This window comes from Solea solea, chromosome 8 (genome assembly GCF_958295425.1).
Source record: "Solea solea chromosome 8, fSolSol10.1, whole genome shotgun sequence".
Lineage (NCBI taxonomy): Eukaryota > Metazoa > Chordata > Actinopteri > Pleuronectiformes > Soleidae > Solea > Solea solea.
The window spans coordinates 19196665-19306216 of NC_081141.1; the positions used below are offsets into that span (position 1 = coordinate 19196665).

At 39.4% G+C, this 109552-nt stretch overlaps 6 protein-coding genes across 8 annotated transcripts; 4 read left to right on the forward strand and 2 right to left on the reverse strand.

Moving 5' to 3' along the window:
* Positions 1-1464: 1464 nt before the first annotated feature.
* LOC131464415 (excitatory amino acid transporter 1-like) lies at positions 1465-15076 on the reverse strand. Its single transcript, XM_058636881.1, has 10 exons — positions 14931-15076; positions 14172-14507; positions 13509-13646; positions 6935-7139; positions 6731-6773; positions 6024-6292; positions 5712-5945; positions 5401-5595; positions 4331-4465; positions 1465-3367 (listed from the first exon to the last, which is right to left on the reverse strand). The coding sequence occupies exons 2-10, from the start codon at positions 14353-14355 to the stop codon at positions 3160-3162; spliced, it is 1611 nt and encodes a 536-aa protein (XP_058492864.1). The 5' UTR covers positions 14356-14507; positions 14931-15076; the 3' UTR covers positions 1465-3159.
* An 8785-nt stretch (positions 15077-23861) lies between these two features.
* Positions 23862-31832, forward strand: LOC131463840 (G-protein coupled receptor-associated protein LMBRD2B-like). Of its 2 annotated transcripts, none has more exons than XM_058635892.1 (18): positions 23862-23977; positions 24551-24769; positions 24994-25094; positions 26220-26315; positions 26429-26596; positions 26688-26898; positions 27018-27092; positions 27191-27283; positions 27382-27565; positions 28656-28837; positions 29013-29146; positions 29401-29506; positions 29608-29705; positions 29972-30075; positions 30559-30605; positions 30721-30829; positions 31170-31263; positions 31386-31832. In XM_058635892.1, the coding sequence occupies exons 2-18, from the start codon at positions 24596-24598 to the stop codon at positions 31447-31449; spliced, it is 2040 nt and encodes a 679-aa protein (XP_058491875.1). In that variant the 5' UTR covers positions 23862-23977; positions 24551-24595; the 3' UTR covers positions 31450-31832. The 2 variants fall into 2 exon arrangements, with proteins under 2 accessions (XP_058491875.1, XP_058491876.1); XM_058635893.1 differs by having other exon boundaries at positions 26229-26315.
* A 753-nt stretch (positions 31833-32585) lies between these two features.
* On the forward strand, positions 32586-44736 carry golm1 (golgi membrane protein 1). 2 transcript variants are annotated; one of them, XM_058635894.1, is made up of 12 exons: positions 32586-32790; positions 33891-34032; positions 35716-35895; positions 36090-36144; positions 36253-36355; positions 36584-36707; positions 37822-37972; positions 38115-38354; positions 38503-38667; positions 38782-38880; positions 39769-39804; positions 44719-44736. In XM_058635894.1, exons 2-10 carry the CDS (start codon positions 33904-33906, stop codon positions 38877-38879), a joined length of 1245 nt encoding a protein of 414 aa, XP_058491877.1. In that variant the 5' UTR covers positions 32586-32790; positions 33891-33903; the 3' UTR covers position 38880; positions 39769-39804; positions 44719-44736. The 2 variants fall into 2 exon arrangements, with proteins under 2 accessions (XP_058491877.1, XP_058491879.1); XM_058635896.1 differs by lacking the exon at positions 44719-44736 and having other exon boundaries at positions 39769-39826.
* Positions 43780-45385, forward strand: LOC131463838 (kallikrein-8-like). The gene is made up of 5 exons (XM_058635890.1): positions 43780-43816; positions 43986-44148; positions 44719-45008; positions 45110-45249; positions 45344-45385. Exons 1-5 carry the CDS (start codon positions 43780-43782, stop codon positions 45383-45385), a joined length of 672 nt encoding a protein of 223 aa, XP_058491873.1.
* Positions 45386-46661: 1276 nt separating this feature from the next.
* naa35 (N-alpha-acetyltransferase 35, NatC auxiliary subunit) lies at positions 46662-54818 on the reverse strand. Its single transcript, XM_058637281.1, has 23 exons — positions 54666-54818; positions 53791-53916; positions 53662-53695; positions 52879-52993; positions 52637-52711; positions 52329-52496; positions 52031-52097; positions 51893-51936; positions 51734-51784; positions 51301-51384; positions 51009-51123; positions 50571-50749; positions 50391-50450; positions 49915-50021; positions 49728-49794; positions 49060-49158; positions 48743-48921; positions 48482-48618; positions 48280-48347; positions 48053-48193; positions 47837-47959; positions 47332-47412; positions 46662-47152 (listed from the first exon to the last, which is right to left on the reverse strand). Exons 2-23 carry the CDS (start codon positions 53909-53911, stop codon positions 47093-47095), a joined length of 2175 nt encoding a protein of 724 aa, XP_058493264.1. The 5' UTR covers positions 53912-53916; positions 54666-54818; the 3' UTR covers positions 46662-47092.
* Positions 54819-54979: 161 nt separating this feature from the next.
* On the forward strand, positions 54980-79339 carry agtpbp1 (ATP/GTP binding carboxypeptidase 1). Its single transcript, XM_058636651.1, has 26 exons — positions 54980-55116; positions 57525-57583; positions 59487-59617; positions 61333-61400; positions 61649-61712; positions 62162-62308; positions 62948-63079; positions 63163-63256; positions 63365-63402; positions 63648-63856; positions 63988-64165; positions 65380-65480; positions 66045-66161; positions 66294-67069; positions 67315-67398; positions 67560-67649; positions 68370-68518; positions 68664-68751; positions 69283-69427; positions 69730-69880; positions 70173-70353; positions 70460-70589; positions 71064-71195; positions 71770-71946; positions 72908-73059; positions 76989-79339. The coding sequence occupies exons 2-26, from the start codon at positions 57552-57554 to the stop codon at positions 77155-77157; spliced, it is 3735 nt and encodes a 1244-aa protein (XP_058492634.1). The 5' UTR covers positions 54980-55116; positions 57525-57551; the 3' UTR covers positions 77158-79339.
* Positions 79340-109552: the final 30213 nt, after the last annotated feature.

Below are 109552 nucleotides of genomic sequence, written 5' to 3' on the forward strand. Positions count from 1 at the left end.
TCAGAAGTGCTAAATATCAGCAATGGATTACTCTTTCAAAGGTATACAGTTGGAGTGCTTACAAATGACCATAAAAGTAGAAGAGCAATAAATATTATGTAGTAAATCATTTATGATCTATTTTCCATTGAAATCAACAGTAGTAGTGATGCAATTTCCACCTGTCTTAACTGGTTTCCTCTGCTGTATCCCAATAGGACAGCACATACAGGCCTGTAGTCACATGGATCTTAACCAACAATTTCCTGTAATTTTCTGTGTTTTCAAAGTCCACAATAAATTTGTTTATTTCTTTTACTGACGAGGTAACTTGATGTGTGGTACTAATAAGTGTGTCAGTTAGGAAAAAAAACAGGAAAGACATATATCGGCATATGGGATAAAAGACAAGTATTTATCTCATAGGCCGAATGCAATTGTGAGGCGGGCCGATGTAGCCCATGGGCCTTGAGTTTGACACATCACATGGTCTAGCCCATTTGCTTTACTTTATTTTTACTATTTTCCCAACCTTCTAGTTAAGATTTATGTATGAATGTGTTTCAGATAAAATGCAGTTGGTATTCATTTGCTAAACAGATCTTGTAAATGATTAATTTACCAATTCAATATTATATAAGGTGTTACAGATATGGCTGTAAATGAGTCACTAACAAATTTGCTCTTGTGATTTGTGGTCACAGTAGTTTGTCATCTTTAAAAAGTGGGTTCCCGTAAAGATCGTTTGGGAAACACTGATTTAGTGTTTTTAATATAAAAGACAGAAAAACAAACATATAAACAAAGATGATGTAGGCACAGTTGATGGTTTTGTAATGAAACATGTTATAGTTTCTTAATTGTCCAAAGCAAATCACTGGTTGCATCCAAAAAGCTAACCCTAACCCTTTTAAAGTGAAGTACTTTCATTGCTCAGAATTTTAAAAATCCCTTTTTATTGGATTGTTGACATCATTTACATAATTTTAATGTTGTAAAAGGGGCTTCATCTACCAGCCTAACTACTGCCACTGTTGTTTTAATTGTGCATCGAAGTTTAAAGAGGAATTAAAGGAGCAATCAAGTTTATAGTTGAATGGAAATACCTACCATAAAGGTTTGATCAGATTGGTAGAAAGACAATGGACAAGCATGTTAGTCTCATATGCCAAAAGTAAAAATTGTTTTACACAGGCTCCACTGAGCTCAGAGGATATCATCTGACTTATTATAAGATTATTGCACTATTGCCAAATTGACAGACTTCTTTTTACACCAGTGAAAAGCTGTGTTTTGCCAAAAATAAGTCACTGTTTAGTTTAGTTTAGTTAAATATGGTGGTTATTCTGAGAAAAAGATCTGTGTTTTTTGTTTCAAGAGGCAATAATAACCTGAATAAAGTGGGATGTAGAGAAGAGTTTCTCCTTAATTTCATTTCATTTCATCCCCCTTCGGGTGTTCATGGTCAAATAATAACAAAAGATAAAAAAACAACCACTGGTTTTATTTTTTAATAAAAAAAAAAAAAATCATCCATGCGAAATAAAACTACAACTATTATTCAGTCTGAATTCATGAGAGAAACAACGGCAGCTGTAAACAAAGGAACTATTCTGTTTCCTCGTGTGAAGGACTCAGACCTTTAAATCATCCAGTTTTGAATTCATGACAGGAATGACAAGAATTGTTAGTTTGGTGTTTGATAAGAGAACGGTTACAGCATATGTACGTACACAATCACCAAGTAACAATTTACAATTTAAATCCACAGTTAATGTACATGTTATCTACAGTTCTCTATACAAGTACGGTATATTCAGAAAATCTCCTATAATGCTACATTTGTTACTGAATTAATTCAAGTACAAAACAGCACTTACAAATTCCAGCTTGCTATAGTAAAAGACGATAGTGAAATCCATACATGCATCCATATTAAAATCAAATTGTTAGGTTTTATTATCTACAACTAATGGAGGCTGAAGTGAAAATAATAAAGAGTTGCATAAAAATCAAGGGACATTTGAACATTGTATACCCAACCCACTGACTACCATTTTAGAAATGAATATAAAACAAATAATTTGTGTATGAAATATTGTCAGGAAATTGACACGTGAAAGTTTCAACGATGTAACTTTTGGTTCTATTCTCATTTTTGAGGGCCTACGAAGAATTGATTCACAATGGTTTATGTCGGCCTATCAAAATGGTACTGCATTACTGTGCAGGTTAGTGATTTGTTTTTTGGGTACTGGTAAATTTGGATAATATTTTGGTGCTTTCTTTTGGTTGAAATCGAATGGCTTCATTCTGATTGGACAACAATCAATTCTCAGATGAGCACATTTGCAAATGTAGAGATTTTGGTTCATCACTCTTAATGATTGTTGAAGAATATGTGTGACACTATCTGCCAAGACCCTGACAGCATTAACTGCTTTTGTGCAGTCATGGGATAAAAGTGGGTGACACCACACATCCAGTTGAAGCTTATATACTATATTTGAAAAATATTGCCACAGATGATGCTACTGAAGTTTGTTTACATGTAGCTTTTTAAACCCACCCCCATAGACATTGGCCTGGTTCCTCCAGTGTAGCTGCATGATATACAACACTTTCCAGTCAGTCTGCAGGAAAAGATTTCCCTTTCTCTTCTTCAAACAATAGAAAAGCAGCAAGTATGACGGCAAAAACATTTCTGTATAAAGCTGTAAAACTGTTCAAGTATGGACTGTAATCTGCTGTGCTGTAAAGACCTAGATCAATACTGGCCTCTCGTGGGCAAGACCAGTCATCACAGTTCTAAAAGAGGTTGGATATTGCATGTAGGCCACAGACCACCAGGGTTTAGAGCAGTACATTTTCACTCGTAAACAGCTGCCTCCCCATGGCAGACACATGTAGTACACTTAGGACGTATCATCAGCAACCCATCAGCAACCCTTAGAAAAACAATGCAGCATGAACCACTTCAATTGGTACTATATATCATTAAAAGCCTTGGATGTAGTGGAACTTACTTGGCTGAAATCCTAGCTGTGCATCAGTTTACTTTGAACCCTCCAATCATGTAATGCGTAGGCTTGCAAATTAAGAAGATATAATGTGGTTCAATGCAGTGCGGTTGATTTTTCTAAGAAGGTATTCACCCATGGGAAGGAAAAAGGTTTGCCTCTACATCTTGGTCTCACTGTCAGAAGGCCTTTCGTTCTCATACTCGTTCTCCTGGCGGATGAGCTGGTACGGTTTCTTGTCTGCCTCCTCCACCACTGAGTTGCCCACCTCGGGGTCCTTCTTCTGCAACTCATGGCGGGACAGGTGCTCCACTATACCTGCACCAATTGAGTCTCCGAGGACATTAGTCATGGTGCGCAATCGGTCCCTGAGGAAGGACAGGTAACAGGTGAACATGAGAGAGATGAGAGGTCACGCCATGAGAAGATAGTACAAGAGGAGAGAAAACAAACAAACAAAATGTGAGAAACAAAGGAAGACAAGATGAAACAAGACAGAATGGATATAGAGAGAATAACAAACAAACAAAAAAATGACAATAGAAGACAAAATAAGAGACAAGAAGAAAAGAGAAGACAGGTAAAGAGACAAGATGCCAACATAAATATAAAAAGAGACAAGAAAACAACACATGGAAATAGAAGACAAGAGAAGACAACGCAAAACCCTAACCCTAACCCACAAGACAAGACAGGGCAACACAAGAGACGTGAAAACAAAATAAGACAATAAGAGGTGACACAAAGTTTAAAAAAGACAAAATGGGGAAAGACAGAACAAAATAAATCAAGAGACAAGAAAACCAAACGTGAAGATTAAAGACGAGATAAACCAAATAAGAGAGGAGAAGAGAAAACATAGGATAAAATAAAACCAAAGAGACAAGACAGGAAAAGACAGAGCAAAATAGACAAAGATAAAACAGGACAAAACTACTGAGAACAAGTGCATCAAATATTTCAAACAATTCTATAGGAGATATTGGAGATTAGACTGATGTGGCATGTTTGCATACAGTACAGTATATAGAACATCATCGGAACACTGAAGGCGCTTCTGTTACGACTGCAAACGATAAAAAAACCCACATGAAGTACATCAGTGAGGAAGTAAAGGCCGTTGCACTTTGATTGGATTCTGTTTGAATAAAAACCAGATGGAGTGAGAGACTTGGAATGTAAAGGGAGAATTTGAACTTCCCTTAATGTGGAACATTGTCTATAAATGATGGATCTAATTTAAACAATTAAACTCCCAACTCAATATTTCAGTATGCGACTCAAAATTGCTACTGGATTGAAGTTGTCTATGTCATAGCGACAGCACTTACAGGAACCAATCGACAGCAATGATGAGCGTAATGTCATCAGTGGGCAGACCAACCGATGTTAGCACTATCACCATGGTAACCAGTCCTGCCTGTGGAATTCCTGCTGCTCCAATGCTGGCTGCTGTGGCTGTGATGCTGGAGGGGAGAAAAAGTGCAAAAGGAAAATAAATGATGGAGAGAAAATTGATTGTATTTCAATTATATTCGAACATAAACAGTCATTCCAGTAAATATACATGCCCTAGATCTAACCACTTGGTATTCTTGAATTTACTCCATCCTCATCCATCCTTCGCTGCTGGTTGGAAAATCATTTATGAAACTGGAACTATGGTTATAATAGTTTTGGATTTTTCATTCATTTTAGTTTTTAGTTAGTTTTGACTTTTTCTTTTGAAAATGTCTTAGTTTTAATTAGGTTTTAGAGCGGGTTTGCTCGTTTTTATTTTTTGTAAAGTCAGTTTAGTTTTTATTAGTTTTAGTGTTAGTGTGTTAGTTTTTTTGTTATATGGAGTGTTTGCCAGGTGCAACATTGCCAGGTGCAACATTCAAAACGGTGATAATAAGTATTGTGTCTCAAATAAAACCTTTCAAAAATGCCCGGCAAGGAAAAAATAAATACACTCCATATGAACCCAAAAGGATTATGTATGAAATTAATTTACAAAGACGAAAACTGAGCACCATTGTAGTTAGTTTTATAAACACACAGTTAGTTATCGGGTTTTTTTAATCACTAGTTTTTATTTTTATTTCAGTTTTAGCTTTTGTCATTTCATTAGATTTCATTTACTATATTAACTTTGGCTGGGACCTGTGTTTTTTTATAAGGTTTTACTGAGCAAAAAACTCCACCCTTTGTTGCAGTTTGCAGTTTCACCAAAAGACCCTTGAGCAATATTTCATACCATAATAAAAGACACAATGACATATTATAATGTACCTCCCAAACCTCTATTATTATTATCATTATTATTATTATTATTATTATTATTATTATTAATAATAATGAATGAATTGAAAAAAATAAGACAAGACATTGAATGTAATAGTCTGTTTTCTTAACATACCTGATGGTGAGAATCTGTCCAAAGTTAAGGTCTAAATTATTGACCTGAGCGATGAAAATGGCTGCCAGGGCTTCATAGAGAGCCGTACCATCCATGTTTATTGTAGCGCCGACGGGAAGCACGAAGCGGGTTACACGCTTGTCCACGTTGTTGTTTTCCTCCAGACACTTAAATGTGATGGGCAAAGTGGCCGAACTGCAAAAGGACACAGGAAGAAGAAGAAGAAGGAGAAGAAGCGGGGATGATTGATGGAGGGAGTGCGTTTCTTGCCAGTGAGTGAAATTCTGACTTTAAACCCAACGATCACATACCTGGAGGATGTTCCCAGGGCGGTGACAAGTGCCTGCAACAGCCCTGCGATGAAAACGACAGGGTTTTTCCTCGTGATGAGGAAGTAGAGCAGTGGCAGGACAAACATGCCGTGGATGAGCAGCCCACAAATGACTGTCACCGTGTACATTCCCAACTGGCCTCCCATGGAGGAAATATCATCCATTTCCACAATCTTACCAGCAATCAAGAACAAAATACCAATAGGGGCATACCTGAGGATTGAAGGGTGTAGAGAATTGATCAAACTTGTCTCCTTTAATGCAAATGTCAGCCCCCACCCTTACACTTACCACATGATGATGGCAACCAGCCTCATGATGGCTTCATTGAGACAGTCAAAGAAGTCTTTGAGGGGTTTTCCCTGTTCCCTCATGCTGCTGATGATCAGACCGAAGCACATGGAAAACACCACCAGGCCTAGAGCATTAACTCCATTTACTGAGCCCGGTGCAGGAATCATCTCCTCGCGGGTAAACTGCTGGCTACCATTGAGTGTGAATATTGTGTCATTCACCGTCATCTGCACATAGACCACTCTCTTCACATACTGTGTCTTGAACTGCAATTTTTGGAAGGAAAGCAGAACAGGTTTAATTCAAGATGAATCCTCGATACTTTGAGAAAGAACACATTTTGCTGGCTTATTACAAAGTAATGAGATGTCCAGGCTGACAGGGAAAAGTTCAATTATTTACAAGTAAATGTAGAATGGCTCTGCACACAATGTATATCAAACTGAACAAAGTGCTTACAAAGAATTCATACAACCTGTTGATTGTACACACTGAAAAATAGTAGTTATTTTTATTAATTCAATTTCTGCCATATAAAAATAATCCCCTACATTTTAAACGCAACATTTAACTTTAGGAAATTCACAAATAATACATAGAAAGTCTGATTGTCAGTTAATGAAGAGAGGTGGGTAAGAAATAAATAAATAAAACAGCATTTTATGTAAAAAATTGAAAGACAGAACATGTGTAAAGTCACTTACTTGTTTGGTGCAAGCTTCAACAAGGTTTGGAGGAAACATATTTCTGAAAAATCAAAGATGAACATTTTTGTTTACATGAACAAATAACTTAATAACTTAGTATGAGTATAGATATAAATAGAATCCATTACAAACAAATCTCTCTCTCTCTCTCTCTCTCTCTCTCTCTCCCTGTCCCTTGTATATGTATGTGTGTGTGTGTACCTGATAAGATCCAGGAAGGCATCCGCAGGGCTGACCTTCTCCACTACCTGCTGCTTAGTGAACTCATCCTTCGATCCTTTCCCAGGGTGAATGATGAGCACCATGACGATGCCAATGAACACAGCAATGACGGTAGTGGTGGTGTAGTAGATCACTGCCTTCATACCCATTTTACCAGAGGCACGGCTGTCCAGAGCCGCCATACCTGAGGAGGACACGTCACACAATAATCATGTCAAACTATTTAGATTAGATTAGATAAACGTTATTCATCCACTTGGGGAAATTCAAGTAGCTCACACTGGAGTAGCATATAATGACAGAACAACACATCCAACCATGAAAACGTACAGCAATAAAACAATAAAGGTTTAAGTCACTTGTTTAAAAACATTGAATAAGGCAGGACAGTGCAAGGAAAAACACAGGCGGGAAGACAAAGGTGTCACCCTAGCTTCGTTGAGTTATTCAAAAGCCCAACGGTTGCGGAGAATCTATTGTGATTTATCCACTTGCACTCTCATATCAACAGGGACTCAGTTCAACTTTCATGTGGGAGGAGTACCAAATTGTTCCTGTAGAGAGAGCAACAGTGCAGCAACTGTGAAGTCTCATTCTAGAGGGAGCTCCATGTGGTAATTATCCACATTGGGGGTCCAAAAACAGTTTATTCATTTGAAATAATTTGCCTGGATGTTTGAAAATATTGCATTTCTTGCTTTGCTGTTTTTTAGAGTTTGCAATAATATGTTATGTGTGGCTGTAAGTGTATATAGCATGAGAAAAACCTAATCTGGATCATCTGCTGCACGACAACAAAAAGTGGCAAGAAACATAATCTGACCCTGATCTTAATCACATGTACAGTGTCCAGAGTAAGATAATATATGCACACACCTTCATATTTAGTATAGTATAGTATAGTATAGTATAGTATAGTATAGTATAGTATAGTATAGTGTAGAAAGTATTTGTAATGATTTCTTTTTTTCCTCCTCAAAATCCACTGCATTTTAATTTGGAAAAACAAAAGCAAACTCAGATTTCAGAGGTGGAAAGTAAAGAATTACATAAGTCATTTAAAAAATGTGTTATTTTACTTTTACTTGCGTATGTTTGTTTTTTTGGAAGTACTGTACTTCGCTACATGTTAAATCACATCCGTTACTGAGTCAAAAAATGTTGGCCTGAATTGAATAAATTCATGCGCCACCGTTAATAACTAGGATTTGTGACCTTTGACCCATTTTGACTGATACATTGTGTTGATGAGTTTACATATTTTATTTTTTCAGCACTTTAATTTGTAAAGATTTGCCTTTAATTAAAAACAATCCATGTGAGATATGTGTGCCCTTGTGCTTTTTGCAAGACACAAGAAAGAGCCCCAAACCTGTTAAAAAAAAAAAGTAATTAAGTAACTTTTACTCTGAGTACATTTTACACAAGCTACTTTCACAGAGTCACAGAGGTAATGACACAACAAAAACGTAATCTATCTGCATTGTAAGATGAAAAGTGCATGAACTGTGAGGCAGGTCAAGCCAAAGAAACTTAGCTGTGAAAATGCAACATCTGTGTTATTCTGGTTCTGAAATATCTGCTCACAGGTCAAATTACGGATGAATAGCCGTCTGTGGTCGTTCCACGTTGGCTACAATTTACAAGGAAGAATGGATATGTATGTACGCCACACTGTGTGGTGAGTTGGATTTTGCGGGGCCACTTAAACACTGCAATTTCATGCAACATGAGAGGGAGTTTAAGTCTTTGTCAAGAAACCTGACAAACCAGTGATGGAGAGAGAGATTTCAAGCAGTCACAGAGCCAGTGGCTTAAACTGTCCGTCGCTGCTCTTGTAGTATTAAGCGGACTTTGTAAGGATAACTGTAGTAAAAAAAGAAAGAAATACAGCCTTTCAGGGCATCTGGATTTGGAAACAAGACAAGCTGCCTCAATAGGCGTGACAGTGGCATTTCATGTTCAAAGTGTCAGGTCCCATAATGGCCATTTTCTTTCATTCAAAGCCGTACAAGGCAAAGCAGGCTTTGTGTGACGGGAGATCTATGTGATCCTTTCATACATGGGGACTTCAACCCTCTGAGTGCATGTGCGTGTTCTTGTATGGGCAGCTTTGTGAGGACCAAAAAACTTGTATACCTAAGGAAGTGAGGACATTTTGGGAAAGTGAGGACATTTTGGCTGGCCCTCATATTCTGACACCCCTAAAAATGGCTTTTCCAGGGTTAAGACCTGGTTTTAGGGTTTAGACGAAGAAGAAGAATGCTATACAAACGTGTGTGTGGGGGGGGGACCTTGGACCCTTCCTTTGGCCCCTCGCTCTTTTCCTCTGTCTCAACATGCCCATGACTTTAAGCTTTTATCCTGTTCTCTCTGATCCGTCTTCCTCTTCCTCCTCATCCTTACCTCCCTCATTGTCCTTTCCCAAATTCCTCTACGTACCTCTCAACTACCCCTTGTTCCAGGGAGCCATTATGTAGTTACCCGCTTGTGCTGTTCCTCCTCTTCCTCCCCCTACATCTTGCCTCTGTGCAACTCTTTCTTGCACGCTGATCTTATTGCAGCAAACCTCTTTCATTGATACCTTCTTCCTCCCAAGCATCCCTCCCCGCCATCCACTGCGCTCCTCCTCCCCCTCCTCCTCCTCCTCCCCAGGCCTGGGAAAACCTGTTGACTTAGTCCGCCCCACACACACACGCACAATGATCCCTGGCCCGTTGACCAGGCAACAACAGACACAGCCTCACCAATTCCATCCTTTCAAAAGAGTGAAATAACCAAGGCTGAAGGAGAGCATGGAGAATGACTTTCTTTCTCATAAGGGGAATGTTCATCAAATACAAAAGTGGGCTTTAAGGGGGCAGCTCCGAGAGGCCTGTCCTTTCAAGCGGTTAACACTGGAGAAAGTCTGACTCCAAACTTCTAGCAAGACTTTACTGGAAACCTATATAGCCAGATATAAATCATTTTGACAGAAAACTGTACATTTCAATAGCTACAGCCTCTAAATTCTTGGTAGTTTTCTTATATATACAATACCAGTCCAATTATCCTCTGACTTTTTAGAAATAGTGGGACAAGATAAGCAAAATTAAGACTGAGATGTTGTGATTCGCATTTCCTATAGACAAACTGAAAATGACTAGTAGTTGCAGCCTCACAGGAATCACAGCATTTTTTTCTACTGTATTTCACAACTGCCGCACCGTTGTTCAATTTAATAGAACAGTATTTGTGGGTTACGCACAATAACACTGCAGCAGATTTATCAACAGCTATTTTACGGCCCTCAAATGGCTGCAGGGGTTTAATGTACTGAAGGAGATGCTTCTTCGTGCATTAGCTTGCAGGACAACAGATACCGTGAGGCAGAGTTTCCGCAGAGATCCTGGTCCTCGGGGGCGCAATGCAATCCAACACACCTGATTGTTGGCAAAACCCTGGTGACGAAGCATTCATTTGAATCAGGTGTGTTGGAGCAGGGGAATCATTTGAAACATGCATGGTAGTGTCTGGTTAGGATCAATAATTAAAACTGCCAGGACAATGGGGCCCACAGACTTAGATAGAGGCCACTGCAAACAAAAAAATATCATAATAAAATAATAAAAAGGTTTAAATCAAACGTGCACTTAACACTTTTTCTCAGTTTGAGTTGGATCAGTTTAGAAAATATTCTAAAATAAAAGCCGGTATTACACTATTACAACTTGTCCAGTCATTTGTGTCCACTTATTTAAATCAATGTCTTCAACATCCTCTCTGCTTTTTACATCTTGTGTTGGTCCTTCCCCCTTAACTCCATCCCCCCTCCCACATTCAAGTCCCTCCTCTGTAATCACCATCATCATCCTTTTCCCTCTTTTTATTGCCTTCTTCCTGCCAAGCCCCCTCTTGGCTCTATAAATACTTGGCGGTGGATCAAACTTCCATGGGCAATGTGGATTTGTTTTTGGAAAACATACATCGAACGGCTTAGTGTGATGCTTGAGTGAGCACGTGTGGGGAAGATGTGGTTACAGATGAAGAGGATCAGTGACAACGCTGCAGCTCCCTTTTTTTTCATCCTCTGTTGTCCTGCCGGTGCACCAGACTGTCTTTCCAACAATGTTGAACCTGCAGTGTCCCTCTGGAAGTTGTCAGTCTTTTTTGATTTACAGAATGTATGAGGATCACACCACGTTGCTTTCGCACAAGAAAGAACATTTTACAGAGAAGTGACGCGGGGACAAAATCACTCTTTGGAGCGTGAAAGTTACTTTGAAACCAGGAGCCACGTGTTTGCAGCAAGGAAGTCATATGAAAGCAGCTCCTCTTCCATATGCTCAAAAAAATATGTTACTAATAAATTAGACTATGTAACTAATAAACATACAAGTGTGTCAACATACTAAAGAGCAGGTTGTCTTGATTCTCCATGTATGAAAAAAAAGGTGAAGGAAAAGAAGTTTCTCAGTATTATGAACTACCTGTGTGAGTTTCCTGACAATGTAAATGTGTTTTCATTCTATTTTTCAGTGTGACACACACAGCTTTCTTTCTTTTTTCTTTTCTTTTTTTTTTACTGTTTTTACCGTGACCTATGATGGGCTGCAAAAAATTTTCCGACAACCTGGTGAAAAATGTAACCGGATCATAGAGTTGGCCTCGATAGTTCCACACTGTGATAGAATAGGCTTTAGGAAAGAAGCAGCAATGGATGAGCAACATTTTTCAAAAGATCTTAAGTCTTGTTTTTATGATAGCTTAGCCATATGTATTTTTGCTTTATGGTAATTGATGCAGTGCTGTGGTGCAAAAATGTGAAGTCTAGAATTGTTGTACAGTATATGTCAGACTTTTCAAATCAAGCTGCACAACAGAAAATTAAGAAATGATGATATTCATTGCAATGGGTGGCTTTCAGTCTCTGTTTGGAGGCTGGGAAAACAAAACTTTTTAACATGGCAACAGTAAAGGAAAGTCTGTTAGAAGTTGACTTTTGTTTTTCATTTGAAAAGCAGGAATTACAGCTGATGAATTCAATTAGGAAGCGCGTACACACACACACACACACACACACACACACACACACACACCCAGTGCTGAATCCCTTGGTTACAGAACCTCTTTGTTGTTTTCCACATGTTGTAGCTGTGGTCATGTGACATGATGTCAGAGGATGCTGATGTTACGCTCCGCTGCAGCACAAAGTAGGTTATTATCGGACATCGGGTCTCTATCATCCCCTCAGGAGACGGACCTGTTGCCCAGTCAGTTAGTGTTCTACAAACAAAATATCCTTGCTCGTCTAACTGGGATCATATTAATGAGAAATAAAATACTATACATTCCTGGATCACAAGTGAAAACTTCATGATCATATCTTGCAGTTTTTCCTGAAAGAAAAGGCCCAGATGTCCTGGACCTTCAAGTGAATCCAGTCCACATTTCTTTAAATGGTTTATTTGATGACTGAAAAACACCAACAATGACTGGACTGAGCATTACTACAAGAATTTGATCAGGTGTGAGACCAGTATGTTTAAACATATATCTCTCTTTCCGTCTCTTGCCCGTGACGTTATCCTAACCCCGTCCACCACTGGGCCCAAAACCAACAAACAGCATCGGCTGAACAAACAACTGACTCACTCCCTGCCACTCATGATACGAGTCGGAGATCAGAGTCAGAAAACAACAAACAGCACTGTCACTGGTAAGCGCCTTTCACCCAGAGGACATGCACTACTCTACCTTCATGCTATGCCACTTATATCTAATGCAAACAGTCAGACAGAATCCTCCTTTTTCCCTTCCACATATAAAAGGCAACCCAGTGTTTTGCAGCTTTTCCAAAGGCTGGAGGAACAATAGTTTTTTTTTCCTAAGAAATGTGTGGAGCCAAGCTGAACACAGAAGAAACGTGTTGGAAGGTTCGTGATATTCAAGGAAATAGTCAGATCTGTGTGGGGTGACTGAGTTGTCTGGTGTAAATTTAAAAACAAAACAACGTCATACAGTTTGGATCAGGATCTGTGAAAGTCTAAACTGTGTGAGTTCATTTTAGATATAGTTTAACTAAAGAATAAAAAAGGCCAAAGACAACCTGAATGAAATTTTAACCAAGTGGGAGTGGTGTGGTTAATCTTTTGTGATTCGTAAATTATTCTTTTTCATATATATTCTCACGTATGTTCGCATGACCGGGTATTTTCAGCAGTAGACGTCATTTCTGACCCTTTTTTTTTTTCCCAGTCATTTTTTTATCTGTTTGCAGCTGTCTCACTTTTTTTCGAGTGCAATATTATTGTAGCCGTTTCTTCTGTCTCTACTGACTTAAACAATATCAGCGCTTGTGTTGTGTGCAGCGTGGGAATGTCACCAGGTGATACCTGACATCTAAATCCTGCTATACTTGTAGAGCTGATAACCTGAATCAGTGTTGTGTGTGAACTCCTCAGACACGTGTTATGCACATATTAAAAACATTAAGCATTACAGTTTTTAAGTTAAGTTATAAGTTAATGTAAAAAAAATACATACAAGGCTGGAATGATTTTGGTATCCATACCTGTGATGAGACTGGAAACCAGCAGGGGCAGCACCAGCATCTGAAGCATTCTCATGAGCAGCTCTCCAGGAAAAGCCAGGAAGGTCACTTCACGGTAAGTCATCTTATAAGGCCGCAGAGAAAATCCCAGGATTATACCTGTGGTAGGAATCAAACATGAAGTCAAAGCTGGCTCCTGAGATATACGTTAAAGTGGTGTTTGTGTTCATGTGTTGATTTTCTATTGACAAGGTGAGCAGAAGGTCTTTCATCCATTCTTAGTTGCAGCTTTAAAGCCCCACGTGGTTGACCAAACGGCTTGTAGTGGGCACTATCCTGAATTTAACATGAAGGCAAATGAATTTGGCATGGTGTAATTCTAGCCGCGCAGCAGATGTGCAGGCCAGTGTGTGGGCTATTCTCACTTCCTACTGAGGGAAGTCCCAGGGGGTTAATGGCAAAAGGGCATAGGTCACCTACAGGGTCAGCGAAGGACCATTCCCCTGACTTAATCTGGTTTCCTCTGGTTTTTCTCATCTTGTGAGTTTGTTTCTATTCTTCGTCCTTCTTCCGTCCTGGCACAGGGGTGTGGGTCCCACCAGGATGATGGATCATCCAAGCAAAGTAGCCAGTAAAATGTAAAGTGTTATTTACCAGTTGTGTCTAATAAAAGTTCCCACTCACCAAAGATAACAGCAGCAACAGTTAATATCACAAAGGCATTTTTCATGAAGAATCTCTTCATGTCGTCCTTTGTGATGCTCTGCACTCTCTTCCTGGCCAGCAGACACTGAGAGCGGATCCCATCCTGGATGCGTCCCAGACCTCTGCGGGTTCTCTGAGGGTTCTCTCCATTGCGTTGAGTCATAGCTGCTGCTGGAACTTGGAACTCCTCTCAAAGTGTGATTTTGAACACCTTGATGGTGCTGCTCCTTCACTTGCAAATATTCTTCTGCCTGTCTCTCTGCCTGTCTCTCTGTCACACCCCTCCTTTGGTTTGGAGGCTTAAAAGTCGCCTGACTGAGAAGGAAAGACATAAATGAGATTTAGACATGTGAAAGAAAATGGTGACAACCACCCTGTCTTCACGCAGTTAATCATAATTCTCATTTAAATCATCCATATTTAATCTGCTATATATATATGTATAGATATACTCATCTGACAGAATTAACCATGCAAATCCTTCCAAAAACTTCTTATAGAAGCTAAAACAGAACATAACTGTGTGAGATTCACTGAAGAAGGAGCATGTGTTGCAACAGTAAAGGCATGCCAAGCTCTCTGCACTACACACGTGTAGTTAAAGTGAAAACGGTCACACTGACACACACTCCCACACATGCATGCAGACACACAGATATTGTCACTGATCAAATCCAAAATGCATCTGTAAGAAATATAGAAATGGTAGAAATACTGAAATAAAAGTAGTTTCTGTACCTTTAGACTTGAGTTGCAGCTCTTTGTTTTTGTTCTGTCTGTTTGTTTATTTGTAAAAGCTCTGGGTTTTTTTTTAAAGCGCGGTCTGTGTGAGGAGGACAGGAAGTTCTTTGGCTGTGAGCTGGCTCGTGTAGGCAACCAGCAATGAAGAGAAAGAGCGGAGGGGAGGAGAAAGAAAAGGAGGGAGCCAGTGAGAGGATGGAGGCGGTGCTATAGTAAGAGAAAAACTAATGAAGGCATGTGGAGAGTTTCTAAAAAAGTGAAGTAAGGTAGAGGAGGGGGGGGGACGTTTGCAGATGAGGGGGAGCTTCACGAATAATGAGCTTTCCAAGCAGGAAAGAGGGAGAAAGGGCCTTCTGTCCTTCTGGACCTTCCTTTCACATGGCTTTTCACGCTTGATAAGTTCAGCCGGATTGAAGATTACTGTGTCTGCGTTAACAGAGAAATACAAGTCCATCAAAGAATATGGCTGTGACTGTCGCACATTTTCAAGTCCACTGTTTGTGACTGCAAGCAAATATTTGCTATGTGCCAGTGGTGCAGCTGTTCCTCTTGGCTGCGGACGTTCATTGGAAGTCTGGAGGTTTATGAGCAAACAAGATGAATACCGTGATAGTGACTCTAAACTTTAGCATCATAGAGAGTTTGTAAAATAATTCCAAGGACAGTGATCCAAACACAAGCAGGCAGGAGTTTGTTTTGTCTGTGAAATTCAAGAATTCACAGTTCAGTCGAGTGGGATGTGACTAAAACGGAGGAGGGTGTGAAAGGAACGAACATATTTGTATGTGTTTGTGTGTGTCTGTGTCTTTTCTTACTCATACCAATGGAATCCATTTTTGGAAGGGATATATATACACACACACACACACACACACACACACACACGAAAACACACAAACACACAATTCATATGAACTCAGTGAAATTACGCACTTTTCTCCGATAAAAAAGAAGAGGTATTTGTAAGAATAAACACAACAACATAGTTTTAGCTGCAGATTAGTTCAACAGAATGGAAATCTGCCAATAAAGGTTTTGAAGAATGGGCCATGACCCAAGGAAGTACAAACTGCAGAAACATTTTTACCTACTGTCAATATTAGAGAATCAGGCAGTGCAAACTTTCCCCAGGGTTTCTGTTCCTTTAAATCACATAATTGGAAACATTGCCCACGATACAACGTGACATTTCTGTCAGACACACAGGAGAGTCTGAAAATCCGTCTGCTCGATAGAGTCAACAATATTGGTTGATGAGTCTGCAAAGTTTAATTAAGAATGAAATATTGTGACAATTAAAGCGCAGAATAAACAACAGTGAAACACCTTAGACAAACAAGACATAAGACAATAGTAGTCCGACAAAGGAAGCTCATATGGTAGTGACACCAACCTGTTTTGTGTTATGATTTTCCTCTTGTACTCTGAAACACTGAAGAGCCGACCTTTAACCATTCCGTCTTCAGACTGAGTCACAGACTTGCTGGTTGGTCATTGTACATAACACTATATTTACTGGAATTACATTGAGACACTAATTAAAAGACGCTGGACTTTTGGACCAACAATCATCTTCTCAAAGACTGTTGTTATACCTGTTTACACTGGTATCACTTAATGTGCCCATGTGTCCATGTGTGTTTGTGTGTGTGTGCGAGCGTGTAAGAGTTTGGTGATGGTCCTTTTCTTGCAAGGCTGAAACACATTATTGCATGTTCAGTACAGGTGAACTCCAGCAAAAAAATGATTAGCAGTGATTGATGCTGCTTTTATAGTAAGTAACTTAGTTAGGGATGGGACGGGACGGGATCCAAAAATCATAGGTCGCATGCTTCGCTATGCACAGACTGTAAAAATGGAAATGTAAAATCAGCAAAAGCTTTTTGGGAGAACAAAATTTGATACATAGTTGGAGAATTATGTCTTTGAAATGACTCAAATGTGTTGCTAACAGCTTCATACGTTCATAAATGGTCTAAAATGACTGTATCGGAATAATATCGATATCAGTAGAAACTCGAGTTTGTGATGTAAGTATCGGACCCGAAAAGGTGGTATCGTCCCATCCCTAATTCGGAGCCTGAGCAGTTACTTTTCATTGGTTTGTCGCCCTGACGAATCAGACCTCTGGCAATACTGACACAAATAACTGTCACATGATGCTGCCTGGAGCCATTATCCCCTTCTGCATGTTTATGAAGGGTTACATTCCACATGTGTAAATTCCAGAACATACATTTATAAAAAGTGGAAAAACCTACATCTGTGTCCACCTCAACTCCAGTATCAGTTAGTACAACTTTAAATAAAGAGCAGATTTACACTGTCATTGTCAGATGCAACAGGAATGGAATGTTTTTTCTCACAAGGACACACATAATCACAGTAATTCATTGACTTAATTTACAATCTTGGTTGAGCACGTTGCTCTCTGTGTGTGTGTGTGTTCGTCTGGAATAACTAATGTGAAAATGTTGACGGTTGACCAAAGCCAACGGGCAAAATGATTCATCAATGTCTTCATTGTGAAGAATCCAGACTATTCTATAAAGAAATGTTGCAGAAAAATTATCTGATATTTGACATCAAATACAAATACAAAACCAGGCTTTCTCATCGATCAACCTCAAGTCATCTGGAAAGCTTTAAAGTCAGAACCTCTCCATTCCTGACACTCACCACAGCGACCCACATGGCATCCATCACACTGCTATCCCAACAAGCAACAACAGACAACAGACTCCTTTGTCTTCTGCAGGCAAGGCAAGGGATTGGCTGGTGTTGGCTGAAGAGCAAAACTTGTCAATTGATGAAAGGGGGAAGAAGAAGAATCAGGAGCCCTGCCATAAAACACCACAGAGAAACAGGTGAATGGGACAAATTACCATGGCTGCTGGGTAGAAAATGTGTTGCCTCGTGTATGTACTTTATCACAAAAAAATCTGGTTGCAATGGGGATTCATTCCCCATTTCTGGACAAAAAGCCACTCTCCCCCTGCCCTCAACAACATATTCTTGTGTAATTATTCTTGTGTGAGGCTGTTTTCAAATTGTATTATTTTTTTCTTGCCCATACATCATAAAACTTTTGTGAATGTAGAGCGACCACAGGGCCTTGAATACTTCTACAGCTGAGAGTTTGGTCTCAACTCCGCTCAACACAAACAGCAGTAATTAGGTTTTATGTCCCATTGAGGGGAAACGCTCTGTCCATTCAGTGTTGACCACAGGAGCCTTGTGCTTTCAATGGTGTCACAGAATGCTGCGAAAACATCAAAGTGGAGACTCGGATGTAGAAAAATCATTCCATTGAAGTCATAAAAACATTATATACTTAAAGCTGCAGTGCATGCGTTTTGGTGGTATTTGTTGGGTTTTTTTATGCTAATATTCTGCCTCTGTTTGGGCTTCAGGAACATGTTTGCAGTAGTTCAGTGTTACTGCAGCCTCATCACTTCTTGTGTGCATCACAGCAATACTGAGAAACACAGAGAGAGTTGATAGGGTTAATCAGCAAGTTAACTTATTTGACAACAACATTTGTTTAGATTTACAGTTTTAAAGACGTTGTCAGAGTTCATATATTTTATTTTTTGTGTGCTTGAGATGTACAGTAAATGAGCCAGTGGATGTCATGTGTTAAACCTAAACTAATTGGATAGATAAATTAGATTAGATTAGATTAGATTTGTTTAAATTTAAAGTTTATTTTAACATGCACAAGAAACAGACAGACATACAGTTTTTCTCAGTCGCTTTGGTGCTTTTCTCAGATCAGAATGAAAATTCTCATAACTATTCGTTCAACCTCCACAACATTTAGTCATTTGTGCACATCATAGTAGCAATTTCTCCTTCCTCTGAACAGATTGCAAATGCTTGTGGACATGTATCAGTTGCTTTCATACAATTCTCTGCTGTTTTATAACATTATCATTTGCTTATGTCATGTCAGTCAAAATGAACTATACTTATGGATGCTGAATAGTCGTTCCCAATAAAACTAATAGTCTTCATTTCATTGCTTGAATCATTACATACAAAATTATTGAACTAGTTATCAAATTCTGCTAATTTTATATCTTTCTTTATCATTTTTTTCCTGGAAATGTCTCCTAAATTGAACAATTGCTCTCAGGTGAACTTCAGCTTTCACTCACGAGGAAGTGTGTGACATTGCAAGGGATGATATCCGTTGTGATGTAGATGGAAATATGTGGCCAGACAGACAGGAACGTCTGGATGTGCCAGAATGATTGACCTATGTTCAGTTACACTATGTACTGTTATATTGTTCACATTTGTGCACAGCTCTACCAAAAGGGTGTTTCTTATGTTTGTTCTAAATAAGTGACTGTAGTGTATTTTTCTTTTGCACAATGCTGGAGAATTGCAAAGACTGTGGTTTTCAAATGGCTGTACAAGTAGTGTTTAGTGCTGTCTTGAGTGATTTTAGGTGTCACCGAGTTCTGATCTTTTTTTTGCATGGGAAAACACTGAGAGAATAAACTGTCATAATGAAAACTTGACAAAGCCATTTGACTATCTTGTTCAAGACTTCTCATTTTGATGACACTGGCAGTTTCATTGACGAATACTTGCTTTTGAGGAATGGACTATCCATTTTGAGCAAGTGACGTGCTTTTGTAGGTCATCCACTAGGTTTTGCAGTTTGCACTAATTGTTTTGAGAAATGCACTAACTGCTGTGCAAATGTTAATAGCGATGTGAGAAAAGCACCAAAGCGACTGAGAAAAACTGTAAAAGCAAAATAAAAACAAATATGGATAGATAGATAGATAGATGGATAGATAGATAGGTTCATGTCATATACATGTAGATTAATTCATGTCATATACAATAATAATGATATAACTGCATAATATATAATTATAATCGTCATACATGTATGTACACAAATACAAATACATACAATCCTTATAATTTACATTTATAAAAAACAAAAACACAAGGTCCAAGTGATAATAAACACAGATAAAGAAAGATAGATAGCTAGATAGGCAGAGTTGAGTTAAAGTTAGTTATAAAATACATAAACATAGGTGTAGGCTTAGGCCTATAGGCTTAATTTTTTTTAAAAAGACCCGGTGTCACAAACTCTCCCTCAAACATTCAGTCAGTACACAAATAAATAAACACAGACCATTTTCCCAACAACTGCTCAACTGTGTGCAACTCAAGCCGCTCCAAACTCCTCCACCGGGCTGGTTGTCTAAGATGGGAGTGGTCCACTCCCAGGAGGGTGATGTATCCAGGACAGGTTATAAGATCTGCAGTCTACAGTGGTCCTCTGGGGACACACAGAACTGGGGACACATTGTTGAGCTGCATCATTGTGCATGAGGGTTTCCCATGGATCAGATGTTACAGACTTCAAACCCAGGGGTCTCAGTGCGCTCATAGCTGTTGTTCAATGGGCACGATGGGAGCCAAGGCTGCTCACACACGGACTCTCACCGGTCTGAATGGAGCCACACTGGACCTGGTCCCAGTGTGGCCCGTTCTGTGGATGTGGTCCGCACAGGAGCTGAACTCGGGGGGGGGGGGGGGGGGGGGGGGGAAGCAAGCGAAAAGCAGCAGACGGGGGAAGAGTAGCAGCAGCAATAGTTTACATCACAGGAAAACAAACTTCCCCATGAGAAGTTGTAGTTGTAACATAACTGGCATTTTTTATTATGTGTTGATTAATCATCATAAAGTGTAGCACATACACACTGACAGTATGAATTTATCTATGAACCAGTATCTTCAGTGTTATATTAGAAATACACATTTTATTAGATTAGGTGATTTAAATCAGAGTGTGCAGCCTCCTCTAAAGTCCACAAAGAGCAGGTGTTAAGTTCCACTGAAAGTCCTGGCCTCTTTGATCAGCATACACTTGTACACTCAGCCCTTAGATTGATTATCTTACAGTGAAACCAAACAAATAAGTATGATATCAATGTTTTTAAAAAAACAAAAACAGGGCATATAACTCTAACTGATTTCAGATACACATAGGTTCAAGTTTCAGGTTTCCCAAATAAACTGCGCCCCGTGGTGCCAAAGGGGAGTGACTGGAAATCCGACCAAGTTTTGTTTAACATGCGTTTGATGTTATCAAAATAAAATATGACACCCTCCCTGTCTGAAGTGGATAAATCATGTCGACAATAGAATAATAAAAAGGGAAGACAATGTCATTGTAGACACTGAGCTCAGTGTCTTCTCTTATCACAGACTCAGCATCTAATGTCATCACAGATACAGACTGTCCCAGTACCTCGGAGCTGAAATTTCCTCAGAATTAACATGTATTTATTTATTTATTTATTTGTGCCCCTGTTTGTCTGTTAACGATGAGCTCCCACTATGCCAATTTAGAGTGTCCAAATGTGCCCTAATCTGAAGTAATGGATGAACATCAGTGACCTTTTCCCCTCTTTTATTTATTTATTTATTTATTTAACCTCACAACAGTACAACAAGGTTACAGTCAGCAAACACACATACTATACAAAACATCAACTAATCAAATATGCAATATCTGGGATCACAATCATAATCATTAACCCCCCACACAATCATAAAAAACCTATAAAGGGATGAGATGTTTTGTTTTTCTTATCCATTAACCTGAGCTGTACTTTGCTCAGCTGTGTAACGCTGAATTAATTCATTACCTCCATCTAGTGGTAGCAACTGATAATTGCTTCTTTTTTTAAAAAAAAGAAAAAAAAAGAAAAGAAACGTATTTTCTGCAAAAATAAGATTTGCTCACAGAGATAGAAATGAAAACAATTTTTAGTTGATAGTCTGAGTTGTCAAGTATTCATTTTCTGCATTGATTAAACTTCACTGAAGCTGGATTATGCTGAACTATCTTAACTGTCCCACTGTAAAAGAAAAGCAGTTGTGACTTATATGTGTGTTCATAATTTGATTTATTCATTCATTTAGGTTTGAGCACAGTTTTTCCTCACACAGCAGTGGGACATACAGGCTAAAGGTCCAGTTTGATTTAGACTCTTCATTACATTAAAACAAATATGTCTTTGTTGTGCATGAATTGTACTAACAGAATATTCTATAATCAACAATGTATGGTCATTTATCAGTGAAAATACAGTGACATAAGGACCTGAATGATGATAACGTCTTTTAACATTAGTCCAACAATGGTGGGGTGGGTTAAGGAGAGAATGTAAGCTGACAGATGGCAACACGACCTAATCACCTGCAAATGCTGCCAGGTTTTATCTGTCACTGTCACGATCAGCGTATAGCACTGCGAGCTATGGAGGAGACGCTACAGAGAGAAATGTGACATTTGACCAAAACACAAACTGTTCTTCTGCAATGATTTTCTGAAGAGTAACAGCACAGATTTTCTCACCTGGAGATGGAGAATATGCTCGAGGAGTGGCCGGAGTCCCTGGACATTTTGGGGTCAGTTTGGATGGATGCCCTGGGACTGTTGAGAGCAGCTCAGAACTGGTCTGTTTGTCTGAATCTTGTACAACATCTGTGTTTGGATCTACTGAACCACGTGGATTTTTTACTGGAACACCAAGGTGTCTGCTTCAACGTACTGGGCCCCCTGTTCGCTGATGAGCCGTATGTATGGATGCTGTTCCAAAACTGAGATGGTCCAAAGACGTGATTGCAGTTTAAAAACTGCTCTTTTGCTCGTAATGAACAAAACTGCATTCAGATTTTATTCCAGATAATATAGAAGTCAGATCAAATATGTTACGACAATTGTAAAACTGAGTGAAACAAAGTTTTCCGGAACAAATGTATGTAATAAAGGTTTATTTGACCTAATGTGTTTGGACGTGTGATGTTATTTCTCTGACAGAAACATGGTCACATGGCCAGAATCAAGGCAGCAAAATGTGTCTCGTGCACCATAATTTTGACTTTATTTTAAATAAAAAAATAAACACTGTTATTAGCAACAACAGGATTGGGTGTATGCACATTTTGATTCAAATGTATGTCTTTGTGAAGAAATGTTTGACCCTGTGAGGACATTTTGGCTGATCCTAACAACTTTAAAGGTCCTTTTGTGGATTAATACTTGCTTTTAGGGTTAGAGTTAGGATTAGAACTGATTTTGGGTTGTGAAGATGAAATAAACATGGGATAGTGTTTCTATGTCCACACAGTCCACATACTGTGCATCATACACACTGTACCCCCCCCTTTTTTACCCTCACGTCTACTCAGTCCCCCATTTACATTCACCCCAACACAATCTTCCCACTGAAAGGCAGTTTTTGTCTCTCCACTGACACCTAGTGCTTGCTTATTGTATGATCTGTTGGATTTCTTTGTTTTCTTTAGCTCACCAGGCAAAATGCAAGTAAATATTTGATTAGGTTTGATTTGAACTTGCTAAAAACAGAAAACAAATGAAGTGGAAAAGTGTTCTCTGAAGTCAAGGTGAATGTCAGATTCAAGACACTTGCAGTCATGAATATGAACTGTCATATCTGTTCTTATTCTCTGAATTTAATTGTAATTGAAAATTGAAAAGATCTTGTGTAATTTAAAACATTCGGTGCTCGTAAAGTATATCACTTTATGCCCATGTGAGACCAAATCCCTGTGAAACAATTACAGCACTTTTTTTTAACACATCATCAAAATATTTAATATTTAATAATACTTTATTACACATTTACAAACTTTTTTTTTTACCCATTCAATCAATCAGATTTGTACATACAGTACATGGATTATTATGATATGCAAATATAAAATTATTTGTCAACTTTACAATCTTAAAATCTTTTTGGCCTTTATTTAACCCCATACGGGTGTGCATACATTTTTGTATTTATTTATAGTCCTTCGAGTTTCCTGGAATCTCGCCTACATTACCCAGAAGCCCCTGCTGCGCCGGCGTGAGCAGGCACGCTTGTTACACAATGTTCTTTCAAAGGTTGTGTACATTTGTCAGGGAACAGAACGGACTCGTCGTGACTGTTAAAACAACAACAAGTGGACTCTTCTTGAGAGAAGAAGCTACAAAGGTAAAACAAAAAATCACTTTAAATATGTTCCGTGTGCGTAAATAAAGGGAAAACTTAGTAAACAAAACTTACCATCTGTTTTTTCAGCAATGGTTGACACATATATTCAGCTTAAAATGTAGTTCTTTACATTATGGGGACTTGATTTGTGTCCCTATAAGGAAGATAGTCCCCATAATGTGACTGTGTGAACAGATTTAAGGAATAAGGAACTTAAGGAATAGCAGGTACACACACGCACATACTATCTAGATATGTTTATACAAATCTCGCACATTAATGCTGTTCTATGTGATTTCCAAGCAACTTAAGGGATTTTTTTTGTCTTTGTGAACCCCTGGTTTAAAGGTTCATGCATCTATTTACCTGTCTCACTTTATTTTACTCTAATTCCTTCCCCTCTCTCTCCTACTACACTTTTTGTAAAACTCTTCTCACCCCCTTTGCCTCATAGCTGTACCATGTAAGGCCCTGTCCTGAGTCCCAGAGTGTCATACACATTCTCCCCGTTATCTGTAGATAAGAGCTGATATCCAGTGAGTTGACAGTTTGTCCTCTTGTCTCACTCTCCAGTCTGTCATCATGAGCTCCTGACATCTGCCTGGTTCGTCCGTCGATATGAGCGGTGCTGCTCTGGCTGTTGTGGTTGTAGTTGTCTTCTTCTTGGCCCTCTGCCTCCTCCAGCGCTATGGAGACTTGCGGAAGCAGCAGCGGCTGGTCCTCCTAGGGACACTGCTCTCCTGGTACCTCTGCTTTCTCATCGTCTTCATCCTGCCACTTGATGTCAGCACGGTAGGAAGTTTCCCACCATGGTAACCAATGTTACTTATTTTTCTCGGGACAAAAACAGGATCAACACAACAGGATGTAAACGTGTGGGTGTATATTTGATTGTCCTTATATAAATAAAGTGGAGTTTTGTTTACACTGCTCTTGCCTTACGTACTTGTACCATTGTTAAGAGATGAATCTTGAGGCTTTATTTTCATTGTCTGTTTACCTGACTCTGCTCCTAGACCGTCTACAGGCAGTGTCTTCTAGACACTTCAAACCGACCTACGCCTGTAACTCCGACTAATCAGACTCAAGCCAGCTCATCTCTTTATCCATCTGTGCGGTAAGGAAAGCACTTTCTGATTTACTGGTACCTCCTGGACTACCATTAAAGCTCAATCTGATTCCACATGTTATATTCCAACCCATTCATCATGAAACACAGTATATATGCTGTTGTGTGAATTGGTCAGTCCCTTGGCTATTTAGTGACACACACAACACACCTTTTACTATTCCAATTAGACTTTGTCCTCTGCAATATTATTTTATACCACTTGTCATAAAACTGAGAAAGCACTGATATTTTTTTATTTTTGCAATCTTTCAAAAACTTGTTTAAAACAAAAAAATGTACTGTTATTTATTTGGCAAATAACAAACTGAATTCACCTTTTTATATGTCTGGGCCTAGACGTCAGAAATTAATCGAGCATAACCACTAAAACAAATTTTTCTGTTCAGGAATGCAAGTAAATTACTATAATTTGACATCTTAATCAAAAAAAAAAATGTGCTTTACTATTTTTTCAGTTTTTCTATAAAACAGTCCATTTGAAAATTCATGGATAACAGTAATAATTATATTTCAGCATTAAAAATATCATTTCGGTTAAAGCACTTCTACATACTGATGTATTAACCATTACATAATTATCAATTATGTTAATTTATGGCAGCTGTGACATACATCTTACATTGAGTGGTGGTCTAATACATTTGTTAAGCACTGAATGTTCTGAAATAATTTTCCTGTATTGTCCATATTACATAATTAATGACACCAAATCAAACGCTAACTGGAAAGAATGTGTTTTTCCTGTCTGAGCAAATGACCTGATACAATCCGTAACTGTTACCACAGTTAGTTTGTTAGCTAGTTAGGCAGCAACACGACTGTCCATAAATGAATTCTATTCAATTAAATTGAAACAAATTCAATTAGAAGAAATAGGGTTTGTTTTTTTCAACAATATTAATGAAATGTCACCCAAATGAAATTGTAATGCAGCTCTGCACTTCGCTATAATCACTTAGACACTATGTCATATGATGTGAGAGTGAATTGCATTACATAAAACATTTTTATTTTTGTAATGTTTGTGGGACAAAAGCGGGAAATTTATTGGAGCATATGCTGCTCCAAATGGCTTTATATGGGCTGTGTTTGTGTGTGTGTATGTGTTAGTGTACCAAGGTGTGTGCAGCCCTGGAGTTACATCCCAGATGGTGTCCTCCCAGTGTTCTGGAGAGTTGTTTACTGGACCTCCCAGTTTCTTACTTGGTGAGATCTTACACACACACACACACTTATCCATTGTCTATTTATAATCTGGACAGTTGTGTTTCACTACATTGACTCTCTTCCGCTCTCTCTTTGTGTATCTGTGTGCACAGGCTGTTGTTGCCCTTCATGCAGTCTTATGCACAGTCCGGAGCTTTCTCCAGAGTTGGAAAGATTAAAACGGCTCTCATTGAAAATGCAATCTATTACGGCACCTACCTCCTCATCTTCATCTCTCTGCTCATCTACGTGGCTGCTCACCCTCAGTGGAAACTCACATGGTAGGTGAAGTGTAACTTCAGTCGAGAAATCATAAAACAGCTGATACATTATTCTGGGGTCTGCATGCGTAGTCATCTGTAATTTGTGCAGGGCGGAACTCCAGACCATCGGTATTACAGCTGCCAACACCTGGGGCCTCTTCCTTCTGGTGCTGTTGCTCGGCAATGGCCTGGTTGAGATCCCTCGTTCTTATTGGCTCTCATCTTCCCATGGTTACCTGCTGGCAAAGGCCTACTTCAAGGCAGCAAAACTGTCTGCTGAGAAGGCTGCAGCTGAGGAGAACCTAGCAGATGTAATGGAGGTGAGTTCAGTTCAGCACTGTTGACAGTGCAAGGAGAGTTTATGAACAAAACCAACCTGTATTTTCAGCTTGTTTAAAAAAAAAAAAAAAAAAAAGTGATTATTAAATGTTAAATGTAGGAGGTGGCAGCTGTCCATGAATGTGTCAGGCACGACCATTCTCTCAGGAAATGTGTGGACACCATTTTGACAAAGGTGAGAAATAAAAATGTTGCACTCTTTTTTTTTTTAGTGGGATGTCCTTCATGTGCTTGTCATCTCTTGTCCTTCATGTGCTTGTCATCTCTTTTCAGTGTCCCGCTGATTACCAAGAGGACCTGGGAAATGACAGTGAAACCACCTCTGTCCCTCCCACCAAAAATGGACTCATTAGGCTTCATAAAAAAGTCATTGTCAATTTTCTTTTTACTTATTTACTATTTTCAATGTGGAGTTAAAGCTGCACATGTTAACGTGTCTTTTGTTGCCTGTATGTGTGTTTCAGGTTATATCTGCAGTGCAGAGACAAAGTCAGACTCGGGTTCAGTGGTCGATCTTGTTGGACCAGGCTTTTCATCTGGAAGATGTTGCTAAAAGCCAGAACAGCCCGGTCAAGCACTTTTTCCACAGCTTCCCCTCCACTCACGGCCACAGCTGGATCCGAAGGTTCATTTACACACCCACTGTGGGTGAGTTGAGTCACTCACTGACTTATTTTTCGTACTGTGCTTTTAAAACTTCTATCTACAGTAGTACTACCATCTTTTTCCAGTCATTCTGGGCCTCTAATAAATATTAATTTAGACAATGTTGCAGCCACTGCAAGTTGTTTTTAAAATCAAAATAATCATGTTACATTTTATTAATAGATTATTTTATTTCACTTTTTTAAATGACAATTATATCTGAGAATCTTCTAAATCCAGGTTTCTCAGTCCTGGTTCCGGGGACACACTGCCCTGCATGTTTTAGATGTTTTCCACACACCTGATTCAAATAGTCAACCCTAACCCAACAAGCACTGCAGAAACCCAATAACGAGCCTTTTATTTGAATCAGGTGTATTGGAGCGAGGAAACTTGTAAAACATGCAGGGAATCCCTGCTCTAAATACAGTCAGATTTTGGGTGTCACTGATGTTTAAGGACTGTAGTCAGAGGGGTTCTCACAACAGGCAGGTGCAGTTGTTTATTATCAAAATTTAAAAACTCAAATGTCCAGCTCTTATCCTGAGCTGCACTCCCTCTGTGTCACTGCTGAGACCAAGAAGGTTAATTAGTCAAGTCACCCCAGCTGAGCTAATTAACTCACCTGGCACTGCACCTGCTGGACCAGCTCTGACTGCCCAAAACCACACCCACCTCCACAGGAACATTGCCTAATTACAGACGCTATCTGTAAGATTATTCATGCTTTAATTTGATTTTTCATGACATTGAAAGTACAGGTCATGATGACATGACTTAAAAAACTGAGACTCTGACTCATAGGGTTTGTATTTGGGTCAGATTAACCCATAGTGCTTTCGTGCTTCCTTATACCTCGGTTAAACAGCTGTGGCTGACTTCCATACTTCTAATACTAATGCAGTGAATTGAAAGCAGTGAGTGAGTTGTAGTAGTTGCCGTCGAATTTGGAGTCTGCTAATATGAAGAAGGGACCAGCACCCAGCACAACACAGACTAGCCCTAACCTTTTGAATTCATGTACAAAGCCTACGATATGAGATGTGTGTAAATTGATTGAATTGATGTGTCTGTGTGTGTTTGTCGTCCTCAGAGTGGTACTGGGAGTGTGTGTTGCGGCAGGGTTTCTACAGGCTGCTGGCTTTGCTCCTGTGTTTCTTCTCCATTGTAGTCGTGTGGTCCGAGTGCACCTTCTTCAGCACACACCCCGTCCTTTCTCTCTTTGCTGTGTTTATTCAGATGGCTGAAAAAAAATACAACTACATTTCAATCGAGGTGAGAAAACAGTGAGGGGCTTGAATCAAACTAAACGAATTATTGCCATTTAAACACATTTAATATTTCCTAAATGTACTTGAATAAAACGGTGTGCCCTTCGAATGCAATGCACTGAACTCATCCTGCCAGCCTGCATCCTTTCTCTACCTGTTATTCTCTTTCTCTTCACCAGGTGGCGTGCTTCATCACTATCTTCTTCCTGTGTGTGTGTGTCTACTCCACAGTGTTCAGGATACGAATTTTCAACTACTATTACCTGGTGCCACATCACCAGACCGATGCTTACAGCCTGCAGTTTAGCGGCATGTAAGTCAGAATAACAGGTCACAGATTTCCTTTATATAATGTGGACTCATTAACATAATCTAAAATGAACATTTTTAAGGTTATATTGTATAAAATGTAATTGATAGGCTGGAAACAGAAACGTGTTATCTCTTCTCTCCCATGATTTACATTATTACGGAGTCATAGTTGAATAATGCCAAAAGAAATATTTGACCTTCTCACACCATTCTCACCTCCTGTGTCATGATCTTCTTCTTATTTTCTCTGCTCAGGTTGTTTTGTCGCCTCACTCCACCTTTGTGCCTCAACTTCCTGGGCCTGATTCACATGGACTCGGCCATCTCGCACCAGGATAAAATACAAACATCCTACACTTCTGTGGGTTAAAATCCTTTATTTATGCACCCATCACAGATAAGGTCAATATAGGAAATGTTATAATATATGATGAAATATCTCGGTTTCTTTCCTTGTGTCAGATCATGGGCTCTATGTCTCTGCTCTCCTTCATATCTGATGGCTTCTATATCTATTATCCCATACTGGTTTTACTGCTGTGCTTAGCCACTTTTTACAAGTAAGTAAAACAAAACCAACCCTTTTTGGTTATTGTTATCATATACTGTATGAAGACAGTGTTAAAATGCTGTGCACACTTGTTCCTTATTCACTTACTAAAGTAAGATCAATACCAGCTGATATTAGCTCACTGTTAAGATAGCATATGTTGTATATTGTGTAAAATAAAGCAGTGTCTTCATGTGTTTTTTTTTTTTTTTTTTTTTTTTTTCCTTAAATATGGAGTTTTAAATGCAAGTTGTGTATGTTTGCTTGGATTTGTAGTTTGGGCTCTCGTTGTTTGAACCTCCTGGGCTTCCATCAGTACATTACTGCCGATGACTTGACCTCAGACTTGGTGAATGAAGGCACAGAACTCATCAGACGAGGTAGATTTGTCAGACACTCAATCACTCTGTTTCTGATGTGCTCTGATGTAAGATTTGTGTGAAAATTAGCCAAATCCTTTTAGATTTGATCCTCTAATTGCTGGAGTTATTAGCATTACAGTTATTAATAGGAACTGTTGTTATTGTGGCTCTTATTGATAACACCATTATACCTATGGTATTGTTATTGTTGTCATTCAACAACTGGTGAGACAAAAACAATTAAATGTAAAGGTTACACAGCTGTTACTGGTAATTTAAGTTAAGTATATTAAATTGATACAGCATGCTATGATTGTTTTATTTACTCTCATATATATATATATATATATACACATATATATGTATACGTACTTGTTATATTTGTGTATCTATTTCTTATACTTGGTTAACATTAAGTTGTTGAATGTGTGAAAGTAGGAAAGTAGAAAAAAATGTGCGGCTGTTTTTCATAAAGTGGTTAAAATATTTGTCCTCTCGCAGAAAGAAGGAAAAGACAGAAGGCTGAAGATGGAGAAAATCGCAGATGGGTCAGGAATTTTTATTCTCCTGAGAAGCACATACAAACCATCCTGTTGCCTCACTGCCTCTCCTGGTTAGTGCTATATCCAGGTATTTATGTGCCTGTTTTGTTTTGTGTTTCAGGCCTGGAGGGAGCAGTATGGAGCTCAGGGGACCAGCGAGCAGAACACAGCGGGTTACTCTGAGATAAAGGATAACAAGTGCAGCCCTTTGATGGCGATCAAGAAAAGTGGTAGGGATTAAAGAAAACAAATGTAACCATAGAATAGACAGGAAAACAGATGTCGAACAAGGTCTGCATGGGTGGCTTGCTTTCATATTTTAAGCTTGTTAGTAGTAGTTGTAGAATATTGACCACTAACCCATTAGCCCAAGGTGGATTAAGGTGTAACGCTGTGTCTGTGTGGGTTTTGTTAAAGGTTAGCAGAATAATACTGTCTAACTAGCAGTGGCAAAATCTGCATCACACCAAAACTCCCTCATCTCTTTCATAACTCGAAAAATTATGAAAGCCAAAAAGGAATGCATTTATTGTATGTTTAATTTTTCTTTTTTCTTTCTGTTGTTCTCAGTAATCACATTTATCAGAAGAGACGAAGAAACGGATGAGCAGCAGACAAGCTTACTGCAAGATGACTCCAATGATGAAGCTTCACCAAACAGGAAGTATGTTTTTTTTTTTGCTTTCGACTAAATTAATTTGAGATATTTAGTGATTGACAAAGGCTGAGTGAGCTAAATCTTAATATCTTAAAATGGTTTCTCTGTGTGTTCTCTGTGTTTGACAGTCGATCTACCGGAGGACAGTACCAGTCTCTGTCTAGCACAGCCAACTTTGACGATGTTTGCTAGACTCAGGACCTGAAGGGAAAGCAAACAGTTAAAACATTTAAATCTCAGGGAAAAAAAGAGGAAAATAATTCTGTCAAATGTATGTATTGTATTATAATGTGAAGGGTTAAAGTTAAACGTTTTAAACAACTGTTTTCTGTAAGACTCTGAAGAGTTGCTTAACTGTAAAGAGATTGAAGCATAAACCTTTTTTTGTACACCCAACTATTGTCTCAAGCAAACATTTGAGTGCTTATCTTTTTTAGTGTGACCAAACTGACATTGGACATGAAGCCAGTCTGTCACAGGTCTGTTGTTTTTTAAGTATTAATATCCATATAAAATGTTATGAGCATTACATTTAAATAAAAAAGAGCAGTGTTCTGTTTGGGTTACTATGACAATTTTTGCATTGGATTCAATGTGTGGCATGACTTGGAAGCCAATGACAAAATAATGAATATTCATATATACAATTGTAGGTGAAAAGAGTATTTTAACAATATTTTACTCAAGTAAAAGTAACTACTTTAGTTACTTTGATGAAATTTTACTTTGGCACAAGTGAAAGCACTGGTCTAAAAATCTACTCAAGTAAAAGTATAAAGTAGTTAGTCTAAATGTACACCGAGTAAAAGTTACTCAGTAAGTAAGCGGTGGATGAGTCTCTTTTGTTTAATGCAAGCAAATAGTTTTTTATTTGAAGACTGCACTGACTGTAGGATTCTTAACTTATTCTGATTTAATTGAACTCACCTCTAACCCTCTCTCTCTGTGCTGGCCATTCAGGTGTCAGTTCAAAGATATATATATTTTTTTAGAAGGGGTCGACGGGCTAAAATACTGTATCTAAATCTCAATACAAAACGACATTTCTACAGATTAGATAATAATAAGAGAATTATCCTTTACCAGTCCATTGACAGGGAAAGTTATTTCATCATTTGTGTGACATTTGGCCTTATTGTGATTATAGTCAGTGACTTACATGCATTGAAAATATACACAATATTAATGTTCATATGACATATAAGATGCAAGATTTAATACAGTAAAAAGAGGTATCTTCCGTACAAAATGTATTAAATCATGCCCGTGTTTTGCATTCCGCGTTACTTTTGACCTCTTCCAGCACCCGTACTACCGTAAGTGCAAGGAAATCGCAATAAAAATCAGAACCGCTGCTTGCTCACACTGCACTGCGGGCTGTAGGTATCTGCCGTGTTGTCTGTATGGAAACAATGGATTACACTGTCTAGCGGTGATGTGCGGCTAACTGCGAGCTCATCGAAACGGTCTGAAGCGTCTCTCCTCATCCTGAGCCCAGTCTTTATTTCCTGCTTCGTGTCTTGGGTGTACAGGGTAAGTGGTTACTGGACAAGCTATCGAGCTAGCCTAACGACGCGAGCATTAAGAATTGCCACATATTCGTCGCCACACTCTGTCGGTTTGATTGTCACATCTTAAGTTATTTATGTATCTTCCTATTTGTTAATCCATCCTTGGCAGACAACAAACGACCTCTTTCATGACCCGTGTGCTGCTGCTCAAAGAAGTAGCCTTTAAATGCTAAAGGAGACGGTCACTTTAGTAACCAGGGCCACCCTAAGTGTTTTTTTTTTATCGTCATTCCTGCATTATATAAATAAACACTTTAAGCAGTGTTGTATTATTTACTTTATTTACTTACTTCTTTCAGTCATTATCTTTCATGTGTCTGTGTTTCTTTATATAGGGTGGGAGTTTGCCTACAAGTTAAACATTAACAAATAATGAAACTTGATGAATTCTGCTAAGTCTTATAACACTTGCATTCATTAGTTTGACAAAATTAGCGTTTTTGACGACCTGATATTTGGTTCATACATGGAATTATAGTGCAGACACAAAATACAGTTAGGAGAGACAGACCATACGTGCTGTTTTAATAATTATGATGAAGCAATTTGGTGTCACACAGTGTAACTTGTGCTGGTGTTTGATTTGCTTCATGATCATGATTCTACCCTGGATTTCATGTAGAGAAACCTGCACTAACCCACTAATGTAAACAGTCATTTGTATTTTGGACGGTCACGCTTAGAATATTTGTTTGTCAGGAACTAGAGCAGAGAAAAGGGCTTTAGTTGAATGGACACAGTATGCAGAAACTAAACTATTAGTTTCAGCACATATGGTATGTCCTGCAAATGAAATGAACAATCTGAGACTACTTGTTGCAACATTCACGTTTACTGTAACTTCATCCTCTTATGTGTACCTTTTAAAATTGTTTTATGGTTAAGAACTTTGAGCTGCAGTTTATGTATCAAACATGCTATATAAATAAAAGGATTTATATTGTTATGAAAAGGTGAGCTTTATACTATTCACAGCTCACTAAAAAATAACACACGCATGTATTATATGTAAGTATTGAATGTACGCTAAGCTGACCTTAGCTGTGGTGTGTGTGTCTCCAGTCTTTAGACAGCCATGGGTGGGTTGGGGAACGGGCGTCGTGGAGTAAGATCACCCCCTCTTCTGATTGGTGCTCTTATCGCCTGTATCCTGGTTCTGGGATTTAACTACTGGGTGTCCAGCTCCCGCAACCTGGAGCTACAGGTGAGTTAACATATCTGTGTGTGTGTGATTCTGTGGTTTTCAAAACCTTACTGAACTAAGTATAGGTGAAGGTAGCTTTTAGTTTTACGTTAATAGAACACATTATCACATTTTTAACTCACTTGGCTCATCACCCGTACACATTGTCCTTCTCCAGAAGTTAGAGAGTTTTTTTGTTTGTGTTTTTTGTCTTGGGAAAGGCTGTTTATATTCCAGGCATTGGCCTTTAACAACTTTCAAAATAGTTTTTTGACAGAATAGCTATTGCAAATAATAATAATAATAATAATAATAATAAAAAAAACTCCCACAAGATTGTATACATGTTCATAAATATCTGTATATACCTAGGGTTTTTCCAGTGTTTACATTATTGTTATATATCTTCTGTTTATATGTACAGTATGTCATTTCTGCTGCTAGTGATCTCTCAATCAAAACAATGACAAACGGCCAAGGTTGATGACGTTAGGGCAGCAAGGGATCATGAGCTTCACACTCTTGGTCAAAAGTCGCTTTGTGTGCGTGTGTGCGTGCGTGTGTGTGTGTGTGTGATGCTCAAGCATGTCTTGAATAAACCTGGTGTAATAGACGTTTTTTACAGCAGATATTTCTGATTTCTGATGAAATTGTAGGACAAACACAGGATTTACCAGTAACATTAATTAAGGTTCCACTCTAGTATTAACAGAGCTGTGTTATTGTTCAAGTGTAATGGTAGATCACGCTAAATACTTGACACCTGTAGAGGATGTGTTTGTTTTTTTTAAACAACAAAAAATTGCTTACATATTTTCTGGATGTGTTCAAGTAAAGTGAAATAGAAATAATTATCCTCTATTGTCATTATAGCATTGCTTAAACAACAAATCTAATGGTGGCATAAGACTTCTGCACAGTACTGTGTGTGTGTGTGTGTGTGTGTGTGTGTGTGTGTGTGTGTGTGTGTGTGTGTGTGTGTGTGTGTGTGTGTGTGTGTGTGTGTGTGTGTGTGTGTGTGTGTGTGTGTGTGTGTGTGTGTGTGTGTGTGTGTGTGTGTGTGTGTGTATATATATATGTATGTATATATGTATATATATATATATATATATTTATATATATTTGGATTTAATGAGTATTGGCATTTTTGGCTGATGTCATGTAATATACTGAAAAAAATATGCAACATTAACCTCATCATTTTTAGATATTTTAATGCAGAATGTTTGCATGTTATATCGATCAAAGATCCAGTCTCACATGGATAATACCCAGTATGACTATTTACACAGCAGTAAAATGCGCATCCTGGATGTGATGTGTCCCCTGTGACCACATAACGTCCGGCTTCCCACACCTTTATTTAAATACGCACTGAAGTCATAATGATGGTCTGTTGTGGGTTTTTGTGTGTCAGAAATGTGGACACGTGTCCTCAAATCTGCTCCAAATGTGCTTTCTGTGATTGGACCTGAGGATGCATTCAGCATGTGTTGGGAGTGTGCAGACCTGTACTTAACATGATCTGGATGTGATCAGATCACTCAGGTTGGATGTTAATACGAGGTCCGAATGGGGTCTTAATGAGTGAAGACCAGACCCCTCAATATGAATTCCCTATAAACAAACAAACAAAAAACCACAAGAAAATCCGATCATTTTCTAATCTAACGTTTACCGTTTGTCTTTTTGTGTGTGATGTAGACTAAGCTGTATGAGTTGGAGGGCCAGGTTAGACGGGGAGCAACAGAACGAGGAGCGGCAGAGTTGAAGAAGATCGAGTTCCAGGAGGAGATCCAGAGACAGAGGGAGCAGATCAGCCATGTGGAAAGCCTCTATAGGACGCAGCTGGAAGCAGCACAGGACTCGTGCAACAAAGAAAAGGTGCACATGAACCCCAATCTGCAAGTTTAAGTGTGAACATAATGCAACAGAGATGAATTGTATGTAAACTGTTGTCAAAAAAATGCGCAAACAATATTGGGACCAATTAAAATACCTCCTTAACATGCTCCCTATTATGGTTTACAATATATTGACAACCCATGAAGGAAATTTCGCTGTGTTTCTGCCTTTAGATCAAACATCAGCGGAACATTTCCTCCTGTGCAAAAACCACACAAGAAATCAAAGGTAACTGCTGACATTTAACCTATTGCTCTACAAATCTCCATTGCAAAATAATATAATTGAGGTCTCAATAGTTCAACTGTCACTGTCCTCTGCATGTCTGTATTTAAGGTCAGTTGAACCAGCTGAATGAGGATCTGGGGAATCAGCAGAAAGAGCTACAAAGTTGTCAAGGCAATATCAAGACTCTTAACAACAAACTCACGTATGACATGTAAGAGAAATATATTTTCTCTAATTACTTGGTTGATGTTGGTCGAAAGATAAAAATGGAGTGCTTTATTTTTATTTGTGGCATTTGTTGCCCTCTTAATACTAAATTCAGCTTTGGATACTGTAAATCTCATGCACATAAACTGTAATCAGTAAGCATATTTCTTTTATTATATAGGTTAACATGTTTGTGTGTGTGTCTCTCTCTCTTCTTTCTACACATATGCAGGACACACTGTCACTCTCAGGTCCTGTCCCAGAAGGAGTTGTGTGATGAAAGAGTGGCAGCTGCGAAACTTGAAGTTCAGAAAAAAATGGAGAAGCTCATGCTTCCCCCAGCTGCTTCCTCACACGTGAGTTGGCTTCGCTGTTGTTGTTGTTCTATTTATACAACTGTTTTATGCAACAGTTCAGAAAACTCTATTTATTCACAGTCACAAGCTACAACAGATGATCAGATTGTTTTTTTTTTTTTATTTGGTCAATTATTTGGCTCCACCAACACAAAGTGCTCCGTAACTAGAGAAAGCTTTGCTATATAAGCTCTTTTGTTATATGTTAACCTTCATATGTGTCTAACTACACGGGTTCTGATGAACCCGTACGATTTGCCGGTTTATTACTAAACTGATCCTTTCAGATCAATAAACCCCTCCGGAAAGGGCTACCGAAACAAGTACGGCGGGAACAACTCGAGTGTCTTTATGAGGTTTTATTTCACACACTGGGTAGTTGGCTTGTAAACCGACAAATCGTACGGGTTCTGATGATTTGTAGTTGGACTGAGACACATGGTTAACATAACAAAAGAGGTGTGATAGCAAAGCTTTGATGACAAACTGCACTTTGATGACGACAGTGCTTTTATTACGAACAACACATGATCTGTACACACAGACTGGGGGTTATCTTAATCAAAGTATCTATCACATATAACAATATATAGAGTAATGTGTATGTATGAATCTGGCAGATTAACAGATTATACCACTTCATGCTGCTCCATTGTTTGAAATTTGAACAATTGAGTTTTTGTCTCAATGTCGACAAAAGGCTAAATAGGTAAAACAGGTAAAAAAAAAAAAATGTGTACATGTACAGGTGCTTTCCTCTCTGGTGACAAAGACACTGATTCGCTGGCTTCCTGCAACAGTGCGAGTGAAGTTATAACCCCATGTTAGCCTTGACTTGCAACCTCTCAGCTTTCAGAAATATTCAGAAAGTGCAAAGTACCCTTGCGTCAACGTGTCGTCTGCGATGCGCTCGGTGTTAAAGGGTTAAAACTCTTCAAGTGTTTCTCAAACATCAGGGCAATTAGCTGAATATAATGGCTATTGCCTTTTTATTTCTTGTGCCACCAGATGTATATAATGTATATAATAAATAGATGTTATTGTGTGGACTACTTTCTGATAATTATCCACAAACAGGAATGCAGTGTTTATAATGATGTTTTCTCCTCATCAGGAAAACCCATCGACTGCAGCAACACACCAGCAGGGAGCAGTGGTGACTGTGGCTCACACCGTGAAGACGGCAACGGTTGTGAACCACACTCTAGGCCTCTCCCAACCTAAAGGAAAGGAACTGCTGACAAATGAAATCATTGTGGACCGAGGTAAAGGCTCACGTGGCTCATAGCTCAGTATACTCTATACTAGAATTTAACCAACTGAACATGCAGTGTGTTTATGTGTCTACATATCCTCAAGCACATCCAAAATAATAACTCATCTGGTTTGTGCCTTTTTATATCCCAGCTGCTGATGTATCAGAGGACCTGCCTCTTGTGAATGACGTCGCTAAAATGGAGTCACAATCAGATCCCTCTGCTGCTGCTGCTGTTGTTGTTGTGAAGGAGGCCAGTTTGCCACCACCAGAGGGTGCAGTCAAAACGCAAGTGGCTGACACAGAGCCAAGTAAACTTGAGAAGAATAATCTGACTGAGGACAAAGAGATGAAGGTGATGGATGTTCATGAAGAGGACACTCCGACAGAAGGTAATGAGTTCAGAAAAAACGAAGCACATTGAATACAGAAGCACTTGTGTAGTTACAGGGTTCAGGTTAACACTTTCACTGTCAGGCTGACGATGCACGGCCAACTATAGGAAGAGATAATAAAGTTTAATTTGTGTCTTGTGTCCAGAGGCGGACCCTGGGATGGAAGGCATGCTGATTGGCCAGGGGAATGTTGATGAGACTCCTGTTGATCAGAAGTTGGAGGAGCCAGAGGAGTATGATGCAGATGAGCAAATAGTGGGAGGAGATCTGGAGAAACAACAACAGCAGAATAAACCGGCTGAAAATATAGGTACGAGTTTGTTGTATCGGTCTCCATTTTTGGTGCTAATTTCAGGGCACTGACAAAAAATAACTGCACTGTGGGGATCAGTGTTTGTTTTATATTAATTGTACTGTGTGATAGACAAGGAAATGGAAGAGGAGCTGGCTGACTACAATGGCAATGACGATAATGAGGGGGAGTTTGAAGCAGACAAACAAGCGGAGCTTGCTCAAAACTGAGGTAACCACACTCGTGACATTCACCTGCGATTCACCTTTTCATGCACTGATGATACTAAACCTCATCTCATCCTGAACTTGAGGAGATGCGTGTTGAGATCAGTGGGACCTTTCTATTGAACATGCATTTAGCTGCTGTACACTGTTTATGCAGTGATTCCTCGAAGGTTGTTTTTTTTCAGCAGCAATGCTGTTGTGCTGTTTATATGAAGGTGTGACACCAGCTTTGGTGATATCATAGATTTTCAAGGTTGGTCTTTGTTGTGTTCATTTACAGCTTTTGACAATTATCTCTAACACACAGAATAAATACTCACTTATCCACCTTCTACTGCTTTATCCTCCACGGGAGGGTCACTGGTGCCAATACCAGCGGACATAGGGCGAAAGATGGGTGTACACCCTGGACAGGTCGCCAGTCCATCCCAGGGCCACCAAGACAAACAGCCATCCACTCCCACTCCCACACTCACACTTACTCACTCACTCATTAAACTGTCCAAGTTGCCTAATCCCCAAATCTGCATGTTTTTGGACTGTGGGAGGAAACCGGAGAAAACACATGCACACACGGGGAGAACATGCAAACTCCACTACACCACCTGTGTGGCACAGAAAAGATCAAATCACTTTTCTAATTTAAATCCTACAATGTAAAGCAACCTAAAAATATATATATATTTTTTTTTTTAAAAAACCTACCTACCTAGCCACCTGTCCTCGCTGCTGTGTGCTTGTTTTTTGCACAATTCTGAAAAAGTGCTACGCCACTCATATGGGTCTAGGAGGAATAGTTTGTGTTATAAACGTGATAATCATGAGCATTGATCTTGCCGTGGCGGCTATACTTACTGTATATTTGCATTCACACATTTTACTTTCATTGCAGGGCCGGTGTTGGAAAAGGACGTTGGACTTGATACAGGTTAATGCAACACCCCCCCAGCCCCCCACCCCCCCAAACACGGCAAACACAAAACAGTTACCAATGATTTTCAGCCGACAGACTTGTTGTGATATTAATCCTTTATGTTGATTTAGTCCACACCTGTTTCTTAACGTATCACAGTTAGAACACGGTAGCAACATCTGTCCTCAGTGATTCGCAGTGATTCCCCCGTCCTTTATTCAAATGAACACTAATCTCAAAATGATGTTGTATTGTTAGTGTCAATGTTTGTCTGTTTGTGTCTGTGCAAGCGGCGGAGATGGGGAATGAATGTATTGATGCTGATTACAGTAAAATACTGTGAAACAATGGCTGGTGCTGAGGAGGTGGTGTCTCATGCATCCTGAGGATGAATTGCATTCATGCAGTGTGTCCTCGCACCGTCCCCAAAATGTGGCTTGTGTGCTTGGGTCGCATTCACGATGGACTGTGGGCGTGTTCCGATCTGCAATTTTTTTGTGCAATCTGCATCCGGTGGGATCGCTGAGGACAGACGTTACTAGGTCTGAATAGGGTTTATTCATGGCTACCACCAGGGGGCAACCAAGATATGTCGCGTCCACTGTGGGGAGCGTTCATGTCGTCCGTCATTTATCGCAATATTCAGCATCAGTCGACCGTACATGTTTACAGTTCACGTGCATTTCAATATATACAGGTAGCCCCCTCGCTGTCGTGGTGACCGTGCTCACGTTCAATTGAATAAATTATATAAAAGTTATGTGAACAAAAAAAAAGGAATTCTACATTTTCTACTAATCACTACCTTTGTAATTGGGGATTAGATGTGTTGTTTGTGTTCACTCCTTAATGACTGTAACTTGATGATAATGTTAAGACCCTTATAGGGTTATGAGGTGTCACATAGTGTAGGAAATGTAAATAAGCTCAGTGATGGGACTGTACGCACAGCACGAGCCTCCTCTCTCTCTCTCTCTCTCGAGGCACAACAGCATCTTAAACAATGCCTTAAGCTACTCCTGTACGTCTACAAAAGGGTTATTAAAGCAGCAAATGTATGGATATTCTTGTTTTAGTGTTGCTGAGGGTTGATTATTGTTTTCCATTAAATGTCAGAAAAAGGAGATCAGTGTTCCCCGATACATCAAATGAAGTTGTTCTGTTTTGTCCACAAACCAAAATGATTTCAGTTTCAATGAATTCTCCATGTGAAGCAAATAAACCAGAAAATATTCACATTTAAGAAGCCGCAGAATCTGAGAACATTTTTGTCTCGTTTTAATCATGAAAAAAAGCTTTAAACTGATTTAAGCGATTATCAAAATAGTTGTCGATTCATTTAGTAATCGATTCATTGATTGTTTCAGCTCTAGACTTGCACCACATGTTTTTGACGCCGTCTCTCCTCTGCTGATATGATGGACGACTTTATTAAGAACACAAAGAGAGACATTTCTGAGAATTGCTGTAATATCTTGAAGGACTTCTCCTTTATTTAGGATCAGTGAGTTGTGCTTTGTCTACTGCAGTCAAATTAGGTAGCCGTGCTAAAAATGTGTTCGTCTGCTCATTTTAAAACCATCCCGAGATTGGAAATGCTGTGGCAGAGTGTAAACATCAACTATATTAAGCATCAGAAATAACAAAAAAGAAAACCGGTAAACTGGAACAGAATGTTTTATCTCCTTGTGTTTGTTTGTTTTTTTATTTGCTGGACAATATTATTTTTCAGGGATTCTGCTTCATTTCAATGTGGTGAAGTTGACTTGTAGTACTTGTAGTACTTGTATCATCACACATCATTGTTGAAATGCATTAGCTCATCATCATCAACCGTCATTTCCAAGAAGTAGGTGATAAGTGAATGGACACATGGCTGTTACAAGGTCATGTGAGCAGGATGGTTTGACATGTGCTGCAGCAGAGTTTCCCCTTTAATGTAAAGAAGGTAATGGTTAAACATTAACATGACACACATTAGCTTTAACAGAGATGGATGAACACAAGATACAGCTCATTAAAGGTAGTTTACTGTGGATTTCGAAGCAGATCAACATGAATAGCTTGACTGTGCATCATCCGTAGTAAGTGTGCCACCAAGAAAACACCAAACGGCATATTATGAGAACCTAACGTAAGATGATTATTTCATTTCATGTCACATTTCAGTTCACAAAGGATTTCTATCAAATGCTAAAAGCCAATCAAATTTCAAAGTTGCTCTTTTGTCCCGAGTCATATCAGCTTCATTAATTTATTTTAGTTTTATTGTTAATGAAATACGAGCGTGCTCATGGTGTTACAGAGTAACCATACACATAAGAACCAGGAGAACTTCTCCTCTCCTCACTCCTGTTGAAAGAACATCAATCGTTCTGCCTGCTTTTATTTCCCTTATGCTATGTTGGAGACATCTGAAATGTTGTGATATATATATATATACATATATATATATATATATGTATATGTATATGTGTGTATATATATATATATATATATATATATATATATGTTATTGTAATTATTATCTGAAATTGCAAAGTTTGGACAACTACTGCTTTTGTTTTTTCCAGAATGCATTATTTGTCTAATTCAAGGGACAAAATAAGTTCTGAACTGGGAATCTGTTTAATTAGAGAGAAATGTTTTATGATTTTTATGAAGTGGACTAACATTTATTTTGTTTATTTGTTAATGTTTAACTTTATTCTGTACTGCTGAACACATTTCTGAAAAGTTTAAATAATCATAGGCTATATTGATCATTCATATAAAAGAGAATAAATTTGTTTTTATTACTAATATGTGGACTTCACTCTTTTGCTGTATGGTGCATTTATTCACATGACCGCACGACGACAGAAAGTCGTTTTGTGGGGGATGAAATTGCAGTTGAAAGAGTTTGCATGTTTTGAATGGAACGCGTTTAAGACGGTATATTCGTTATGCGCGTGCACAGATAGAGGAACTTACTCAGTCCTGGTTTGTACAGTCAAACCAGGACTGATATCAGAGCGTGATCTTTATGTAGTTTTCAAATACAATGGAGCAGATACGGTACGTCTCGGCATATTCAAAAACAACTGCAGTGGAGTTGCAGTGGCGGTATCGTCCGGTCTAAAATTAAAAAGATGAAATTGGAAAATGAATTTCACCTACTGTGAAGAAAAGAGAATATAAATGTAGCATTTGGACTTCAATTGAATGTCTGAAAGCCTTTAACTGCTTCTTCCCTGACCGTCTTTTTGGAGTCCCTGCTCGAAAATGACAAACTAAATAGTATATCTGCAGTATATACAGTATCAGCGTATATCTCTACAATTATATGCTCTATGTGAATTATCTTGGTATCAAGTTTCATAAGGTGGAAGTGTAAAAAATATTTTATTATTACAAATTAAGTGTTGATGGAGAATGGTGTTGAACCACTGACTGATGTTTAACTGACTCACCGCGCTGAGGACCCAGTGCCACATTCATTTAAACCAAATTAAACCGATTGAGTTGCTGCATTTAAGTAATGTAATTTCTGTAATAAAAAAAAAAGTTTTTTACACACAATTATCTGTGATGTCTTTCACAAGAAGGAAAAGTGTAATATACGGAGCAGATCGTTTACTCCTAAAACCTTTTATTTTCTTTTGAAGGAAGTGACTTTGAGATTGTGTCATTAGATAAACATAACGTTGAAAAACAAAAACTCTTTTATTACTTACAGAAATTCCAGCTCCATCCAGTTTAAAGAAATAATGGGAGAAAACCCCATTTGAAGTAGGAAGTATAATATTATGTGCTCTAACCCGGCCCTTCTGTTTAAATGATAAAACAGTGATGTGTACAATACTTGATACTTTGCAAATCCTCTACTTATCCAACCCTAACATCGCATTACTATAATTGGTAATAACCACTTTTTCTGTACTGCAACGCCCTCTGATACTTGGTATATAAAGATGAGGAATGAGACAGTGAGACACCTGAAGTGACGACATGAAGCCTGCCCTCATCCTCATCCTGTTTCTTGCTGGTGAGTGTTATATTTTTTATATATATATATATATATATTTTATTATTATTATTATTATTAATAATAATAAACCTCTTCAGTATAAGGAAGAGTGAGAGTTGAAGCCTTGGTTTGAAATGTGTGTGCAGTCATTTCTCAGTGTGTCTGCTCTGCCTCCTCCTCTCATCAGGCGCTGCGTCAGGAGCCATCGAGAAGAGGCTCGTGGGGGGCAAATCCTGTAAGACCGACAGGCAATACCACGTCCAGATAGAGTCTGTCCCGCAGAAGAGGTTATGTGGCGGCTCTCTGCTCAACACCCGTTGGGTCATCACTGCGTCCCACTGTGGAGAACAGTAAGAAAGAAATGTTTTTAATATATATTTTCTACAGTATTTTATTGTTTTATTGTTAGTTTTTAGGTCTATTAGGTCTTATGTTTCTATATTTTATTTGTTTTGGATTGGATTGGATTCCTGAAATGAAGTTGCTATGTATACAATCTATACAAAAAGGGTCTTTAGTGTTTTAATGACATTTTTCCATATGTTATTATTTAGTTAATTTTTGATTCAGTTTTATTTCTGTCTGTTTTTGTTATTTATAGATTAATTTAGCCTCATAAATATGTTTTTATTGTGAACTACACATCACTCCATATGAAAACAAATGTGCTTAAGTTTCTGTTTGTTTTTAGGTCTATTAGGTCTTGTGTTTCTATTATATCTATTTTATTTGTTTCATTTATCTTTGATGTACAACACTTTGTTTTTAAAGTTAAATTGGATTAGATTGGATTCCTGAAATAAAGTTGCTATTGACAATTCATTATAAAGAAAATGATAACGTCAAATCAGACAAATGATACAAATTTTTCTTATATCCGTCTCCTGACAAAATCATTTCCTCTGCCTTTTTCTGTCCAGGATTGTGACTCTGACAATTGGTGTAAACAACAATATATCAAATCTAAAGAAATTCTGGTCTCGAATTAAGGGATCGTCCAAAAAACTGACGCAGACTATTAAGCCAGAGCAACAGTTTACTTACAAAGACGAGGAGGACCACAAACATGACATCATGCTCATCAAACTGAACGAAGATGTGTCTGCGAAGCTTCCCGTCATCAGTCTTCCTCCCTCTGAATGTTCCAAACCAGAGGAAGGTCAGCAGGTTGAGGTTGGAGGCTGGGGAGCCAAGACAGCGGACGTCATGAGTGAGTCAAACCATTGTTGTTTGCGTATAAACAAACATAAAATAATGAAATAATATAAAAATACACTTTTCCGATGCTTTTCTCTGCTTTTAAATCCTCAGAGTCAAAGAAGCCCAATAGTTTAAAGTGTGGCCAAACGGATCTTGCTGCGTGTGGTGAGGCCGACAAACCTGCTGACAAGTATTTCAGTGACCCTGACACCATCATGTGTGCCTTTAAGGCAGGTGTGGAGGCCTGCTATGTAAGGAAACTTCGATTTGATGCATTGTTTAACTACAATCTTGTGTTATAAAAATATGTGACTCGATCACACGTCTGATCCGTGTCTCTTCCAGGGCGATGGAGGCACAGCTGTGGAGTACAAAATACATGTGTAAGCAATATTTATTTATGTTTTTCAAATTATAATACATTTGGTTGTGTTTATCAAGTCAGGAAATACATTAAATCACATACAGTATATATATATATATATATATATATAAGTGTATATATATGTGTGTATATATATATATATATAAGCTTCTTTAGTGTTTTAATTAGTTTTCCATAAGTTATTGTTTTGTTAATTTTTGTCTGTCTGTTTTTGTTATTTATAGATTCATTTTGCCTTATATGATCCTATATATCTAGCACCAGGTGCACCAGTCTTCATCTCTGTACTTTGACTCCTTGTTCCCACCACTGTGGTATCATCCGCACACTTGATAATTGTATTCCCCTCATGTCTGGAATACCAGTCATTTGTTAGCAATGCAGTGCAAACCGTAGACGACCAAGTACACAGCCACAGATCCAAAGCTCAGCGTGATGGTTTTGGAGGTCTAATTCAGTCAGGAAGTCCAGAACCAAGAGCCTTGTGGTGGGGTTTAGATCAAGGAGAAGGAGCTTCACAGCTGGCTTATGGGGGATGATCCTGTTGAACACTGAGCTGAAATCCATGTATCCAGTCGTAGGTGTTCTTGTTCTCCAGATGGTCGAGTATTGTCTGCAGGATGTGTGTAGTGTTTGGGGCGGTGAGCGGATTGATACGGACCCCAGAAGCACACCAAATTTTCCCCATGAATGACACGGTTCATGTGTTACCTGTTATCTTTCTTAAAGTACATTTCAATATCAAACACCAAATTTGCAAGAGATGAAACTACTTTTGTTATCTACTGTACCGGAAATCTACTGTTTGTTCATTTGAAGACAATGCCACTCACTCCCTTTGTCATTTAGATGGACAGGCTTAATATATGCTTACTTCATCAATGCTCCTTTTCTGCAAATTGTCCATTCTTACTAGGTTCTCAAATATCTTGTTGCATGGCAGCAACTCATCAATAGACATCAAGATCAAGACCTGGTTGTTCATGACAGACAAGTTACTCAAAATATTTCACAAAGTGCTGATCTAATGGGATTTTCACACACAACTACCTCTAGTGTTAACAGAGAACAAAACTCAAGGAGAGGAAATATCAATTGAGCAGCAGCTCTCTGAGCCAAACATGTTTGGGTCATAGGGGAATGACCAGACATGTTTGAAATGATAAAAAGGCAACAGTATCTTAAAATAGGAATCACGTGTCAACCTTCAAGGTTTAGTACGCAGAAGACGACCATCTCTGAACACACATATAATGTAAAACTGCCACTCCTACTGTCTAATGTTTAACATTTTTATTCAAATAAGCACATTAAAACACAGAAAAGGAAACGTTTAAAATCATTTAATAATATGCACCCAATGTCAGTTCAGTAATATTTCAAGGCTTAACAAAACTGCTCTGGAGGCAACTTAAAAAATGTTCCAATGGCCAGTTCTTTGCACTTTGCACGGAAGTGCCTCAACTTGTGTCTGTCCGTACACACACACACACACACACACACACAGATACGGATACGGTCACCCATTTAGGTCCAGGTGTTACTTTTGTAGTCGGGTTTCTCGTGGCATTTCAAGAATGTTTTACACAGTTTTGCAGTTACAGTTAGATTTAGATGTATCTGTATCTTTCTCTCTCACAAACACACACACACAGACAATGACTGGATTGACTTTGGATGCACAGAAATGGTCATCCTCTGATGCAGAGTTAGATTATCTTGACCACAGGGAAGTACTTATGTGCTGAGAAGTCAAATTCAGGGAGCACCTAGGGAAAAAGGAAACACCACATGGAGTTAAACTGATGACAATGGCTGCTAATTCAACACCACCATATACACATTCATTTCAGATATCTATATATAAATACATATATAATATAAAAAAAATCCTTATGAATTACTGTAACCAGAAAACAGATAATAGTAATCATAATAGTTCTGTTACCTTAGTCTCCTTTTTGTGCCCTCCAGCTAGGAGCTTCATAACCACTATGTTGGGTTTGGCCACCTTGAGTATACGGTTCACCTGTTAATTAATAGCAGTGAAAAGGTCAAAACTAACATGCAAAACAACAAACTATTTCATTTTTGACATACATACATCAGAAACACTCATATTTGGTTAATAAGGTCACAATAGGTTATGACAACAACTAAAATTGCGCTCAAGAGTTTCCTTTGCAAATTAAGAGCCTTTGACATCAAAAACACAACCCTTAAGAGTTCCTTTAAAAAAAACTTACCAATTTGTTCCTAGTGGCAGAAAATGTCACCTGCCCAAAAACTGTTCTATTCTTTTCCACTTTATATGAGTCAATCTTTTAAAACTACTTCAGCCTGAAATATTTTTTGCCAACAATCAAGAACGGAATGGCAGAAAATGTCCCTAGGGTTAACTCTTAAGGGTTAAACAATCAAGCATTTATTTTATAGCCGTTTCATGAACTGACCTCAGGATCTGGGCTGGACACATTTTCTAGGATAAGCTTGGCCTGCTGAAAGTGTTTGCTAGCTGCCAGGTAGAGGTCAGCCGAGCCTGGCGGAGGATTATACTTCTTTAGATCGGACATCTCCTGCACCAAGCAAGAGAGGAAACATAAAAAAGTGGAGTGTGAGAGAGGATGAAGAGGAATGGTTGGATAAAAAGGGAGGAAAGGAAAGATTACCTTAAACTGGATGTAGTGCACAGGTGGGGGGGTGACGACACTGTTGAAGGGGGCGAAGCGATGCTCGTAGCGTACCTGCTCGCTGTCCAGCTCAAACTGAGGCTTACGTACCTTTCCGTCCATGTCCAGTGCAACCATGGTCTAAAGGCAGAGGCAGAGAAAGGACAGGTAATGTCTCAGTGGGCCTACAGAGTGAAGAGAGGTCAGTATTTTTATTCAAACCTTACCTTGTACATGCCAGCACACATGTTCTGGTATGCTTGACTCATGGTAATCTCCTTGCTGAGAGGACGAACTGCAAAGTAATTTACAAACATCATCAGTATCTGCTACAACTATAGAGAGAGATACCATGTTGATATAGACTCGTACACTTGACTTAAGAGAGCGTAATCCGCTGGATATGAGGTTTATTAAAACAAAGTCTACCTTTCTTCTTCTTCTTAGTCTTTTTGCTGCTGCGTCCTTTAAGCTGCTCCTCCAGAATCCGCTCCTCTGCCATTTGAGAGGAGTCGGCTCTGCTCAGGGTGGACATCAGCCAAGCGTAAAGGAACTCTGACAGGTACCTGGGGGCAAAAACAATCACATAATTATATGTAGATGAACACAACTGCACCTGTGTGTGAGGGTCACTGAGCATTTGTGCCAGTTTGTTCGAGCCAACAACAAACAAAATGTGTGCACTCCTACCAGTAGATGTAATAGTACTCATGCATGCTGTACAGTTCCAGTTCAAAGCCACTCAGCAGGTACTGGATCATGATCCTGAGGTTATGATAGAGGATCCATGTGCCGAGACAGGCCAGATGCTGTCGCTGAGGCTCAAGTTTCATCAGTAAGCTATGCAACGCTGCGTCCACCTTCTCTGCCTGCAGAGCACAGAGAATGACTTAAGTAGCTGGTTTTAAGTGGATCAAATCCTTGAAATGAAAGAATATAGTTGTAAAATTTAAGCTTAATTTGTATGACAGAAAATAAGGAAAATGGAGGAATCAGGTGCAGGTCACCTCATCCTGTAGGGTGGCAAACTCCTCAAGAATGTGACCCAGTTTGTCTCTTTGTCGAGCTCGGTTGTGTCCATGGATCTGGATCAGACTGCAAAATGGCTACAGGGGAAATTGAAAAACACACAAACATAAAAAATTCATGCTCTGTGTTCAAGTATTCCACACTTTCGGGGTTACACCCATTATCCTACAACAGCAAATCTGGCAGTTCTGTCATCCCTTTGTTTTTACCCAACTATTGATAAACAGCCCTCTGCACTCTCTACTCATAAGAGTATACCTGCTTTAAAATAAAACTTGAATTTCGAAAAGGTTTATAATAAATTAATTTAACTTTTTTTTTACTGCCATGTTTGTACAGCAGTCTGAACAGATGGAGCAATCAGACTGTGTGTTTGGCATTTCGAAGGAGAGGCTTACTTAGTACGCCAGCCACATAAACCCAGTTCAAATAAATTAACAAAGAACAAGGAAATGGCACAGAGTGGAGTGAGATGTGAAAGAGTGTGTGCATGCTTTTTGGTGTGCAAGGGCCTCTGTAATTCCCTGTAGTCCTGGTTTCTTGCAATCTGCAGTGTCATCATTAGATTTCACTGATTCTTTCTTACACACTGGACCTTTAACTGGACCAACAGATGTAATAACTTTGAACAGTAAAGGTGACATACTCTGGAGCAGTGCGTTACAAAGGAGTCAATGTAGTCTTTAGCCTGATGGTTGTTAAACAGACAACACCTGGAGAGAGAGAGAGGGAGAGAGAAGTGAAAAAACACAAGCACACAAACAACAAGCTTAATACATTATATGCTCACTCAAGATAGATTAAAAAACAAAAACTGACAACAACAGACTTACTTGTAGGAGAGGACAGGTGGACTGACAAAGTATCTCAAAGCATCTTTAATCATATCCTGCATCAGGTGGGTGCCAAACACTTTCTTATTATCGATCAGGAACGTTGTCTGGATTTGCAGAAAATCATCTGTTTAGTTTAATTGGATTTAGATTCTACCGTGTTTTTCATTAAATAGTTATAATGCATGTGCAGCTGAACAACAGTATGTCGTGATTTTCTCTGTTCTCATGTATGAGAACCAGTGTTGGGCAGTAAATCATTACTCAGGACATATATCGCTGTAATATTAGTACTTAACCTAGTTACTAGTAGTGTCAGACTTTTTGCTTTAAAAGGCTGCCATGTTTGCAGTCCTGCAGTTTGAGTAATAATAAAAGTAATAATATTACTTTTTAAAGGAGTAATATCTAATAGGAAACATATTACAATTCCTGAGTAACTTGCCCGACACTGATAAGAACAACCTTTAACTCACTTGAAGCAGAGATCTGGAGAGGACACAGGGAGACTGCTCACTGAACTCACAGAAGAAATCCTGGTAAAAAACACAAATATAAAACAACAGCATTTCTTTTTTTTTTTTTCCTAATATATCTTCAGGGTTAAGGAATACTTTTGAATGTGTGGTTCTCTATGTTTATTATTGTGTGTTTACCAGTATGCCATGTAGGTTGGTGGTGTTGATCACGTCACAGACGGTCTTGATTCGCTCTATAAGTTTGCTGAAGTAGGCCACCATGTCTTCTCTCTTAATGATCTTGGCGTAGCGAGGAAAGGTAGGCGGCAGCAGTCTCTGGTTGACCAGGGGCTCAAAGCCCATCATGATGGGATGGTCTGCAGCATACACAGAAAGAAACTCAAAGGTTAACAGATACCCCACTTCCTGATTATATTTGTTTTTAGCTCTGTGTGGGAAAATGCTAATTTAATCTAGCTGACACTATTACAATTCAAGGTTGCCATGACAGCATCTTGACTGGACGGCTGGAGGGCGAGAACGCATATAATGTAACCTACCCCTAGTAGTGCTGGAGATAGTAAATTGTCTTTGTACCTGTGTCCTTACATAGACAGAGAGGTATGTGTGTCTCACCTCCTTTAGTGGTGTCATTCTGTGACTGGATGCCATGCTGGATACTGGAATGAATAGCGGATAAGAGGTCAGCTGCCTGAACCACAAGTTTTTGGGCCTCACCCACTGAGCTGGTCTGTTAAAGATTCACACAAAAACCAAAAAGTACAAAGAAATAAATTATAGACAAGTTGCTGCAATTGCACAAGATACCTAAGTGCCATTCTCCTCACTGATATGCATCACATTTTAAAGCCATTTGTCAGACATGTTCTCTGTCAACTAATTGTCTTGCTTTTGTATAATGAATTACCTCTTTTTTGGTGAAGGCAATCAGTGCAGTCAGTAGAAGGCGTGTGAATTTGATTCTGTTAAAAAGTGCCAAGAACTGCTGATGCTGGAATGAAAAGAGCATAAAACAAAAGACAGACATTTTTTTCCCTCCTTTATTTTTGATACTATAATTACAACTGATGGAAATTCCCAAGAATAGTCTCTAAAGGTCACCTCAAGCCCACACTGGTAGACAGGAGATTAAAAACAGTTTATAATTAGAAGAAGGAGACTGAGAAGGTTGATGCATGGTTTAGTTTGTAACTTAAGTGTGATATTGTGTAACATTTATTTTACTGCTTGAAGATTTCATGGGGAAAAACAAGTACTGTTCAGCTTTCAGATGCTCTAAATGTGACTGAAAAACATGAATTTAACAAAAGCTGCACAGACATGGAAGAATGATGACTCACTTCCAGCTCAACATCTGGGTTCCGCTGCTCACCCTGTCGACTCCGTGTGCTCTGAGGGAGCAAGTCATAAACAAGAAAAAAAAAACATTACACACAATATAATGTGCATCAGCAGGACTTCACTCTAAGACATAGACTTAAACTGGTCGAGAACAATACCTTCACTCTCCTCTGCAACTCATCCTCCACATCTTTTAGCATTCCTGGTAGGATGAACAAATGAGAGAGAGATGACATCAGCGATGTTTGGTCCTCTGTATCCACAGCATGCATTAAGTAGTAGTACAGTACTTGTACCTGTCACTCGCAGGTCTGTTACATTATTGGCCATTTTGAAGCCATAAGTCATGGCCTGGAAATCCTCCTACAGAGAAATATGGGAAACAGAGGTCTCAGACTGAGCTTTCAAAGGCCTCTTTCAAATGAAACAATTTATAATTAAATGTTTGCATCAATATCAATGGCCAGTAACACCAGTGATTACAAAAAGGAACCAGATCCAAAGGAAACACAAAAGCATAAGCTGAATCTCATATATTAAAGCCTTCCAGTGCAGCATCACACAGATACAGTCACAAACTGTAGCAATGCTTACCTCCTCAAACACAGCAGCCTTATTGACTTTCTCTCGTGCAATGTCACACACTTTCAGGATGCCGAGGGCAAAGGCTTTGAGGGCCGGCTCCTCAATAAGGTCAGGGTTGTGGACGTAAAGGCAGGTGAAGACAGTCTGCGCCAGGGAGTGTCCCTCCAGCCATGTGATCTAAACATACACATGTTTAGGTAAACAACACAAAAGCAAGTTCCCCACAAGGTTTTGGGTCTGTGTGTCTGTGGAGGAGAGCTTCTTTACTCTTAACACAGCCCATATTTTTATTGTTTAAGATAATTCAAGAAACTCACCAAACAACAGAAACACGTGTCTATGATCCCTATAAGTTCAGGAAGAGTAAGGTCTTTAACCTTGATGGCACTTTCCTAAAAAACAAGATAAAAGAATAATTGAAGTACATGCTTGTATGATAAAACATACAAGAAGATGAGGCAAGGTGGCAATCATTAAAATTGTGGTGCATCAGAAGAAAAGAGCCTTGTAGAGTCATACCTGACCAATACAGGATTTGCTTTGTGCAGCATAACTGTACCTTAATAGCTTGTTCAAAGTTCAGCACTTTTCTGTTGACCTGGTTTCCAATCATTCCGGCATCCATCTTGGGATCCATCATCTCTATGGCTGACATGGCCTCAAACAAACCAAACCTGTCACAATTAGTAGACAATTTAGTGTATGTTTTATTGTGTACACATGGTACCAGTATGAAGGATAATAATAACTCATCCTGATGTTTCTGGATTGGTGCGATAGCTGCTGCAGATAACAGTATGTGTTTCGTCATATAACCATATGTTAGAGGAGGACAGGGTGCTTCTCTGCAATTACATTGTCTATAATGTCTGTGAAACACCATACAGACTGCTGTTTCTCAAACAGTCTTTGGCATTTCCTTCAGAAACTGAAGGAAATCTACGCTACATTTGACATTTTATATTAATCATTAACTATGACAAAAATATACTATAAAAACAAATAAAAGAAGGAAAAGTGACATTTGCTGATGCTGTCATGATGACCGCATCATGACAGCATCAGCAAATGTTTGTTTATTTTAGCTAAGAGTTGGTGTGGGTTAAAGTGCCCTGGTGGCTCTGCTAGTGTGCAACTGAGAAGTGCTGCATAGCGCTGAATAAATATCTTTTTAACTAAAATCAATTGAACAGCTCTAATCAATGTTTTTATATGGTAAGCAGAGTGACTCTGCTTGTCTAGGGGCAAGTAGAAACAATATCATATTAATTGCTGTGATAGTAATATCAGTCAACTAAGCCCTCTAAAGTGTGAGTCTGCAAAAAGCTATTTTCTTACTCACAGTTTGTCATGAAGCAACTCCCCAAGGTTCAGTTCTGCATGAACAAAGGACACGGTGAGCATCAAGGGTTACCATGTCAGTCCCTTTCACACCCACACACACACACACACACACACAGTCTGCCGTTACCTTTGCATGCACACTTGAATTCATGTGTAATATCCACCCAGTTGGCATTGTTCTTCATCTTATCTGGGATGCCAAGCCCCCAACCAGCATCATCATCCTCAACTGCTGATTTCATTACCATGGTCACTATTACCGACAAGAAAAACAAAATGTTCAGTTATGTATAGCTAAACTGACAAAAAAACAGTCTCTCATTGTCATAGAGTAGCAAGTATTATATGTTAACATAATTACTAATGATGAAATGGAAACCTGATTTGCACACATTTACGAGGTCTAAACACTTTCTCCATCAGGCATTCCACTGGTTACCAAGTAAACTATCTGCTGAATGTTTGAGTTGAATAGCTGTAGTCTAAGTTTAAGATATAGCTAAAGTAGTCACAATTTTCAAGGGTCTCTCAGTATTAAACTTTGAACTCATCAATGCAATTTGTTGTCATATTTTACACTGATACACTGTGTTCCTTTAACTGTGCAGCGAGGTGCAATATTTGACTATTGTTTCTTACTCTGTTATTAATTGTGTTTATTGTTTATCGTATGTTTGCTAGCACAATTATGCCTGTTATGTCAATAAAGTATATCTGATTGAAATGACCCTTTCTTCTTCTACTTCGTTCTACTGTTTATAACCGCAGACAACGCACATGCCATAAAACACACATATATATACACATATACGTATAGAGATGTTCGATGTTGTTGATGAATTAGCTTGTATTACCGTGTGCTAACAAGCTAATGTTGCTTGGGTTACTCTCATATCTCCTGTGAACAAACCCTAAATGGCGCAGGTTTAAGGTTATTACATTTATTCCGCTTCATACAACACGGACGTGAAAGTTATATTCTCATTAAAGACATGTACATACCTTCTTATTTTGTTTTGCAGCTATTGCACAGCTTCTTCGTATATTGTAAAGATTGGCGCACAGCTTTGACGTCAGAAGTTAGTGGCATCATGGGAAATGTAGTCCGTGTGGATTGTCTGATGTTTGCGATGAGCTCAACCCTGGTGTGAACCGTTTAACGTTTAAAGCCAGACCAGTGTATGTATCATATTATATATACATATTTATATATATTATATCAGTTACATTTTGGTGAAAGTAATGTCGCACTTGTCTCATTTTGAAGCTTTCCAGCCTCGTCCTGACTACAGAGACATAGTATAGCGTAATCACGTAAGACAGCCCCCTCTGTCTGACAGTCACCACCACAACATCACCAGGGCGTTTCAGGCTGCTCTTACAACAGTGACAGTACCCCTTATCTCGGATACTGGACCGCCCTGAACGGGATAACAGCTCATTTTCCATGCAGGTACGTAAAACCATTGTCCCTGTCAACGTTATACGTTTGTTGCGCGTTAGCTAACGTTGCCTGTATGCTGTTTATTTAAAATGACTGTGTGCTACATAATTCCTTTAGCTAGCCTGCTGGTGCAGACAGGCGGTCGTTAATGAGTGATTCCCCTAGCAGGTGCAGAGGCATAGCAGCCTCAGCCAGACGGTGCATTTGGTAAAACTGCATTGCGTAGTTGTAAAGCTTGCTAAAACACCGACAGCTGCTAACTTAACCCGCATGTCCCCGCGGGTTTCTGATATAACAGCTGTTTAGCCTAGAGATGAGACGAGATACGATGTTATCTTGCACCGCGATAAAGGGGACTTATGAGAAATTGATCGCGGTTTGTTGCAGCTATTGGGTTGATTGTGAACGGGCAACATCGTCAATATTTTACGCAACTGACTTCACAAGTAATTCGTAAAAAACATGGTCCCAGTGATTTGTTTTTTTTAAGTGTCACAAGGGGGAGCTCGCAAATGTCCCAAAAAGTGCAAAAATCTGTCTGCACATAGACAGATTTTCATTTTAAACAATTAACAATTAACTAATCTAACAAAATATTACAGGTAGTACCAACAAAGTGTGCTCCAATGTTAACGTCGAAACTTTATACATGAACAGGGTAACTCAAGAGGAATGAAATGTTTTGGGTCCCCCTCTGTTGTTTTTTTTTTTTTTTTTTCATTGATTGCATGTAGAAATGGAATGGAATGAAAGTAGCAGTTACATATTTTATTTCCTTTATATTACATTTACTTAACCCTAAATACTCAACATAAAGATTTTGACCAGGTCAGGACGGGCCCTTCATTTCCCATTCCTCAATGTTATCAGAGCAGCTGCAGAGTCACACCCGATTATCCAGTAAGCAGTTCTACTGGCAATTTTACAAAATGTGGTCTGACATGCGAACCTGTCTGTTCTGAAGTTTAGCAGCAAACATGCCAAAGCCAGTCTGTCCTAATTCTAGATCCTTAGACCCATTTGTAAAAATCTGAAAATGTTCTTGTCTGACTTACAGTAGATTTGTATACTTCTGTTTTTGTATTTGTAAATTCTGTGTATCTTCACGAATAGCTAAGGCCACTTTCAAAACTAGAATGGGACCAGAGACCAGGCAGATCCAATTACTGTGTGCTGCTCCAGCCCAATGAATGGTGTAAGCTAAGCTGCCTTATGTGAAGAAAGATTTTTTCTTGATATCATCCAACTCCGAGCACTCGAAGGGTCTTTTGCAGTAGACTTGAGGCTACTCAACCTAGCCCAGACATGTTTGCTTCCTCTGGATTTTAGAGGGGATTCTCGTATGTGAACAAGTAAGGCTGGGGCAGATTCTAAGGGACTTGTTCCCTGTCCCATACCTTATGATTGCCAGGAAAATCACAAGCATGCATTTGCTCCCCAAGCACCTCCGATGACGCTTTGGAGAATGTTATTCACCTTTTCACATTCAATATTTACTTGATCTTCATGGGTCTTCCAGGTCAATTTTCTTCCATTCACCCTCCTAGGACTGTGAAGACATTAACTTACTCTAGACGACTCTTACTTTAAACTTGCATTTAGGTGCTGAAATCAAAAATATTTATTATATAAAATTTATTTAATCATTACATTCTCTCCACCATATTCTCCTTGATACTCATTGGTGCTACTTCATACCATGCCACTTAAAAGGATTCTTTCTAGATCAGAGGCACAGAATCGGAAGGGAGCATGCAGAGAGTATTTGCATGTGCACAATTGTATGTCTCCATATGATGTTAGTCAGAGTTAGCAGGGTTGTAACGAGTTAGATGACAGACCTCTCAAATGAAGACTGTGCGTGAGGATCTTCGTGCTGAATTGTCCCAGCCAAGTCCAAACACCTTTTCAGTCTCCCCACTGACACCAATGGCACTGGGCATGTCCGTGGGGGCTTTTGAAGACTGTGCAGGTGCCAGATGTAGAAGTGCAACTTTCACAGATGCAGAAATAGGTGACTGCAGAAGTAGCTACATACAGTAGAATTTTCACAGTTACATAAAACAAGTTTTAAAGCCAAAAACTCTGGACTCAAGGGGTCTGCATTGACTTCCATTTATTGGACAGCCTGACCAAAGCCTTATCCCAAACCTTAACCCAAAAACCAAAATAGTAAACCAGTAGTTAAAAGTATGTTGCGGAGACACATTAATCATCATATAAAGTATGTTTCTGGTGGTAGGTGCACTCCAGACAGGTTTCTCATTTATTACAGGATGAACATATATATATGGACAGACCAAGAATTTATTGTCATATTGTAGCCTAAATTTGCAACATAGAGTTAAATTTGATCTCTAATGGCACAAAAAGTTAAGTTTGATTTATTTCAAATCTTGACTTTCTTTGTTTTTCAGACGACATGAAATGTTGAGTTGGTAAAAATGAACAAACCAAGAATGGCCACGGAAAAAGGGTGAGTTACTTTGCTCTTTCAATGCAAAACAATACAGTTCCATCTGTCTACACAAACACCTACTATATGCAAAAGCTGTGTTATGTGTCTATGTGAAAGCTCCTCTGTCACATGCATCTGTTCCCATATTATCTATGTCAATGTCTTTTACCTTTGGTCTCTCTGCTTAGATTCTGCACTTGTACCATTTTAATGTTTAACTTTCTTTGCAATATAACTTTCTGTGTGGTTTGTCATCTTTCTTCGTGTGCGTTATATGTGAAAGAAAATGTGTGCTTGTTGGTTGAGTGAGGGATCAGGAGTGTGTGTTTAGCTTGTCTCTCTAGAACCATAAGGAAGTATTTGTTCATCTCTTTGTTTTCTTCATTTGCATCTGTTGTGCAGTGTGCTTATTTAGGCTGAATTTCACACTTGATATATTTTCCTTACTTTATTCTCCCTTTTTTTAAACAGTCTTTCCATTTATGTAGTGTTTCCCCTTGTTGTCTCCAGCACACACACACGATAGTTCTCTCTGTCTATCCTTCTTGTCTTTATAAGGACATGAGAAACTTTGTTCCACTGGGTACAATCACAGAGTTTTGATTTGCTATCCCATGTTTGCTGTTGCTGAACCAACAACTGACTTCTAACCCTGTTTCCATGTGAGCACCACTGAGCTGAGATCATAAGTGGAGAATGGGTCAAGAATCCAGAAATATTGAAGCACAAGGAAACAACCTCAACAGTCAGCAGTGATCAGAGTTCTTAACCATATAAGCTACATTAAACATGGATTGTAAAACATTTTTAACAATGTTTTTGACATTGCCAAGAATAGACAAAACACACAGTAATATTTATCAATTTGCAACCCCAAAAATAGAACATCAGGGGAAAAAAACAGTAATAATAGTAACAACAATAGTAATAAACAATACACTAACACTATCTTCCAACTATTCTTTTTCAACAATGCTTTCCCAAGCTGCACCTCAAGGGAGATCCCCAAAACATATAATATATGATACCATGTCTTTCCAGAATAACTGGATTTTCACACACTGCAATACAGTACCAACATCATCGGTGCATTTTGTGCACTAGTTAGGAATGTCCAGATCATACTGGTCAGGTTTGTATAACCATTATTTATTCAGGGAAATGGACTGAGCATCAAGCTTTTTTTATACTGCAATGTCCTGAATGTGCATTCAGACAAGGCATTACAACATTCAAAACTTAAGTCTGAAAATTAAGGTTTTGCATGGCTTTTTGCACACAGTCCAAAGCATACTCATGGTTTGACACAGATGACCAGTACGCATAAATACTCCTCATCTGCGAAGAAATGTGCTTTGCATTGTCTACTGTGGTACAAAAACATCATTTATATACTGAATAAATAACAATGAGCCTAGAATTGAACCATGTTGTACACCATTCCTTAATCGTACTACTTCAGAATTTAGGTCTAAAGCATCAATTGCATTGCTGCAAGTAAGTTAAGAAATGTGTTTTTCAGGTGCTATTTCAATACTGAAAAGCCAAAAAGGCTAATTCGTTGGTTATTTTTCTTAGATATATTTCCTATCTAAATAGCTTAAGTCAAAAATACATTTAAAACCAGTTACAGATTTCAGTGCTGTGGTTGATCAGTTTATTTATGTTAGTTTAGCACTGTTTGATAAGGTGCATCCATTCTCTACTTATAATCTTAGCCATATAGTAGGAAATCATAAGATTCCTCTGTCAATGTGAATGTAGCATCATGCTGTTTGTCATTCACACTGGTCTCTGATCTTTTCAGATGCATTTGAATACACAATGTTTTCCTTTGTGACTGCAGGGGAGGTCATTATTAAATCAAGTTATCCTGTTAAATATATTCTTTCCAGTGGTAAAACTGAGTATGCTTTTCTAGTGTACCCAGTAACTCCAGGATACTGATGCTTCTCGGCCAACTGGAGAGGATGACTGGAGAGGCCATGGTTAAGGATGTCGATACAGCTCGACAGATCACCGCAAAGATACTGCATCTTATACAGACGCAGGGTGAGAGCACACACACACACACACACATTCTAACCCAAACCCTACGCATTCTTAGTGAGGACTATGATGGATATAGTTTATTGGCCAGAGTAGGTCCTAAAGTCACAGGAGTCACTAGTCTACTGGTACCATGTTTGATAAGTTTGTGTTATTTTGGTCCTTCTGAACAAAGGGTTTCAAACTGTGACAAAATAACACAATTTGAATTTACTGGTGGACAGTAATCCAGTGGATCAACAACTGCTGTGTGCTATTATGTAAAGAAATACAGATTTTCTCCATGGACACAAACTTCAGTTTCCAATCCAAAAATGCTGGTGTGATAGAGCAGCAGCATATTCTTAAGAGGGTATGTCCTTGAAGTAATTTTTTACTGTCACTTTTTTTGGGTTTTGTGTCCCCTCACAAGAATATGTTGCTTTATCCCTCTTAAAAGTAAACTTGATGGCCATAGTGGATTAACTCCTGTCTGTGAGCCTGATAATCATCATATATCAGCTGTCCCTCTCTCATGTCCTGCTTGGCTGACTGTCACGCCCTGGTTGCAACCTCAACTTGAAAAGTGTATGAGTGTGACGTTGGTTTGGGGAAGCGGGGGGTCTGTGACCCCATTCATGGTAACTATACACCATCAGGACTTTGCTGTACTCTTGTCTCATGTTCAGAGTGCTTAGTGGAGAGTAGTATGTTGTGTAAACATATCTGAAGAAAAATGCAGATGATACAGAAATTTCTTAGTAGGGGTTTTTTCGATTCCTTAGTATTTGAACTCAGAGACATCATTTCCTCATCTTTCCCTCTCGTTTGCTGTCAAAAAACAAACAAATTCTGTGCATGTTTTCATTTGAGAGTTTGGCAGCTCTTCTTTTCCACCTCCTGCTGATTCAGAAAAGTTGACAAGTCCAAGAGGAGAGGGCACGTGAGGAGTGTGATGTCTCGGCTGTACGTTTTGTTAGCTCTCCACTATTGGTAGACGGGTTAGTGGTTGCGTGCAAGGGAAAGTATTAGGGTTATGGTGACCTGCCCTTACGCTCAGTGTTTGTTCACATTTGGAAAGGCTTGAAGAATTTGAAAAGTTTATTTCCAGCCTTAGATGGACAGAGAGATACCAGTGCAGTCATTTAGATTCACAGCCAGGCCTTGTGAATGCATGAACTGTAAACTTTGCAGTGAACCTGGAAACATGTCATCCAGAACTTTGAGAACTATTACGAAAATTGAGTACTGCTTCAGGAGATACTGCCAAGGCTCATTTACCCATTCATTTGTGATTTGTGAGATTGCATTTCTCTCAGGACAGGACCTCTCACTGTAGCTGCTTCAAAAAGGTCGGTAGTCTGTCAGCTCACAAATTACTGGGCAGGCACGAGGTTTAAAGAGGTGGGAAGGTGGGGAAAGGAAAAAAAGTCTCTAAGTAAAAGTGTGGAAGAGGACATCATTACCTACTTCATGTCTTGTTTTCTAAGATGAACATGGTGAAGTTCACGTGTGCAACAGCACACATTTGACAGAATCTAATATCGGAGCTGAAATACAGCAGTCCTTTTCAACTATAAGTCATCAGTTAAATCAGAACAGCTGACACATTCTAAGATGACCCTTTTTAAAATTGTGAATTGTCTTTCAATGCCAATCTGTTCTGTTTAAGACCACCTGATTTACTTGATTTACTAAACTTGATCTGGTCTGATAATTTGACTTTGTTTGTATTACAGAGAAGAGTGGAAAAGAGGTGATGTCTAAAGGCTGCAGCGGCATGGAGGTCATCCTGACCTCGTTAGAGGTCAGCTCATTCATCTACATTTTTATCTATACCTTTGTACTTATACTTGTTGCAACTTTTGCATATTGACCAGTCCATCAGATCAGATCAGCTCATAAAAAGTGTATACCCCAGCTGCAGGAGACTCTGCTCCTGGTTGTACATTTGTCTCTTTTGTGCCGAAGACGAAATCTTTGCACCATATTTTACAATTTGCTCTACTGAATGCTGTATGTCATTTTAACAAGGGCACTGTTTGTGACTGATAGAACACACAGGATGTCCAGACCACCCTGAACATCCTGTCGATTCTCAGTGAGCTGCTTACTGTGGGTAAGTTATTTCTATGTATTTTTAATTCCACCACAATTTAAGTTGATCACAAATGATGCAAACCCATGGGCTAATTCAGGCAGCATTTCCATGTCCATAAAACACAGCTTACGTACACCCGTCTCAATTTGACGGGCTATTTAAGCTGCAAAATTTCCCCGTCTCTCCCTCGCTCGTCAGTGCTACTGCTGCCCTGTACCAGTGTTGCTGCTCATGCATTAAACCCCGCCACCAACCCAGCATCCTTCTGCAGGTTCCACAGGGGTTTAAGATGTTTGTTCATCACTCCCTGATATTTCAATGTAACATATCTGGGGGGAGTAATTAAGTCGGGGCCTGGACGCCAAACATAACCATCTGTATTCGGATGCAATAAACAGTCTAACATTCAAATGTGAGTTGTCTGACTGAAGTAATGTTGTTGCATTGCTTGTTATTTTTTTAATCAGGCAGAGGTCGCAGGGTAGCAGTATTTGTGTCTAAAGGAGGAACAGGAATTTTATTCCAGATACTGGTCATTGCCAGTAAGGAGTTGTCACCCAGCGAGGAACTCATGTTGCAGCTGCATTCACTGTTGGCCAAGGTTGGCCCAAAAGGTATGCTTAATGACACTGCTTGATACAGACACTAAGTTAACACAATGTACACACAGGTTTGTTTTGTTGACTTTTTAATTGATTTTGTCTTTGTTTTCTATCTAAATCACATTTATGTCAGATGAAGCCTCATCTATGCTGGAAAAATGTGTCCTGTAGAGTTATATTATGAATAAGTAAAACCTTAATTTTTGTATCTCTCACAAAAGTACATTGAGTATTTGGCGTTCAACAAGCATTTTAAGTGATTTTCATTCCTCATGAAATGTTTTCGGTTAATGGTTTGGAGGATAGTGATTGTGTAGTTGTGGTATGGGAAAAGAACCTCCACTCCCAAAATACTATTTGTGTACATTTCACTGTGAAATTAGAATTTTGACAGTGTTTATATAGCACCTAGAAAGATTTGTATTCCAAAACTTTATGGAAGTTAACATACCTTTTATAATATTTCATATTAAACTTTGTTTATATCCTTGTAGATAGTCCGCTTCTTCATCATGCACGTACAGTATGCACATCACAGGATTTCTCAGTGTGTTATTGCCACCTGTACATCAGTAGAATAGTTTGAAACAAACTGCAGGATAAGATTTGTGGTGATGTGGTGTACACTGACATAGCAGCCCCTGTGTTCAGACAGAAAGTTTGGAGTGAAGGCACGTTTGAGTGGAGCTCTGACTGTCACTGTCAACTTAATGAAACAGAAACTACAGAATACCAAACTGCTCATGCCATGCCTGCAGGTCCTCAGGGTTTACGCTACCAACTGTGAGTAACTTCAATCTTTATGATACATTTCTTGAAATGCTTTTGCCTGATTTCGCACAATTTATGCATTTGTTTATGTACAGTGGTGAACGCTATTTCACTGGGCAAGAATGGGGTGGTGGAGCTCATGGTTAAGATTGTTGCACCATACAATAAGAAGAACACCACCCTGCTCAAGTGAGTATCTGTCTATGTTGATGAATCTCACAAGCATGAATATCATAACACACTAGTGACATCCACAGGCTTTACCTTGCTAATTTTCCTTTGTTTCTAAACCAACAGAGTAGCTCTGGATGCACTGGGAGCACTGCTCAAATCCAGTAAGTCATTCAGTTCATAGTGTTAACGTTTGACTCGTCAGTGGTGATCTTTCATTTGTGTTTGGGTCCATGCCATATACTCACCCTGCTTTCTCTCACCATGAATCCTTTGTTTGTCAATAACTACTAATATAATTAAACATGATTGATATCAAGTTATTCAAGCTGCACTTGTTCCCATACACCTCTTTATCCCTTTTAGCTACTGTTAATTCTTTGTCGTCTTCCTCCACTTCCCTGTGCAGAAACTAATGCCCGTCGTGCAGTGGACGGCAAACACGTGCCTGTCTTGCTTTCTCTGTACCTGGATTGGCATCGGAGTGACACAAGACATCGCCATATGCTGATTCGCAAGGGGTTTCTGGTCTGCATCAGAAACATCACCAATATCAAGCTCGGCAGAAAGGCATTCATAGAAGCCGATGGCATGAGGATCCTATACAACTCATCTGTTGTGAGTGAGAGTGTGATGTACAAATGACAATGCAATCAAAGAATGCACCACACACTCACACACACGCACTGTACATGCAATACACACAAGGTTTCAGCTATTCACTATATTCTGTTTGATCTTATCCCCAGGAATGTCTCCCAGTGCGGACTCTGGATCCTCTGGTGAATGTATCAAGTCTCATCATGAGGAAGTGTTTCCCGAAGAACCGTCTGCCTCTACCCACCATCAAGTCGGCCTTCCAGTACCAGTTGCCACAAATTCCTGTTGTCGGACCTGTGGCACAACTGTACAACCAGCCTGCTGGAGGTTAGAACACACAGACAACTTCAGCAACACACACACAGTTTGCTAGTGTGTGCCTCATCTTTCACACACTAGTATACACATGCCGAACATTGATAATTATATATTTCAGACACATTTTGCAACCGTGTCCTAGATTCAGTTCTAGATATCACAAAGACAATGTACATGCACAATAATAAGCAAATTTCAAGAAACTTTCAAGGACACTTTATAGAATAACCAGAATAACGGGTTAGTACAAATAATAACTTAAAAAGAGAATCAAATAAACAATAGAATAAACTATATACAGTTTAAATGGATACCTAACAAGTAGAAACAATAACACAATTGGGTTAATAATTATGGTCAGTAAAGTCCAAGTTCAACATTCATGACACTGCTGCACACAATGTGCCTTACAGGAAGAACAAGAAGAACAATTTCAGCTAGCCCTTTAAAGAAGGGTAAAACGTATGTAAGATACAACTCCCATCAGACAACATGGAGCCACTCACAACTGTACTCTCATTCACTTCATGTCATACTCTAACTTCACCAAACTAACACATGATATGTGTTAGTAAGAAAGATGCTTAGTGCACATCACATAGGGCTGGCTTGCTCAGTAGTAGACCTATGTATTTGTACTGCACTCAACCAATTTGCTGCCTACATTGAGTCCACATTTGAGGCTTTTTGCTCTTCCTCCAATGAACATGAAATATAAAAAAAATAGTCTTATTTTAATTCTGATGACAAATACATTAGTTGGTTTGCTGAAATCATACTTTTTAGTGTCCAAAATCAAAAAGGAACTTTGTAGAAAACGGCATATGTCATAATTCTAAAAGCTCTAATTGGTAACAGCAAGTCTGAAAGTTTGAACCATAGCACAGCATTGTGCTGTCTCATCTCTATTCCCAACAAGGTGTCACATGGAGAACTCAGTAAGACTATAAGCTCTGCAAAATATTCAACAGTTCCTCTTTATTCACTGCCTCTCACTCATCGCTTGATCATGGCTGCTCAAATCTTTATGTTAACATTTTTCTTTATTCCTGTCAAATGAGACCCTGTGACCAAAATCATCTAAGGTCTGCTAGTCTGGTCATGTGCCAGCCCCTACGCACATTTCGAAAGATAAACATACTTCACTGTTGACGAAGACAGTAAATAAATTGTTATTGACCTTACAATTTTTTTGTTTGTCTGTTTTTGTGTTTTGGACCCAGTGGACGATGTTGTAGATGACAGCGATGATAACGAGGAGGCGGAGGCAGACTCAGAAAACGATAGCGAGAATGAGGAGGATGAGAAAAATCACCACACCACGGTAATACTCGCATATCCACAGGAGAGCAACAGCTGCGTATCTCGTCGCTGCATCATCGTGGTGTTATAGAGACAGCACAGAGTGATTTATGACATGACATCTTTCATAGCCTTCGCATTGTGATTCACAGAGGATTGTGATGTATTGTTGGCAATTGGCATTTGTGATTTATTTAATACTCAATCACGCTTTTTATCTCTACAGATTGTCTCATTAGAGGGCACAATTTCTCAAAGATTTGGGTTTTTGTTAAAGTTGACCCAGTTGTGAATACTAGTCACACTCCTTTACATTTCCAGCAGAGGGCAGTCATAACCCAATGACCTCACAAGCCAGTGCCAAACACTTTCACCATGTCTGATAGGAATTTTTAATGAAATCAGACTTTTTTTGTGCTCTGTGGGACCTTGAACTTTTAAACATTACAAATTAATCTCCAAGTATGGCACCACACATACTTGAAATTAAGTATCTCACAATCATAATTTAGAAACAGACTTGTGCAGTGGGCCAAATTATGTATGTATAGCAAACTTGTTTTTTCCCTTTGTGCCCGAAAATCAGAATGAAGACATAGAGACAGACTTAAACAAACTACATCCTCAAAAGAGTCCTGGTCGTTCTTTTGAGGAGCTGAGAGTCTATGAGAGGTTCTTCCTGGAGCTATCTGAAGACTTTCAGGTCTGTTTTCTTTGTATGGTGTTAGGATTTACCTGCAATAATTGTGCCAGAACATACATTTAAACCATGAATTAATATTTTATGCAACATGGTCATTTGGGAAAAAGCCTTACATGTATCTTGTTCCTACAGGGGTATAACTTTGAATGTTCAAAGAATGCCTCTACTACAGCTTCATCACCATCCTTCTCATCAGCAGCCTCAGGCCGATCCTCTTGGCCAATCATAGTGCCCACAGCTCAAGCCCTGTCCCCAAAACATACCCCCATTCCTAGTTCTCAGGGGCTCTGCAATAATACCAAAGGACAACACACTCAGCTGCCTCCCTCTGCTTCCGCTCCTCCTCCCCCTGCATCGCAAAAGCCTCTAAAACTGGACGACGTCCACCTCGCCAAGGACCAAGACAAAAAAAAAGAGTCCCACATTCCTTCCCCAGATGGGGATGCAACCTTGTCTTCATTCACCAAGCCTTCTCAAGGGCAGATGATAGAACAGGAACTGGCACATGTGTTTGAGAGTGTCTCTCTAGAAGAGGAGGGGGCTCTCAATGCAGAAGATGGAATAAAGGGAGTGAAACAAGCAGAGTCTCCTGTCAATTCCACAAGACTCATACACTCTCCTCTGCTCTTAGAAGGTATTGTGACACGTCGTTCAGGAGGAGGAGGCAGTAACTGGGGTTCAGATTGTGGTTCAGAGGGTGCTGAGGATGAAGGAGGGGAAGGAGCCGTTCTGGAGGTGCCAGACACGGCATTGCTCCTCTCACTGCATGACCCTGACCTGTACGTGGAAATGGTGAAGGGAACACACTCTGTACCTCATTATGCTGAAGTTGCATACCCAGACTACTTTGGCCATGTTGCCCCAACATTTAGAGAGCCCCTTCTGGAGAGGGTCTACGGTGTACAGAGGTGAGAAGATTTAATAGCGTTGGTCATTATCTATAAAAAAAATAGGTATAGATACAGAAAAACATTAAAATTAGGAGAGTCACTATAGTGAATTTGGCTTTGCAATCTGGTTGCTACAGTTAAGATGTTGCATTTTAACTTAAATCAACAATTATAGTGGCAGGGAAAGGCATTTCCTGTAGCTTATAGCATGTATCCATCTCATCGTGTTAACTACATATTTGTGTGTGGGTTTAACCCTACAGGTGTAAGATATTCCAGGACATCGAGAGGTTGATTCATCCTAATGATATCCTGGATAAAGTAGTTTATGACCTGGATGTGTTAAGGTAAGTTTTTCTTACAGGGTCCGCTAACCCAATTATCACTCGGGGTAAATGGAGCTACAGAGCGCTGCTCTTCACAGTGCACATTAGCTCAATTTATCATCTTTATATTGAGTGGGGTAATGACTTCTCAAAAGTATCATTTGTTCCTCCTCATGTTTCAGTTGTCCCGTGATTGAAGATGAAGGCGAATCACTTAAGTTCAACTCTCAGTTTGAGTGTGGGAATCTCAGGAAGGCAGTTCAGGTTAGAAAGTAAGTATGTACTGCAGCATTAACCGCATAAACATACATACTACATACTACAGTGTTAAATAAATGCATGTAACATGTATATATATGTATATATATGTATATATATATATATATATATATATATATATATATATATATATATATAAAAAATAAAAATCCTTTAGATTCAAACCATTGTCACATGAGTTGATACAATTTCGATTTATCAGCTCCACACAAGTCTCTCTATACATCTCAGTAAAGCAGTGTTTAAATCAACCAATTAAAGTGTTTTTAGGTTGGAGTTTGTCTAAAAACACAGAAGTGGCCACAGAAAGTTTCAGAAATGAATTTTAAGACTCAAAAACCTGGTTGTTCATCAGTTTGACAGGATAAAAGCCTCTTGCCCCTGCCTTGCCCCGCACCTCCACTGCTGGTGTATATACTGCACATTAATGTTCCTCTCAATCAGGTCTGATAGTATTTCTTGAGAGGGCCAATTTTCATATGAATCACGCAGCATACAATTTATGTTGCACCATTTCAGGTCACCATGACCAAATGGAGGCAGAATAATGACATCAACAATAAAAATGACCAAAGGTTACACACTCCAGCTTTGGAGCAAGATTGTCACTTTCCATCTTGCTTCAATTTTTCAGAAATGAGAATGAAAACAAAATATGTTTGATGATGTTTGGGTCAATATTTACTTTTTATGTGCGTTTCTTTTTTCTCCAGATATGAGTATGATCTGATGCTAAATTCAGATATCAACAGTAATCATTACCACCAGTGGTTCTACTTTGAGGTGAGCGGCATGCGTGTTGGAACAACTTACCGCTTCAACATAATCAACTGTGAGAAGTCGAACAGCCAGTTCAATTACGGTGAGATGCACTTCAGCACCTAGACAGAAAACATAGTCAAGTAGCTAACAGCTCTCAATTATTTATCTGACCTAATGAACATGTACAGTAAAAATGACGTTACACCTCTGACATTTGACCCTTTACTGTCTGTGTGTGTGTGTAGGCATGCAGGTGCTAATGTACTCTGTGCAGGAGGCCATCAGTGGCAGGCCTCGCTGGGTCAGAACAGGAGCAGACATCTGTTACTACAAGTAGGTACTTTAAAAAAAAAAAGCCTTTTGTTAGAAGTGTTGATGCTTATTTGGGTAAAAAAAAAATGTCTATGCTGCTTTGCATGCAGCATACAAATGGGTCCATTCAGCACCTATTATACGATACTGAATTAAATGCCTCGTATCTTTTTACATTTTATAACGCCATAAAACACTCTCAACTGCGATGTGGCTTGCAACCCTGACAGAATTATTGTGAGGTAGAATTACACTGTGATTGTCTGTTTGAAAGGAATGATGACGCTGCCTTTCTGCACATTCCCTACGTAAAAAGTTAAAACATGTATGATGATATAAAGTCTAATGTAACGCTGCCTGTAAAGTCAAAGCTGTTTTTGATTCCAGTTTTACATTATGAGGGCAGAATATTAGAAACGTCATATAAAAACCTAACATTGAATATGTAATGGAAGTAATTTAATTGCAGTATTTACTGTATGTGCACAAGCATATTTAATATAGTGTTTGAGTGCAATGTTTACTGATGTAATATTCCGCGTTTTTCCATAGGAATCATTTTGCAAGGAGCTCTGTTGCAGCTGGTGGTCAGAAAGGAAAGTCGTACTATTCAATGACCTTCAGCACAAGTTTCAGCCACAAGGATGATGTCTGCTACTTTGCCTATCATTACCCATATACATACTCCACTCTTAAGGTAGTGTTACAATCTTGTTGTTTGCTATAATCCAGAGGATATTAGCATTTAGTCGTATAAATGTCACTGACCGCTGACAATTTTACCTTTCCTCATTGTCCACTTGTAATGTTTTATTCGAGTTGTGTTCATGTTATTTACAAAACAGTTGACAATACAAGCAATGATCGAGAAGCCCAGTCTGAATCACTTCATTACAAGTGACCTATTTAGGAGTCAGTGCAGCAGGAAACGTATTGATAACCCAAGAGGGATGAAGTTGGAGATAATATTGTTTGAATGTTTGGTCACTGTATCCTCAGATGCACCTCTCCAAACTGGACGACCTGCGGACCCCTCAGATTTACCTGAGACAAGATGTCCTGTGCGAAACCTTGGGAGGAAACAGCTGCCCCCTTCTAACCATCACTGCCATGCCAGAGTCCAACTCCAATGATCACATCTGTCAGTTTAGTAAGTAAACCAGTGTAAATCTATTCATCTGTACACTTGATTGATTGAGGATTTGGTTTGTTGACCTTTTAGCTCTTCAAATTCTTCCAAAAAATTGATAGTTCCTCATTCTTTGTTTCCAAGAACATTAGTTTTCCCTGCGCTATCAACATATACTATACTATGTTTGCTGTCTACTTTAGTTTGTTGATGCTGTGTCTCTGCTCTGAAATGTTATAAATTACAGCACTTTCTTATTCCATCTTCCTCTATTTGTGATTGAGGTGCACTCTCATCCTGTCTCACTCTCCAGGGAATCGTCCAATAATCTTCCTGTCGGCCAGAGTGCACCCTGGAGAGACCAATGCCAGCTGGGTAATGAAGGGCACACTGGAGTTCTTGATGGGCACCAGCCCACTGGCAGCCAGCCTGAGAGAGGCCTATATCTTCAAGATAGTCCCCATGCTCAACCCTGATGGAGTTGTAAATGGAAAGTAAGTAAAAAAAAATATTCTAGTCTGGTATAAATTACAGCTTTATGAATATTAAGATTTAAGGACCGTTGATTTATTCTCTTCTTGTGTCTCTTTTCTGCTGCAGTCATCGCTGCTCTCTTAGTGGAGAGGATTTGAATCGCCAGTGGCAGAACCCCAATCCTGAGCTCCACCCTACCATCTTCCACACTAAGAGTCTGCTGCAGTACCTTGTACACATACAAAGGGCACCACTGGTATGACCATAAATTAATTCAGCTTAATAATTTTTCCTTTGGGAAGAACACAGAGTATTTTTTTAAGTTGTAAATGAAATGGTGGTGCCATCTCTCCTGTTCAGCTGCTCAGTCTCTTAAGCTGCACGGCCACTAAATTTCACATCCGCACATCTCAACATTAAGACATTAGTGGAGCTACAAACAAGTGTCTATGCTGGCCTTTTATTTTGATGATAGTACATTAAAATTGATATTTGAGTTATTGTAGCTGTCCCTCCAGACCTACCACAGCCTTGATTTGTTTATTGAATGTATTTATAATATATCATCCTTATTTGAGAACATTTTACACATTTGAGTAAACTACAGCACTTTGGAAAAAGAGACATGAGGAATATACAATATAATATACAATATGCAGTGCATTCTGATTTTATTCCTGTCTCTTTCTGCTTCCCTTCAATGTGTGAATGCATGGGTGAACTCGGACAGGTGTTCTGTGACTACCATGGTCATTCCAGAAAGAAAAACGTTTTCATGTACGGCTGCAGCGTGAAGGAGACAGTCTGGCACTCCAATATCACTGCTACATCCAGCGACCTTCAAGAGGACCTTGGATACAGGGTGAGAACACACACACACACACACACACACACATCTGTGCTTGTAATATAATCTGTAACACCTATAAACAAATTCTGCATGTGAATATGCAGAATCTTTACTTAAGGGGAGAGATTTCTTTGGCCATGTGTGGAGAAAAAGAGGTGCTCGTTTGAAATGCATTGGCTATCAGTAATGTATTTTTTTATTTAACTGCAGCCATATTTGGCAGCTTTTGATAAAGAAAAGCCCAAACAAATCTGGCGGGAAATGTAGTCCCACATCTCGCATCTTCATTCTCACATTACTAGTCGAGCAGAGTATAAGAAGAAGAATGGCAAACAAAAGTCTAGGCCCATATATCTGCTGTCTACGCCGGAAGCCCAAAGCTAATTTGTCACCAGACTGTTTAGCAGATGGGTTCCAAGATTGCCTGTAACCCGCAAACATTTATTTTACCAACATGCTCATATTTTTTTATTACTTTCTGTCATTTTTAGTATTTTCCCTTAAATTTTACTTTGTTCTTTCCTATAAATGAACACACACACAAAATCATTCAGACTTTTTTAACAGTTTATGTCTTTTTCTTAAGGCACTTCCTAAGATCCTCTCTCAGATTGCCCCAGCCTTCAGCATGGCGAGCTGCAGTTTTGTTGTGGAGCGCACTAAAGAGTCGACTGCCCGTGTAGTTGTATGGAGAGAGATAGGAGTGCAACGCAGTTACACCATGGAGAGTACACTCTGTGGTTGTGACCAGGGTAAATATAAGGTAAGTGTGTTTTTGTTCACAGGGGCGAAAAGGTCTGCTCATTGTAAACGGTTGAATTCTGCCTTTGTCCTTTTTGAATGACTGTCAAAATGAAATCATGTGCAGGAAGAGAATATTTTCTTTTTTATCCACTTTATATTTTGTTTCCACCCCTGTAAGTTTGAGAGAGGCCACCCATAAATCCCCCAAGTGTCCAGCAGATGGCACTGCAGTCTTTTCTTTATACTTTGTTTCATCTCTTGTCTTTTCTCCTCTTTCCCTTTAACCTGATTACCTCGCCTTCTTCTCTGACTTGACTTTCCATCCCAAACAACAATCTTTCCAAATAGATTATCCCAGTTTCAACACCTAACATAGCCAACGGTAGTCCTTGGATGCCATTTTGGCTCCGAGTTGCACCCCCCACTGCTTTTTGTAAAAGTATTTGTCCAGATGTGCAGGAACTAATGTGCTCTGAACTGTGGTTGTCTTTCTCTCTGGCCAGGCCACCGAGTTTAGAGTTTAGCTCAAAGGAAAAGGGAACATGAACATTTGTGTGCTTTATTGTTCAGTTTTAGTGGAGTCAAAGAGTCTGAGACCACACAGTACCTGTATGATTGAATAAAGCTGTACAGACTTTGTTAGACTTGTACATATGAGTGCATATCTGTCTGAATGTGTCCTTGATGCCACTGAAATTTATGATCCTGTTTCTCTGTGAAAAGTTTCTGTAGTGAGGGTTTTTCCCAGCATTGAAAATTGGGCTGTTTGAAGGTGGACAGTGACACAGCAGCAGCAGCAATAAAAAAAAACTGCAGCTGCCATGTGAGAGTGGACTGCTGTTTAACCTTGGATATGACTGAATTTAGCTGTGTTTTTTAGCTGCTTTTTTGTATGTTTTTGTGTGTGAAAGAGAGACGTTTTCTTCTGTTGAATATATTAGTGTTGTAATCTCTTTGATGTGCACGTGCATCCTCTCCAGGGTCTTCAGATCGGCACCAGAGAGCTGGAGGAGATGGGAGCTCAGTTCTGTGTGGCCTTGTTGAGACTGAAGAGACTGACCGGGCTCCGTAACCACCAGCACTTGCTGGATTTGGAGAGCGACATTATTGGGATGCAGACCAAAGTGGTCAGGTAAGCAACGCTCACGTACTGTACATCTCAAATCCTGTTTCACTAATGGTATACATTTGTTAAAATCTGAATGTGCACCCTCTAATCCACCTCTCCGCACAACCTTGAGTATAAATCTTGTTATCTCTTTGTGGTGGCATATTTACAAGCTTCTGGCAAGCAGCCTGCTTATGCTGAGTGTGTAAAATGAGGCGGGGAGAGGAGGGTGTATATTTGACATTGGTCCGTTTATCTATGGTGATGGGGTGAATCCTCAGATTAGTTGTTGCACTGTGGAGCAGCTGCAGTCTTCCAACTGACAGATGCAAAGTCAGCTGACAGCCCCATAGTAGGTGGCAAACAGTTACTTTGGCACACAGTTTCTCAGATGTTTTAGTGTGGTCATTGTCCATTGTGGACAATAGTGAAAACCATAGACCTTAATTGTGAGTTTTGGAGTGCCCTCAGCTTACAAAAAAAAAGTTGTCCTAAGGGAGTGTTAATTTTGAAATCCACAGTTAATTTCTGTTTAAATATTAACTCCATCCTCTGTTGAGCTAAATGTTCAAATTTTGAAAAAGTGCCAGCATTAGTTCATGCTCATGCACGCAGATGTGATGAGATGATTCACAGGCAGTCAGTGTTGCTTTAAAAGTTAGAAATTCACGGTTGTAAATGTAACTATTGTGTTATCCTCATGCAACCTACCCAACATATCTGAGATTTAAACGTGGTTTCTGTTGCTCAAAATATTAAAATGGTTACTGACTGTTATTTTTCATATGCCAAACATCGTTAGTGCCTTTCACGTCCCTCATGGCACTGATACTCAACGGTGTGACAGTCCAACAAATGAAGGCCTGTAAGCAGTATCGAAATGTTGTTAATGATGAATGCAATGAAAAGTGGAGTTAATGAGAAGAGAATAATGGGTGTGAAGAATTGTCAGTTAAGCATAATTTCTTTTCCCCAAGATGGTGAGTAAAAAGTAAAAAAGCTAATTTCTTTGATGGAAAATAGTCGGTTTTTCAGGACAGCGAGCGGTCGACGGTTCAGTGTAACTGAAAAGCACACAGAACATGTAAACTAACTGCCACTCTGTGCAGTCGTCTGCGGTTAGACCGTCATCGAGCTCCGTACAACTCACAGCTTAATGTTCTGGTCTCTCACTGTTTTATCAGCATAATCAATAACACAGTACAGAAAAAAACAACATTGATTGTGCTCTATTATCTCGACCAATGCACAGGTCATGCTGAAAAGCTCTACATATCTAGTTATCTGGAAAAAAATAAATAAGCTTAGAATTTATCATGGAATAATGCCAGTCATTCTCTGGCTCCAGCTGCTCCACTGTCAGGATATGCTTCTTTTCTCTGTTTGTTTGAAGGAATATGCACCCGATGCCTTATTTGAAACCTGTAACCCAGTTGAAATCATGAAGTACTTTTGCCAGACAGGGAATTTGATGAAATTAGAGACAGTCATAAAATATCAGGTACTGTAGATGAACCAATGCTTCTTAAGTTTTTAGCGCTTAATTAAGCTACAAGTATAAAGTATAAGGGTTATAAATGAGCCAGTCTCACTCAAAGACAGTGCTAAGCCAGCACATTACTCTTCTTCATCTTCAAGAAATCACAGCATCTAATCACCAGTGAAGTTTACTCTTCAGGAACATGACATCCATGCAGATTAGACTGTGTTTCACTTCAACATTGGCAAATAAATTATTAAACTTAGCCAAACTTGACCTGTGACCACCAAGGTCATCATAAAATGTTGGGCGTTCTCCCCTCCAAAGGTTTGTTAACACAGTTCATTTGGAAGAATGGCTTCGTACTCAAGACCACTTAATGCTTATGTCTCTTTCTCTTTGTGTCTGGCAGTGTTTCTCTCTTACAAACCTTCTCTACTCTCATATTGATATATTCATCCATCATTTATGTGTCTGATCATTAAGGGAGTCCCAAAGTGTGTGAGTGTGTGTGTGTTTGAGCGTCCTTTGGGATTGGTTGCTCTCTCATCCCAGGTTTACGGGTTGATGCGTGGGGCTTGGTATGGTACCACTTACCGTTTAATAGGTCATCACAACAATATCGTTGCCATTGGGAGGCGTCTGCAGATAACTGGGTGTCTCGTAGTGCGTTAAAGGGCGGATACCGGCACTGGTGTGCTTTTTTCTGAGTGTAAAGAAAACCCAAATGATTTAATTCTCTTTAATTTAGGCATGTTATATGTGAATGTTTGGAGATGTGGACGTTTCATTGTGCATGAATGCAAATGTATATGAAGGGGTCTTCAGTCGGATTCAGTGTAAAAATCTAACTCAAAAGAAAGTAGAGACTGGGCTTCCTGTAATGGTCTGTAATGGTTGGCTCAACTCACAACTCTCATTATTTATTTGGAGAGTTTGCTGTCCATTCACATCATTACACAAAAAACATTATCACACACACACACACACACACACACATTTACGGTACATATACTGACACACACACACACACACTCGCTCTCTGCCTCCCTCTCTCCAGTGCACTCACACACTAGTAAACTTGGAAGATCATTGTCTGAGCCCCCTGATCGACTGTCTCCCTGGGATCACATTTCAGCCCATTAACACCATTAAAAACCCACTAAAGCCACTAAAACCTCAAAGAACCAGCAACCATTTAACCATTAAGCCCCTCAGAAAAAAAAACAGCCTTGCCAGTCCTAGCACACGAGCGCAGTTTGTTAGCAACCTCTTTTATTGTGTTTTGTTATGATTTGTGTTATGATATGTTACTAGAGGCTGCTCTGACAGAAGTGTCTGAGAGGACGACAGGGCGCTGTCCATGGTCCTGCAGGGTCACTGAAGAGCAATCGTCTGGACAGCCTTGTTTCCATCGTGGTACAGTTCGGTTTAGTACAGTTACAGTACTGTTTGGGACAGTCAAGCTGTGCTTGCGTTCCAACTCGGAACAATACCAGACAACAACACAGGTGGACAACTTCAACATGAAAAATGTGGGCTTTGTATGAGAATAGACTGCAGGTGTCTGCAGGGAGTGACACTTTTCTGCCGCCCAATCAGCTGACTGTCGTGGATCTAGATCCACTCGTACCGTACCATCACTCTGATAACTCAAGGGAAGGATACTGACAAATGGAACATTTTGGGCCGGTTATTTTGGTACTATTACTCATGGAAACCGGAAAAACATACGCACCATACCGTACCAAACCGCTCCACTCGGTGGAAACATGTCATGGAGCCTCAGCTGGGATAGTCTTCTCCTTAAATGACGACTGCTGATCTGATAAAGAGGCAACAGCCTCTAATTTTTGTTATCTCGTCATCGCGAGAAAACGAGCCTCGTTCTCTCGAGATAACGCACTCATTTATCTCGTTAATTATTGATTATGCCGTGATCTCAAGATAACGGACTGAAAAAAAACTCAGCATATATCTCCATTAAGACCGACTGACTCCATTAAGACTGTTAAAGAAAGGAAAATACAGTTCCTCGATCCACACCCTCAGTCATAGCAGCTCCAAGATTAAAAAACATCAGCCCTCATATGACTTCATCACACAGTGAGAAAAAGCTATAAGTTCAGACAGGTTTTCTAACCATGATTTCAGATTCACTGATCCGTGGCATTTTTGTTTTGTGTTTTTATGCTTTTCAACAAATGGACTTACCAACGCCACATTTTCAAGGACCAAGAAACTCCCCTCAGTTTCATTTTCCCGGGTGTTTGTTTTTCCGTGAAACCACGAACAATGTCGCTGCTACAACACATGTAAATGAAGGCGCGTGTTTCTGTAGAAGCATTTCATAAATTGTCATATTGATCTTCAAGCTCTGAAAGACTCTCCGGTTACAGACAAAGGCGTTTCTCAGTGACAGCTTTGGGCGACACCTGTGTTAACACGCTTTTATTTTTACTTTTTTTCCCAGCTGCCCCACCACCTACGTGATGGAGGAGGACGAGCCGTCCTTCCTGGAGGCCATCGACTACAGCGCGGAGAGCAACGACGAGGACGCGGAGCCGGAGAACGAGGACGGCGGCGAAGTCCAAAAGATTCCCGATCACCTGTCGGACACTGACACCAATCACAGGGATTGATGCGGACGGATGAGGTCATCTCCTTCACACAGCTCATGCTTTCATCCATTCACTGCTCAGACTGTTAGCTCCACTCAGATCAAAACGTCACAAGTTTAAATATTTGTTTATACTTGTCATTTTGACTGATGAATAAATTTAGATGTGTGTGTATGTATATATATATATATACTTGACCCCTCTATATCGACACACTAGGTATGTTGCGCTGCGTTCGGCACCAGTCGGATCCGATTTTCCCAGGTGGATTGATTTTGTCGGCCCTCTGGAGGTGACAGCGTCGCTGTTGCTGCATCAGCCTCTCGCGTCAGATAGACTTGTATAATGTTGCGTTTCATTTACATCGGAACTCGGAAACTTGGAGTCAGAAATGCAAACCTTCCTCTGGCCTCGGCATTGTTGGCAATTCCATTCATTAACAACAGCGTAGCAACATGTCCATGGTTAACAATGTAAACACTACTACGTGTACAACTGAATAACTGTGAAACAAACACGACGGAGGTGCTTTTAACGGTGAAAGTAGCAGTGTGTTTTCCGAGTGTCCGAGTTTGCGGGGGAAATCCGAGTTCCGACTACAAATGGAACGCAGCATACATTAAGCCCTTGGTGAGATTTAGGATGGAATTCAACGAATGTTCTCACCTTTCACCTTCGCTCTAACCTTCATGGACTTAAACCCCGGACGCCATACGCTCTCGCATTATAGCAGCAGCACATATAACCACATACCATGTAACGAAGCCAGCAGCTTCTTTCTATACTGTTTTTGAAACCTCTCTCTTACCTGTTACACTGTGTTTAGTTGAAACAGGAAAGTGGATCTTCGGCACTGATCTACTCATCCTGGATTTTTTTTTTCTTTCTTTTTAACTCTCCATTTGTTCAATTTCAGCCTTTGTTCCTTCCTGACAGGTCAAGGTGATAGTGTCTAAATGTGGTAGAGGGTCAAACTAACAAAACCCCCCACCCTTCGCTTCTGTGCTGTTTAAAACAAATAGAAATTTGAGTTACGCCCTCACTTCCTCCTCTCCGTAACCCATACCTCTTTGACGACGGTGCGCTTGGTCCAATAACCCACGAGCTGTTTTGCCTTGCTGTATCTTAAACTGAAACTCTTAACGTCACTCAAATGTAGAATGTACTTTGTCTTTGTGAAGACAGACTTGCTGTTACAAACACACACAGACTAACACTGGTTGTTTATGTTTCCTGGTTGCGCACAGACGTAAAAAAAAATATCGAGGTGGAACGTTAGAACGTCCACACGCACTGTTGTGGTGGTGTTTTCATTGTTTTTAATAATAGACAGTATTATTATTGTTAGGCGGCGGCGACGAACGCGGCACACGCACACACGCAACCACACGAGCTTGTGACGAGCAGAAAAACCCTTTTGCACTTTCAATAAACACTATACATGCGGAACGTAGATGGAAACAAACGGAGGAAAACGTCAACTTTTTTTTGCAAACTGGAATGTCTTTTTGTTCTTTCTTGTGTGAGCACTTTACTTTTGTGAATTTGCCGATTAGCGAGAGATTGATGCTTAAATAGAGACGGTGCTTTGTGTTGACACTTTTTTTTTTAATGAGTTTCTATTGCAATTGTACAGCTAGCGCATGGCTATTTTCCTGTCGTTTTTATTTTGTAATTTATTACGGATTGTCTCTGGGATGTAACCTGTATGTATATGAAGGATTTTGTGTGTGAGTGTGTGTGTGTGTGTGTGTGCGCACACAGGAGTTTAAGTTATTCCATTATTCAGCTCAGCTAATGCTCTTACACAGTGTTTCTTCTTTGAATTTGATTATCCTCCGCCTCACTCTCCCCAATCATTTTTGCTTTCTCCTCTTCCCTCTGAACCTCTTTCATTCCGTTCTTTTTCTTCAGTCTTTTTCAGTAACTTCCCTTTTTTTAAGAGTTAATCATGAACATCCTGCAAACCTGGGGAGGTTTTTTTTTTTTTTTTTTGTTCATGTGTGTGTCTTTGTGTGGAATATATGATGAAATTGTGGGTGCTGTTACAGTGTATCTGTGTTTGTCCTGCTTCTTTTGTTACGTGTTTGTTTGAAGGTGAACAAGTGGAAATAGCAGCAGGTTTTTAGGTTGACTGTATAACGCAGGAGACGGAAGCTAAGACATGAGAAATAAAATATAAATGTGGTAAAACTGCGGCGTTTCATTTTTGTCATGCCGAATATTCTCCTAAATGTGGTCTCTTCCACACGCAACTTCATTTATTCCCTACCTGGATTTGTTTAGCATTTGTGTTTTTTTTTTTTACAATTTTTACACACACATCATTTTAAGCACTTTTCCTCTCCTGGTCGTATTGAAAAGTAACTCATTTATTAGAGAGAGAAAATAGATATGTATATGTTGTATGTAATGTTATTTGTATTTGGCAGTTTTAACATAAATAAGGTTGTACTGTGCAGACAGTCCATCTCAGTAAGGCTTCTGTTATTTAAGTTTTTATATTTACTCAGTAATGTCCAGTGGTAGTCTTTGTAGAGCAAAATTCCCCTTTTCTATCATTATTATTATTATTATTATAATAATACAACCCCCAACCACTGTTCAGCAAGGACACATTCTGTGGAAAGAGAGAGAAAAATGTGATGTAAAAGAAAACATTGACTCGATTTCCCAGAAATAGCTTCTGCTTTTCTGTCTCTCATCCAGAGTAAAACTGATTTCAGCGAGAACTGTATGTATGCGAGACATGAACTTTTCTTCAATACTGCCAACTGTGTGGTCTTCTATTCAAGTCAACATGACCGTAGACTTTGAATCTCTCTGTGGGGAATCTCCACATCCTTAAATCTGGCCAAATCCGTTCCAAGATCAGCAACTTGTCAGTTCTTAAAGGGATTTCCCCCGCTGTTCATCCTTCACTGTGCCTCTTGCTTGATGTCAGCTTTATTCCCAGATCAATATTGATTCTTTTCCAGTCATTACTTCTTACTGAACCACCAGTTCCACCAGTCGGCTACAGTTACATGTGATAGAACAAAACCACTGTCTCAGCTGACGGGGCGATAGGTGGGGTTACACTCTGGACAGATTGCCAGTTCATCACAGGGACACAGATGACACAAACCACACACTCCCACACTTACACCTACGGACAATTTAGAGCAGGGGCCTCAAAAGGACCTGAAAATGACCTGGGGGGCCAGTGAACTTCTAGTCTGGTCAGGAGGGGCCGGGTCAAGTGAAAAAAGTCCAACAATTTTGGGGGAAAATGAACGTTTTAGTGAGTAGAAATTAAAGTTATATCTTGATAATCCATCATGCTGTTGCAATTACAAATATTTAGGATGACATTGCACACTATTTCAAAGTAAAAGTGTTTGTTTTGATGTATAGCTCACAAAAAAAACATATTTAATAACAAAAAAGACAGAAATAAAACAAAATTAAAACATTAAGTCAACATATACAAGTAGACAATTGTAATTAAAACACTAGACAAGCTTATATATATAATTAAATGTTGAATTTAATCATTTCAAAATAAGGGACAACGAAGTGGCCCGCCAGTTGTTGAGTTGTTGAGACCCCTGATTGTCCATATTGCCTAATCCCCAAATCTGCATGTTTTTGGAATGTGGGAGGAAAGTGGAGAACCCAGAGAAAACCCCCACACACACAAGGGGAGAACATGCAAACTGCATGCAGAAAGGCCCTATTCTAGTCATACAAAGCTAAATGCAAATCGCTGAACTATTCCTTTAACTATTGGATTCTGGTGTTCACTAACGTGGTCCTAATGTGGGTGATCCTAGCAGCCTTGTTTTTTGTCTGTCCTCAGACAACGGTGGACTGCATCCACTTTTATAGCTCTGACCGATGAGAACTTATTTTTGACTGAAAGTCTTCAGATTGTATGATTTTTTTGTTCATTCATTTATTCATTCATTCATTCATTCATTCTCTACAGCTTTGTCCCGGAGAGGGCCGATCAGGGCCATCACAAACAAACAACCATTCACTCTCACATAAGCAGCTATAGCCAGTTTTAGAGCCTCCAGATGTCCGATTGTCCAATCCTAACTTAATCCCCAACTGCGTGTTTCTTCAGTGCGGCAGGAAGCCGAAGAACCCGGAGAGAACCCACGCACACACACACACACACACACACACACACACACGAGGGGACAACATTCTAACTCTTGATCCAGGATCCAAACCTGTGACCTTCTTGCTGTGAGGCAACAATGCAAGCCACTGCGGCACCATGTGGATGACGACTGAATGCATTTTAGTACCTTTTCTTCATTTCACAGGCAAACTGCAGCAGTTAAATGTTGAAAGAAGACGTGTGGAGAATGTGATGATGCTGAAATGCTTTTCCTCAATCAGCCTCTTAAAGTGCAGCAGCTCCAAAATGATTGTTGTTGTTGTTTTTTTTTAGTAACAGTAAAGATGTCGGCCTGTATCTACAGAGTACCGTCTGGGTTTAGTTTTCTGCAGATTTAGAGTTAGATGTACGTTATAAAACAGACACTGCCCCTCCATTAATTGTACCTCGCTGCCCAAGTGGCCCAAGTAGCCTCATATATTATTGCTTCTGAGGAAATGAACATGACGAGAGTGGGGTCGAAAGAAAGAAAACAAAAAAGCAAAGAAAAAACCCAGCGAGAATGTCTTGAAGGGAAGAACCGAGAGATGCTGAATGTTAACGGATATAATGGACAAAGGGGACGCGGAGAGAAAGGAGGAGGAGAGGAAACATGGCAGAGAGGACGGAGAGAAAGAGAAAGAAGAAGCAAGAGCGCAGGAATTTGAAGAGGTGGAGGAGAATGTTAATCTGAGGAAGGGGGTAGAGAGAGAGAAAAAAAAAAGCTATTTTCCTCTCTCAGCCCCACGCCCTCACTTCCTGTCCCTGCTGTCAATCAAAGTAGATGAAGTGCATCAGACAAAAGACCCTGCCACACACACACACACACACCAAAATCACCACAAACCAATAAACCAATGAACTGGTTATGGATTGGAGGTTTGTGTTTCATGTCTTTATGAGGACACATTTTGGTTCAAAGCAATCATTGAATAACTTTAAACAGCTTTTTCGTGGTAGTTTAGATGGTTAGCGTAAGAGTAAGGAGTCCTCACAATGTCCCCACAACTGCAGGGACAAGTGAGTATGTGTGTGTGTGTGTGTGTGTGTGGTTGGAGGGTTTTGGACTGCTCCTGTATGTTTCTCATGTCCTCCAGAGACCCCCAATTAGAAATCTTTCTCCTTCTGGCCCTCTTTGTCTCACGCATTCACACCGGCACCGTGCCCAGCCTCTATCTGCACTCTGACCAGCTTATTTCTGTAGTCTAAGTGTGGCTCTGTGGGCCTCTAATAGCGTGGCCAATTAGTGCCAGAGTCCGACTTGGCTGCATCTCTAACTTACTGGTGGTCCTACTGAGGGACAGAATGGTTCCCCCTGAAAAGGTACAAGTCCACAAAGAAGAGCCTGACAAAGACGTGTGTGTATAGGCTGCATGTCACAGCACCACACAGGACTGTAACACACCATGTGCCAGTGTGTGTGTGTGTGTGTGTGTGTGAGAGAGAGAGAGAGATCTTACTATAATTCAACATGAAGTCTTCAAAAAAGAATATAATAAGAAGTGCTTTTGAAGATGACTGAATGCTTAAAAGTGTACATCAAACACATTCACCCTCTTGCCAGAGGTGGAAAGAGGACTGAAATATTCTACTTAAGTAAAAGTACCCCTACTTTCGATAAGAGATAAGTACTGGTCTAAATATTTTCTCAAGTAAAAGTTACTTTGTCACAACAAGGGTCTTGTGTCGTGCAAAAAGGACGAGGACACAAATCTCACTAGAATTGTTTTTAATTGAAGGCAAATCTTGATAAATTAAAGTGCTGACAAAGTAAAACATGTAAACACATAATGTATCAGTCAAAATGGGTCAAAGGTCACAAATGCTTTAACTTTCTCACTCACTCAGGGGCCTTAATTAGCACCAATTCACCTATCATTATTCACCTGTCCTCATCTTTCATTCACCTGTCCTCATATTTCACCTGTCCTCATATTTCACCTGTCCTCATCTTTCTCCTGTCCTCATCATTCACCTGTCCTCATCTTTCATTCACCTGTCCTCATCTTTCACCTGTCCTCATCATTCACCTGTCCTCGTCATTCACCTGTCTTCGTCATTCACCTGTCTTCATCATTCACCTGTCCTCATCATCATTCACCTGTCCTCATCATTCGCCTGTCATCATAATTCACCTGTCCTCATTATTCACCTGTCCTCATCATCATTCACCTGTCCTCATCATTCACCTTTCCTCGTCATTCACCTGTCTTCATCATTCAACTGTCTTCATCATCATTCACCTGTCCTCGTTTGTCCTCGTCATTCACCTCTCCTCATTTTCTACATTGTAGATTAATACTGAAGACACCCAAACTATAAAGGAACACATGTGTAATTGTTATTATCATTATTATGTAGTACACAAAAAAGTGTTAAAGAGACCAGTATACTGTACGGGTTAGGGTTTATATTTTACATTCTTCAGAGAAGCCACTGTTTTGCTTTCGATGACAGCTTTGCACACTCTTGGCATTCTCTCAGTCAGCTTCATGAGTTAGTCACCTGGAATGGTTTTCCAACAGTGTTGAAGGAGTTCCCAGAGGTGCTGAGAAACTTGTTGGCTGCAACATAGCGAGACGCTTCCAAATAATAATGATACAATACAAAGAGTGGAATGTAAGCAAAGTTCAGATAATTACTGTACATGAAATACCATGTTAAATGATAAAAATACCTCTTTTGACTTTGCCACCTGACTGGAAAACGTATTACTAACCACCTTGCCAAATCTGAATAATTAAAAAAGTGCTACATTTAAGTGGGAACCTAAGTCCACAAATGCTGTTTGTTAGTGTTTGTGCAGAATATTACAGACATGTAGTTTAGCAACATTAACCTGCTTTGGTCCCCACCGAAGTATGTACACCATACACCAGTGCATGTAAACAGGAGTTTAATAGTAAATGATTTGTATTCACTACAAGTTTTGTCATTTACTTAATCAAAACCCACAATGTTTGAGTTGAAAGACTCACCCGTCGAGTTCTGTCCTCTCCTCCTCATGCATGGACACAGAGACATGTACGCTTTAGCGGTGACCAAAGCAGCTAAACGTCGCTGTTCATCTGGTTGCAGCTCAACAACACACTGTCCACAAACAGAGCTGGTTTAGCTGAAGTCTGTTGCTCCCCTCTACTTCATTTCTTCATCTTTACATACTTTAACTAAAGTGTCAGAGCTTTTCTGTGTGTTTTCTCACTCAATGAAAGACTCATTTTCAGGACAAAGACATCTGCAAAACAAAGGCAGCAGTGTAGGAGCAGGTGCAGTCACTCACAAATGAGTAGCTGCTGATGAAACATGCAGTGTTTTTTTTTACCCCCTTTTTTTTATCATTACAGCATTTAAGGTGGAGTTATAATAACTATGTCTCCACTGCATCATCGAGCCATATTTTTAGACATGCTGAAAAAAAAAGAAGACTGTTTTCAGTCTTTACTCCACAGTCATTTTTCATTCTCTTCATTTGCTTTAAAAGTGACAACTGAGGCTCGTTGGAGTGATTTGTCATGATTTTTGGTTGCACTACAAGGTATGGATACACACAGCAATTGTGTTCCTATAGTGTCCCATCTGTCCATTCAAACGTTGTAAATGCTGTGGAGACTATATGTCCTGGAGTTAGTTTCAGATAAATCCAGGCTGGAGAAAAGCGGTTTCCAATGGACTGACATACTGCAATATTATATAATAGTCACACATTATCCTGATCATTTACAATTGAAATGTTAAGATACGATACGATACGATACGATACGATACGATACGATACGATACGATACGATACGATACGATACGGTATGATACGATATGGTATGGTATGGTACGGTACTGTACGATACGATACGGTACTGTACGGTATGATACGATATGGTACTGTACGGTATGATACGATACGGTATGGTACGGTACTGTACGGTACTGTACGATACGATACGGTACCGTACGGTATGATACGATACGGTACTGTACGGTATGATACGATACGGTATGATACGGTACTGTACAGTACTGTACGATACGATACGATACGATACGATACGATGCGATACGATACTGTACTGTATGGTACGGTACATTACATTACATGTCATTTAGCAGACGCTTTTATCCAAAGCGACTTACAATAAGTGACGATAAGGTACGATACGATACGGTACAGTACAGTGCGGTATGGTACGATACGATACTATACTGTACGGTACGATACGATACGGTACTGTACGGTATGATACGATATGGTATGGTACAGTACTGTACGGTACTGTACGGTACCGTACAGTACTGTACGATACGATATAGTACGTAAATTAGATAATATACAGTATGAAATACAGCATGAACTTGATATTTGCGGTGTAACAAAGTCAGGGAATGGCACATAAGGTATTGCACTTTTGTAAATGACACTGGTCGTACTGCACATGGGATGAGTAAATGTGGTCCAGTGAGAGCAGTGCTTGTTTTACAGTCCAACAGCAGAGAGAAACGACTTGCGATACCGCTCCGTCAGACATTATAAGGATGGACGGATGTTCCACACATCAAGTATATTAGGTATCAAGGTTCAAATGACCCCAAAGACGACTTCTCCGCATATGCTGTTCAGTAACGTCAAAACGGGAAGTTGTTTGGTAAAATAATATAAGGTGTTAAGCCTTTACATTAAGCCAGTTTATATCAAAACTGTAAAGCCATGATCAAAACTTTCTTTACTTTTACCTAAATGCATTTTAAAGGCAGATGTTGTCAGTTAAAGAAGTTGTGTGCCATTGATAGTATCTCTCACTAGGGGGAGCTACTTGTGCTCCACTGGGTTTGGGGGGGGGGGGGGTTGTATTATTTTGTGTGTGTGTGTGTGTGTGTGTGTGTAGGGCTGGTGATAAATGTACAGAAGACAGTTTGACACAGGTAACAGATGCAAACAGACCACGTTAAAAAAAAAAAATCAAATGCTCTGCAAACATTTTTGCTGAGGCTCACATGGACCTGGACCTCTTTTGCATATCAATAACCCTCAATAGATAGTAGATACACACACACACACACACAGAGATAATTGGTTACATAGGGAGCAGAGCCAACTTGCACCTCTCGTTGCCGTGGCAACCAGAGAGACTGATTTTTCTAGAAGCACTTACTCACATCCCGTCTGTTAGTTACTTGTTTGTTCATTCATTCCTCTTTTTAGTCTTTCTTTATAACACCACCCCTCTCGCCCACCCGACAAGGTCGCCCTCCTCTCTCCCTCTCCCTCTCTCTCTCTCTCTGGGTGCTTTTCAGTCCATTCCCATCTCTCTCTCCTCCAATAAGATGCCCTCTTAGTATGCATATGCAAATGAGGCAGATTTGAAACCAATTAAAAAAAAAAAAGAGAGAGCGCGGAGAGAATAAGGAACAGCATTGTGTCCTTGGTGGTTGCAAGCAGTGATCGTGGCTCAGATTCGCTCGCACGCAAAATAGATTATTATTTATTGCATTTTGTTTAATAAGGTTTTGAAAATCACAGTGTGTCTTTTATCAAGGTGGCGACCGATGTATGGATCTAATGCCGTAAGATGCATTCGAATGGGCTGAGACTCTTTTTTACTTACATCCCAAAATCCTGCATCTCCTTTCACTTCGTTTCCAACTCATCCTTTGCCTCTTTGCCTGCACTTCCCTCTCTGTCACCCCCACCGCTCCCTCTTGGGTGTATCAGGTTATCATTGGCCGACAAAGCAGGAAACAGGAAGTTTATATTGCCTCATGGACAGAACTCTGGAGACACAGAACACACACACACACACATGCTGACACAAAAGTCTTTCTGCAAGGAGGGAAAATATATTAAAGCAGCAGTGATTCGTAGGTAAGCAGCTACGTGAAAAAACTAACTGTTCTTTACAGCTTGGGAATATGGAGCACGGCAGTGTGAGACTTGGAATAATGTGATATCTTTGACCGGCAGCTCCTCAGCCAGAATTGGCCCAAACTTAGGCTCAGTGAGCCGCACATAAAATACACATACACAGAGTTTTACAGTGAAACAGGCACATTTCATTTGTTCCTTAAATGAGTAAAATGCTGAACAATATTGAACCTAAAAAGACACGACCAGTCCAAAGAAGCTTCATCCAGAGGAGAAACAAGATGAGGGTCTGCAGTGGAGATATCTTTAAATGTAGGAGAATGAAAAAGGTGCAAGTTGAACCACATATGAACATTGAATCAAAGTATTTATAAATGTAAAACAGAAGGTGGGACATTTTTGCATGAGAATGTTCAAAGCATGTAAACGTTCTACTTCTTATGTCACTATTTTATCAGATCTGGCAACCTAAAGGACACCGTTCTACATGTAATACGGTATTCCAGAGATTGATCATATTTTGTGTCACCTATAGTTATAGATATACTCTCTGTTTTTGTCTTGTTGTTGTTGTTGTTTCTGTGCTGTTTGTTGTCTTTTACCTTGTGCAGCTGAGTGAAAGCCAAGTTTCCCCATCTGGGATGATAAAACGATCAAAGTTTGAAGATCAAAGCATCACGAGAAAACCCTCGTGAATTTCTTTCACATGAAACTTCCCACTCTGTCGTTAAACAGGAGATCTGCGTCTTATTTTACACACAACGCTGAAAACACGGTGGAAAATGAATACACGGCGGCAGAGCAGGAGAAAATAGGTGTAAAACTGTTAAAAAAATATATATATAAAAAAATAGAGAGAAGAAGACATTTTGGGGTAGAGGAGGACAAAAAGGAAAAACAATGAGAATATGAGATGCAGGAAAGGTATAGATCTTTGTCTCTTGTGTCAGCTTCAAGACAAGAAAGAAAGACATAGACACAGCAAGCTCTAATTGTCCCGTGTCAGCGTCCAGTCAGACCAAGGCGACTTTGGGACATCGATGGATGGACGCCACAAAGGTCATCAGCCATAACCTTCATGTTAACACAAGCTCTTATACTACGCTCAAAACACACTGTGCAGAGTAATGTAAAAAGAGGGGGCGGGGGGGGGGGGGAGAAACAAACAAACAAACACGATGAGCATAAAGCATGTTAAGTTCATGGGACGCCAGGGAAGAGACAGATGAGTGTATATGGTACTAATGAATGTGTTGATAGATCCAAAGACATAGAGACACAGACAGAGAGGCACACCCTCCGTCTCGAGAGTGTAGTAAAATGTGCGAGGTGAAAGTTTGTCTGTCATAGATATGAGTTTGGCGGTCTCTCTCTCTCTCTCTGCATCTCTCTGGTCTTGCTCTCTACGGTATGACCTACATATCATGTGTTGTTCCTCAATAAACTGCAGTGAAAGGAGACATAAATATACAGACAGAGCACAAGCGGACAAAGAAAACATCACTCAGACTAAATCGCTTTGTGTTTTTTTTTGCTTTCTTTCTCGGCGGGGGGACAGTATGTGGACATGCACAGACTGTATGTGACACGTGTTTTCCTTTCCTCCGCTGTTTAACACTGTAACACCTAACCCTTGCTCATGTTTCTAGAAAACTTTGAATATCTGACGGTTATTTACAAATTACTGCATGTTAAAAGAGTGTATTGACAGTTTAAAATGAACACACACTGCAGTTGTACATGAGATTTTGCATGTTGTAGTATACATTTGCAGTATAAAACATATTTACAATAAAGAAAAATCTGAGGCTTTGTCTCTCAATGTGCAAAAACAGGCAGAGAAAATGGAAACCATGTGGTAAAAGGGGGACAAATATTCGCTGATTCGCCAGAAGTGTACATATATATGTATGTATATACATTTATATATATATATATATATATATATATATATATGTATGTATGTGTATAATTCTGTTCAAAATCTAACAGTGGGTAATTTTGTCAAGAAGATACAAGTCATTGTTTTGGCCATGTAGCTCCATTTATTGGTTTCACCCGGCCGTCATTGGGAAATGTAGCCAATTTTCAGTACAAAGGTATTAAAAGCAAATTAACAGGCTCTGTGTTGTTTTGCTGAGCCAAACTGTATGAATGGTTTGAGTCCTCGTTCAACTGGAGCCTCTGTGCTTTTAATTTAGTTAATTAATTGGTTGTTTTTTTTCGTTTTTTTTGTACAAGGGACCGTGTACAAAATACCCTGTTCTCAGTAAGAGGACAGATGCTTTGTACCGGCTCGAGCTACAACGTAGAATGAGAATTTAATGACAAGAATTAGAATTGCTTATTTTTGCACACACACCAATCAGTGAATTGAACCCATCCTGATTACACACCAGCAGTGAACAGGGCACAGGGAACAAAGGGGCACCTCAGCTCAAAGTGTGAGTCTGATCCTCTCCAAATAAAAAAAAAAAAGCTAATTACAAGCTACCAACTCTCTGGAGTTTGTATGTTCTCCTCATGTTTTCTAATCATACTCCGTTTTCCTCCCACAGTCTAAAGACATGTTGATCGAGGTTAGGTTGACTCTAAATCACCTGTGAGTGTCTGAATGTTGACCCCATGATGGACAGGCGACCTGTGACTCCCTTGTGACCCCATAAAGGATACTTATTATAGATAATGGATGGATGAATAGAGATATTAATGTGCGCCCCTAGTGTCCCCTGAGGATGTAGAGTGAGACACACCTTGTGGAACTTGAATGTTGATGAGAAATGCTGTTGTACTGGGTGTTTTTCCCACGTTACCGTCACCAGGGGGCGACTCCACCGTTTGCAAATAGAAGTTTGTTTTAATGGATGTCTACATTTTTTCTGACATTTTATGGACCAAATGATTAATCGATTAATCGCGAAAATAATCGACAGATAAATCAATTATGAAAATAATCGTTAGTTGCAGCTCTATTGCAAATGTCAAGGCTTCAAAATGGGAGTTCAGCTCCTCATGGTTGCTCCGTAGCTTACAATGAGGCTCGTGTGCGACTTCACAGCGTGTCTAAGATGTTCGGCGGACACTGAGGGGGAATCTTCATCAGTGGCAGGTGACGGACTTGAGCTTCAAATAATCAATTAAAGTGTCCTGTTTTTTTTTCCAGACTCATCATGATTGCACACAGGGAGACCAACCTGAGTTTTGCTGAGCAATAACAATGGATGACATAATTACTGCTAATTCCACATCTTCTCCTTTCAGATGTCAATCAAAACATCCACTCTGTGACCTCTTGCGCGACCCCAGCGTTTGACCGACGGACTGTCAAGCGCACGTCTCAAGAAAATGGGCAGCTTCTAATCCCATCAGCGGAGCAGTTGTGTGGCCCTCCTTCACGATTTCGAAGGTAATTTAAGGATTGTGCGAGGCAGCTGAGTGCCGGCTGGCTGGCTGCTTTCGACAGGAGAGTTGTTATTGATGCAAAATGCAGAGATGGAATGAGAGGAGGACTGCTCACTGAAAGGACTGAAAAAGACCCAGCTGAGCCAAAATACACCAGAATGTATACGATACAACATGTTGTACACAACACACACACCTGACCGCAGTTCATTCCTCCCTTCATTTCACGTTGTTGATTTTCCAAACGAGGACGGGTGCACCTGTAAAATGCATCAGACGTCCTATGAAGAAGTCGAAGGTGAAAGCAGGACCTGCCGTACCGTCGCAGCTGGTGAATTCAACATTGACATCAAATATGTGGTGATCTCGTGCACGAAACAGACGCCCATTGCAAATCCACACAGCGTGTACCAACATTATCATTCATGTGAAATTGTGTTTGTGGAGGTAATTCTCTCTGATTTGGCTCTTGTGCGTTTGCTTGGGTTTCTGCTGCTGTGCTCACCGGCTGCTAACTTTACCACACAGCATTTTTACATCAGCAGCACGTGTGTCTGTCTCTTGTCTGTCTCTTGCACCTGGAAAATGTTTTTTAAGAGGAACCAAAAAACTACTACGGAGTATAAAGGTCACGTATGACAAAATTAAACTTGACCCGTTGACCAAAGACTTAAGAGACTTCATGTTATTGATTTTTTTACCACTTCCCGCCAAGAAAAGTGTTTCAGCAGGTAAAAAATTCATGTTCGCATTCCAACCACTTAAACCCTCGAAAATTTGGAGTTTAATCTCAACATGTCGACTATAAACTCGACATGGAAAAAAAAGGTTTTCCTCATGCGTGGCCCCTAAAACTTCTGTCGTAAAAAACTAAAGCCATGGGTTGACCAAAATAATGGATTAAAAGAACCTTTACTGTCCCTTTGTGTCAATGCTAGGTCTAGATGTGCACTGAATGTGAGCACCGTGTCTGATACTGGACCTGGACTGCATAAAAATGGACGTAATCTTCTGGTTTGAAATAATATGAAGTAGCAGTCAGCCACCAGGGGGCGATTCTGCTCGTTACCAAAAAGAACCCCATTTGAATGGAAGTCTATACAAAAACACCAGTAACCATTTTCCTGAGTAGATAATGGTCTCAGTCGCTAGTTTCAGATCTTCTTCAGTTGCACGTGATGTCGATTTTGTAAATTATGTTCCCATTAAGAGGAAAATAGAATAGGGCTCATATGAGTTGTTACCATGACTGAGAGCTGGTATATTCCAATAGGTGACATCTGTGAACTTCCAGTTTCAAAAATTTGACATCGTGAATCTGGAGGCTTCACAAACGGGAGTTTTTGTTTTACAACTGGAAGACTACATCCATTTTTTTGGGCATTTTTGTTCTATGGTCCTGGATCATCAAATGCACCCCCATTATCAACTGAGAGCTGCTTGTGAATTCTAAAGTATATTATTTGTGGCAATTTTTCAAAGGGAAAGCTCTGCGTGTGTTGACTTACGCACCTGTTTTCCGTCTTTACAGATGACAATGATGAATACTTTCAGATCCATGAGTACAGAGATTTCCTGTTTACATACCGGAATCAAATGACTGAACCTACTATAGTTATGTGACGTAGCACTCTGTGTGTTTGTTTACCCTCTTTGCACCTGTGGCTCTGTCATACTAATTGCATTCCTTGATAGCTCTCTTTTTCTCATTCTCCAGAAATGACAGATAAAGGTTTAATTAGAGTCAGTCTACCTCGGTAACAGTCACCTCAATCAAGGGGAACAACAGGGAAATGCAGGTGCACACAGATGCAAATGGATGGTCCGTTCCATCGCGGGGTGCATGCGTACACAAACAGAGCCACTCATATATTCACTGGGGGCTGAGGTCCCCCCCCCCCCAGTGAGTAGTCAATTATTAAGCAGTCTATCCCTCTAAGAAAGAGTGTTATTGATTGATTATCACTTTTGGTTTAATAATTTAGTTGTTTTAATAGCAGATATGGAAAGCAAAGAGAGGATGAACAGTCAGGGACAGAGGCGGAGCCAGAGGAGGAGGAGGAGGAAGAGGATGACTAGGAGGAGAACAAATACAAACATAAACACAAAGAAGAATAATTCCCAGACTAGATCATTTGATGGAAATAAATGGGCTCAGAAATCCTAATTGCAGACAACAATAAAGCATAAAAAAAATTTAAAATCGGAGCAGAAAGGAGAAGATTTGTTTAAATAATGTGCAGTAGACAAAAGTATATAGTATTTTTAAATTTCTATTCAGCTAGATGACCGACAGCGACAAGTGTCAGTGTTCCTGTTCACTCTAAATGTAGATTAGCCTCATTAATGTTCGTAAAACCAAACAAGATACAATGTTATTTGTTAATATGTCTGTCTGCAACCATGTTGAATGTGCTGCTGTCTGTCTTGTCCGGGACCCTCTTGTAAAAGAGAGTTTTAATGTCACTGAGGTCTTGAAAAAGCTTATAAAAAATGATTTATGTGGCTTCACTGTTGCCTCATGTTCACCCTGTGAGAGTAAATGGTCATTCGTCTCTGTATGTTGGACCTGCGATGGACTGGTGACATGTCCAGCGTGTGCTCCAGTGACCTGCGACACTCATGTGGAGGATAAAAAGGTAGACAATGAATAATAATTATTATTATCGATCATTTTTTGTGTGTGTGTGTGTGTGTGTGTCTACGTTTCCTGTTGTGTCCTGCATGCTCACCTCTCAGGTTGCCTCCATTTCAGTTGGGCTTGTGCAAAGTGTATTGTGTGCATTGTGAAAACAGAGCAGACACCAGGTCAGCCTCTCTCTCTCTTTCATGGCCACACTTTGAATCAGTGACATTTTGTCCAGTGTGTTTCTCTTGCTTAAAAATGTATGAATCCACAGCGCGGGAGAGGCCTCTTCAGCCCAAGAAGCACCACTTATCTGAAAAATTCATGAAACGGGGGGTTGTTATCTCCCAGTTTTGTGGGGATGAGGAGATTGTTTTCCCGGCCAGCGCACATGTGCGTGTGTGTGCATATTATTCGGAACACTATTCGGGAAAGTCAAGTGAGCGTTATTTAAAAAAGGTCCACTCGCGGTAAGAATTAGTGACATCTAACGGTGAAACTGCAGACTCCGCTTAGAAAGCATATAAACACTCTTTCACAACTCGCCAGTGACCCCCTGCTTTTTTGTTTTATTAATGCATCAGGTTTGTGTGGATGGAGCTGTTTCTTGTGGTTGTGAGCTTCCACTTGTCTGTTTTTGGCTGCAGCAGAAACACGGGCGGAACAAGATGGCAGCCTCAATCAGGCAAGACCCTCTCCTAAAATACACATAAAAGGCATATTCTAAGGCTACAAATACCCATTGATTTATATTTTACAGCGATTATACAAAATACTTATGGGTAGTATATCACATTTCTGCAAATATACGCTTAATTTTACGCACTGGGCCTGGGACGCAAGCACCAAAACTTGTGTTAAATTTATTTTGCTTGAGTTATTCTTCAACATAACAAACCTTAGTCTTTTCTTTCATTGCCTTAGATACTAACTATTAGAGGTGGAAAGAGTACTGAAATATTCTACTCAAGTAAAAGTATCACAATAACATTTTATTTAAGTTGAAGTAAAAGTACTGGTCTAAAAATGTACTCAAGTTAAAGTAAAAAAGTAGCTTGTTTAAAGTTTACTCCTTGACCTTTTTAACAAAGTTGGAGTTCTTTCATGTGTTGTGCAAAAAGGACACACAAATTAAAGTGCTGACAAAAACACATAATGTATCAGTCAAAATGGGTCAAAGGTCACACATGCTTTCACTTTCACGCTCACTCAGGGACCTGAACATTTTGAACGGATGTAAAATAGTGAAGTACAGTACTTCCAAAAAAAACATACTAAAATAAAAGTAAAATTACTAATGACTTTAAAAAGTACACAAAAAACCTACTCAATTACAGTAACAGGAGTAAATGGAATTCATTACCTTCCACCTCTGATAACTATGTATGTATCACATTGTGTGGCAATGGCAAACAACCTATTATTTGAAGGACCTTGAAGTGTTATTTTCAATGTTAAGAATGATTTCTTAAGCCGAAGACATTTAAACATATAATGTTGTTTTGTTTTTTTAAATTTATGGAAACGTTTTTTCAAAATTAAACCAGATGTTGAGCATCCAGCAGGTATGGAGCTGCATTTAGAGCTGTTTGTTACAACCTGGAAAATGTAAATTCATTATTCATTCGTCTTCAGCTCTGTTCTTGGTCTGCACCACGATCAAAAACGATTTAACGATTAGCGATGATAGAAAATAGAGAAAACTGACACAAGACATATAGGACAGCAGTATCCATACAGACAGGCATTATTAAATGAAGCTGTTAAGACTCTTATCCCTTGTCGATGAGTGCCTGGTGGTCTTGGTGGTTTAGCCACGGTGAGCCAAGTCAACTAACTGTCCCAATGAGGCCATTGAAGTTCAAACCCCAAATACACCACTGCTCTGCTCTGCTCCCTCTCCCTGACCACAACTCCCAGCTGCCTCAACCCCACTCCCACAACCAATTGACACATCCACAGGTCCTAAAATTCATGAACTACAGGTAAATGTTTAGCTCCACATTCACACACACACACACATGCACTTTTACACTCACACACACGTGTCCGTGCTTAGAAACAAACAACAGCACATCCCTGCTCCCTAGGCAGTGTAGGAGAGCCACTGGTGTGATTGCATTATTGATTGCCCTGGATATGTTTTTTTTTTTTTCTTCCTTCTTAAAAGCATTTAGCAATCTGGCAATTAGTTAGAGCTTAATGTAGGATGTCAAAACAGTGTTATTGATCCAGCGGACCAAGGAGGAAAGATTGATCAGTCAACTCATTACGTTGCTGGCGCTGCCTCGTCATAAACACTCCAGATGAGACTCCATCAAAAGCCCATCCCTAGTTCACTGGCTGTCTTTTGTTGCTTGCTCTTTCACTCTCCCACCATCAGGCTCCCTTGTGTTTTCTCTTGCTGGCTCCTGATGCATGATTTCACTGTCTCATCCTCATTTGAATTCAGTCTTTTTTTCTGTTCAATATTGTTGCTTTCTATGTGTCCTTCATTTGATTGATTGTTTTATTTTTCTACCTCACTCTCTAATTTCTTTCACTGCTGTCACCGCATTCATCATATCCCGTTAGCTAAGAGTTATTTTCAATATTTCCCCCCGCATATTTCTAATGCTACACTTTATCTGCTGAATAAATGGGAATTGCACAAGCAGTCATTACCGGATCGCACAAAGGGCAAATTAAACTGATTTAGTTTGGTTTGCATCACTTGCAATTCATTAGTCAATCATCTGAAAATCAGGCAGTTGCAGACACACTTGATTACATTTACAGAAACACACGGCTCAACCGTTCGTTCATGGAGTGCGGTATTGTTCCGTGGACAGACACTGAGCTCGTTAATGTGGAACAGGACACACAATAATCAGAGCTGGGATTTATCAAGCACTTGTGTTGACTGTGGACTGCACACAGCTGACTATGATACACTTTGAATAGTGCAGCGTCATGTCAATTTTATTTATATAGACCAACATCACAAATACAATTTGCCTCAAAGGGCTTTACAGTCTGAGCAGCAAGTGACAGCCTCTGTCCTTAGACCCTCACATCGAGTGAGGAAAAACTCCACAAACGACAGGAAGGGATCCCTCTCCCAGGACGGACAGACAAACAAAACATCACATTTATAAAGAAAGGGATAAAATACAGAAATGTAGAAGCGAACGCAAAACTGTAACAGAAGAGATGGTTACAATAATCGTAACATCAACTGGTATTAATATTCATATCAATATTAGTATTAATGAAGATACATGGACACAAGGCTGTGGGTGGTTCACAGTTGCAGGTCCATCCCTCACATCTGAACAATTTGGCAACCAGAACGAAACCTGTGGAAAACACTGTGGAAGTCTGGAAGAGGACAGACCATAAAGAACATTAAGCCAATGGACTTTAGAAGACTTCCGAATATTACGTCATCACAATGGTTAATCAAATGAAGTAGAAATGGTTTCCACCTGTTATACTCGGACCTTGTGTATTGACCTCCTGTGGTCCTGATGATAACTGACCTACACTCCTGTGTAATTCCTAACAAAGGCTATATCAAAATCTGTAATGACAGTTTAATATATTAGTTTGTCAATTAACATTTGAAGACTCAATTTAAACATTTTAATCCAATATGGATAAGGGAAAAGAATAGTTTGGCTTTACTCGATAACAGCTTCCAAATGGGATGTCAGTACATTTGGAGAGAAAAACATCAGCAACATGGATGATAGTACTGAAGTAGTGGTGTTACTTTTTTATTCAAGACTAGACATCTGTTTTTAACAAAATCTTCCCTCAATCTCCTTCATTTGTCTTCCTCTCTTCATCTGTCTGACTCACTCGTTCCTCTCCCCCCCTTCCCTATTCTTCTCCAGTCGGCACCACCCCTGTCCCCTCATGCTCCCCCTCTCCTCCTCCTCCTCCCACCTCCCCCCTATGCCCCAGCAAGTGTCTTATATTTCCAATGATGATTTAGCTCATAAATCTTGATAAAGCCACTGGCTGTTCCGTTTTGGTGGAACAGGAAACTCATACAGGAGGAGGAGGAGACAGAAGATGAGGAATTGCTCCCAGTTATGAGGTTGTCCTGTTTTTCTGTGTTTTCCATTTTGATGTCGTCCTCTGGGAGACAGCATTCCAGTGTGCTTTTTTCAGTGAAATTCAATTTAAAGGTGTTATTTTGTAATTGTAGCTGTATTTTTTCAGCGAGCAAAATATCTCTATTTAATGATTTATGTGTTTCTTTAAAAAACAACAACAAAAAAACCTCTTTAAGACGTGATAAGTAAATGTCACTATACATAGGGGAGCGTTTGTTCTCCACATGCAGATTAGGGTTATGTTAACTGTCTAAATTGACTGTATAATTGTGAATCTTTGTTTGCCCAATGGACTAGTGACCTGTCCAGGTTTTATCATGCCTCTTTCCCAGTGGTCGTTTTCACACCTAATAGTCTGCTAGAATGGTGCGATTGGAGACTCGGTCGCTCTTCTATTGTTTTAATGCAGTTTCCGCCACATAAGAGCAAAACATGGAGCTGCGCCAAGTCCTATCGGTCTTGCGTTTTTATTTTGTTTTATGCAAACATACGACACATAAATACTGCAAGACCTATGTTTTTAGGCGGACCAGAGTTCATTGAAGAAGAGTTCAGTGAATGCACCCAGTGTCTGCCGGAATCCAGTTCCCCCACAATCCTCACAGGATAAGCTGTGTACCGTAGATGATGGAAAAAAACAAACAAACTGTTTTTTAATGTGTTTTAAAGCCAAAATGTCTTTAAATGTAATAGTTCTAGCCTGATTAGAGAAATATGTGGTCTTTGAGTATGAAACCAGCCAATCTTCACTTGAAAAATGTAACAACAAGACAATACAGATCAGATGTAACGTAAAAAACATTTGGTATGCTTGATATTGCTGTGCTGGGACGAGTAAATCGCTCACACACTAAGAGACGCTTGCATTTGTAAGGGAACACCTCCACATCCTTGTCCTTTTGTTGGTGATGTCACCACACAGGTGCACCAGTGAAGAATTAACCACTAATGACCACCTGTCACTGCCTTAACGAGTCTGTAATTGGTCAGCGTCATTACAAAGCTATTTCGGCTTGCCGCGTCTCTCCATTAAACTGTTGTTCTGGTGCGTGTTTTCTCTCCCAGCCTTTGTGTCTGTAATAATGATGCACTCTCTCTCTCAGTTTTAGCTGCTCCTCCTTGCTGCTTTTGGATCCTCTGGGATGAAGCTGCTGTTAATACTATACTATAATAGTATAGTATTAAGGTGGAAACAGGCTATAGTTAGTAACAGCATTACCAAGGTGGCTTTGATGCACAACAGGCTTCATGGAAACTTTGGGTCAGGTGAGCTGTCCTTTTCAGAGGGTTCAGCACTCATTTGTCAGGCTTTGATCTCCATCTTGTACAGTATGTTTTTAGGGAGTGAAAGCAGTTCTGCTGTGTGACAAGTCCATTGCAAGAACATGATATATAATCAAGAGAGGGTTGTGGAATTTTCTGTCTATAAATAATATCATGCACAAAACTACAGCTGCATTGTACTGACACTTTCTGCTGCACATGATTAGCTTTCCGGGGACCACAATATTAAATGTTTAGTACAAAATCAAACAAAATAGCATTTGTTCAAAAGTACATTACCCACGGGTTTCTCCAGTCATTATATTATTTCATATATATATATATAATGAAACTCAGTAACCAGTATCACATGTTGCCATTGTACATTTTGGCAAACAACAAATACACCAAAAGAACCAAAATTACATTGCATATTTATATCTACAGATGTGAACGTCAACATAATAGTGTTTTGCCCACTTGTGGTGCTTTTGGCAGTAATGAACGTGATCATAATTGTTCCCTGGTGAATTTGGTTAGGTTTAGGCACAAAAAAATCACAGCTTTTCCCTCATTAGGTAAACATAACATCCTCTCCATTAGCACACATAAATAAATAAGTAAATAAAAGGAGAGAGGAGGAAGAAAGGACCATTTTTCATCAGATATGCCTCCCGTTTGTGTGAGTAGCTGTTGCGACGGCCGTAAAAATGATTAGTCGTTAAAAATGGTGTGGCATTTCATGCAAATGTTGTTTTACACGTCTGTTTTCATTAGAGTAGGGCAAAACGTGGCAAACACTGTGAGGGACAGAGACCCAGATTGCTCTTTACTTTAGCAAAATGTCATGACACTTATATGATTAAAGTTTGATTAATGTCTCGCACCAGATACATTTTAAAGTCCAAATAAAGGAGAATCCCTGACAATTACAAAATAAAATGACCTGTTCCATGTATGTCTACACTAAAATAGCAATTTTCAGAATAAGTTTTTTAGTTTTAACTTTAAAAAGACAAACATGAAAAGAAAATCAAAGATACTGTCGGAGCTTAAGTTAGAAAGTACTCAGTATATTCATAATAATCAAAATATAATCGTAAGTATTTTTCTCTATCTTGCTGAAGATGACAAAGTAGTGGTAAAGGAGGTAAATGTGAATAATTTGTGGATATATCATATAAAAGAGGAGACTGGTAGATTGATTAGTTGGTGACATACACACACACACCTGATCATGTTCAGCAGGTGTTTTCAATCAGCTGATGACCGCGACTTCCTCCTCGTCCTTCTCTTCCTCCAGCCAACGTTTGTTCAGTGCTGTTACTTCGAACAGAAATCGCGCACACGCACCGCAAAACGAAAAAAGACGCTGTTTAAAGACATACACTGTTCCTGAAGGAGGGTAACTTTCAAAAAGAAAACATAACTCTTGCGGCGTGACGTCAGACGCCAAGAATTATGTCGCGTGTAACTATGTGCAGCAGCTCAAAAACCTGTCAACAGATTCAAGTTGTCGAGATTGACCTGGTCCAGATTGATGACTCAAGACAGAATGGTGAGTAACTTTTGTCAAGTTATCTTGACTGCGACTCCCATGGCTGAATTATGTCATAATGTTGACTTAATTTTAGGCTCAAAATTAGCCTTAGCTCAGTGTTAGCTGTGCTGTACCTCCTTAATGTTTGCTTATTTGCTCAATTTCAGCATTGGCTCAGTGTTACGTGAATTTGGCTCAATTATGGCTTAATGTTGGCTTAATTATTTGCTCAATATTATCCATGGATCATTGTTGTCCATACTTTGTACCAACAGAAATATTTGAGCCAACAGTGACTGAATAATGTTCAGTCACTTGTAGCTCATTCTTATCCGAATTGGTGTTTCTCAAATCTCTAAATGATATTCTCAATACAAAATTATTCTGGATTTAATGATTTCTGTGTTATATGGAGCAAAGCAATCGGAAAATATCAACATTTAAGACCAATCAATCCCATTGTCAAAAGTTTAATAAAACAAGATTAAAAACAAGTTAAAATGGCCACTGTTATGTTAACTCACTGTTGTAGTCAATGTCATTACTATGGGGGGGTTTTCACTGGAAAGATTCATTTGTTTTTTAGTGTTGTGTTAAATGTTTAAAGGCATATTCAGGTTCACACAGGGAAAGTATTGTCTATACATCTCTAAACTTAATATAGTCATTTAAATACAACCTCTTTTTTTTTTTTTTTTAAAGGAACAAACCTCCTGCTCATGGAGACCTGGTCAGTCTCGTCCAGCATCATAGACACCTGAGACTGTTAAAAAGGTGACGCCTTTTAGAGACAATTTTCTACCTCACCTCAAAACTTTAGGGCTAATTTAAATTTATTGAACTGATATGAATACAGCATTAACATAAACGTGTGTGTGTGTGTGTGTGTGTGTTGAAACAAATGTCCGTATGAGGTAAATTTTTTACACTTGAACTTAACAAAAGGCGTTCCTCAAATCTTCATCACTGTTATTCTACAATCACTTGTGATAATGTCTGTTTCTTTATTTCACTGTGCAATGGCCTTTTACACCAGAAAACTGAATCATTTGTACTTCTCACTCTCCTACACCAAACTCCATATTGAAAATCAGCATTTTTATCACGCAGGAATCTGAACTGTCTTCATATACTAAAGTAACGCATAGGAGCTTACTGATGGAGGCAGCAGTGGACCAATGACTCTTGTGTGCTGTCACTAGTTTTCTCTGTGAACTCTGGAGTGGGAAATGGCAGTTTACAAACCTGTTAAATGGCTTTCAAACATGTATAAATCAGTGAACATATTAAGATTACATAGAATTTGTGCTGGCAGCCATGTTTTCACTGATACTTTACATTTCACGCAGTTTGAACCATGTCTGCATCTTATACAACCACGTTCCAGAACACCTGAACTAGTTATTTTACAACTGTCACTGCAGGAGCTTGAACACTATCAAGGTTTGAGATTGGACTCAGTTTTTTTTTTCTCTTACTTTTCAGGTTGATCTTCATGAAGGTCTTCAAACAGTAGGTGTCATGTCTTAATTCTGGATGGCTGCCGTGTCCAACTCTTTTTCTTGGCTGCAGTGCCTCTGTGTTCATTTGAATTTGCTGAAACTGTCCAAGATAGGCATGTTCTTTTCATCTGTCAAATAGCTGCGGGTTGTACACGGTGCATTATCCACAGGTTGTGTTCTGTTTGTTACTGGTCGAAGTGACATTTTCTGCTTTTTTTTTTGGGTGGTCTGAATATGCAAAATGTTAATCTGGACCTTGTTTATCATTGTGGAACAGCTCAGTGAGTGATTTGGAAGAATGAGGGGCTTGACTGATGTGGGCCTTTAAAGTTCTTTGGCAGAATGCTCATCAGGGTGTTGAATGGGTTTTGTGTGATTTTATAGATTGAATAGTTGAGATGCTCCAAGAATAGGGTTCTGCTCAGCATTTCACATTGAAGTGGGATTGAGTAGGTTTGTCTTAAAGGGCTGGCATGCCAATTCCTAAAAATGCTTGATAAATTGCAATGCACTAACATTTTGTTTTTAGATGGACTGCCGTGTTGGCCTCCTTGTGTGGTTAGGTTTTGCATAGTAGGGAATGAACAATCCAAAACTTGTCTGGGGTCTTGATTGTGAAGGTCATTGTTGTCTTCAGAACTTGGTTGTTGGTCACTGACTTGCTAGTCCGGTTGACCACATTTAAAAAAAAAAAATTAAATTAACTGACAATTTCCACATTTGTCCACTTCCTGGTGGATAAAAGTGGTTCCAGCATGGTTCTAACAGTAAGTGCCTTCTGTGAGAGTTATTTTTTTTTTTTGACAAAACGACCGACATTTGGCACATGCTCACCTCGACAAAAGATGGAGCGTTGAAATGTTTGGCAGGGCTTCTGGGATGTTCATATGTATTTGTGAATTGCATTTTGTCTTTCAAGTTATTACATTGCCTATTCAAATAAACAAAGTGCATTACACAAGTAAGACGGCAGCTCACCCCGTCAAGGTCCTGCACTCTGAACACTTAACGAGGGGGTCTAATGCATGGGGGGGGGGGGGGGGGGGGGGGGAATATTTGGATGAATTGCAGGCGGGTCACGGTTGAAATAAATAAATAATACGTAAGTTTACATGGACTAGATCTGAAATGAGGCAGAAATTAGTTAACCTGGAGGATCTGAGCAGCTGCTGTGTTCCATATGTTTAGCAGACTGCTACTACGATGATCAGGTGCGGGTAACAATTGTTGAAAAAAAACATTGCTGTGGGTAAATTATTGATAGTTAGCAGCAGGGATGTTGAATAAACATTTTAAATTTGCAAAAGTCTCTTATCACTGCATTGATGATCAATATTGGACATTGCAGCCATGTTTTTGTGCCTAAAATTAAGTAGTACAGTGTAGAATATTTTCCACCCTCCACATTGCTGCTGCAAACGTTTAGTGCCGTGCATTTTCTTGGTCACTGTGCCATTGCTGTTTTTCTGTCTGCTGTGCTGATCTGTCTTATTTATCTAGGCCACTGTGATTTTCCTCACTTTAAAACAAATGTGTCTCCTAGAAGAAAACAAACTTGAATTTGTGTAGCACCTTTCAAAAAAGAAAAAAAGGCGGGGCTCTTTAAAGTACACAAACAGTGCATACCACTCTAAATAACAATTCAACTTGAGTTTTGAGGGATGGAACCAATTTTGCTCAAAACTCTGAACCACCGCTATGGCATCAGGTCAAAAGTTACTGCAGCAAATCTTACTGCACGTGTGCAGTTAAATGTACGCCCGCACATTACACAACGTGAAGCTTGGTGTTCAGATAATATTATGGTTGGCGGCAGGAGTAGCTTGGCAAACTGTCGGTGAAGAACAGGAAAGGCATGTAGAGATTGGGGAGGGCATCCATCGGTGGGCCCTGACTGGATGTGAGAAGACCTGCCACACTTGACCAGGTAAGCTACCTGAGGATTTTTGTCATTTGTTGACCTGTTTTCTTGTGACTTTTCAAATTCTACACTTGCAGATTTCTGCATCAGAGGACTCCTTGGACACCACAAACTGACCCGTCCTGGATGGCTGTGGTGAGGACCATCTTTCAGATGCTACTCACTTTTGTTTCATCTAGATTTACTCTATACTAGAGCTGCAACTAACGATTATTTTCATAATCGATTAATCTGTCGATTATTTTCTCGACTAATCGTTTGGTCCATAAAATATCAGAAAACCTTAAATGTTGATCGGTGTTCATCAAACCTGGAAATGATGATGTTCTCAAATGTCTTGTTTTGTCCACAAACCAAAATGATTCACTTTTAATGGTTTCTTTGTTATCCAGAGCAAAGAAATTAAGAAAATATTCATATTTAAGAAGCTTAAACAATCAAATCGTTTTAATCATGAAAAAAACTTCAAACCAATTATCAAAATAGTTGTTGATTAATTTAATAATTGATTAATTGTTTCAGCTCTACTCTATACCAAATGTGATAACTTTTTTTTCAGATGGTGGACCTTAAGGACCAGAGCCTACCAAACTCAACACATGCCTCAATGGCTGCTATGTCACTCTGCCCAACCCAGAACCCCCTGCTCCTACTGACCCACACATCACAAAGCACTGTACTTGCACATGATGCAGCACAACACTAGTATAGATACTGCTACCTTCAGCCTGTAATGATTTACTAAACCTGTATTAATTGCCCTGTCTATATCAAGTAAAAATATTTTTCTTGATGGTTGACTGGTATGTTTTTTTTCATGGAGGTATCTCTTAAACTTATTTAAATGTGTATATACATATCAAGGGTTTTGTTTGAATATTTTATTAGTACATTCAGTAGAGTTTGCAAAACAATCAGTATAATACTTCTATTATACTGATTGGGGATAGAGTGGAAATGTAATTTGGACCTTCAAACTATTTGGGTTGAAAATTAGTTCTATTGAGGAATGTCTGCAGGCCTTCTTTAATCATCCGAGTCAAATTGTATATATCCTCGATTCCTGGCTCGTTGAAGCCCAAACCCCACCTTTTACATACGGCCAAAGCAGTCTACAAGCAAACAGTTTCTACTGCTTCCATAAAGCAGATCAGACTTAATTAACTAAAACTGTGAAATGAAATTACTTTTGTGTACTTTGGTCCTCTGGCCTTGCTCACAGTATTTTTCTCAAAAGAGTAATTTTACTTCAGTTATTGAGCTTAAGCTGAGGTTAATTGAGATCAAGGGCGTAGTAATGCCGTCTTAAAGCAAAAACAATGGGAGCTGGATTTCAAAGTTAGGACAACATGGAGACGGTGTAGGACCAGCATTTTGTTGGATACTGCCCCATGTCTTATGAAAGTGGCAGCGCCTGGTTGTCTTAGACATTTTACCGCCATCCTCATCTTTACAATTTGCTTTGTGTGTGAATACTTGTTTTTGTTATTACTTGATGTTTTTTGTCAGACACTGACTTTGTCAGGACCAGGACTTCAGCCTAGTTGAACTCAGGTAAAGTCTTAATTTCTGAGACAATATTGGGATGAGCTGTTAACTGGTTGTACTTCAGATTAGCACGTCTCAGTTAGGCTGTCCAAATGAATATGTTTATGTAGTGTCCTATAGGTCTGTGTGTGTGCTCATTCGTTGATTAAAAGTGTTATTTATGAGGAGTGCTGAGTATTGGAATTCTATATTGTACACCTCCTTTCTCTCTCACACACACACACAGGTTTGACCATCTGTTTTGCATTGACATCCGTTCATTTGGACAGCCTAAATGAAACATTATCCCTAAGCATTAACCATAACCAGTTAATGCCTAACCTTTAACTGCACCACAATTCAAATATTTTCCTTATTTGGAACAGGTTTTGGTATCCATGAAGACCACTGGTCCTGACATGGTCAGTGTTTTTGCCAGAAAATGTCCCAAAGAGGTAGCAAATACAGGTATATACACACGGTTACGTTGCATTAAATTTTGAGTGCCTTCACATCTCATTTCCAGTGATGTTTTTATTAAAAGATAAATTGTATAGGGCTCTGGGTAAAAAGAATATATTAATTCAGCTGTTGCTTAATTGCATCAGGGATTTAGGGGCACTCTTATGTCCAATTTGCTTGTACAATTCTCTGCAACAGCTCTAGGCTTGTTCCTAATCTGCAAACCAAGCAAGTTTATTTTGTTCCCCCTATAAACACACAGGATTTATATTGGGATTTAATAAATTGATGTTCCGTCACTCCAACACTTCTGAATTCAATTTAGCATACTTTGCTGTTTCTCTATCGCATGCCTTCCTCTTCCTCTGTTCCCTGTGTATGTGTGTGTGTCCTCGGTAACACAAACACATTTACAAACACATACTTGGCTATTCATTGTAGTCACTTGCGGGAGATTTGATGTGACATAACACTTTTTATTAATTACACTGTATCACGACGTTCAGAGAGAAATCATATCACCATCAGGATTCACTACGACCATTTCCACCAGCTGACTGTACAAGTTCCCCCCGTGTGTGTTTGTGTGTGTGTGTGTGATATGTGGGTTTTCATTAGCAAAGCACATGGGTGGCATTAATTGTTGTTTCTGCTTACAAAGAAAAGCATTAGCTGCACCAGTCAGAATGTTTCCAGCTTTTAATTACTCTGTGTGCTTTGCAATACACCCGTTCCTTACATTTTGAAGAACATTTTTGGCATAAAAACAACATTACAACATACCTTTCATACAGAAATCTAACATTGTTTTTCTTATGTCCTGTTTGAAGTCTCTTACAAATCCAAAACCACCAAAAAACATCAAAAACCTTCCTTTTATCTGCAAATCCCTCCTAACACAGAGACAAATAGCACAGAATAATAATAATTAATTAATAAAAAGATATTAAAAAACAGACGTACTGCAAATAGGCAAAATCTGTGTCTTTTTCTTTTTTTTCCCAGTAGCAGTTTTTGTGACATTAAATTCTCCAGGGGCACCAGAAGCACAAAGGTAATCTTAAAAGTAACCCTAATGATATTTTAGCTGTATTTCAACTCAAACTGTGATGTTATGGTTGTGAGAAAGAGATGGAGGGGAATGGATATATCATGGATAAGTCATGATATTCATGTCATGATTTGTATATAGTATATCATAGAATAGTGATTCTATTTGCACTCACTGAGTCACATAGTTTAGTTCAAACTCAACCCAACGTTCATTTTAAAGCGAGTAAAACAACTCTTGTATTGCTGATATACTCATGTGAAACTCAGGTTTTTGTTGTTTTTTTTAAAAAAAAAGGGGTTTGGAATCATAAATAAAGCAGCTGAATGATTCCATAAATGTTAGCTGCCATAATACCAGCCTCAGTCCTACATAAATAGGTAAAGTCATTTATGATGAATTGGTAAATGGTCACAACAAATCGATTCCTAGAACTTATTTATTTGAACTATACAGTTTGGCTATAGAGCCTGAACTCAGGCTATAGATCCCTCCAAACTCACACGAGCATCAACCTGCTTTACAGACAAACACACACACACACACACATGCACACACCGCCGAGAGAATGAGCAAACATCACTCTGTGTCCCGGAGGCTGATGTATGTTATTTTGTGTACTTGAGAGAATCCCATGCAGCTTCCCCAATTCTCTGCCCTCCATTTCCAAGACAAAAGAAGAAAACAGTAGAACTTAGATATTGACACAGTCTCGGACACAGCAGTTAGCGATGCTTTTGATTTCCTCCAGCAGCTTATTCACATTTGTACATGTATTTTTCTCCATTCCAGTCGCTGTTATCTCATTTTACAAAAAGAAAGTAGCACTTCTAGACACCAAAGTTTAAGACTATCACGTACAGTATAGGCAGCATAGAAGAGGAAAGTTGGCTGAAAAGTCTATTTTACAGTAGGTCACTTGAATAAGAGAGAAAGAGAGAGAAGTCAGTGATTGTCGGTCCCTCATTTTCTGAGGTGTCCGTTCATACAGCAGTTGTTTTTTCCTAATTGTTTCCCCCTTTGTTGGAGCCATGTCTTTGATGTGAGGCATTGATGCAGCTGATCTTCGGTTCACAGAGTACTCCAGCATTGTGCTGACAAGGCTTCATCCTCACAAACATCCCTCTCCCAGCCTCTTCCTATAGCTGTAAAAACTTAACTGCCATTTGACTGGACATGGTTCATTTTTCTTTTTCTTGTTTTTGTTTGTTTGTTTGTTTGTTTTTTTAGAAAAAGGGAAACAGCAGGTACTCTATTCTTTTGACATCAGATGCGTTCGGTCTGTGTTTCTTTCTCACAGTTTTTTCCAGCTTACACACAGGCCCTCACACACCCTGTTCTCTGTTATTGCACAGAGAATACTGTGTGGCAAGAATTTGAGTGTGCTCACTCAGTGCAATCTCTACATGTCTATACAGCAGGGATGGATTAGCCTACATTGTCAATGCTGCAGCCACTAACCCTGCATTCATTCCATGCATTCCAGCAGGTGATAATGGTTTTTGCAATGTGTCAAACTATGTCTACAAATGTAACAGACTGCTCAAACATCCATCCCTGTTGTACAGCGGACTATATTTGAGGACGCGCTAATAGGCAGCTTCACGTCTTAAACAACTATATATATATATATATACTATATATAAATACTGAAAATTATCTTACACATTTGCAAAACATAATTAATTAGACCAGTGTTCAATTTCAGCTTGCAAAAGGCAACCTTAGATATAGAAAGAAATACAAGTACAAAATGATTATCAATTTACAAATAATAATAATAATATCAATATAAATCAATCAAATCAACATTTTTTTAAATTCACAAACACCAATACCTTCAAATGCTTTCGTCATGAATAAATAAACTGAACAAACACCAGGTTAATGTTGCACAGCTTTTGGGGAAACCGCAGTGATTGTGACCTCTTCAAACATCTAAAAGGGGTAAAATATGCCAAAGTAAGATGCAAAAACAAACATTAAATGTAATCATTTGCACGAACATGAGCTGTTGTATATACAGAGTGTGTGTGAACATGTCACCAGATATGTGAGCTGTGAGGAATGCAAGTGAAGTGGTTCCCCATCATGGGGATGTGTGGTGCATTATTGAATTTATTTTCAGTGTAAGCGTTTGGTAGACTGCCAGTAAAATGTCTGTGTGTGTGTGTGTGTACTTGTTGTGTACCTCTTAAAGACCTTTTCTGCCATATAAACACTGACCTTTAAGGATACTCCCGCACTCTGAACCTTCAAGAGTACCTTTACTATTTTAATATGTATGTAATATCAGACACAAAAAGTAGTCTAGTAGTGTGCAAGAGTCTCCTTGCTACGTTTTCTTCTTTACACACCTGTGGACGTGTTAAGATTACAGAAAGATTACTGTCTATAAACACTGACCTTGAGGACCAGTGGCCTCAACCTGGTCCGAGTAAGGAAGAACCTAATTTCTGAGGAACTTAAGGTTTGAATTGTGGTTAGGTTAAGGTTAGGATAAATCATTAAGGGCAGCTGAACAAATGTCTCTTTCTTCTGTGTGTGTGTGTGTGTGTGTGTGTGTGTGTGTGTGTGTGTGTGTGAGGGCAGCCATAGGAATGTGATGGGAGCATGAAGTCGAAGTTGTGGCTTACAGAACATCTGCGGGCCACAGTGATGATGGATGTTCACTCTCACTTTCTCCCCGAGGACATTCACACCTCCTCTCCTTTCCTCCTCACTCTCTTTGCTCCACTACCTTCCCATTTCTTCTTGTTCTCTCTTTCTCTGTTGATCCATTCCTAGCTTTACACTACCATCTCCATCTCTTTTTTGGCCCTACACAAATATGCATTATTACCCCTCCCCTCCATCTCTCCTCAATGGTTTTTCTGTTTTCTTCTCCTTCACCTCTCCTTTCCACTTCTCTCCATCTCTCCTTCTCAGCCATAAAACAATAAGTCTTGAATGTCTGTGAGGAGACTGTGCTAATGGGGCCCATTAGGCTGTAATGAAATATACATTACACCATTA

Bases quoted from the DNA above. Each gene is read 5' to 3' on its own strand.
- naa35 (XM_058637281.1), bottom strand. From the start codon at position 53,911: ATGGTAATGAAATCAGCAGTTGAGGATGATGATGCTGGTTGGGGGCTT. The intron at 49,795-49,914 runs GTAAGTCTGTTG...CTCTCTCTCCAG, and splicing joins CCACCTGTCCTCTCCTACAA to GTGTTGTCTGTTTAACAACC. The intron at 48,194-48,279 runs GTAAGGTTTGAA...CTCTGCCTTTAG, and splicing joins TGTGTGCTGGCATGTACAAG to ACCATGGTTGCACTGGACAT.
- LOC131463838 (XM_058635890.1), top strand. From the start codon at position 43,780: ATGAAGCCTGCCCTCATCCTCATCCTGTTTCTTGCTG. The intron at 45,009-45,109 runs GTGAGTCAAACC...TTAAATCCTCAG, and splicing joins CAAGACAGCGGACGTCATGA to AGTCAAAGAAGCCCAATAGT. The intron at 45,250-45,343 runs GTAAGGAAACTT...TGTCTCTTCCAG, and splicing joins CAGGTGTGGAGGCCTGCTAT to GGCGATGGAGGCACAGCTGT.
- golm1 (XM_058635894.1), top strand. From the start codon at position 33,904: ATGGGTGGGTTGGGGAACGGGCGTCGTGGAGTAAGATCACCCCCTCTT. The intron at 34,033-35,715 runs GTGAGTTAACAT...TGTGTGATGTAG, and splicing joins CCCGCAACCTGGAGCTACAG to ACTAAGCTGTATGAGTTGGA. The intron at 38,668-38,781 runs GTACGAGTTTGT...ACTGTGTGATAG, and splicing joins TAAACCGGCTGAAAATATAG to ACAAGGAAATGGAAGAGGAG.
- LOC131463840 (XM_058635892.1), top strand. From the start codon at position 24,596: ATGAGCGGTGCTGCTCTGGCTGTTGTGGTTGTAGTTGTCTTCTTCTTG. The intron at 27,284-27,381 runs GTCATTGTCAAT...TGTGTGTTTCAG, and splicing joins TCATTAGGCTTCATAAAAAA to GTTATATCTGCAGTGCAGAG. The intron at 30,076-30,558 runs GTAGATTTGTCA...GTCCTCTCGCAG, and splicing joins CACAGAACTCATCAGACGAG to AAAGAAGGAAAAGACAGAAG.
- agtpbp1 (XM_058636651.1), top strand. From the start codon at position 57,552: ATGAACAAACCAAGAATGGCCACGGAAAAAGG. The intron at 63,080-63,162 runs GTGAGTAACTTC...GTTTATGTACAG, and splicing joins CAGGGTTTACGCTACCAACT to TGGTGAACGCTATTTCACTG. The intron at 69,428-69,729 runs GTAGTGTTACAA...CTGTATCCTCAG, and splicing joins ATACATACTCCACTCTTAAG to ATGCACCTCTCCAAACTGGA.
- LOC131464415 (XM_058636881.1), bottom strand. From the start codon at position 14,355: ATGACTCAACGCAATGGAGAGAACCCTCAGAGAACCCGCAGAGGTCTG. The intron at 7,140-13,508 runs GTATGGATACCA...TGTCCTCCTCAG, and splicing joins GGTTTCCAGTCTCATCACAG to GTATGGCGGCTCTGGACAGC. The intron at 3,368-4,330 runs GTAAGTGCTGTC...GTCCTTCCTCAG, and splicing joins ATTGCTGTCGATTGGTTCCT to GGACCGATTGCGCACCATGA.